The sequence below is a fragment of the Phalacrocorax carbo genome, chromosome 15 (assembly GCF_963921805.1).
Source record: "Phalacrocorax carbo chromosome 15, bPhaCar2.1, whole genome shotgun sequence".
NCBI classification, from domain to species: domain Eukaryota; kingdom Metazoa; phylum Chordata; class Aves; order Suliformes; family Phalacrocoracidae; genus Phalacrocorax; species Phalacrocorax carbo.
The window spans coordinates 5,242,376-5,386,075 of NC_087527.1; the positions used below are offsets into that span (position 1 = coordinate 5,242,376).

Here is a 143,700-nt window from a genome sequence, read left to right on the forward strand (position 1 = left end):
TGAAGGCAGAGGTGTGGGGTCCAAGCGCAGGGGAATGAACTGGTACCCCAGAACCAGGGAGTCAAGTGTGAGATGTGGCACCGCTGTGGGATACGGGCACAAGACCCATGTTTGCACCTAGTGGGAAAGCCACAGCCGCTTGGTTCTGTATAAAAGCAAGGTTAGGACAAGGTGCTGCAGCACTACCCAAGTACAGGTGGGCTTGTTCAGTCATGACTTACAAAGATCTCCCTCTGCAGCAAAGCATACCAGCATTTTCCACTGGGGAAAAACCCTGTATGATGCTGCAGCCTAGGGACAATGAACCCTGTCTAGGAAGGATTTCAGGGGTTTCACAACAAGCCCAACATGCAGCGTGCGAAGGAGCAAGGGGGATGCCCAGGGATCTTTCTTCACCTCTAGCATCCCTCTCCCCTGGCTGGCCACTGGTGAGATTGCTCTCCTGAGGGACAGAAGCAGGGGAGGGACGAGACCTGCATTCCTTGTCCTCAGCGGAGCTCCCAGGGCTGGGCTGGGGGGCAAGGAGATGGCCTCTGCCTGACTGTCTTGGGGACCAGTGCCTAAACTAGCAGGTTGCTATTTCCAAGCTTTTGCTTCCACCGGAGAAACCTGAAATAGAATCAGTTTAAGAGATTTTTTTTGTGGAACACACAGTTTTCCTCTTTTCAACCCTCCTGAGGGGAAAAATAAAAAAAAAAAAGTGGAAAACCACTGACATTTCTGTTGTGTCCAAATTCTTTTGGCCACTTAATGCCTCAAAGCTTATTTGCATCCTGGTATCATTTAGACCACTCTCGTTAGAGATGGCTGGGAAATGCTGCCTCCTAGCTAGATGTTTGGGAAGGAAAAGAATAGAAATATCACGGTTTGGGGGGTGTGGGGGGTTGGTTTGTTTTTTGTTGTTAGTTTGGGGGTTTTTCTGTTTGTTTTAACCTGTGTGGCACCATATCATAGCAATTTTGTTGGCTATGAGGGAGGGCTTTCTGGCAATTTGCTGGTCTGACAAGCCAAATCCCATATGTGTTTTGAGTGGATTAGAGGGCAGCAGCACCAAATTCTGCTGCCCAGATGCCCTGCTCTCCAAGCACCTGGAAAGCACTGCCTACAACGGTGTTACAATAATCTCCCTATGTTACAATGGTCTTGAAAGCATCCAGGACCAGCTGGGAAGCATTCAGGTACCATAGCAATAAGCACCAGGCTGTCTATAGTGCTATATTCAGAGCAGGGCTGGGTGACACAGGCCACACATTAAGCAGTGCCTGTGGAAAGAAGAACAGAGCTGTTGTTCCACCCCTAGTGCTCTCCAGGTTGAGTGAAGTGAGGCCACGCAGGAAGACTATGAAATCATTTAGTATCATCTAAAGGCATGCTTACAAGGAGCCTTCAGCAAGACTTCATGGAAAGGTAGCCCTTGTCTTCCTACTTCTATAGCATTTGATTGAGCATCACCCTACTGCAAGGTTGCTCTTTAAGCCAAGCTTTCCAGCTACAGCTGTCCATCTTGTGTGGGGGAAATGACTGTCTCCAAAATTTACTGCTAAATTCCACTGAAACATGGGACTAAATGCAAAGAAGAAACCCTATATACGTGCGTATAATCTTTCAGCCTTCTTTGGGAAAGATGCCAGTTGTTGATCAGTTAAGGATTTAAATTCTCTGCATATTATTTGATGAGCCCTAGATGAAAATGCAGCAATTTGTGTCCAGATCCCACTTACGCTATCACCCTTTAAGGTCACCTGGAGCATTTTACCCACTCAGAGCCTCTATTTCTCCCATGAGTAATGACAATATAGGGCTAAACCCTTCCTAGAGAGACTGAGGCCTGGAAGAGAAGTACTGCACAGGAGCCCTGCCTCTCTTCATAACTCTTGTGACACAAGGGGCTAATGACGCTGTTAACCTCTCTGCTTTGGCTGGGTTTTGCTGTTGCAGGTTATGGCAAAAGATGGGAAAGGTGCCAGGAGTCCTAACGTAACCGCCTGCCAGCCCAGCAGCATGGTCCTGGGTCTCAGAGTACAAACACCCTTCCAGGACTGGTCCCAATTCCCCGGTGAACATCCTATGGCCACCGTAGTACCTGGACCTTGTCCACCCAGGTAGCCTGCAGCCCCCCCAAAACAGGAGACAGCACCTCTAGTGCTGGTGCCCAGATCTCAAGTGGGATAACATAAGGCAAAACAGACCTGGAGGAGGGAAGAGGGGGAGGAAAGACTTAAAATAAGATTGTTGGGGAAAGCAAAAAAAGGAAAAAAACCCACCACACACCTTCTCAAACTCGCATGCTTTGAAAATGTGTGAGTTGCTCTGAGGCTTCAGAGATGACAAAGAAGGAGCTCCAGGGAATGGGTCCAGGGAGGGGGCCTCCATGGAACTAAGAAAGCCCCATATAACAGCACCACTTTGCACAGGCCCTGCAGGGGTGGAGAGGGATGCCAGTTATCCCATCACAGCATATTAGTGCACTTTGTTTCTGTGTTATGATCCTCCTGTTGCTAGAGCCATTAAAAACTGTCTCTAAATAGCTCTGCATGGTGATTTACTAATTGAGTTAACTTGGCTGCAGTGGCTCTGGTGCTAGAAGGACGTGGTTTGTGATTAGATAAGACCATTGCCCCTTTCAGAATGAACAACACATTAAGAGGTTTTTCTAGGTCACGCTAGACTGCTCAGCACAGCACTCCGCCAAGCACTGTACAGCCCAGGGCCTGTGGCCCCAGCCCAAGACAGTCATTACAGGTAATGAACGTCTGTCTTTTCTTTCCCCTGGAGGAGGCACAGAGCCTGAGAAAAATCCAGGAGCATCTTCAAGCTCGAATCAGCCTCTTCTGCCTCAAAGTCCAGGCAAGGCCAGGTCAGGCTGCTCGGACTTTCCAGGTGCTGCTGCCCAGGTAGTGAGTGAGGAGTCCCCATGCTCACAGGGGAAGCACACGCTCAGATCTCTCCACAAGACGAAACCTTGCTTGTAGCCCTCGGTTCACAGCACAACAATGCTGTGGCATGATGGTCTTTCGGGGAAAAGCTCACTTGTCTCTCCCCTGCATTTCTGATGCTGTCTCTCCCCTACATCTGCCAGCACCATGCTGACCCTGGCCAAAGCACTTTTTCTGGGAGCAGCAAATGCTGTGTCAGGCTGTTCGTCACTAGGACATGTTTCAGATGCATCTCCCAGGTTATTGAGAGCTGGAACAGACCCACACCACGGAGGACCTGGCAGCTCCAGTCTGTCTCAGTTTCGCAGCAGCTGGCACACAGAGGTCCTGGGTTGCCCACAGGAGAGTTGATAGAGTTGATGGATCTCATTGCTCTTCCATGCACATGCCTATGGTGTTAGGTGAGCTAGTTCTCGAGGTCACATGGGGGCCAGCCTCCTTGGTTGCCCAGACTAGCCAGCACTGGTGAGTATTTAGCTCAGCTTTGTTGGGTCTTCCCTTTGCAGCAGCAAGGATCACAACCTAGAAGCAAGTTGTGCGATGCTGAGGTCTCACCAAACCTCAAGAGCTGCACCACTCCATGGAAAGAGTCAGCCCAAGAGGACAATAAGATGGCAGCCTACCAATATGCTCATGTAGGCCTGTCCCAGCGTTTCTCAGCCCCTCATGTCTTTCAGCTCAGGCTGACAAAGAGTTTGAGGCAAACCCTACATTTTTAACATTGCAGAACTCAATACAAAGGGATTCGTCATCCCGCAGTAGTGGTGAGGGTTACACCTTTGCACCACATCCCAGAGGAGTGGCCAAGGAGACTGCAGGGGACAGGCACGGGGGAAAGCAAAGCTGGAAAAGGGCTGAGGACACACCATGAGGGAAGACCACTGCAGCCAGGATCCTGGAGCCACCTTTCCACTGAAGTGCTTTCAGCCATGGAGGTGCATTTGAGAAGCCCTCCCACCAGTGAGCAGTTCCTGTGCCACACCTGCCTATGCCTGCATTGCTCCGCAGCGGCAGCAGCGGCTGAACCTGTCCAGCTCAAAGCACGGAGGGGAGCTGCAGCACATCGGAGGACACAAAGCTGCTCTCTTTGCAGCTCAAGCACTGGCCAAGCGGGTGTATCAGAACATGAACTAAAACCCCATTTAACAAGAAGCCTGAAACTTTTTAAAAAGTGAAATCATGTTGGATGGAGTCTGGTTCCTCCCTGTCAGCCAAGAGCTTCAATTGGCAGCCAGACGAGCACCTGTCAGGGCTGTGCTGGAGTCATTAGCAAGATCAGAGTCCTGGCAGAACAGCGGGAGGCTGGACTAGATGACCTAATTTGCGTCCCTTCTAGCTCAAAAAAGTCTGTGATGTATTTTTAATGAAGCACACACAATAAACTGCTAACATAATATTAGAGGCTCTCTTCAAAGCTCAAATAGGCAGGGAAATCAAGGTGAAAGTTTCTGAATTCATCATTATTATGTGTCACTCATCTTCACTATGACAACCCCTGGGCACACCAGATGCTTCCTTTCCAGTCTTTGGTACATGGTTTGGAGCTTACCCTCCTCCTCATTTTTTTTCAAGAAAACCAGAAAGAACCTGGAATGTATAAAGCTTGACTAGACACCCCTTATACATATATGCATTGTTCCAGCCCCACAAAAGGTTTTGCAAGCAGCAAAATTTAGATACTCTGGAGAAGGCTGGGGTCATACCTTAGACAAGCTTCAGGCCACCTGGATTGCATTTTGTTCTCCTAACTCCTCCTCATCATATAGCCGGTGTCTGTAAGGTTTATGATTTTGTGAGATGTGCCAGGAGCTGAGCAGGATCCCATGGCTGGAAGAGCCCTCACCAGCCACAGCCTGTCTGACAGGACCTGAGTGATGAAACAAGGCTAGGTCCAACCAAGAGTCCACATCATAAGGCAATATCACAGCAAAGAGGCAGGTCCAAGGTGAGACCAGGAAGTCAATCCACAGATCAGGACCAGGTCCAGAGATCACCTAGAAGGTCCATAGTGAGGAGACAGGTCCAAGGTCAAGCCATGAAATCAGAGTTCAGAGCAGCAGGGCTCCATAGCCAGGCAGCAACAGGACTATGACAGAGCTGTAGACCAGTGCTCCTCCAGCATGGCTCCGACAGGGGCTGAAGGCACCAGACTGAACATAAATAAAGCTCCTGGGCTCACGGTTTGGGCAAAGACCACGGACAAGTCTGGTCAGGACCATTAGGACCTGTTAGTTAACTCAGGGCCCTAGCAAGAGATATGAGCCGCACCAGCGATATAGAAACACACTGTGGAAAATGGGATGTCCATGGGTCACAGTTTTCTCCTTCCCAGAGCTACTAGGCCACTCTGGCAGGAGAAAACAGATTTTTTTCCCCCACAAACACCCATTCCTTCTAGGATAGCCTCTGTTTCACCCAGTGGTTGGAAATAATCTCTTGGGTTGTTTAAAGACCACAACTCTGGTGGAAATAAGGACTATATTCCAAGAGTGGAAATAAATCAGAAGCTGAATGCTCCTCTGACAGCACCTAAATATTCCTGACCTTCCCAGGTTACAAAAGTTGGCCAAGAACAATCTGGTCAAAGACCAAAGCACCTCCCAGGTCAAGCAAGCCAACAACATTGCAAGAACTTACCCACATGGAGTCTGGAAGGCCATGGTATTGAACCCCGCTGGTGAGCTGCCATTGCTGGAAACACTCCTAAAAGTGACACACAACCTCAAAACATATGTAGTAAAGTTAAACATCCCAGTGTACTTTTCAGCCCCACTGCTAACTCATAGGTCAGGCATGCACATGAATGCATTCCCAGAGCTCCTTGTTTGGGAGGCTTCAGGTTGCTTTCCTTTCAACACCCTTTGTTCCCACCAGCCTCATTCCCACAGCCCCACCAAGGTCAATCTATTAGCAATGGAGGGGCAACGAGGAGGAAAAAAAACCCACCCCGAACAGTTAGCAAAATACAGAATTTAATATTCTTGCTTGGAAGCCTTGTTAAAATGTCAACTTTTACTGGCCGAAGTATATGGGAATATTTAGTCCTAGTGGCCTGAAATCAGCTTGAAATTTGCATGAATGTCTGACATCGCTGGGTGAGGAGCATGCCTGTTACCCAGCCTTGCTGCGTCTTATGTGAGCTCAGTCTCTAATTGTCATGCAGAAAGGAACTGAGCCTTCCAGGTAAGCCGGTGTTAATTTCACTGCGGGGCGGAGGGGAGGATTGAGACAGCTAATGAACGAGCAAAAGTGATTGATTCCTGTCTCAGTGTCAGGATACTGAGCGGCTGTTTGTCAAGAAACAAGAAAATGTCACTGGGATTTGTAAGCGCTTGTAACTATTACATAAAGCACTTTGACTAAGAATCGCGGAAGATAACTTTCCGAGACTGCTGCTCTGAGAGTGTGTTAATACAACCACTGGCTCTTCTTGACATTTCTGCAAACAACTTATAAATATTCCATGGGAGCGGCTGCTCCTGCTGCCGCTGTTGTTGCGGTTTGAATGGAAATAGTGGGGGAGAAAAGAGCAGCACTGCCCTTATTTAGCAAGCATGCAGCTCAATAAGAGTCCTCAGTCAGCCCACTCTAGGGCTTTGCTCCAGTGAAAACAAAAAGCAGTCGAGCATCCTGCCATTCTCCTGCTGAAGAGAAGCTTGGATGTGTGTGAACTCAGCACGGTGTCCTACCACTAGCCCCTCTGCACCCCGATGGATCCTGGGAAAGGGGTTAAATGACTCACCCGAGGTACCACATCATGGATGTGACACTGCTGGAAACTGCAGTTCAGCCAGAGCTGTCTCTGTTGCTTTATCCCAAGGCTCAGAGGCTAAACACAGAGTTCCTCACCCAGGGCAAGGCAGCGATGGGGAGGGTGATGTCTGAGGGTTGGGGGGGGGGGGCAGCTCCTTGTATATTTGGGGACTGTCCGTGGTTGGTGCTGTAAAAGAAAGACGCCGTGCCAATCCTCCCAGACACAGACACGCTACTGCATAACGCGCCCTTCTGCCCACGGGCAGCAGGAGGGACCCCCGGCCTGCTGGGGCGATGGGAGGGATCCCCCGGCACACACGGAGAGAGATGCTGCTGTGCTCCAGGGCCACATCAGCTGTCCATGCCGTGAAGTTCCTCGCCCTTCTCTAGAGGTTCTGGATCAAGCTGCGCTAGAGAGGCTTGTGCCGAAAGCAGAGCAGGATCTTACAGCTCAGGCAGCAGCAGACACACATGCAGTGAGTTGCTGGAGTGCCAGTTTATACCCCTCTGACCACAACCAGCCAACAGGTGCAGCTTCACTGGTTTCTGTTAGCTACCCGCTCACATGGAACAGTCCAGCACTCCCTCCTCATACCAGATTTTGCAGTTGTTCCCTTTCTGCTTTAAATCTGAGATAATACTAAAAACGAGCCACAGAACAACAAATGAAAGTAGGAGCCAATCACAACCACACCACCACAAAGGACCTGAGCCATGAGCAAACCACTGCCAATAGACCTGACCCACAAATAAACCACTGCAGATGGACCCTGACACAAGAAAACCACTGCAGATGGAGCCACCCACAACCGACATGCTGCGAAGAAGCCCAGCCCATGAGTCATCCCAGCGAGCGTGCCTGTGTCGGTGCCATGTGGAGTGCAGCAGCCTATCGAAAGCTATGATTTCATCCCAAAAGATGTTACTGTTTTTATGCTTGATGACAGCTGGGCCTTTTTGGTACCTGCTGACCTAGAACAAGTCTCTCAAACTGTACTGAAGGTGGATCATTTCAAGATTTGAAGTGCCTCATCATTTAGTGAGTGGGCAGTGTGTATCTTTATTTTCATTGTGCCTCTCTCTGCCAAGGCTCCATTACCGCTATTTATAGATGCCCTGGGAAGCAATCCCATTAAAATCTCACCTGCCTCAGCATTTCCCCATGTGCTGTCCTAGTTATGGCACAAATCAAGGGGTCTCTAATTAGTGCTTCTGTCCCAAGCCAGATTCAAATGTTTGGGCTTGGCTTTATAGGGAAGGTCTCTGCATAATTTCACAGATTCCTCACCCTCATGATGGTTGTACCCAGAGTTCATGCTATATCTGGAGCTTCCCATTGGTAATCGTGACACCATGGGCCAATATCATCCCTAAGAAACCTTTGCCTGTCTTGCCTGTCCTGCCCACTCCCAACTCTGACTCTGGGGTTTTTTTATCTTTTTCTGATTTTGAGGAGGCAGAGTGGCACTAGCTTTTCTCCCTCACTGTCTAATGACAGGGAACTAATCCAGAAACACAGCTTCAAATTAGAAAACCTTCCAGCCTTTATTATTTCTATGCATCATGCTTGTTTGTAGCAAAACTCAGCAGCTCAGATAATCTTCTCCATGTCAGAGCAGAGAGATGTGGGAACACCATTTGCTCACAAGGTTTAGGAAATCCTGCTTAGGAGCAGAGATCTCATCCCTGTGGAGTCACAGGCAGCTGGGCATTTGCCCCGTGATCTTCTACGAGCTATTGGGGAAGGAAGGGGCAGGGATGCCATCTGCCTGCAGCTCAGGGCCAGGGTTACGAGCAGGTACTTGTCCTCACGGAGAGGTGACTGCAGGCACCGCTGCCAGCAGCAGGTTCCAGCCCCTGACACAGCATTGCCAGCTCTCAGCACTGTCCTGAGTCTTGTGAGAGTCAGGTTGTGAGAGTCAGGAACTCTGATGGTTCCCCAGCTCAGAGGTGTGGGGAGACTTCAGCCTCAGATGAGAAAAGCTTGGAAACATGGTCTCCAAAACCAGTATGCAGCTAAGCAGAACTCAGATGAGCTTCATTAAGCCCCACATATTTAAGCTGATTTGAATTCGAGGCCTGAGTAATGTTTTTCAGCAGTTGGAACGTTACAGTACTGCTGTCTGGAGGACCAGCTTGGAAATGGGAGTCCCCTGCCTCAGGGGAAAGGCAGGAGAAGCAAGGGCAACGCGCATGTCCTCTCACATCCAGCGAGAGAGGGGCAAGACGGGAGGAAAGCAGCTACCACAAACACATTTGAGGCAACTGCAGACTCCTCAAGTCTGGAGCCAAGAGAGACCACTAGCTCTGCCTGAGTCTGTCTCCCTCAGGGCACTGCACTTCTAGATGCCCTGCATGCAGCAAAAGGACTGTTCTGTAACACTGTTCGGAAGGCGATATGCTGTGTGCGGTGGGCAGAGCACAAAGCTACCAGGGTCAAGTGCCTGGCCACCGTCACCGCTGGCTGGTCTTGTCCTGCTCCCACCCACTCCTGGTCATCTGATGACGTGTTTCCAGCAACGCTGAGCCAGCAGCTATGGCAACGAGGGTTAGACCCAGCCCTGTGACGGCCTTTCAATGCACAGACCCAGACTGTTCATGTTTCGAAGGCTTGGAGTGACTACGGACAAGGAAAGTGAGGAATCCTTAGGAGACCACAGCTCACACTAGAACTGCTTGAGCTACATGTGTCAGAGCATCTAAGTCCTTTCCAATCAACATCTAGGATTTCTTATGAACCAGGCCATTAGCGGGGTTTCTTTCACACTGCATTTTGTCTCTCTTCCTCCCTGGCTTTGATCAAAAAGGTCTTGCTAATGGAAATGGTGTCAAAGCCACAGCATCCTTGTATAAAGTTTTGATCTCAGTGAATCACAGTTATCCATTAAAAAAAAAAACTTTCAAAACCAGTTTGATGAAATTACTTTTACATAAAATGTGTCCATGTCAGATGTTGCAGCATGGTAGAGAGAGATGGGGACCTCTGGAGTAAGATTCACTATATCTGTGTCTGGCCCCCATTTAGGATGGGACAAATCACCACCTGGGGACACATGCTTTTGGATGCCACTCCCCAATCCATAGGCAGTGGTAGAGTCCCATCTCCCTGCCCTCTGCAGGAGGATGGGGAGATGGAGGGGGCAGGCAGAGGATAAATACGCTTCACATGCTACCATGACAAGGAGGGGCATAATTGTCTCCTTGGCTAGCTTGGAGCCTGGCAGTGCTTAGAGGCGGACCTGGTAACCTGGAAAAAGCATTTCTATTTTCGTACTGTTCCTATTTGTTGCAAGGACGAGTGTGGAGCTGTCAGCAAAGGATAAGTGTGGCTCTGCAGAGGCAAATGCTGTCAGAGAAGCAAGCATGAACATAATGTCTTTCCACCACTGCTTGAAGGCCTGTATTTTTACTGCATCTTCAATAGTGGGCACTGCATTATTCAGGGTCTGCATGGTGACAATGTATAGGGGACACTATGCGCTGAGTTGTGCAGCTCTGTGCTCTGTGATGGGGAGTCTGTTCTTTCCAACCCTCATCTATCCAGAGCTGTTCTGGGTCCTCACTGTTGACTTTGTTATTTGATTTCACTCCTGGCATCAAGGATGTGAGTAGAAAATTGACTGTAGCTTGCACAGTGGGAAAGGAAGAGACAAAAAATATCATGAGATGGGGAACAGTCAACAAGGTCCTGAGCCCTGCTGGGCAAGTCCCATTTAACTCAGTGACGTCTGAGTGTAAAATAGGTCCAGAAATATCTGAAGACTTGTGCCAACCCCGGCAAAGCACAAAGCAAAAGCGAAACTGCCTTCCTTTGAAGTCCTCAAACCCTCCCCACCCTCACCAATATCAGCACTCACACTTTGCCTCTTCCAACCTCCTACAGGTGTTCCTGCTGTCCACTGCATCCCCTTCTTCAATAATTTGTCATTCAAATGGCCTTCTAATGCCTGTAAACACAGAAATTGGCATCTGGACAGCAGGAAATCTAGGAAATTAGCACAAGGGATTCTTCTGGGCTTGTGGCCAATATATAGTCCTAGGAGCCACCGAAAGCACAGCAGAGTCAAGCTCTAGAAAGCAGGAAGAGTGTCACTGGATTGGCATAAAGCAACTTCTAGTCCATTCAGAATTGTGCTAGCCTGCTTTGTGTTAACCACAAGGAGCATCAAAGCCAAACTCTGTGATTCTGCACTGGGCATGGACAAGCCCAGATCTCAGCTCTGTTTGGGGCCCATTTAGCTGCTGTGGGGAAATGCCACAATGCACAGCTGCTCTTTTTTTTCTTTTTTTTTTTTTTTCAGTTTCATCCTGGTTTTTTGCCAGCTTGTCTAGTTTCCTCATTCCCACAGAGCTGTGGGTGCTGGTCCAAGCATTTTGACCACAAGACTCACTAACTACTGTACAAGTGGGACACATGGTGTGCCCTGAGACTATAACCAAAATGAGAGTTTCCACAGTAGCCCATCACTGCATCCAGCAATTCTCCTTCTGGCTTTTCTATGGGCTTTGGAGTTGTGCTGACCCCATGGTCAAGCCAGCCTGGCTGCTCTCTGCTACCATATTTCAGCTTCAGGTGTAGGTCTGAATCCCTCAGGAGTTTGAAAGATGCTTTTGGATGAGTAGGAGAGGACAGGGTCTGCTTGGGCATGCAGGACCTCGGAAAATCCTTCAGCACTGGCATGAAGGGGACAAACCCTAGCAAGTATGGCAGAAAGCAGTTGGTAATGTGCTGATTGCTCACCTGTGCGTGTGGATAAGTATGCACACAAACTGGACATGCATGCAGGCATCAGGATTGTCAAGGCTGTCCAGCATACCAAGGCACTTAGGAATCCCAGCACAGGGCACTGACTTCTTGCTTCATCCTTTGGGCAGGACAATGTATTTGCACCAAAACATGCCTGGCTCCTCCGCAGAGGCTGATGCTGATCATGAAGCTAGGATGGCAGCAGGCCGATCTGCTGGGATCCCAGGACCATGTTGAACAGCAAGCATCTCCTGCCCAGCAATATAGCTGGTGGACAGATCAGTCACCATCTCAGTGCCAAGAAAGAGCTCTTCACTACTACAGACCTATGACACATCTTTTTGGAAGCCCCAGTGATGGGTTTGGAGGACAGATCAAAAATGCAACAGTTTGGACATTGACCTCCCTGTCATTCACTCAGGTGGAAACTTGCTGTGGCAGAGGTAGAAAGTACCCAGCAACACCCCATGAAGGTGTTGAAGGTGGTCTTGCCCACCTGGCTGCCCAACTTGCAGCATCACAGTCTCTCTGGGATGTGAGCCATCTAAGCATCCTCCCCTCTTTCTTCCCATGGTCACTGCTCCCTCCTCATGACCCATCAAGCCTAGACCAAGGCTGGCACTACGTCATGGCCTTGCTGATATCCTTCACTCCTGGCTTGCAATAGTCCCGCCGTCCTCCACGTGTGGTTGTGCTGCGAATCACAACAGTGCTCAGTGCAGCCTGGAGACCCTCAGCCTCATTTGCACACATAGTCCTCTAGTGCATGTTCCCAGGACCTTGGTACACGCCTGGCACAGCTCTTGCTCTTCTCTGACCCACACTACATTGCCACCTGCAAGTGACAGGCTGGTCTTGCACGCAGATCTCAATACCTCAACAGTCTTCCTGAAGAGAGGGGCACGGAAGAAAAGTCTCTAGTTTGATTAGGAGAAGCAACCTCCTGACAACCTCTCTGCACAACCCTGCTGTAACCTGGAGTACGTGCAGAGTGCATGGGGGGGGCTGTCCGCAGTACACGGAGTACACGGCTATATCTAGGCAGGTGCTTTACGGCCCACTGTGTGGTACAGGGGCACCCCGACATCAGTGGTTTTATTTTCATAGCATCCCGAGGTCAAAGATGGGGTCACACAGAAGGTAAAGTCACTAGCACAGTGTGTCCATGAAGCACTGGTAGCACAGCCAGGAATGGACACCAGCTCTTCAGCAAAGACAGCCTGAGCTGCAAAGATGAGCTGCATGTTTGGGAAGATACACTCTATTTCATAAACCCAAGCCTGAGTGCTGCTTCACTATGGAACTACCCTTTGATTCACTAATCATAGAGCTGAGCCTAGTTGCCTGTGCATATCAGAAGAAAAACGGCCCTGCCCGACTTCTTGGGATTGCTTACTACCATTCCCCTACCTGCAACCTGGAGTCCTCAGCTCCAAGAGGCAAGGCTAATATTTCCTGCTCTTCTGAGCATCCTGAGATATGAATGATGTCGGGCAAATGCGTGGGACAGTTCGAAGGGAACAGGAGCATTAGCAGAGCCTGTTTCGTGCAAGGAAACCCTTTGCTGCCACCAGTTAAAGACTGCATAACCGCGCTGAGTGTGTCTTATTTATTACTGTCGTGTTAAATACTCAACCTGCCTTCAGATCATGGATCACTCAACATCCTTTTAATTTTTCACCTTTTTAGCTGGTCAGCGTACTTCACCCCTTGCAGATGACAACCACTTAGGAAAAAGAAATCTTTATTTTATATTTTTTTTGTATACTTGTACACAAGTAAAATAAAATGCATATCTATATATACTGCAATCTCGTGAAGGAAAAGGTAGCATTCTTTAACAAATGCTGCCCGTAAACATGGTGTGACGGAATGAATACGGAAAAACTGCAATATTCATAAACATAGGATTAAAACAGCATCAAATTCATTACCTCTGCAAATGGGAACCTGCAATACTGGTCAGTGTGATGTCAAGTTACAAACAGATTTTAGACATTCTTTTCAGAGCATTTCTTACACTTTTTTTTTTCCTGTAAATAAACAATATTTCTTTACCATCTGATGTAGCAAAAGCTGCTTTGTGGGCAAGTGCAGTTCCGAAGACCAAAGGTATAATTCACAGGATTCAGGACAAATAAATTATATACATCTTGGTGTTTGTCTTTTTTGTTGGGTTTTTTTTTTTTTGTTTGTTTGTCACTTTTTTTTAATAAAGGCATCCAGTTAACTTTTGTGTAACAAAGCTTTCTCAGGGTGGATGGTAGTTTTGCTTTTGTTTGCAACATTTATGGAGGTCAGCAAAAGTCTAGTATTAAAGTGTCATCAACCCAGGAAAAGAGTTAATTTTAGCAGAATAACAGTAAGCTCCACACCAAGGAGGGGATCAAAAGGCTTAGGCTGAGCTGTAACGTAGAGCTCTTTCCTTGCTGGGTGAGGCGGCACTGGGCCTTTGATTTGTTCTTTTTAGAGCAGCCCTGCCTCTTTTTGGTTGGGATTGTGGAAGGTTCAATAGGCTCTAGAAACTCTGGTTTCAACTTGGTCAATGGAGGGTCTACAATGCTGGGAAAGGTCCCAAAGGGGGAATCATTTATCTGCTTGTTGCTGCCATTTTTGGAAGGGTCTGTCTCAACGTACTTGGTTTTGGACATGTTCTCCTTATCCTTGAGAGGGTTGTTGGAGGATGGCCGGCTGCTGTGGGAAGAAGGACCTGACTTGCCTTTAGCTTCATAAATAAACGATTTATCCATTTCTGGCTGGCAGCACTTTGGGGAGCCATCACGGGAACCAAGAGGGGGGACCCCGGTTGGCAGTTTACCAGATCTGGTCTTAGTGCTAAAAACGCTTGTTCGTATCTGGTTGAAGGAGTCGACGCATCCTTCCAAGTCGGCGCTCTGCAGCCTTTTGAGGTCTCTCCCTGCCAAGCGGGGGGGAAGATGGCACTCTAGCTCTGAAGACGATCCTTTAAACTGCTTAAACCAATTCCAGAGAGACCGAGCCTGGCAGTCACAGATCCACTGGTTGCCATTCAAGCGCAGGTACTGGAGGGACACCAGGGGAGCCATGGTTTCCCCCGTGAGCACAGTCAGGTTGTTGTTAAACAGATACAAGGTCATCACCTTCCCAAGGTCATGAAAAGACCGTCGATGGACCAGGCTGACCCTGTTCTGGTGCAGAAGCAGCCGGTCAAGGTTGATTAGTCCGCGAAAGACGTTCTCTGACAAGCTCTTGATTTTGTTACCATGCAAAAACAGGTAGGTGAGGTTTGCGAGATCTATGAAGGTGTCATCCAGCAGGTTCTGAAGGTTATTATCCTGAAGGTAGAGATATTGCAAGGAGAATAACCCTCGAAAAAGCCCTGTGGAGAGCTCCAGGAGCCCACAGCGATCCAGGTGTAAGGTGTGGAGGTGAACAAGACCCCGGAAAGTGACAGGGTTGATAGATTTCAGGTTCGTGTTGTCGCTGAGATCTAACTCCTCCAGTTTGTTGAGCCCATAGAAGGCCCCAGGCTCAATGAGGCTGATGTTGTTGGAGTGAATCCAAAGAATCGTCATGTTGCGGCAGGAGGTGAAGCTGGTGGACCTCACAAGGGTTATCCTGTTGTTGTGCAAGAAGATGCGCTGGCTCTGGATGGGTATCTCTGTGGGGATTGCTGTCAGTCCTTGCTGCTGACAACTTATTGTAATCTTCGGTTCACTGTAGCATACACACGCCCCGGGGCAAGACTCTACTTCTGACTGGATGTTCAAGCAAAGCACCAAAATCAGCAGTTTGCTTCCTAAAGGATAACAAAAATAGTATGCAAATTAGCCAGGGCCATGGGAGAGCACTTTCCTTTGCAACTAATAGATGAGCCTGCAAATCACCCTTCTAAGTGTGTTGCCACTAACCACAAACAACATATGCCAGGGGAGCCAAACAATTAAAATGCAGAATTAAAAATGCTCTACCACTCAACACAATAGCTAAAATCAATATACATTTGTAGCGACAATGTCTGAGCACCTCCTCAGCCTTTCACACTTTGGTGGCGAAAGAGACTGATCTTTATGTATTTGTGTCATGGGTCCTGAACGCACATCTAACATAAACGCTATTCTGAAGAGCTTACCTCTGAGCAAAGGGGCTGTCTTCTGGGGGGCCACTTGTCTCTGCCAGAGGCGCATTTAGCACAATTCAGCCTATGGGAAAGCACCTGCCCAGCTATGGCTGATGCCTGCAGCCACAGGGCTGTACCGGCAACTCTGCGCCCCATTCCAGCAGTGCCCGCAGCTCCTTGCTTTTCAGCATCATTGAACAACTCTCCAAAACAAGCAGGTGTCCCCAGATTGCACTCAAAATGAAAAATGGAGATGTGGCTTTTGTGACTTTCCATGGATAATTTCTGACTGATCTGATCTTCCTGGAAGAAATAACTGTGAGGGATTCCCAGCATAACTTATAGGTCAGACCTGCCTATCGAGGTCTCGGGGCCAAGAGCATCCTTTCCTTCTCTTGGTCAAACCTTTATGCCACGTATTCTTGCTTCCCTCCCTCTCTTCCCTTTTTCCCTTTTAATCTGTGCAGCCACCGAGGAACAGAAGAAAACAGCATGTTTTTCCACAGAGGGCGGTACTGTTGTGGAGGAATTCATGTGCAATGCTTGATTCAGGGATTCCTCAAAGTTTGCAGGGCCGAAGTAGGTTTTGTGTGTCCCAAGCATGCACGCAGCCCACCAGGGTTGAAGAGGCCCTGTGAGGAATATTTTTTCATGGCAATGACCACCCGCTTCCTCAGGAGCTGCACAGGAATCACAAGAAAACGTTTTGATTCACCAAATTCACCAGCCCCAGCTGCGCTGCTGGGAAAAGGCCTGGAGGATGCACAGGGATAGGCAGAGGCTGTGCAGCCAACGTCATCTTCTGAAAGGGTACCTGGGAGTGAGGGTCAGCGTGAACCTCCAGCTGAGAGACCTGCTGTTTCCTACCTATGTCGGGGAACGCGGGGGGAGAGACAGTTTTAGCAGCGCTTTACCAGCAATTAGCAGCAAGTAATTAGACTGCTTCCTCTAAACCACATACGGGAGCTAAAATGAATGGGCAGGATCTGTAGCAGCAGGAGGCTCCCTTTGTGAAATACCATGTCCGAGCAGAGACATGTGTGTCTCCTTCCCAGCTCATCACAGCACCTCTGGCAAAAAGACACGTTCCTCCCCATCACTGGGGATCCCCAGCCCCGGGACAACAGCAGCTTTCCCTCTTCGCTGTTGTGGGAGGTTTTTTTCTTCCTTGAAAGATGGACAATGTTTTTCAGGCATATTGATGCCTCATTACACCTTAAGGTAAAACAGCAGAGTTCAAAAAGTCAGGCAGAAAGAGGCAATGAGGCAGACTGGGGCAAACTGGGGAGACTGGAGAGAGCCCACTTACTTTCAGCCATGCATGCATGGTGCGGCGTGCTGGCTCCCATGGAGCCAAATCCTGGAGGCAGAAGAAAAGCCTCTCACAGAAAAGCCTGAACGGCAGTCATGGGGCTAATGAAATCACATCATCTCTGTGACGAAGTAGCAACTTCAAACCCCAACAATAAAGGAGTAAATCATATGGAAATCTCACCAAACTGTTTACCGAAGCAATAAAAATGGTATTGTAGAAGCCAAGGCGGGAAAGTCACTTTTCTGCAATAACAGGCTGGGATCCCAGGCCTGAGTTTCACTGTAGTCAAATAATCACTGTGTGCAGCTAATAAATCTCTGGTGATCCAACAGTCCAATATGGGCAGAAGACTCCTATATATCATAGTCCGCATGGGAGTAAAAATAGCAGCTCAGCATGCAGAGATAATTTGAGCCTGATATTATTAGCTGCTGAGCATCCCTGGAAGGCAGTGTGTTGAGTGCAGTATTATGACACATTCTGGCTGGCTTGACATGTTTTGACATATCACGTCCCATTGTATGGAGCAAAGTAACACGAGAGAACTGAAATCCCCTGCTGAAGACATGTCACACCAAGAGGAGACTCTTGGGAAATTAAAACAATGCTGGCAACTCTCTGACCAGCACGATTCCTCTCCAGCTGATAATGAAAACCGGTAGCCAGAGAAATACAACTTTCTGGAGCCTCTTTGTTCAGTTTCGCGATTCAGATGATGGGGGCTGTGGTGGCAGTGGAGCAATGGGATTCACCCAGCTACGCAACATCACCCACCCCAGCAAAACAGCGCTTGCACTACACACACTGCTGCAGGCTCCATGGCTCTTCCCAGCTGCTCCTCCCTGCCTTGGCAACACTGCAGGGGCTACAGCCTACTTGGGGAAAATCCAACCACAAGCCAGATGCATCCCACAGGCCTTATGACTATGTGACACGCTCACAGCAGAGTGAATGCAAAGAACCATTCCTATGGGAGAGGAATCACAATGACAACACTCCTGTTCCAGCTCCTAACGAGGGGAGGCAAGTGCATAATAAATACACGTCTACACGGGGAGCGACAGAGAGAACACGAAGCAGCTGGCAGAACAAGCAATGCGTATGAATACCGCCCTGCCCCGTGCCGCTCCTCCCAACAGCCATGCTCCTGCACCCTCTGGATCACTTGATCGCGTGTGCCCTGAGCGTGCACCATCGGCCCTTTCCTATAGACAGAGCTGCCATGGGGCTGGGGAGCAAGATCCTGTCCCAGCCTCTGGGTGTGTGCACAGCTGGAGGAACACTACAGCTTCCCCCCAGCAAGGGAAGGGGCAAATCCTGCACTGAACCAGTGGAGCAGCGTAGGGAAATTAATTACAGCCTGTGTGCTCTAATTAGTGACCTGGTGTTCTTGTGCTGCTTGGATTAACAACTTCTACCAGAGACAGTTACTGTCAATCATCTCCCAAAGCTTTTTTCCAGTTAGTTTCCTGCCATGCAGCTCAGCCATGTCCTAGCCGATCCATGACAAAGCTCAGCACCCAGCAGTCATCGTAGTTCCCCAGCCAGCGCAGGGCCTGAAGCAAGTGCAGGAGTGGGCACAGTCCACAGGCAGCCTTGGGAAGTCAGGGTGGTGCTGCAGGCCCGGACCATGCCTTGGCCTCCTCCTGCTTCTCCAAGGAGCTTCTCCATCACTGCTGGTCAACCAGTAGCTGTGCCTTGTGCTCAGTGTGTCCCAGGCCACCGTGGCCACCAAGTGCCATGAGCCATCCAGACCTTGCACCAGGGTAGATTCATCCGTACAATTCCAGGCAAATAATCACCTTGCTTTTTCCGACCAGGTGCCAGGTGACTACTTTAGGACAGGGATGAGTACAAGGCAGGGATCTGGGACAGGAAGGCTGCTAAAACCAAACCTCCTCCCCTGCTTCACAACCACCATGTCCAAGGGCTTGTCTAGCTGAGGTGAAGGCAGCACCCAGGGAAACCAGTCCATCCCCAGAGAGGCTGGGACACATCCTGGCAGTGCTCAGACCCTGTACACTGTCCTGAACACCATGCTGCAACTTATTTCCCTTGGCACAAAGCAGAGGTGAAGGATGAGGACAGTCAGAGAGCGGCCAGGCAAAGATCACACAGACACAGCTTAAAACTTGCCAGGAACAGTGTGAGTGTCACAGGCTTCTGCTCCTCTTGGGAGGCAGCCAGTGTCCATGATGCTGAGGGGTCCCTGTGGGTGCTGCCCTGAGCAGAAAGGTCAAAGCCCTGATTGAGGGCAGATGACAACAAGAATCTAGAGCAGGTGGGCAGAAAGACTCCAGCTACTCCGCAGCCTGGCTGGCATGTGCAAAAGCTATCGTTTGTTTTCCTGGAGTGCTGGCTTCAGCTCTGGCTGTGGGCTCCTTCCTTTTCCATTAAAAATACACCCTGCCCTTAGGCCAGAAGTACGGGACATATTCACTGGTGTCACAAGGAGGAGGGAGGTCAGAAGGTCCACTGTGTGTCCGTTCCCAGAAGTATGTGCCAAGCCCAGCTCCCAGTGGGGAACTACAGCGTCCTTCCCTCAAGCTGTCAGATAAATCCATCCAGAGTTTTGCATATGCAGTGTGCTCCCACCACTTGATTGACACCGGACCCTCCACCACCTGCTGGACTCTTCCACCTGCAGGATTCAACCTTAGTGGCCACCCCTGAGTAAAAGGGTCTTGACATGACATCCATTCCCCCATCTCTTAGACAAGAAGCCATTCCTACCCCTTCCAGAATATTATTAAAACCTAACTGGATAGTTCCAATCAAAAGCAAAAGATGAAAGAAAATCCAGTACTTGGAACCTTCAGTCCCTCCAAGACTTTGGCTTTGAGTTTAGTATTTGTTCCTCCAGAGCTTTCTTAAAAGCCAGAAACCTCCTTCAGTCAAACTGCCGCACTTCCCCTTTGCCATCTCAGAAGTGTTATGACTCATGGAACTGGGAAGCAATTAAAGTGGGTCCATTATCTGTCTTTCCGCTAGTCCCCTGTGCGATCACATTGTCAAACATGGCAATTAGAAAGAAAAAGGCTCCGGGGGCCTCTAATAGATGCTTTGCAAACTTTTTAAGAGGCCAAAGCAAAATGCAATTTTCTGCAGTTTGCAGAGCCATGGCCTTTCTCTGCGGCTCTGCACTTGTCTCTATTGATTTGGAGATATTATAATGTGGCTTTCCTACAGTGGGGGGTCAATAATCATTTGAATTCTCTCCTGGTTGGGCATAAAGGGAGTACTTCACAATACAAAGCCCTTTGCTGATGCATACAGCATTTTGCCTTTGTTTATAGTACGGAGACACTATAGCTGCTTAATTCTCTGTTCTGAACTGATATTGTTTGAAATTCAGCACATGGCTTTGAAAGACACTCTACAAAGCAGCTTCAGTGGCTCCCGCTTTGTCCTGTGGCCAAAGGTGTGTCTGTGTGTGTGAGTGTGTGCGTGCCAAAAGGAAGAGGGCAGCACTTTTATGCATTTCAAGTTAAAGGCGAACTGAGAGATGAATGAGGAAGGAGAATTGGTTTGGATGAGTCTCACCCCAGGCTGGAGTTTCTCTCCCTTCTGCTGCCTCCTCCCTCTGCTGCAGAGAGGAAGGCTGGTTCATGATGCGCAGCTGGAGTGGCTTTAGGGTGAGAAGGAGGGGAGAGGAGTGATGTTCTGCCACTACACAAGCACCTGGGAGAAGCAGTGTTGCAACTCTGGGGCACTGAGGACCCAGAGCAGGTACGAACCGAGCAGGTCTCAGCACACAAGTGCCCACTGCCACGCAAGCATCCTCAGCCAGCTGCAGCATAATGTTTTTGGGCTGCTGCAGGGCCTGTGGCATATCTGCAGCTCCATGGGGGTGTCACGGTGTCAGGCACCCCTGTCAAGGCGAATAGTCAGTGTTGTCACTGGAGCGAGCGAGCTGACCACAGCTCTGTGCCTGCTCTGGGCTGCTGAATTGCTCTCCAGGCTCAGCTGACTGGGTCAGCTCTACCTCCTCAGGCTGTTGCTGTAGCTCGGAGTCCCACTTCACAGCCAAACACCTATGTCTTGTTCCTGTGCCGAATCCCATCTGCCTAAAAGTAGGCAGCTAATTCTCTTTCAGACACCCATGAGGGTCTGAGGCACCAATACAAGTGCTGGCAGATTTGAGACAGTTCCTGTAGACCTCTGCTCTTCCAGCAGCTGGAGCTGGGTGTGATATAAATGGCAGCAGGCAGCAATGTTTAGGTACCTGAATTCCACCCCTAACCCCTATAGGTACAGACTCTGATCCCACATGCTCTGGGACTGCATCCAGATCCATTAACCTTTGGGACCGTCGTGCTCTTCATTCCCTTCGGCAGTACAGCCTCAGTCCTGCTCTTTGGTATATCCAGACTCTACCCTGAACAAGGCAGGATTTCAGCAGAAAAAATACCATACGTGGTTAGAAATGAAAGGTCATTTCCGTAATGCATCGAGGCAAGGGATGGAGGCAATAGATGTGCCATTTCCTAACTTGTAGGTGTTCATCTTTTCCCCCTAAATCATACTCCCTTAATGTGATTTTTTGACTTAATATTGTAGGGATATTTTTAAGGGAAGAAGGTAAAAGCAAGTTATATCATGTGCAATTCTTAGAATCCATCCTCACAAATCTCCAGAGGGGTTTAATGCTGATTCTTCAGCATTGCTTAGGGCTGCACTACATGACTCATTACGTGAGCTGAGTGCAGCACAAACCTTAACCAGGGCAGCTCCATCCGTTCACGGGCATGTGCCGAAGCAGCTCCCAGCTGGAGGTGCTCCCCATCCCTGCCAGGGGCTCTCCAGCGCTCCCAGCATTTTGGCAGCAGCATCAGTTTAGCCTAACAACATTTGGGCAGGGTTATACTTCTGGTGGTTTGCCAGCACTTTCCTCAGCACCATCAGTGAGAGAAAGGAAAAGGTGATAGTTAACAGTTTCTATTTCAGCCAATTTGAATATAAATTTGATAAGGAGCAAAAAAAAACAAAAAGGAAAAAAAAAAAAAAAAAAAACACCTCTTTTCTAGCCAGAGGGTTTTCCTCCTGCTGAATTTCAAAGTCTTGCTGCAAGCCATGGAGGTGTGAAAGAACCTCAAAGAAAAGGTCACATGACATCTACACAGGGGAAAATATCAAGGGATTTAAATATAGGAGTCATTAGGTCCCTGTATAACAATAACACTAATATAAATTATTATAGTCTAGTAATGCCCTGTGAGGCCAGGAAACGAGAAAGAGAAAAGCCCTCGTCATAAGAATGTGAGAAGAGCTGCACTGGAGCCACCTAAGGGCCCATTTGGGCTGGTCCGCCACAGTGTTCAGGAGCAGATGCATATGGAAAGGCAGTACTAAGTGGTATGAGCATTGCCTTGGCATCTTCCCCAAGCTCCAGGCAAACAGTGGCCCAGGGCCTGCCCGAGGCAGAATTTCCCTGTCTCCTTAACAGACTATGAAACCTTCTTTCCACTCTCAGGTTTTCTCCAAGCCCTAGGTCATTGTAGGAATGCTACTCCAGCTATTTCTGTTGTACTTCTCTGCATCTTTTTCAGGTCCTCTTCACTGTTGGGATGGGAGAACAGTACCCGGGATTCAACTGCAGCATGGACTTATGCAGAGGTTTAAATGTCCTGCTCTGTCCCTTAGAGCTCCTGCACTCTGCCTGCCATCGTTCAGCATCAAGCTGAGCTTTTCAGAGAGCCCTCCACAGTCCCCAAGATCACTTTGCTGAGTGTCAATAGCTCATTTAGAGCCCATCATTGTCTTTGTTTAGGTAAGGGTCTGGGCTGTTTGCCAGTGTACATTACTTGGTATTTATAAATGCTGAATTGCATCTGCCATCTAGTCTGTGGTTATGAATTTTACTGTGAAACCCCTTGCTGCAACAAATCATGTGCCCAAATATCCACTATCCTTCAAGCAGAAATATTATCATAGTTCACTGTTGTGCCCAAATCTTAAAATGTAAGCTGGTTGTAGCAGCGACATCTTCCTGACCCAGCAGCCAAGCTGCAGCAGTAGTTCACAAAAATAAGGATACTCGGTAATCCCTACCGACCAACACAAGTTAAAGAGGCTTCTTAAAATGGTTTACATAAAAAGAGGAGTAAACTTTGCTTATGTCTTCGATATGAGGTTATTCTCTTAGGCATTAAAAAGCTGACCTAGTTATCAGTGCTTCCTATGGACAGGCATAGGAAAACCCTATGGATATCCTAGGCCATGCTTCAGTCAGCACTCTTGCCAGCTCTGTGGTCTGCCACCTCACCTGGTGGGACTAAATCTCTGCCAATTCTATCAGCAGAGGCAGAATTTTCAGCTGTTCTCATGTAAGATGTAATAAATCTGCATGTTTTCCATCTGTCTTATTGCCAACTATCTATCCCATATCTGGAAGGGAAAAGTTTATGACCTTTTAAAGGGAAAAGCTTATGACCTCAAAGTAAAAACATGGAGAACTGTAGAAAAGGCCTCTTATGTGGGTTTATAGCATTTAGTCTCGGACCTGAAACGGTTCAACCCTGGTCCTTTCCATGCAGATAGTGTAGGTCCCAGATGCTGCTGGCCCATCCAAGCTCTCCCAGTATTCCCTTTTTCTTCCTCAGAAACAAGCTGGTTTCCCCACTATATGCAGAAGTCTGTCCCCTTTCAGGATGTGATCATGTTGCTTAACACTGGAATACCATGCCCATGTTCAGCTCTCTTGAAGACATAACACAAAGTCTTGGTTTTGCCTTGCACCTGGCCCAATCTAGTGTGCCCCCCACCAGCGGGACGCCGCAAAGTTCCCTGTACCATGGCTTCCCCCAGGGTAACCCCAGCACCAGCCTCTATACCCACTAGAGCACATGGTATTTGTAGGGATCTGGCTCCGAGCAGCGAGTCTGACATGATACCGTGCCATTTACCAAATACTACGGCAATAGCTGGAGGAGAGGCAAAAATGCCACGCAGATATCCAATGCAGGGGACTGTCTGTGACAAAGGCAGAAGTCCAGGGCAAACATCTGATGTGGATGTCAGATGAGAGGCAAGAGGTCTGGGCAGAAAATGCCTAGTGCCCGAAGGGAAGGTGAAAGCACATGGCCTGGAAGGAGCGTTTGGAGCACCTATGGCACCCCTGGGAGAAATTAGCACGGAGAAGGGAAAAGGAAGGGGATTGGGAAGGCTGCAGGCTTGCTGCAGGGCAGCCAGCAGAACAAGGGTAGACAGACACCTGCAGAAGCCTTTCCTCCAAGTCACGGCCACCAATGGCATGTATCATGATAGCTGTCCCTGCCACACTGCCTTCTGCAAAGTGTCATATGACTAAAATCCATACCCAGCCCAGTAAATCCCAGCAGATCCCAGGCTGCCTAAGAAAGCAGACCAAAACAAGCTGTGGCCAGTCCCCAGCACAGTGGGTGAGGGCATCATACGCGGTCATGACCCTCATTTCTACCTTATCTGGATAGGACACATCCAGCATATTGCATGAACAGGGTCATATATGATATTGTCACCATTCAACCCTCACACTGTGAAGAATGAAGTGAGAAAATACGTATTGTGAATCACATCTAGCTCCTACACAGTTTAGTATTATCTGTGCCGTATTTTTAAAAAATCAGGGATAAACAGGTGTCCAAAGGAAGTAAACTCTGGTTCCTGAGATGACTTAGATCTCCCGTGGAGCCCAGAGTATCTCAGGAATGCTTCAAAACATTATTACTAAGAAGCAGAGTTTCCTGCGTATCCAAACCTGGCACTGGTGAAAGCACTGTGTGCGAGTGACTCACAGAAAGGAGAGGTAAAGCTCCAGATGGCATTTACACCTGCTCTCCCCCAGCCATCTGGGACTGCACCCCACCCGGCAGCTGCAAATCCCACCCCCACATCTTCAGCACTGGAAGTGCCCCATTGCACCAGGCAGCATTTTTCTCGGTTTTCCTCTAAAATGACACTTATCTCAGCTTTTGCTTACAGACCCAGCATCTGCAGATAATGTGGAGTGGAGAAATGAATTCTAGGAAAGAGCCTGGAAGGAAAAGCTGCTCCCAAAATTTCCCATGACCTCAGTTTGGTTGTCTGCATGGACACAGACAACACTTGCAGCTGCAGAAATAGCTTGGGAGCTAATGTGCCAGGCAACACAAGTAAGGTGGGGAGAGGGAAAGCATTTTAACTTCAATTTTAGACGCAACCACTTTTTCAAAGACCAGCTAGAAATGAAAAGATGAGATCAGACATGGTTGACTGAGGGTCATATTTCTCTACCCTGCTCACAACTTGATGCTCTCCTTTATGAGCCTGGACGACCGACCCAAGCCCTCCACAGCACCCCGTGAGCTGTCACCTTGGGCGGTGGAGTAGCAGAGCCACGCAACAAAATGTAAGGTCTCTACCATGCGGCTGCCTTACAACAAGCTCTGTGGTGCAGACACAGGGCATTTCTCAGCGCTCCCCTGGACACCTGGCCGCTCCATCCACATGGTGGGACAGAAGCCCAGCCTAGCCGTACACCCTCCTCTGCCTCCTTTCCTCTGTCTCTCTTGGCATCCCTCCCAGCTCCCTGGCACACATCCCTGACACGTTCACACGGCTCGTTCTTTCATTCCCAGATAAAAGCTGGGACTGATTTTTAATAAGTGTGCAGATTCAACCGCTACTGTTGAATGGGTGTCAGCTTTGTCTCCTTTGCCGTTTCAGCATTAGACGTGCTTGCCCGCCCTTCTGCAGCTCTCTCATCCACTCTCACCAGATAAGGAACACGACGCCCATAACTCCATCAACGTGTTTCTCTGAGATGTGCAGACTCTGTGAAGCCGAGCTAAACAAGAACACAATAGGATGCTAATGATACACCTTTCTGTTTGCGTGGAAACTGGGAAGGCAGCAATGGGGAAAGGATCTCAGCCTGCACTGAGGCAAGGCTTGACCCTCACTGAAGGCAGCGGCCCCCGGTGCCTGGCTGAGCTGCCCAAATCTCTTACAGCAGAGTTCAGAGTTCAGAGACCCCACAGTATGCCACCAGGAATTTGCACCAGATTTCCATGCCGAAAGCCCTCGGTTCAACTTCCAGCCTTTGGGTCTCATTACAGCTACCGTAGATTACAGCACCTTCCTGCTTTTTAAACAAGGTGGATAAAAACTCCCTATGCAGACTTCGCCTTCCCCTCTTTATCCAGATATCATGTTCATCCGTTTCACCACTACAGGGCATTAAATGTTCATAAGCACCTGTTATCCAATATGGCCCTTAAATCAATTTTAGAGTCGCTGCCCTCGAGCAGGCAGTCTCCCAGCCTGACAAAGTGGCCTACATTCTGCGCTCAGAGATGGATGACCGAGCATTTAGCTGTATTAAAATTCATGTTGTTTCGCTGTTGCCAGTCTACCAAGCAATTGCAATTGCTCTGCATTAGAGACTTGCCTTCATCATTATTTATCATGGCAAAATTTGAGTCAGCTGCAAACTTTACAGGCAACTAATTTATATATATTTCCTGGATCATTCATGAAAATAGTGAAATACACCAGGGTGAAAGCCGAATCCTGCAAAGCTACCATGCAAGCAGCTTGTTCGGCAATGATCCTCCAACAACAATCACATTTTGAGAGCTTTTAGCTGCCTGTTTCTTAATCCATTTAATAACTGTCCATTGATTCAATAGAGACTATATTTTCGACCAAGTAAATCAAGTGCCTGACATAAGTCTAAATATATTATGAAAATCCAGATAAATGATCAGAGACTGGGGTTTTTTTGTCCACATCTAATATACCAGGACATTAGTCCATGCCTGGGGCTTCCTGGCACTGTGGCAATATTATTAATAAATAATAGCGACAGCAATATATTTAAAAACAATATCAGAAAAAATTGAGGACTTGACTAGGTTTAGGAATACTTTCTGGGAAATCTACCAGTTGAAATTAATGATATTTCTATGCCTTTGATCTTTAGCTATGTTAACATTTCCTCCTTATTCCACAGCAATGAGATCGAACCGACCAGCCTCTCCTTGCCTCCTGGGCTTTCCCACTCACTGCTTTAAACCAGCGGTGGGCACTGGCCTTCCCTGCCTCTAGGATTCCCCTGGTTTTCGGATATTTATGAGAAATTAGAACTGGGAAGTTGTCAGCTAATTTTGACAGCACTCCCATACCCACTCCTTAGGAACAGGCTCGCGCATCCCTCCATGGCCGGATTACTGCCACTCTCCGTAAACCACTCCTGATGGATGGCATCTCACCTCAGCTGGGCACCCCGCTCTGGAGATGCTACTTCACAGCCCCCATGGGCAAGCTCCTTAAGCACTCAGGACCATTCTAGAGAAAATAAAACATTTTCTTAGCACTGACTCCATGAGACTTGTTTTTCTCTAGGACTGGGGCGTTCGTGTCACTCCACCACACCCCTGTCAAACCAATACCCTTTCCTTACTCTTCCACAGTGGGCAAGGCACACGTTGCTCTCCCACTGTGGCCCTGTCTGAGAAAGGGATGCTGTAGCAATACATTTTGCTTCATCCCCTGAAGCACATCACTTAATTAAAAGAACCAAACCATGAAGCTTATTGAAGGCAATCCTCATCCTATAGCCAGGACCTGCAAATCTCCATGGGGACACAGACTTCACACCCTGCAATTCAGTCACGCCATGCAGAGCAGTTTTAGTGCAGCAGGACTAATTTCCACTAATACTAAGTGACTATTAATATTTCACGATACAAAGCGAACTTTTTTTCCACTTCATTTGCCATCTTTATTTGTTTAATTCACCTCCTTCAGCACTGGGAGGGAGACCAAGGACCAACTGCTGGTTTGGGGGAAATATGAATCATGTCATCAAAGGAATTAACTGAAGTGAAAAACAGAAGAAATTGGTCAAATTATGAGTAGAAATTACTTCAGAATCACAACAATGCACCTGTGAAGCTCAAGCCTGCAGGATACCCCTGAGGTTAAGAGCAATGACATCAGACACCAAAATGGCACCTGATAGGAATTATATACATTTACAACTAGAATATCCCATTTCTTACAGCCTGGAGAAAGCTCATCCCAGCATATTCACTAGTACTTTCTTTGGGATTTCTCACACTTGATGCAAGGCAAGGAAAAAGAAGAGTAAATCTTGTGGATTTGAAGACAAAAAAATAAGTCCTCATTTTCTCCTGCTCTTTTTTCCCTGCCAAAGTGGAAGCAAACTCTCCTTTCTCTGGGGAAATAGCTTGTGCAACGTCTGACAGGAGCGAGGACACGGAAAGCAAACCCTGCCGGTTCTAGCAGGCACCATCCAGACAATACATTTCAAAAAAGTGTGCTTTGTGCCAGCCTTGGCATACAAACCTCTTCAGTACTCTCACCTCCCAAAACCAGAACTCCACAAAAACTGCCCAGCAAACCATCTCACCCCACCCTAGCAAACCCCCTTCAGCGGGGACCTCGCACAGGGAAACCACAAATACTTCAGAGTAAAGCTGGGAATTTTGGATTGTCCTCTTCTTCTGGTGCCTCTGTTCCTGCCTTCCCTCCCCTAGGGTTTTTTTTCAGCGACGTAGCATTAAGCAAACTCAGACAATCTCACCCTGATTACAGAGAGCCAAAAGCTCCTGCGTTACTACTTTCGTCCTCAGGAAAACCTGCTTCCACCCAGGATTTAGATGCTGCCGTTTCTGCTTTGCCACCCTTGGTCTCTGCCTTGCGATTTTGCTTCTAAGATGTTATTTGGGGTGACAGCCCCTTCACCCCCACCTTTTGCTGAGGAAAAAGTCCAAAACAGCTTCCCTTGTTGGATAACTTGGTCAGCACCATACAGTAGCACTGCGTAACGAGTAGTAGCAGCCCGACACACCGAACAACTGGGGAAAGCAGACGGAGCAAATCGGGCTGACAACAAAGGAAATTGTAGACAAATCCTGCACCGACTGATAAAATGTCACCTCAAGGAAGGGTGTCTTCCCCGTACTTCAAGGACCAAGCTTGTGCTGTTTCCAAAGGAGGGCAATCGCTTCTTGACCTTGCACCACTTTTATCCTGGTCTCTGCTGATGTGTATATGCAGTGTCTCCTGCCTGCACTCCTCTCCTAGTCATCACCACAGAGTAGCCTTCCTTCTTCACACTGCCACAAACCTAAGCCTTCCTCTGCTCTGAGCAAAGCCTTGCGCTTCCCTCACCTCTGTACTTCTGCAGGGTCTGGCTGCCGGGGAGGTCCGTGTCCTGCCCCAGCGCCATCCACACTCTGTGTGTCTCCAGCTGCGTGCGCTGCTGGGTTCAGCTGGTGGCTTCACATAGGTCTCGCATTGATAAAACACCTTCTGGATCTTTATTCTTCCCAGGTGATAGCATCCTTTGCTGAAGCCACCATGTGTCCCTCATCCTTAAAATAATGCTTTCTGAATCTCTAAATCCCCTTCACTATAAAGATAGTCCAGCTCTTTTCCCAGCAGTCTAGAGGTCACCTTAAGTTTTTTCCATTCCCAAATGTATGGTTTGACATTTTTTTAATGTTAAAATCCAGCAGCTATTTCTTTCTCTTTTCCTCTTACATGTTTAAAGCCTGCTGAAGGTGACACATGCCTCTCAGCCCTCATGTTAGCTGCTGGTGCCCAGAGGCTATTATCGGACCCGGCTAATCCTAGATTTGGAAGGTCTGTCTGGGGTTTCCTATGACGTGGTAGGGGGTGGGGGAGCACGATGCCTGGGTTTATTCCAAATCGTTGCCTGAACTGAAATCAAACAAGTTCAATGCCCTCCTGTTCATCTTCCCCAGGTCTCTGGCCGGTTCCCACAGCGCAGCATCCCCTAGTCTCCAGCTGGCTGGAGAGCAGCAAGGTGAGTGAAACAGCAACAGTGGCCGGCTGCTGGGACAAGGGTAGCTCTCGCAGTGGCAAACCTCCCCAGGAGCTCTCAGCACCTAAAATGCAACCGCCACAGAAGTTCTCAAACTCATCTCAGCTGCCTGTGAAGGCAATGGCACATAAATTTTCCTGCCACCTACAAGCGTGAGGGTGCACACTTCCATCTCCCGGCGTTGATGGGCCTCAGCATCCAGGGGTTTGCTTAGCCAGCTGAGTATGGAGAGGCTTGCAGGGGTGCCCTTTGGTGTATGGGTTTCACCCATAAGCCCGATGTGGTGAGTCCTGGTTGTTGTATGCCCCAACGCCTGACCTGAGGCACAGACCTGTACCTTCATCTCCAGCTGGCTGTGCAAGACAGGCAGATGGACAACACACACTATAGCATCAACCACTCCTGACACATTACATGAGACACCAATTCATGCTGGATTGGAGGAATGACTACTACTGGCTGAAAGATGCCAGTTGAAGCTTAATGTTAACTGGCTGATATATCAAGAGGAGGATGTGTGCTGTGATAGGCCATTGGGACCACTATTAGACCGAGACTCATTAGGCACTCACATTAATGACCTAGATGAGAATGGGAGAAAATAGCAGGCTAACTAAATTTGCCCCTACTGAGCTACTGAGCTGGAGAAGCTTTCAGCATTAGTGGGGATAGATAAATGACAGGGAGGGTTGTGGAAAAAAATGGCAGATTGATACAGGCTAGAAAAATGCAGCTACTTCTGGGGAAAATGATCAGCCTTCCAGCTAATCAGTGTGAAGGGGAAAGACCATAGATAAAAAGAGCTGCATCTGAGGAGCTGCCAGAGAGCTGCAAGATGATGGCTGATAATGAGTGAAGGGAAGGTGGTTTACTTGGGAGTGAATTTTTGCTCTGTGCTTATATTGCCAAATGTTAGTTCTTGCCTGGGGCTCCTGGCGACTATCAGAAAGAACACAATTGTTATTATTGATCGCTGTTACAACAGCTCTTAGGTTCTGATGTTCTTGCTTAACCAAAACACCAAGAAACTTATGGAAGTGGCGAGAGAAGGGCGTTATCCACAGGTGAACTTGGAGGACCAGCTCTGTGCACGGGTTGGAATGTCTTAACTGTGTGTCCTAAAGGCTGCCAAATCCTGGAAAAATACAGGAGGAAGCAGTGTAGCACAGTAAATTAACTAAAATGAAGGAGGAGCAACTGCCCTACCAGGCACTACAGCAAGGCTCACCAACTAGGAGATATGGAAAGACCGCGAAGGAAAGCATGTTGCCCATCCTCTCTATTTCAAATGTGAACCTCAGAAATGAGCTGTATGATGACAGGCTACCCCATGTAGTCAGGCTGGTACCCACATGAAGACAGAGCTGCAGCGAGTCAGTGAATCAAGCACACACCAGGCCAACCCTAGGCAGGTTGTTTGCAAAGAGCTGGAAAAAAATAAAACCAGAAAGTTTTGGACAAAGAAGCCCCAGCTCAGTTTCTGCATTAGATTGGAACAGAGCATCTGGATGTAAAACCATCACTCAGACTAGCAGAGCACCACAGGTCAATGTTATGGGGCCTCCTTTTTGTCATCCTTATGCAAGGGAAGGGAAGGACATTTGATGCCCCACAAAAATAAATTTTTCAGTGGAAAATGTTTGGAGAAATTGGGACATCTATCACCTTTTAGAGGTATAAATACTCCCAGGCCATGACAGATGGTAATAAATGTCCCCCGTCCCCCCTCAGCTCTGCTCCACACGAGGCAGAACATCACCGAAATCTGCCAACTAAGGCCAGCTGCAGTCCGAGCGGCCAGTGAAATAACAGCAACGAAAGTCAGGTCCTGTGACACACCAGAAATTTCTCTCCAGAGGGAAAGCAAATGTGAGACACAACTCTCTGAGAAAGAGGCAGACAAAGTGTACTTAAAACAATTTCTGAAGGGAGTAACTTCAAAAACCAGGGAGAAGATATTCAAGGCAAATGACTGACTACTTAAAACAGATACCGGAGAACAGAGACAAGGCAACATGGCAATCTCTGAAAAAGATGTTAAGACTTGATAGCAGCATTAATGAACAAAGCCAAAGCAATTTCTCTAATGCTGGCAAAATAATTTCTGTATGTCGGCAGGAGCAGACCCACAGCTTCCAGAGCCACGGGAGCCCTCATGCCTGAAGGGGAGTTCAGCCATTCCTGATAATCACAACAATACCAGGGAAGCCCGTGGCTGAAAGACATTTACGAGAGACTGGGAAGAAAAACTAAATGAGAAAGAGAAAGAGAGAATTGAAAAGCACTTGCAACAAGGGACACAAGGTCTCTGCTAAGATGCTTGTAAGCTTTGCTGCAACTGAGACTTGCACGGCCTTACAGGAAATAATAAATGGGTGATGTAAGGTACTGGTTTTTAAAAATAAACATATGTATAAATAAACGGTTGTCACTGATCAGATCACATCCAGGCGCAAGCAATTCAGCAGAGGAGACAAATGAAATCAGCATTTTTAACTTATGAGCTAGTTATAAACAACCTAATCCGAGAGAAGAAACCCTCACGATAGTAGAGGAGGACCAAAAGGCTTCAATTTAGTTCTGTGTTGGTGGATATGGAAGATACTGAGAATGTGGTACTTTGAAGAAAATAGTGAATTGGCTTTGATGGAGCGGAAGATCCCACCCAGCCTTCCACACCAGTGACATATCCTCTAAAGGGGAACACCGTCACCTCTGGCTCTTCTGCATTTTCTTGACCCACCCTTCTTGTAACAGGTCAGCTGGACCTCAGCGTACATTTACCATCAATCACCCTGTCTCTGTGGACTACCTGAAATAACAGCAAAGTTGAGGAAAGGTATCATAGCTTTGTCTAAGATCATCAAGAACATTTCAAATCATATTTGCATGAAATGTAAACTAAGGAATGCACTGACGTGACATCGAGAAGGACCAACATTTAAGAGCAATGGTCTGAGCTGAACTTCAGATGAAGTCACTGACCCGTTATCCCCAAAAGAAAGTACAAATAATCTGACATTTTAGAGCATGGTCTCTCCAGTGACTCTGACATTAGAAAGAGAAAACAACTTTAGACTACCAGAAGCATTTACATCAGCTCCAGAAATCCAGGTGACTGGAAACAACCAGGTCCAGTGCCATCCCAGTCACATTCACAGCCCTGGTATGCCAGTCTGGTCTCTGGAAGAACTGAGTTAGAGGGGGTGGCCAAACACAACACTTCCCAAGCAAAACCAGATGTTGACAGACTGCCTACCTAAGCAAAAATGAATAAGTAAATTGAGATATTCTTGCATATAAAGAGTACTATATGTTTTTAGACACCTTTTACATCAGTGAGTTAGTGGACAGACCATGAGAGAGATCCTAGGAGAACAGAAAGACTATTTAAAAGGGTGGAAAGCAAAGCTCCTGAGTATAAATTGTCATCTGTTAACAACCAAGAACATCCTTCTTAAGATGATCAGCTGAAGTTCTCATTACAGTGGTGCAAGACGATGCTCTTCACACAGACTGGCTAGACTGGCCAGGCTCTGAAAACTGGTGAGCTCCCACAGCAAAGCGGTGGCCCCGCACATCTGCCCAGAGAGAAGAGCCATTCCTCAGCAACTACTCAGGGCTGGTCCAAGGCACATATATCCTGGGAGCAGAGCTGTCAGATCCCACGTGCAGGTTAAAAATAATCAGTTTCTAGCAAAAGACACCAGTGGCATCAATTCATAATGATGACGTAGGAGCATCACAGCACAAGGAGAGGCTCCTTCACAGACCTGGTGCTCTATGTAACTTGAACCTGCGCCTACCTGCGCCTCCCTGGCAAATTCACAAGCTTAAAGCTATACTTGTGTCTCACTAAGCAGCATCTCAATGGTTGGTGGGAGACTCCAGAGAAAGGGGAGCAACTTCAGGCGTCTGACCTCTCCAGAGCAGAGCCACATCCAAGTGGATTCAGGAGGAACCAATAAGCATGCTGAAGGGCTGGATCAGTAACCACAGCAGGAAGGACTGAAATGTGAAGGAAGGACTGAAAAATGAAATGTGCTGAGCATGGGTCTGCCAAGACAAATAAAACAAAAGCTTGCAAAGAATGAGGCAGGAGATGAACCTGAGACCGGGACAGAGAGCAGAAGGGAGAAGGTCTGTTTCAGTCCCTGCTCAGAGGACTGCTTTTGTATTTGACATGGCACATCTGAGAATTAAAAGTCAGAAATTCTCCACTGAGGAGGGATGAGGAAAAAGGGCTCCCTCCCCTCCTGTGTGCTCAGTCAATAAGCTCATGCTGTCCTCTGCTTGCTCCCTCAGCATCCTTGCACTGCTGGCTGCAGCTGGGCTCAGAAGAGGAAACTGCAGAGCACCACTCCCCCATCCTCCCCCAACAACAGTACATCGCTTGGGGGGGCTGTTGAAAGCCAGGAAGCCAGGCAGCATGGACCACAGGGCTTTCTGACTCAGTCTTGCCTCCTAAATCTCTCACCCCTGATGGCAGAAGCATAGGCAGGCTTCACCCTCAAGCTAGCATGAATTATTTGGAGTTCATTCCTTGCTGGCCTGATTTTCAGAGGTGTCCCAACCCCACAGCTGCAGGTGGGTGCCAGTGGGACTGACAGAGGCGATGAAGCCTATGTCTGCACTTGTAGCCAGAGCTTTATGGGAGAGAAGTATCCTGCACAAGAACACCCCGAATACCCGCAGCAGCCTGGAGCTGCTGCCCTGCATGTCACTGTGCCGTGGGAACACACCCTCCCTTACCCAAGACTGAAGAAAGTTATAAGATTCACGAACTTCACGTCTGAAGTTAGTGTTCACTGAGTACCTAAGAAGCTCTAAGACTTCAGCACGTGGATGCCACGTGCCCTGAAGAGCAGGAGTAGCTGCTCTGCCCTGTTATACAGCGGGGTCACACAGCTCAGCACACCGCGGGCAGGGGAGCTGGTGTTGCTAGAGTGGTCAGGGCCAGAGAAGTATCATCGTTAGGCACCAAATATGGCAGGCTTCGTGTTGAGAAATAATTAATAAATGCTTGAGCGAAATGATGTTTGGCCTTGGACGGCGGGGTTATCAAGGGTTTGCCATCCTTTTCTTTTATGACATTGTTTTCCGAACAGCTGCCACACAACTGTGCGCTACAGCTGCTCCTGCAATCTCTCCCCTGCTGAACTCCCGTTCTTGCCCCACTTTCTGCACCCACTCAGAAACCAAAACAGCTCTCATCTGCAGGTAAAATATTTTTGGGGAGGGATGACATTTTATTGCAACTCCCTTGACCGTAACATTACAGACGAAACAAGAGGGAATTCTGAAACGCTTTTAAACTAGGATAATTCAAAGGATGTCAAAACATTACCTGTGGTTTCCTAGACAGAATATGACCCACATGATGACTTCCGTGAGTGAGATTATAGAGCTGTCACTCACTGCCACCACACAACATGGAAATTAGCGGATCAGGCTATTGATGAATGTCTTGTATTCGCGTTAAACATAGGCTGCTCTGATCCTGTTGGATCCCCCGCACTTGTACAGCTTAGGAAAGGCAAGGGGAGGTGGGGCAAGGGGTAGGAGTCCCACCTGAGCCTCAGCCCAGCCGTCAAAGGCAGGGAGATGTGTGGCCATGCATGTGCTACAGGTCTTGCTAACTTGCAGGATTTTATCACGGATGTTAAGATATTTAGCAGATTTTTGAAGTTCCAGCTTCTAGATTCAGGAGTCACCCATAGCTTTCTTTCTAATGCTAATATTATTTTTTTTTTCTGGCAAAGAAGAAGAAAACGCTAACTCACCTATCTCCCCAAACCTCAGAAAGAAGGACGTGAATGTAATGTCCCAAACTGTTCTCTGTGAATTTCTTTCCCTACTCAAAGCTGAGGCTTGTAGCTGCTGTTTGCAAACACGGTGAACCAGGAAAGGCTCAACGACAGGCTCACAAATCACGACACCGCCCTCTAAGAGAGTGACACCCCTTTCCTGAGCAACAGGGTACCATTTTCTATGATCTTCCAATTTTAGCCAGCCTCCCTGTGGCTCCAAGCAGGGTAGGGCGGAAAGAGCTCGAGAAGGTCTCAAAACCAGCCAAAGCCCAAGTACACACTGTCCTCAGGCTGAAAAACAGTTAGCAAAAGTGAGTTTGAAAAGGGAGAGCAGAATGCACAGGGATCATATTGAAGAGGATGTTTTGAAAGGACAGCAGGGAGGGAAGAAGATGCTGACAACCTGCCAGTGCAGGCTCTGCTCAAGGAAGCGCAGCAGAGGCATTGCTTAGTCTGACCCGTGGGTTTTTATGTAAAGGGCTGTGCCTTCTGGAGTCCAGATGACCAGTAAGTGCCTGTCGCTTTTAAGAAAGCCCTTGTGTCTTGTGATAATTCACCGCTGATTGCCTACATTTCCTTAGAAGAGTTCATTTAGAGTTGATTTAAGTACTCCTGGGGAGGGCAGGGAGGCAGGAGGGGGTACAGTGATTTATGGACCTGGTGTCAGCTGCAGAAGCAGCAGAGGCTCTCCTGCCTGCAGCAGCATGCTGGGTACTGGCTGGAGGGACGGGCTGTGATGCCCAGGGACCCTCCAAAAAGGGTCCTGGAGATGATCCATGGCAGCCATAAATCTCACAAAATACTGTTTCCCCCTCTTTAACGGCCAGCTCTGATGCAAGCACGGATTTGCTGTGTACCACAGGTCCTAGAGATTAGATGATGTATGCAGTTGCATTTCCCTATTCTAATTTAAGGGAGGGGATCCAATCAGTCTGGGCTACAGACTCTGGGACACAATTCAGCTGGGAAAGTGCAGGTGTTGTTTAGAAAGAGAAACATCATGCTCTGGACTCCATTGACTGCAAAGGGTGCAGAGATGACTTGCTCAGATGTAGACATTCAGGTTTGGTCAAACAAATGTCACTGGACAACCAGATCAGAAGATCAGATGTACATCTCCATATTGGGCTGATCCCTCTTTTTTGAAGTGACACCTCCTGCAAGGGCCTTCAGTGAGAGCTTGGTGGACCCTGAGTGTAGTAGGTTTTGCCCTGCTAGATGCCTTGCTGCTTTACAGACCCTCCTCTCTGATGTCTCCTGGCACTGCAGATAGCTTGGCTATGGATAACCTCGGAAGCAGAGGCAGGGGCTCAGTAATGAGTATAGGCAAACCTCTGATGGCTTCCTCCATTCCTGATCATTGCACCGCATCTCTGCTGAGCATCACGCCTGTGACAGAGACGTTTGAGACTGAGAAGCACGTGCCCTCCAGGACTGTCCTGCTCGTCATTCTCACTCACAGCCCACTGCAGGGCACAGTCATCCCCAGGAGCCAGCTGGCAGGTCCCTGCAAAGCTCTGTTTCCTGACAAGAGGTAGAAAAGCAATAAGCAATAAGCCAAAATCCAACAGAGTGAAAACTTTTAACTACATATATCCTTGTTTTGTAAGTGTGCTGCCTCTTTAAAACGCTGTGGCTTATATTTCTATATGTTCCTATCTGGAAGGACTGAAAAAGAAGAGGAATAGAGAACAGGAATAGCAAGGAAGAAAAGGATCAGTTTAGAAATGAGCAGAATGGGGAGCTTTCTGCTGCGCTTCCCTCCCTGTATCAAGCCCCCATCTCCATTACTGCCCTTTCAAATTGAGAGCAAGGCCAGCCAAGCAGGCAGTTAGTCCGTGCTTGCCCCAGCAAGGTGCAGAAGACGAGTGGTGCCTCTCTTGTGTTCACTGTTTCCAAGCCAGAAGCCTTGTCTCTGATTCCTCCCTGGATGAGGACTGGAGAGCTGTCATAACAGGGACTGGTTTCCATAGCAAACCCAGCATTTTCAGATGGAAAGGCTCAGCCCTGCATTCAGTAGAGCTGAAAAGAAAAGCATTTATTCCCCCGTAAGCATGAAGGACAGGGAGAAGTCTAATGCCACGTGTGGTTTATATTTCATGAGCTTCTTCAAAGCAGAAATAGCCTGCTAGCGAGTGCCTGCTGTCAGCTTTTCTCTCTAACTCAATACATGAGTTGAAGCCGTTGCGATTCAGAGCTGCCTTGCTCCCTATTTATTGGTTTGTTGGTTTCACGCAGTATCTGAGGGTCGGTGGTGGGCCACGCTCTTACAGAGAGAGGATATGCTGCTCTTGGCCCACGTGCATTGCTGAGAAGCAGAGATGATAGAAACCAGCAGAAGGGCAAACTGAATTGAAGGCACCATGGTCTCAACAGCAGGCAAGGGAGGATGAGATAATGGGGAAGCCAGTGGATATGAGATGGAGACGACCAAGAGTGCTGCATCCAACGGCAGGCAGGACAAGAGAAAGCAAGGTCCAGGGACCCATGGGATTAAGAGTCAGATTCTGGAAAGCACCTGGGGAGGGGTTGGGCATTGCCAAGGCCAAAAAAGATGAGACCCCATGGATTAAGAAGAGCGGGGCACCCTCATCATCAGAGCTATTCTCAGCTCTGCTCTGCACCAGCCTGCCTAAAGACAGTAATGCTCCATGCCTCCAGGGAAGCTGAGACTGGACCATCAATGTTCTACCATCCTACAGCAACCACGAAAGTAGCACAGGGGCCACACTCACCCTCCCGCATCTCTGCTTCTCAGACGAAGCTGCTTGCACAGGGACATGCCCACGTTTTGGGCTCTGGCTGCACAGCTGCATGGAGAACAGTGGAAAAGCCACTTTCCACATCCAGCTCCCCATTCACAAGTCCATGTGACTCACAAGCACTAAAACAGCACACAGCATTTCTTACAGCTAATCAACCAGTGCTGTGTATCCATTGATTTGTGGTTCAGCTGCGTGAATCCAAATGGCTGAGTTATTTCATATTTTTCCACAGCCACCATGACTATAAACCACTTTAAAATTAAACCAATTCTCCCAGAAGCTAGGGTTTTCAACAAAGGGGTTGCTACAGAAGTCTGGGAGGGAAAACTTGTTTAGCTGACAAAGACGAGGGAGAGATACATTGCCAAGGCCATAAAGGGTTATAGAAAGCAGGAGAAATTATTTCTCTCCTCCTCTGTGACTAGGGATCCACAGCTCACTTCACACAGGCCTCGCACAAGTCAGTCACTGCGGTGTCATGCGCAAGGCTTTGGGGACTGGGAAGTTCTGGAGGGTACAGGGGGCATCTTTGCCAGCACAGGAGCCAGACCCGTGTTCCCAGGGGCACACAGGAATCAACCCTTTTCTGGACTGGTCCTTGGCATGCAGTATTGAAGAGCACCCCAGGAGAAGAGGGATCGGCCGTCCAGCCCTGACCCAGAGCAGTGAGGGCGTTCGCCCGCAGTGGCAGACCTGTCCCCAGAGCCCTTTGGCAGGACTTGTGCAAGTGCTGCACAGAGTGATGTGTCCCTGTCCCCCAGAATGAATTATCCCATCTGTGCAGAGCAGACAGTGCAGGCATTTATTCCTCCTCCAGACAGAGAGATCTGCATTTGCAGTGGACATTAAATTCGCAGCAAAGAAAAACAGAAAAAACTGCGCTGCAGCCATAAACCTCCTTCCCTCAGCCAGAGAGCACGGAGTGCTTGTGGGTCAGTGGAAGGGACGTCGTCCAGCCCATAAGAGACAGGAGGGGACAAAGGGGTTTCTCTCTTCTGAGAGATCTCACCTTTCTCATAGCAACACTAAGGGGAGGACAAGCATTTAGCTCTTCCTGCACCTCACATCCTTGGGCAGAAAATGCACCAAAGCATTTGTAAATGTGCTGGCAAGCATCGCCCCAACCCCCCGCCATTGCTTTTTCCTGGCTATGAAGTGAAGATCTTCAGCCACAGGTCGGGGCTGAGCATTTTGCAGGTAGAAGGGAACACTCTGTTTCCCAGCTTGGTGCCGGCAGCTTGTGGTGCAGCCCTGTGCCCAGCTGCATTTCGGGGACAGTCTGCTTTCTCGTTTCCTCTGCCCCATGACATTCCCTTTCCTGTGGGAGGCAAGAACAGCCTGTCCTGCCCTGTGCCCAAGCTCTCTTCCATGGCTGGGAACAGATCCCCATGCCCTGGTGCAGGAGGAGACTTCCAAACCCATTTACAAATGCCCGTTGGTTAAGGAAAGGCAGTAAAAGAGGGAAGATGCTCTTTTATGTATTAATTGACATGTCAACTAATTTGCTCTAGAACTACACTGGGAGCACATGAAGTATTACTGCATTAATTAGAGAGTAAACGACCCCTAACTCATAACAGTGGTCTCCCAGCTTTGGCAGCCATTTGTTAATAGCAATGAAAAGCACCAGATTTCATTACAGAACATAACAAGAGACCACATGTTCAGGGCTTAAGTATTCCCCCATCAGAGCACAGGGAAGTTATTTGTCCCATGGAAATCAGCAAGAGCTGCCATATATAATGCTCCTAGCATCTCACACATTTGATTTTGGGACCAAGATCTTTCTCCTCCAGCTGAAATGTGTGTAGCGTGCCGTCAATGCAGCACATCAGAGCAATGACCAGGGGCAGCTTTCACTCCTCTGTGGCTCTTCCCAAGCCAGAGACCCAGCAGCCTGTGCATTCTTAATTGACAGAATTAGGAAGCTTATTTGAAGACTACTTGAGTCCTCAGAGTCTAATTTCCTGCTGTATAAATAATACATCAGCAACAGCAGTCTCCAGGAAAAAAAAAAAAAAACCAACCCAAAAAACAAAACACAAACCACCAACCCAAAAAACCCCTAAGAAGCCCAGATGAATATTCTAGCTTCCATCACACTGTCAAAATCCTTTGCAGAGGTTTTTCACAATAGCCCCCAACTGCATTGTACCATTTCTCGCCTCATCTGATTTAACAAAGGGGATAGGAGCTGAAAATTACACACACAAGGCCTCGCCTCCGCAGGCGTGATCACACCTTTTGATGAGCACAGCAAGAGCCAGGGCTCTCCTGAAGAAACGCTCCAGCCTCCCAGTATGAAGCCTTCAGCTGTATATCCAGTGAAGCCCACACCAGCATCGCCAGGAGTCCCCCCAGACCCACTCGACGGGAGGCAAAAGGGCCCACGATAGCAAAGCACCGTGAATCTCCCACGAGGCGCCAACCCCGGAGCTCCTGGTTCAGCCCCCACTGCTGCCTTTCCCTCCCGTGGCAGCCTCGGGGCTGGCACAGCTCCAGGAGATCGAATAGCAAGTGCTTATGTTATTAAAAGCCACGTTGCTGTACATACATATTCATGGGTGGGGAGAGGACGAGAACTGCACAGGCATCTGTAATTTTGGCAGATCACAGATTTTTAGGGCTGAATTTGCAACCGCAAACTCCCTCACCAGGTCCAGGTCCGGGTCGAAACATCAGTCTGATGTATCAGACCGGCGAGCACCGCTCTGGCCTTGGTGGACCTCTCCTTGCCCCAGCATCATCCCAAGCTCGCGTGTTCCATCCTCAGATCATTTTGCACCACTGTTTAGCAAAGCTGTGCGCAGCAGCTGACACCTGGACTTACTCCGATTTACTCAGCACTGGGACCTCTACGTTTTGATTTCATCCTTGCTTCGGTCCCACACTGCTGCACAGACTGCTGAGAGATGCAGGGAAAGCAGCTGCGTCTTTGCCCGTCTTTGCTGGGCAGCGCTGAGCTCCTGGTGCTGTGGATGCTGCCAGCAGGGAGCCATTGCAGCCGTGGTGTGAGGAAGGAGCTCTAGCGTTTGGGTGTTGAGGGGTTTGCCTGCCAGAGTCATGCTCTCTGCAGGGCTCCCACAGACTGAGAAGCAAACAGGCCTCTGAAAGGCTAAAAGGAATTGAGAAGGGGAGCTCCAGGACTTCATCAGAAGTGTTTCCGCAGTACAAATATTTGTATTCCTCTGATGTGGGATTTACAAGCACACACTCGACTCCGGCAGGGAGAGCCTGCAAATATGAGCGAGGTCTCTATGTACTTACCACTTGCTCCTGCCTTCCTCTGTCTCTCTGGCTTTCTCTCTTGTGTTATCTGTTATTTTTTGTGTGCCTGAACCAGGGTAACGTGGTTGCTGGCAAGTGGCCAGTTAATGGGTGCTCTCATTAGAGGCAAAGCAGTCCGGGAGAAGGGGAGCACACAGGAGAGTGTGGGGTGCCCGGCTGCAGTGCAGCTGCTCACAGACGGCCCCTTTGCTTCCCCACAGCACAAACGGCTGGCGAGGTATTGCAGCCTGTCCCACGCAAAGCCCTAACATCCCACGCAGGGATACGTGGGCAAGCATGCAGGGGCAGAAGTGCCAGGCGCCCCAAGCCCCTGCTGACAATGCACCCAGAGGCACAAAGCCGTGCAGAGACCACAGCCCTGGTGTCGGCTGCAGCTGCCCTGCTAAAGGCAGCTCCACAGGAATCTCTGCTGCTTGCACAGTCATTTCCTTCAGCTTGCCCTCGACAGGTAGCCCCATAGTTTCAAGGGAGTTCCCTTGTTCTCACCTGATGGGCAGAGTAAAAGGAAGGGCTGTGGCAAATGGAGTTGTTCTTCTCCCCACGCTCTGCCTCAGAGGACCACAGCATCGTCTCTGCCTTGGAGATATGAAATCTGGAGCAAATGCAGCAGACAAAGGGGCCCGTTTGAAATAGTGCTGCCAATAAATAATTCATGGGAGAGAAGTGGTGAGTCTCAGGGGAGCCAGCGCAGGGATCTGTGAATCTGGATGAGTTTGCAGCGCTTTAATTATGCAAATTGACAAATGTCTCTACACTGAGAAATTCTGCTAGTCCTGCAAAAGAGCAAGAGCTGGAAAATGGCATGAATTTCCCAAGGCCGTGTGCCTAGGCAGCTGCCAGCCACAGCTGGCAGGGTGAACCGTGCCGAGGCCTCTCCAGAGCTAGTGCTGCTCCTCTAAAGGGCAGCCAGCAGGAGCCCCCATGCAGCAGACAGAGTACAGTGCCTTGACAGGTTCAGCTGCTCTATGTAGCCATGGCCTTGGCCCCAGCTCCTCTCTAGCACCAGCACCCTTTGCTCCCAGGATCAGCCAGCTCAGGGAGTGGCAGTGAACAGCCAGCTCAGGGCTGTTGTGGGGTCATAGATTACGAGTTAACATCAGATAACTTCATCAGAACAGCCGGGGATCCCCCGAGACCTTTCCCACTGATTAGCTCAGCTGTGATAAACACAAAGGGCTGTGTGGGGGGATTTGGCCTCTGCCCCCCCAAAACACACGGGTGGGGTTATAGAACACTTTCACCTGCGTGCCTCAGAAATTGCTGCTTGGTTCTGTTGCTGCCTCGTGGCTGCGGCCGAGGCACTGGGCTCCCCTGTGCTGGCCCCAAGCCCTGCATCAGGGGAGCCAAACACCCAAAGGATGGATGGAGGACCCGCAGTCGCCTGCTGAGGGATGCTCCTGTGCCCTGGCAGATGCAGGGGCTGTCCATCACAGCTTGATGAAGCAAAGCCTTTGCCTTTTTAAAAGACTTTTGTCACATGGAGCTTTTGGAAAGCCGGCTTCCTCGGCCTGTCAACGGGCCAGGCAGAAGGAAGCCAAACCTAGGGCACCAGGGGCTGGCAAGCTCGCCAGCAGCAGCTAGCCCACATAGGGTGTGTGGAAATCAGCTCTATTACAGAGCGGGCATGTCCCGGGACCCCAGACACTGCCTCCTCACTCCTGCGCACAACAGGCTCCTTGTCACCAGAGTAGATTAATTTGGTGCCTGACCCAGCCTCATTAGGACCGAAAGCGGGACTGGCTGAAAGCAGGAGGATGGCTGCTGCGAATCCCATCGTGGAGAAGGTCATCTTGGGCTTTCGGCTGTCAGCAAGAGGAGAGACCTGAGGCCACGGATGCTGTTGTCCCCACCCCCCGCCATGGGTCCGCACGGTCCCCCCCCCATGGGTCCGCACGGTCGGGGCTGTAGAGGCAAGAGGCTGGGTGGGACACAGCACCCTCCCTCCCCCAGTGCTGCAGGCTGGCCAGTTACAGACTCCAATTTCTCTCTGCAAACTAGTCACCAGATAGTTATAATTTCCCCACTACATTAACAGCTGTTGGTTTGATTTCTGAAAACTGCCTTTTCTTCTGTTTTGATGAAAAATATTTGATTTTCTCTAAAAATATGCAGTCCTCTGTTACCCAAACCCAGACACTTTCACTGAAAAATTAACACTGCTTCTGAATTATTTTTGTGCTTGTCTCTTTGGAAGAGGGTGGCAGAAGAAAGGAAGGGAACTCTATCATTGAAAAAAATGGGAAAATGTCAACACAAACAATATTTTATGCAGAAATGCCTGGTTTGAGTGAAAATACATTTCTCATAAAATAAATTTTTCACGAAAACTGTGTCAGAGCCAAATCCAAACAGGGACAACCTGGAGCGGAGACAAGACACCTCATTCCACTGATGCTGATTTATGCCAGGCCGCCTGGAAGCAGGGGCTGGTGGCAGCTGACTTGACCTGTTAGGTGCAGAAAAAAGTGGTTGAGCCTCCCAAATCCAACGCAAAGCAGGGAACCACATGGCTCTGGTTTTTGCTCAGGTTCTTCCCAGCACCTTGGCAGCCAGAGCATCCCGTTGCTGGCTGCCTAAGCAAACCATCCCCTCCCCTCGCATTTTTGGCAGCCTGATGGCAGGACAGAACAAGGACAGTGGTTGAGGTGAAATGCAAGGTCTATTCAAGGGTAACCTACTCTGCTATAACCCAAGCTGCCACAGCTCAAAGCAGGCGTAGTGGGGCACAGCCCAGCACCACATGGTCCCTAGGAGCCTGCTGCTTCTCAGGTTCTCCATCTCCAGAACAGACGGGAATGGTGCCACCCCAGAAATATTGTATTCCACTCTACAGCTGCAGAGCAACTCGTAGGAGGTTTGTCCCTTTCCCAACACACCCATCACTCTGTGGGTGGAAAGAGCTGCTCATGGCTGCCAGCCCTCAGGGCTGCATCAGCAGCATGTGACACATCCCAGTCTGCAAATGCCTGCAGAGCTGCTCAGTCCAAGCAGGATGAGCAACTGGCCCACCAGGGGACTTGGGATATTGTGGCACCAGCTCTGTGCTGGAGGCAGGATGCTGGCAGCTGGATGGGATACCCAGATCCCCTCTTTTTCTTAGACAGTCTCCCTCAGGGGTTTGCTAAGTGAGCTGCTGGTGTGTTAAGGACTCATCACTCACTGCAAGCTTGGTGCTCACATCAGTCACCAGGTCAGAAGCCGGTGTCTTGGAGGCACGGGGTCTGATGGCTGCCTGCCCTGCACATGGCGTGGGTGGCTCCATGCCAAGAACAGAGCTGGGCAAGAGCACACACCTCCCAGCACCGCAGGCACAGTCACTGGAGCTGCTGCTCACATGGAGAGCAAGGAATGAAGACCAACAACTACATACGAGGAATATGTTCTGGCCACAGTCCCCGTCCTGGTGAACAGCTCCCATATACTCCCATATAGTGGGTTATCCCCTGCACCTCCAAGCAAAGGTTTGGATGCCACGCTGCACCACCAGTCCCAGGATAGCTTGCAGCATGCAGGAGCCTTGGCTTGGGTAACTGGGTAGATTCTTGGGTATGTCTTCAGGTGCCTGTGCTCCCATTCATCTGCCACAGTCATCAGCTCTGGGAACATGTCAACACCAGCGACCCTTCCAGCTGCCCTTGCCATTGCAGTTGTGCTCCAAGATCAGAGCTCAGACCTCCCCTGTGCCAGCAGGACACACGTCCCTGTGTGCGGAGAGCACAAAGGGGACAAGAGCTTCTCACCATGGCTTGCCCAGCCCTACGCCTGCCATAAGAGCAGAGGAGCATGGTATAGTCCTACTGCAGAGCCAGCCTTTGTCAGACACATCTGCTCCTTTGCCCTGAAACCAGGTAGAAATGCACAGCTCCTGGCTGTCTTGAGCCATGATTTTCATGCATAGCAGGAGCGGGTCCATGCCAGTAGCCACGTTTCTTTGGGACCACCGAACCCTTTGCAGGGCTGCACTTCAAGCTCTGGTTCTTCTGCCGCACGGCTGGTGAGTCTGTTCCCCTCCTCCTTCCTGGGAGAGAGACCGTAACAATCTCCGCCAGGTCCTTGGGTGAGCACAGCCGTATTTTGCAGTTCTCTTTTTGGGCAGCTTGGCCAGGTGGAGAGAGAAAGCTGCATCTGACCTTGAGTGGGGATCAGAGGTCAGTGCAAACTCGCTTCATTCAGCACGGCCCAAAGAGGTGAAGGCCCCATTATTTTCTGCCTCAGCACTAGAGACAGACAGCAGCTTCTTAAAACAGGATCCTCTCATCAATCATTTATTGGATTTATGCAGCTACACTTAGGAACCTGATTTATATTTCCTCTCAATTTACTGCATTTGAATTGTTTGCAAATAGGCACGTGAATCATTGGTTGGAGCAGAAAAAAAAAGCTATTTTCAAGCTTCATTTAGGCTGTTTGAAGCATTAATTTTTAGTTGCAAAGGCTATTTTTTGCTAAATTGGTTTTTAGATTTTGTCTTCCTTGTGCTGGGTTATAAATTTAGTGCTGCTGGAGCAAAAATGATCAGAATTGGATTTTTCAGCCTTCTGAGGCAGGTGCAAGGGCCCCATTCTGTGCTGGGTTGCACTGCGGCACCAGAGAAGATAATTTGGCTCATGCTGTTGAGACAGAAATACCCATCCTTCCCCCCCCCCAGGCCAGCACAATCTAGCACAAGCTCTTGAGGACAAACTGAAGCCCTGTGCACATCTCCCGTCTTTCTTTGGCATCAGGATTGGATTTTTCCTTCAAGCATATTCTGAATCCTTAACTACCCTCCAAGGCCATCTTTGGTCTTGGAAAATCACCTTTGAATCTAGCATGGGAAAGCCTCCAACTCAGCTGTTTTAAAGGTGAACTTGTTTCAGGGCCACAGCATCTCAGCAGTATGTGTGGGTGGTTGGTGGATGATGTTTTATTTAAACACAAAGGCATGAGATTCCAGCTCATTTCAAACAAATCCTTTGGTGGGAAAATATGCACATATTTTTGACACAAATCTGTCTGTGGCTCCATTAATTCTCTGCCAAAGTGCTTTACCTGCTGGAGCAGATGATAATTCAGCAATGTAAACAGAGCCTTTTAATTTCATTTTGGGATCACGAATGGAAACAAACTGATTAACAAAAGCAGGGTAAACAGTGGTTCTGTCTCCTCCTGTTAGTATTAATATTCACCTAGTATTGATGCTGTTCTCCCAGGAGCCTGTGTCAACACAGCAAGCTGGGTGCTGCGACGCCTGCACATTGTGTTGAGCCATTCACACCCAAGGACAAGATTCAGTTCATGGCTTTTGCAGCAGGTACCCAGGGAGAGCGCCTTCTCCACAGTGAGGTACACCAGCAGAGAGGGGAATGCATCCCCTTGGCTTCTGCTGCTTCCCAGGTTGCTCCATCTCCCTGTGGCCAGGGGCTGCCCCACCATCCTTGTGTGCCCAGTGAGATGGGGCGTGAAGCTGCCTGGCAGGGGAGCCTTCAGGCATCCCAAGGGTTTTGCTCAAGGGCAAGGGGAAGGGATAAGCCTGTGCGACACCACAGAGTCCCTGACAGCAGCCCAGGGTGGCAACCCCAGCCTACACGCTGACATGCATGCTTTGTAATGCTCCTGCAAGGCAGAAAGCAAGCAGTGCTTGGGAGGTGACATAGCACGTATAAATGTGTCGGTAATCTGCTGTAAATTATTTAAGCACAAGCATGGGGGAGTGCAAAAATGTTATCCCAGCTCGAGCAAGGGCAGAGGAAGGTGTTCAGAGCTCTTGGTCAGAACACCTCCGCCCACAGACTGTGCACCCATCATCCACGGAAGCATGGGGAAGAGCTGGCTCTCTCCCAGGGTCGGCAGGACACACAGTGGGACTGGGGACAGGGGTACATTACAGCTGCTCCTCCTCCATACCACCTGATGCAACAAATGCGTGTTCAAGCAATAAAAAATAGCCAAGATGTGGTTCCTGCCTGGACAACAACTCCACCGCAGACAGCTAGTGGGAATTTGGCCCATGCTGAGATCACATAGGGGTGGCAGATAGCTTGTGGTGTGTGCCACTGGCTCCTGGGGAAGGGCTGCAGGACTAGCTACAGAGATCATGCCCAAGCCACGGGCTGAATTAAATCTTGCTAAGGTTTGTGTGCCATTCCAGCTGCCAGAGAAGAGAAACCTAGAAGGCGGCAGCAAAGTTTTGGTGCTACAAACACAGCTTTTACTTGTTCTACTTTTGTGCTAAACACAACGGCAACTCTTTTGCTCTTTGCTTTGGAGACTGATAGGCTGGACCTCTGCAAGGGACTGGCACGTGTAGGTCACTGCAGGGACAGAGTAGGTGAGTATCTCTCAATGCAATCTGAGTTATGAGCATCACAATGCGAGAGCTGGTTTGGGGAATGCAAACACTGGCACCAGAGGATGCCATCTCCATTGCTAAGTGACACCTTAGGAAGCCCTGAAGGAAGTGCTCATGCCCAACCTGGTGTCTTTGGGGACAAGAAGAATGGAAAGAGAACCCTGCAGGTCTCGTAGCGAGGTGATAGATGCTTACAAGAGATCAGGGAGGTGAAAGGAAGGCCCAACACCCATATCAGCATGGGCCTGGGAGTTAAGAAGGTGATGTCTAGACCAAGAACTCATTGAAATTACTTATACAGGTATCTGTACACATAGCCTAAAGCCCATGACACTTTGGATCCAAAAAAACCCCAGATTTCACTGGCCACTTAATCCTGGGGTACTCCAAGATGTTGGAGATGTCAAGCTATTAGCTGACCTGGCTCAGAGACCTGGGAGACATCAGCATGCCACCTTCCTGCTCAGGCTGTGGCAAGTCAAGGTGATGTCTGTGATGTGGATGGAAATGACTGGAGTCCCCAGGACATCTTTGGATCCTGCATTTGAGCTCTGTGGTTCCCCCTGCCAAGGGCACATCCCAGCACTCAGCCAGCCCAGACACGCACCTGGTACCTGCACTCTCATTTTATCCAAGTCGACATGCCAGGAGGGGAGGTTGTGGCAAAGCAGAGGCCAGCAGGATTATCCAGATTGAGAGCTGGGAGTGGGGTTTCCTGGTTGGCTTTACCTACACGTTACATTCTGCTAACTGTTGTAATGGGTTTATGAAGGCTGTCATCAGGAGGATCCCTCTGACTTTGGTGAAATCAGCCAAACTTACTTTTATTCTTTTAATCCCATCCAGAGCTAGGTGCGATGTCCAGGCCAAGCTGGCTCGTGCAGAACAGCGGTCCCGTGGTGACAGCATCTTGCTAAAGGCACCTGGTGGTCCAGCCAGAGCGACTCCTGACCCGGCACACACAATGAGAATCTGAAAAGCTGGAGCAGACACTTGTCACCATCCCGCAAGGGGCATTTGTGAACTGGTGACATCGGATGTCCTGACTACAAAGAGAAACATCCTTGGGAGGAGATAGCCAGGTCCCTCCAGCTTGGAGACAGCCTGAGGAGGGCGAGTTACCATTCCTATCACACTCACAGCAAAGCTTCTGTCTGATAGATCAGAGCACAACAAACTAGGAAAGCAACAGCTATTATCTGGGAGCTGCTTTAAAGAAATAATTCATACTGTTTCAGAACGCCTGCAATGTTTTAAGCCACTTATGTTCACTCTGTGATTTATACACGTTTTACCAAGCAGCTGCATGGTCTGCCTGTCTTTGAAAACTAAGTAGTTAGCACCAGCGTACCGTGGATTTTCACACACGCACACATGCGTGTGCACGCACACAGAATAAACCAACAAGAAAAAATCTTCCATGGGATGCTTTACTGTAATATTAGAATACGTTAAAAAAAAAAGACAGAAAAGAGATAGAAAGAAATCTCAAGCTTGTAAAAGTTAAATCCCTGTTTCTGCAACACCGAAGCAGCTCTGAATCTGGGTCTTGGCTGCTCCTGTGAACCCTTTTATAATTCTTTTTTTATACAAGAACTGGCATATTGAACCAGAACAAAGATCATCAGAGCTTTCATCCTGTCTCTGACACCACCAGCAGCCTTCACTTAGGTAAGAGTAGGAGAAATGGGGCAGGAATATGACAGCCCTTCCCCTGACACGCTGTCAGAGGCAGTAGTCAGCTGCTTGGAGACGTCCAAAATTGGGATCGCACACAAACCATCCACTTCATGGCCACCAATGGATCCCGAAAATCCACTTTGCCTTTCCTTTCTTTAAACTCACTCTCTCTTTTGACTCCCACAACATCCTGGCACAAAGATTTCCAGAAGTGATGGATGTGCTGCGAGGCTCCATCCTCACCATTTTACTGAGTGCTACCAGTGTTAAAAATAGTGGCTAATTACATGCTCTGCCGGGGGCACAAGGAGCCGGGAGGGGAGGGGGCACAGCCAAGAGAGCGGATCCAAACTGGCCAAAGGGGTATTCCATATCATGTAACGTCATGCCCAGTGTGCTAACTGGGATTTGCTGGCCGGGGCAGGGAGGCAGCAGTCACAGCTCGGGGACCGGCAGCATCAGTCAGCGGGTGGTGAGCGGTTGTATTGCTTGTGGTTTTTTCCCTTTTCATTATATTATCATTACTGTTATTATTATTATAATAATTATTATCATTATTATTTTATTTTAATTATTAAACTGTTCTTATCTCAACCCACAAGTTTTCTTTTTTTTTTATGGCTTTTGCTCTCCTGATTCTCTCCCCGTCCCGCAGGGGTGGGGGCAGCGAGCGAGCGGCTGCGGGGTGCTTAGTTGCCAACTGGGGCTGAACCACAACACAGACCTTTGTGTAAAAGGTCTCCACAAGTGTAAAAACCTCTACATGGGTCCTTCCCCATCCACGACCTATTTTGTACCTCCGATCATCCTGGCAAGCTTTTCCTTTACTACAGCATCTTTTCTGAGGCAGGGCAACAAGAAAGATATGGATTATTCAAAACACGGGCAACACCACGGCCTTATTATAGATATTAAAAAATCTTCTCTCTTAGTGGCATAAAATCTTTGCACATTCAAAACAAATTGATTCCTTGTTAACATTAAAAAGTGATCTCAGTTTTCAATGGACAAACAAAGTTGCTGTAAAATTCTTGTACAGACAAGTTGACATTTCCAAATGAAGCAGTATAAAATTAGCCTCATAGTCCCAGATGCAGGGAATTAGGAATGCTTTTCTAAAGCATGTAACTGCTTGAGGAGACGAAGTCCCAATAAACTCAACCTGCAAACTCTGATGATGGGATACGGTCAAATCAAAGCCCCTTGGCTGTCTCGCTGGGAGACTCCTCAGCGCATCAGAAAGCGGAGTTTGTTGCTCAGCAAATGTGTCTGTATCATTCCTACGGCACAGTTTTTTCCTTGGGCTTTGGCACTGCTTTTCAGTATGGATGAGCATTTTAAGGACTAAACTTAAGAAAGAAACTTCAGAAGAAAAAGTCTCTGTGGAAAAGCTGGGAAACTGCTAAGAAACTAATTAAAGAAACAAGCACAAACCAACCACTTTAGCAGCACAAGCCTGTAAGACGAAAAGAAAATGCGGACCCGCAACATGAAAAGAAATAAAACTAATTTAAATTTTAAAAACATTTCTCTTTTTCCCCAATTGCTTTGTGCTTACCCTGATTTCTCTGCACATAATAGCCCCACGGCCACAGCTCAGCCATTGCCATTTCACACACACATCAGCAGTCCTCTGCCAAGCTGGGTTTGAAGCAGATCTCTGCTCATTCAGACCACCAGATCCTCCGGCAGGGTCAGAAACAGCGTCCGGGGCAATGTATGCGCCTTCACCGAGGATCTTCCGCCTCTTACCATGCAGTCCACTGCAATCCTCTGCAGGGCACGGGATGGAGCCCACAAGCCTGGTCGCTGATCTCCAGCAGCCGTGCATGCCATGGGGCGAGCAGAGGGGTCTGGCCGCACAGGAGGCAGGGAGAATTCACCTGACCCTATGGCAGCATCCCTTCTTGGTCCACCATCACTGGCTGAAAACCCCTAGGTGACAGCCGTGTTCTCTGACCTCCTGAACTGCAGAGACAATAACACTACCTCAATTTATTTCTGCTTCAAACTTGGAGCTCACCAAGAGAGAAGTGCAAAGTCTGTCCACTGAACCTGCTGAAGACACCAGACCCGCCACTCCCCGTGGCACAGCAGCTACCTCCTGCTCCTGCTAAACAAGATGTGCTTCAGTCCAGCTCCTGACACCAACCCTTATCTGACCTTTGCCCACCAGTCTGAAGAGCCCTTTCACTCAGGTGCCATGTCCTGCATGGGCCTCAGCGGCTGTGAGCCACTCCAACAGGCAGCCGACTCAAAGACAGGTGTCTGAGCTGGGGCTGGTGTAGCCACAGTGGGCATGGGACCCCCAGCCCTGTGCAAGGCCCTCTGCAGGCAGACGACCCTGCTGGCAGCCCCTCTCGCCTCCTGGGAAGCAAGCCTGCCCCACGCAGGTCCGGCCTCCCGCATGGTGCTGGTGTGACCTTCTCCTCCAGTACGGGCTCCCTCAGATCCGCTCCTGTGCAGGCCTAGAGTGCCTTCTGCCTCCTCTGGGCCGCACTGGCTGCGTTTCTGCTGCCGCTTGGCTCATCTGACTTCAGCCAAACTTACAAACCCGACACTTTAAAACAGCAGCGCGCCCCAGCTAGCACCATCACACGGTGTCTTCCCAGAGCAGGAGCAGCACAAGCATGGCACACGCAGTAGGAACCATGTGTCACGGCTGTGGTCTGACTCATGGCTGCTCAGGAGGCGCAGCACTTTTCACAGAATCACAGAATCACAGGATGGTGGGGGCTGGAAGGGCCCTCTGGAGATCACCCCGTCCCACCCCCTGCTGGAGCAGGCACCCCCAGAGCAGGGGCACAGGGCTGCGTCCAGGCGGGGTGTGAATGTCTCCAGGGAAGGGACCCCACAGCCTCCCTGGGCAGCCTGTGCCCCTGCTCTGGCACCCGCACAGGGAAGGGGTTTGGCCTCATGTTCAGGGGGAACTTCCCGTGTCCCAGCTTGTGCCCGGTGCCCCTTGGCCTGGCGTTGGGCACCACTGAACAGAGTCCGGCCCCATCATCCTGACACCCGCCCTTCAGATATTTACTTCACAAACACCATCCATGCAAAGGCTGGCCCAGGTCTCCGGGAGCCCCATGACAAGCACCAGTGGTGCACGGCAGGGCAGGCCCCTCGGGAGGCAGCTGCAGCTCTAGTCCCTGCCGAGGAGAACAGGCTGTGTGGGGTCAGTGGCATTTCCAGCCACTTCACATCCTCAGCCTCACATTCAGGAATTGCAGCAAGGTGGGAAAGGTCGAGCACTAAGAGTCCTTGATGCAATTCTTTGTAAAACCACTCTGCAACCTAAAAACACTCAGCCTGCTATTTAAAGAGGGGACTTTCCCAAGAGACAAGCTTGGCACAGAGCATAGGAGAGGAAGGAGTTATTAGCCTTCTTATACATTGTCTAGGAGAGCTTTGCTGCTAGCATAGCTCTGGCTTGGCTTCACCCAAAACCCATGGAAGTGCCTGAAGTGGGTGCTGCAGACTCTGTGGAGGGGGGAACTCCTGCAGAAAGCGTGGCCAAGCATGGAAAAGGAGAGCAAGTAGTGCCTGCTTGGAGGTGTTGTGTAGACCCAAGTGCTGGAGTAGGACCGAACTCCTGGCTAAGGCAGATATGGACCTGAGCTCCCTCCAGCTGAGCTCAGAATCATTCCTGCTTTCTGCACCAGCCATGACACTGTTGGTGCCTCTACCCACTGCTGCCCTCCTTGCTGATGGGGACAACAGGGAGAGCTCGGCATGAGGCCATCCATGTAGGGACATGGGCAACAGGGCAAGTGAAGCTCAGAGTCACCCTATGCCTTGGGAAGGAGACAGGCACCACACCAAGAAGCTCAGCATAGGGCGACAGCAGGACCAGACTCCTGTGGGTGGACCACGAGCGTACCGGTGTTGTCCCTCCTGGGATGGAGTTTTTATAGGACCTGAGCCAATTCCATCTAAACTCAAACACTGTTGCCCAACTGCCTGAGTTTTGTCTCCATTCAGACACCTGCAAAGCCATCACCTCTGCACCTTTGTGCCTCTGCTCACCCTCTGCAGACAGGGAACCTCAGCCCAGCCTGTCTGCTGGGGGCCAGCTAGGACAACGGCAGCAGAGGAAGGGTCAGGTCACAGGCAGGGGTCCCGCCTGTCCTGGGAGCCCAAGGGAAAGCCATCTATGCACTGATGTTTGCCATGGGCAGCATCTGCAATCTCAGGAGAGGGTCCTGAGCCAAAGAAGAGGTGCTGACCCCTATTAGCAAGGCTCCTGGTCCAACCCCAGCCCTGCTCATATGCTCTCCCCTGCCACCCTCAGTGCTATGGAAATCCTGATTTTTCACTTTGCTTGTGTTTTTGCAGCAAAAGGGAATATTTCTGCAAAACTCACGGAGCTCAGTGTGAACAAAGGAAGAGTCAGCAGAACCAGAGGGCTTTTCCACTAGGCAGATTTGCAGGGCAGGGAAAGAAAAGGGAGAAACTTCTGTGCACATGTACCTCTGCCTTTGCTATGTGCCACGTGTGCCTGTTGTGCACACAATCCTGCAGTTCCTTCTACATCCCTGCCATTTAGGCACCTTCTACTTAACACTGGCAATTAAAGCTGTCGCTGCCCTGAAGGCAGGCCCACTGAAGGACTCTGACGATTCTAGCTCAACAGCCCAGGATAACCATGTCCAGCAGGCTACTGGGAATTTCTCCTGAACCTACGACACCTCCCAGTGGTGATACAAAACAGGGGGGCCTGCTAACCCACCAATCTGATGCTGCAATCCACACAGCAGGGTAAAGGGCAGTCACGCTCTGAGAGAACTGGGGAGTGATGACTGGCTTGGGAGGGGGCAGCAGGGCAATCCCTGGTCCCTGCAAGTGGGAGACAGGTCCCAGGTCAGTTCTGGTCCAAGTCTTGGTGCCGTGTCCTTGGCATTGACACGTTATCCTCCATTACCCTAGCCTCAGCTGCCTTTTCTCTGCCAGCACAAGGAATGAGCTGGGCTGCTGGGCTGCTGAGAGCAGATGCAGCCCAGCAGGACTATCAGAGATGCACAGTGCCAGCGTGCAGTGTCATTGCCTTACTGGCTTGGGCTGTGCAAGTAGTTCCCTGGTTTGGCCATAGTCTCCAGCGCTCTTGGGAGGTCTAGGGCCCTGGCATGTCTTCTTTCTCCAGCTAAGCCTGGATTTCTGACCCGTCCTGGAAAAAGACATTTCCCTCCCTTTGGAGGGAAAGGATGTGTAGGAGTAAAGCCAGTTCACCTCTGTTTTGACCATTTTAACCACCTCCATTTAACACCTGGGGGTCCAGGCATTAGCTACACCTTGAAATCTCCAGTGAGAGCGCGGAGCCTGCAGGCATTGCCTCCTTCCAGGCTGGAGGAAACAAGGTCGAAAGCCCTTTGTCCTACGCACCAAGCACAGGCATTGAGCAGCAGATAAATGCAGAGGGAAGGGGCTGCTGCTGTCCAAGCAGAGGAGAGGAGAGGAGAGGATGGGAGAGCTGCTGGCACAATGCCAGCCAGCTTCACATGGAGAAGAATAAAGTAAATGAAAACTTCATTGTCCATATTCAAATGCACCAGATCCAACTCTTCCTGCTTCCCAGGTCTGCAAATCTGTCAGGGCATGTCTGAAAACAATAACTGCTCATCAAAAATGCAGCATTCAGCCAGTGTCATAGCTCCAGTCACAAGTGCTGGGAATGAACGCCAGCAATACACACGATCACTCATCGGTGGCCTTCTGCAAGTCCAGAAGGGAACTGGCCCATACTGCAACACAAGGAAAGCAGGATTACAATATTGCTTGAGTACAAAACTATCCCAAGTGAGTTCAGAGAGAGGCACAAGCCTGGTTACAGCCAGGGGGATCCACACCACACCGAATAAGGGGAGCGGTTGCAGAGAGCCTAAAATGATACCAACAGCCAGGAAAAATGATGTGAGGTTGAAGACACGTGATCTGCCTCTCCTCTAAAGAGAAGCTAAAAGAGGTGACCTGATAACAGCGCCTAAGCACTTTCAGGGAAGAAAACTACAGGGTACTCAAAGGCTCTTTAATCTAGCAGAGGATAGCAAAGCAAGATCCGGTGGCTTAAGGTTACAGCCAGAGAATTCAAATCAGAAATGAGATGAGTCACAGTGATTAACCACAACCACGAAGAGTAGAGGGAAACAGCAGCTCCTCCATCTACAGGTGCCTTCAAAGCCAGACTGTCCAAAATACAAGCTGCATTCACACACCCAATCTTGCAGGTGTAGCAGGGCCAAAGACCCGTACCAGCCTGCAGTGCATCTCTCACATCCCTGCTCCAGAGCCTTACCAGTGGGAAACATGAGATCTTGCCCTCTTAGAGAGCTCTGGCTGATGCATACAGCCTTGGCACAGAGGGAAGCAAGGCTCTGGACCTGCCTTTGCAAGTATTCCCCATTCGCCTGAGGCATGTCTGGGTCACTCCACTGCCAGCCCCATGCACCACCTCTCTTTCCACAACGCCCCATAGGAAAAAGCCTCGACTGACCGATGTGAGGGATGTGGCAGCTTGTCCCTGCAGCACGGCAGGCCCAGACTGTACTTAACACTTGCAACTCTTTAATTAGATGTCCCAGCTCTGGGTCCTCAAGATGATCCAAAGCCCTGTATGTCCTACAGCCAGTGCCTGACACCATTAAAACCAGCCCTTTCAAGACAGGACTTTGACATTCATGGTCTCTTCTCCCCCTAAAAGCAGATTATACCATGCAAACTCATGCAGGGGCACATAGGAAGCCCCAGCAATGCAAAGAGCACACAGCTACTCCTTCCCAGGGCCTGCTCACTCTTGAGATGCAGATGCACACAGCTTCCCCCCTGCTCAAGGAGGGAAGGAGGGTTTTGCAGCACATGCACCATGTGGCAAATGAAACCTGCCACCTACCCTCCTGAGCACACTCTTGCCTTGGCCTTCATTGCTGTTTCACTGCCAGCTTTGCCCTTGGCCATCTTTGTCCTGGGCCACGTGCTCGTGAGCTGAGCATCACCCTACTGTGCCTGATTCTCCAGCCTCTCCCAGGCGCTCTGCATCGCACACTGAACTGTTGTTTGCAACACCTCCCAGTTTAGCACCATCTGTGCCTTTCATTACCATGCTGCGTGTGCCTGCCTCCAGCTCACTAATGAAGCTGTTAAATAAGAAACACCAATTGCTGTGTGTGTCCCCTGCACCCCACGCACAATCTCAGCACCCCACTCTGCACTCTGCTATTACCCACCGTCACCCTCTGTTTACAACCCCCCAGGCAATCTTTGCTCTTTATGACAGCGCTTACAACCCAGGCTGTTAAAACTCAGTCTGAGACAAAGATTTCATGTGAATCTGCACCAAATGCTTTAGTAAATCTCAGCCTTGCACGGTCTCTTCATTTTGTAATTCCAGTCTAAAGGGTAGAGCCAGCTGAGATGCTTTTGACAGAGCATTTAGAAAATGCTGCACTCCTGAAAGGGACCACAATGAGGAATCACATCTATTTTGACAGAGCTCCCCAAACAAACACCTCGACACAATTTACTGTAATTTCCTTGTTTCCTGAACACTCAAACATCTATTCCAAAATGGATCCTGTAGCATCATTTTTATTGGTGAAAAGAATATATATTACTCAGCTTGGGAATTACAGAAAACAAGATGCTCCCATGTTTGCAAAGCAGCCGGGATTGTATTTGCATGGGAAAACTCAAGACTTATTTTTGTTCTTCCTTGGGAAATCTGGGGCAGAGAGAAGAGGGGGCTAACATTGAAATCTCCCACAGAATACAAACGCTGCTTTTCAGCACCTCTCCTGAATAGCAATCCAGTTTTCTTAGCAGGATTAATTCCTTATAATCCTAGGGTACTGTTTGCCCTTGTGTCAGCTCTTTCCTCAGCCCTTGTTCCTGAGCTTAGCAGTGTCAGAGTAGCGTTACCATGAGTTGCCCCTGCAGCAGAACTGGATCCCAGAGTGTCAAGAGGTCTTTTTCTCTGATTATCCCTTGTCTACCGGAGCTGGCTTTACAGGGGAAAGGCCCCATACCTGTCAGGAGGTGCACGCTCAGCACCTGCCCAGGTTTGCCAGGGTAGTTGCTGTGCGCCCAGCCCCACTAAGCTGTAGACACCATGCTTCCCCCTTGCACAGAACTGTGCAGAGAGGCTCCAGTTATGGAGCTGGACCTACCGACTGCTTCCGAAGGAGCCTGCATCCAGTGGGGTTAAGGGACTAAGCAGCCCTGCTTGTATCACCAAGCCAGGTCCCTGTTTCAAGGAGATAGGTCTCCCCTTCCACACCACGGAATCATTTAGGGAGTCTGGGTCTCAGCCTCAGCAGTGGCTTCCCCAGAGGGGGCCACAGGAGCTCAAAGCTGCATTGGAGGAAACTGTTCAGCAGCTCAGCAGCAGCCCTGCGCTCAGAACCAGCTGAGACAGAGTTGGCTTTGACCAGGACACCCGATTTCTCCCCTCGTTTCCTGCTTCAGCAGGGGTGAAAGTTGGCACCCAGGCATTCACCGCTGCCGTGGGCCATCCTGGCTGCCTGGCCAGAGCCGCACCAACTTTTTTCTGCCTCAGCCTAGGGGAGACCTCCATCAGAAGTGCATGATCTTCACCTGAAGACAGCAAAGTTAGAAGGGAAAGGGAATAAAGCACAGCTGAGGCTGAAGAAACCACGCTGGCTTCCTGCTGGGTGTAAAGGGATGGAGTGATCCTACAGTCTTCCCCATGGCCACGTGAGCACGGGCTCTGAGCTCCAAGACATGACCAAGATCCCTCGGTCTGGAGAGGGAAGGTGAATTCACAGCTCAGCAGAACACAACAGGCATCCAATTGGCTAGAGCACATCTTATGTTAGTCAAAATAAAATGTAGATGCTTAATTATTAATCAGCTCATATGCAAAATAGGCATCATAGCAGAATGGGGGAGGGGGGAACGCATTGTTCCTTAAGAATAAATATTTAACATGATACAGAACAGCATGAATTTTTAAAGAGAATTTTTTGTAACTGCTGAAGCTCTTGAACTGCTAAAGAAGCAGAACATCTTCTAGCAGCAATGCCATCTTCTACAGTGAGCAACAGCCATTTCCACACAGGAACTGCAGAGGAGGAGGAAGGACGTGAGAGCCTGGGCCCCAGGAATAGCAGCTTTGCAGCCATCATCCTCCTACACCCACAGCAAAGCAGCTTGAAAAGTGCAGCTCCAGCTGGTGGGGTCAGCTGAATTGCAAAGGGCTCAGCCTGCCCTGCTGTGTCCATGAGGAAAACCCAAGTGGTTCCTCCCGATTTCAGAAGTCTGCACAGTGAGAGCAAAGGCGGCGGGAGCTGAGATGCTCGAGACATTTATGCTTTTTGGGATGTGTGAGGAAGGCTCATACTGTCTATCCTGCAAGGTGGTGGTGGTGCTGATGGATGCAGCACCCAGTGTCTAGGACCCTGCTTACACCCACCTGCGCTCTCACCCTTCCCTTGCCCTGCTCCTGCTGGAGCCTCAGCAGCCACCAGCTGCTTCAGGCCCTGCCTGCAGCCTCAGGAATGACTCAGAGAGTTATTCTGCTGGTCCCTCTGCAGGGAATACAGCCTGCTCCAGCCCAGCTCAGGCCACACAACTCTTCCTCCCAGCACCGCCAAGCACTGCACCCGGAGGAGCCCTTCCCATCCCTGTGCTGCTCGGGCTCGTCCAGCAGCTCCTGTTGGGAGGCTGCTGCTGCGATCCCCAGCTCCCAAACAAACTTCCAGCTATGAATGCCCGGTGCATGCTAGATGGGGCTGACATCCAGGACCCTGTCTTCCCGCTCAGTAAAGCAAAAGAGCTGGAGTGATTCCATCCACCACCAGCTCAGCTCTCTCCTGCTTAGGGCACCTCCACAGCCAGGGCAGCACCCAGAGCAGCTCTGGGTGGGGGCAATGGGGCACGGCACCACGGGACAGAGAGGAAGAAAGGGCTTGTGCAGCAGAGCTCAGACCCCACAGCTCTATCGCCACCCTCCTAAGGGCTCACTGGCTGCTTAGAACAGCTATGGGGCGTGAAACGGGAGCTAATCTCCCTTTCACCTTTCTGCTTGTCAGACAAACCGAGGGACACTGAAGCCACTTTCACAGGTAGGAACACCAAGAAATGATGCTGGCTGAAGGGACACCTTGGGGCAGGTCCCCAGTGCTGGGCCAAGGGGCAGAAAGAGACCAGCTCTGGGTATGGATGCAGGAAGGCCAAACATGCCTTTGGTGGGGGGCATGAACATGAAGAAAGGGTGTGCATGGGAGAGGGCATCTACAGGCATGTTCCCCAGGCAGGGCAGGGAGTTTGGAGGGAATCAATCAGTGAGATCTCTGACCTCACATGCTTCATTGGATGAGCTTTGGGAAACCTCCACTTCTTAACTTTCCCATCCACTGCCAGAAGCCAAGGGACTCCCTTGGCCAAGCACCTCCTTTATGAGGAAAGGCTGAGAGACCTGGGTTTGTTTAGCCTGGAGAAGAGAAGACTGAAGGGGGATTTCAACTATACCTATAAATATCTGAAGGGTGGGTGTCAGGATGATGGGATTAGGCTCTTTTCAATAGTGCCCAACGACAGGCCAAGGGGCAACGGGCACAAGCTGGAACACGGGAAGTTCCACCTCAATATGAGGGAAAACCCCTTCCCTGTGCGGGTGCCAGAGCAGGGGCACAGGCTGCCCAGAGAGGCTGTGGGGTCCCTTCCCTGGAGACATTCACCCCCCGCCTGGACGCAGTCCTGTGCCCCTGCTCTGGGTGTGCCTGCTCACGCAGGGGGTGGGACGGGATGAGCTCCAGAGGTCCCTTCCAACGCCCACCACTCTGGGATTCTGTGACTTTGGATACCACCTCCAGCTTCCTCCCAGCACAGACTCAACATCTGCTTGCAGGCAGTGCACGGAGCAAGCTGCAACACAACTGTCAGGCAGTGGCAGGATTGTCTTTTCCCTGCTCCTGAAGTGAAAGAGTTAAAGCAGCTACACTGGTGAATGATCCTGCAGCTGTCCTTGCTCCCAGCAACTTCAGGATGGTCTCCCCTCTGCTGATGGGCCACATGAAAGCTATTACACTCTCCCTTGATATATACTTCCCATAAATCCAGGGACTATAAATTAGGGTAACCTTCTGCTTTAAGGGCTGTCTGAGCTCTGCAAAGACATCCCAAAGTCAGGCAGATCCTCACCAAAGACACAGGTACTTTGTCCTCGCTCCCCTGCGGAACTATGGCCCTGGGTCAAGGAGAAAATGTGTCCCAGCTCATGGGCACAGAGCAGCTGTACCAACTGCTGTATATGCTCAGGGCTTGGGAAAAACCCTGATTTCTGTCCTCAGAGGGGAAGGGAGACAAAAGTTGGTCTCTGTGCCACTCCCGCTGTCCCTAGTACCTGTCAACCCTCATTGCAATGCAGCTCCTCTCTGCTACTGTCCCCATGCCTCTGGTTTGGATGAGCAACTGTCTTGCTGGCGAACAACACACTGCTGCGGTGGTGAATGCATGGGAATGGGCACCAAGTCCTCACGATCGCCTCGCAGAGGTCAAAGAATAGGGCCATGAAAAAGATGCAGAACTTCCCTGCTCATCTTTGAAAACACGATACCCTGTAATGACTCTGCATTGTGTCTTGGCACAAGCGGAGACAGCTCTGGGCCAGCACAGAGCCTGTTCCTTCCCCCCTCCATCAGACTTAAGTGGGTCACTGTGGCCTTATGCCATGCGCCCGTGCTCCGGATCCAGCCCCAGAGCTGACCCTCACTCCACCAAGACCACCCGAGCTCACTCTGCCCTGTCTCGTCCTCCCCTCTGCCCCACATCCCAGATGGCATCCCCACCGCCTGCAGGGATGCTCCAGACTGCATTGGGAGCCGCAGGGTTGCAGGCAACAGAAATAGAAACAGAGAGGCCAAACTGGGAATTACCTTCCTGGATCCAGCTCCAGAGCTCACCTTAGCCTACATGAGCTCGAGTCCGTGGGAACACAGAAAACTGAGCCCTCCAAGCACATGGCACATAAGGTTGATTTGTCAACCCTGGAGGCTGGAATCCTCCAGGCTGGGGGGAGCAGAGGGGTGCAGACACCCCCGGGGAGCTGCGCTGTGCTGGGTCTGAAGTTGCCACCCCAGCGGAGATGCAGGTTTCAGCTGTGTGAGGGGTCCCAGGCTGTGGCAAAGCCAACTCGAGCAAGAGCAACAACCTGCACACCTGCAGACAGCTTGGCTCCCAGACCATCTGCAAACGCACAGGTGACAAACACCTGCAGGACTAGAGGGTGGCTGTGGCACACAGCTGTCCCGTGTCTGGCAGGACTGCACCACCATGCGTGGCAGCTGGACCTCCCATGGAGGATGCAGGAGTTGGAAGATGACAGCCAAGAGCATGAAGACTTTGCCGTGGGCCTATGCCACATGAGGCAACACTTGTCAGCCACGATCCAGCTTTCTGCCTTGAGAAGGTCTTGTTTTCACAGAACCAGCAACGTACGTGCGTGAGCTTAAAACACACAAGACCACACGCAGGGCACAACAGAGCAGACTCCCATCGCCACGCTGCCACGGGCTGCGACAAACTCAGAGGGTTCGAGGCAAACCTGCCCAGATCTGCATGGGATTGACACCTTTTCTTTCGCAAGGGCAGGTGTCACCAGGGGTGAAGAGGACAGGACCCAGATCTAGAACGGGAGCAGTCTGGTGTAAAGCCACTGCATGCTCCCCAGTAAGCAGCCTCACCGCTGGCTCTGGTGCTGCCACCCGCTGTGTCTCACAGCCTAAAATGGGCAGAGCATTAACACACATGAAAATTTAAAGTTGAAACTAAGTAGATCAGCTTCCCAGCAGAAAACATTCCCGAGAACCCAGCCTGCTTATCTGATTCTGGATGAGAAATCTAATAAAGTCATTGAGGTGAGTTAGGGCTGGGCACCATTATTCTCCCCCAATTTGTGCTGTCAGCCCCTTGTAAAACATGACATATGACTCCGAAAATTCATCTTGGGCACCAAACAGAATTTATTCTGCTGTAAAAAAGAAATGTGCAGAAAGAGACAGTGAACAGTGGCCCAGGGACCTCCATGCCACTGAAAACACACACGCACTGATCTCAGCAAACAATTGATTTTATTCCCCACCGCCGCCATAAGTCTCTGCTCCATCCATTGCCTGATCTGGCTGGCAGGAGAATATGAGTTTTAAAGGTCACCACTTAATGATGTTAAGGAGCCATCCTCCTTCCCAGATAAAATACTGATCAGTCTGTAATATTTCTGACTGGACGCTGCTCATGGAGAAGATAGAGGGGAATTCTGTTCCCCTTTATGTTTCAAATATACTTAAAGCCTTTTCTGAAATCAAGCTGATAACTCACGCTGGGGACGGGCACAGGCTGAACTGACACATCACGTGTCCAGTTCGCAGGCAGGCAGCCAGCAGAAGGGGTGATGAAGTGCAGTTTGCATTGCTCTACAACATAAAGTGCTATTATATCTTTACATAACTTAACGTATAAATGTTCGGCTATTGCCGAACTCTCCACAGGCCTCTCGCGTTGCCTGTGGGGAATTAGAGCAGTTAGGGGCGCTCTGGACCCACTTTCCTCCATGCATTTCACACTGCTGGGCTCCCAGAAGGCTTCCCAAGCAGCGCAGCGGTGCTGGCGCTGCAGCTCCGCCGGTGTAGGGCACCGCTGCTGTGCTCAGCAAACTCACAGAGCTGGGGCATCATCTCCCCGTACAGCCTGGGGAGGCCTGGGACCCTGAGCAGGCACAGGGACAGCATCCCACCTGTTTCTGAGTGTCGCATCCTGGGGACTTTCTGCCACTGAGATGGTGCCGGGCTGCAAAACGTCCCCCCGGTGAGGCTCCTTGCGGACCACTCTGGCAAAGCCTGCCCAATTCTTTGCTGAGCCATTTTCTCTCTAAGCACAGCAGCCAAGAGGAGCTTGTTTAACAAGCCTGGCTCCCTGCAGCAAAACCCCTGCTCTGAGGAGACCCAGCAGCACCTCTGTGCCCCATCCCTGCCTTGCAAGCGAAGCACAGGGGAGCCCTCCCACAGCCCAGGCATGGGGCCTGGGCTCTCCTTGCTTTAAAAAGCAGCATGATTTAAACATTTGCCTCTGAGTCCTCTCCGAACACCGGCAGCCTGAGGCAGGAGCGAGCGCTGCCAGCTCGGCACTCAGCGATGCAACCTGTGCAGAGCCAGAGCAGCGCGCCCAGTCTCACGCCTCCCCGCAGCCCACGCCGCAGCCAGGTCCTCCACTAGAGATAGCCCCCTCCTGAGCAGCCTGAGAAAAAGATAAATAATCTGAATACACAATCTTCAGAATGAAGCAAACGGCTCCATTTGAAATTACACCAAAGAGTATTTAATTTGCTTTTGGATGTGCAGCCTGAAACAAGCGCTCTACCAGAGGAAGCGTGTTTATAATTTATTCAGCAGCCAGCGCATTTCAGAGTCTTTCAGAAGTCCTCACAAAGAATGCCACAGATGGGGGAGCAGAGGTATTTGATTTATTTTTTATTTTTTTTAAACAAAGAGAGCAGGGTCAACTCTGAATTTCTAAAGCATCTCAGAGGTGCTCAGACTTTTAAAGCTCTCCAGAGATAGCATTCACATCTATTCTTCCATTCTTGCTCATTTTGTTCTGCAAAGTAGATCCCTCCAACTTTGTTTTGAAAACAAAACAACACAAACCTACCTGCCTTGCTCACAGAGCAACCAGTCTCCAAAACTCCTCTGTACTTTCAGCAACAACAAAGAGCAAATTAACATCCCAGACCTGTCTTTGTTCCCAAACAATTCCAAGTGAAAATAATCTCTTCTACTGATCTAGGCCAGGAGCTTAAAGCAGCCAAGGAGCCTGGATTGTGGGCACGGACAAACAAAACCAGGTCAATTTATTTTTTCCCCCCTTTTCCTTCTAGCTGGATTTCAGATGAGCTCCCAGGGGTGGATGCAGTTTCAGCCGAGGCTGAACGAAGATGCATCGCAGAGGGCTGGAAGGACCCTGAGGCCACAGAGGCCTCTGGATGCATCGTGGAGGGTGGGATGCGTGGCACTGCCTCCTGGACCTGCTGCCCCCATACGTTCTTGTTTCCCCAGAAGCACCTTGGGGACAGGGCTACAGCCAAACCTCCAGGCTGCCACCCTTCTCCTTCCCCAGTGGAGAAGCACAAAAAGAGACAACGCATTTTGAAGATCCCTTAGTTCAGAGATAACACCCAAGGCAGGGACACAGCATGGTCGTTTTAACCCGTGACCTATTTTAGATGAAGCCGAGCAGGGTTTCAACTCCCTTAGTCACTGACAGGGTTCCTTGTTTAAACACCATCAGCATTTTACAAGCAGCCAGAGCCCCAGACCAAAGTCAGGCCCCCATCATGTCTAATGCTCCTACAGACACATTCCCTATCGAAAAGAGCTGGATTAATCCAGGGAAAGGGGTACGGAGGCAGCCCCTGTGGCTGGCAGGAGCTGGACTGCACTGCTACGATGGCAAGACCTCACTGGGCAGCTGCTGTAGCCTGCTGGCAAAAGGGCGAGATTGCTAACCTGCCCAGCTATCAAAGGGACAGGAAAAATGAGGCATGTGGCTTAATAATAAATATGACCTGCAATTCAGGTTTGTTTTACCATTTTCTAGTGAACAGTCTCCAATGTTACAACCATGACTTCAGCCCTTTGATTTGCTAGAATAAAGTCTACTTCTGAACAGCCAGCCCACCGATTTCCTGCAAGCAATGCACAAAACTACACCAGCCACTGTTTCCAACAGATCTGGGCATTGCAAGGGTCCGTCTGGAGAGCTGGGGGGATACTCTTGTGATGGGTAAAGGGAAAAATCTCTCCCTTAACTCCCTGACCCAAACGGCAAGCAGTGGGGAGGAAAACCTGCAACAGCCCAATGCAAACTGTCCCAAGGGTATCGGCCTGCCAGAGCTGTCTCCTCACTAGTCATGCAGCCTGTTGAGCCTTCAGAGCAGCAGGATTCATACAGCCGGGCCATTTAAAACTGCTTGCCAGCCAGGAATTTGTAATTCAGGGCAGGAAAGGGCCCCCTGAAGGTGAGTCAGCCACACTGGGGAGAGCAGAAAGCATCCAGGTGTTCTCAGCAATTCTCCCCAGGCTCAGGGGCCAGATCCCACTGGCTGCATCTCAGGCTTTAAATAATCAACAATAACCAACAGTTCTGGCTCCCGAAGTCTGCTCACGCACACAGGCACTGAGCATCCTCCCGCTCAGGAAGAGCAAGCAGAAATATTGCTGCTCCCCACCTGACCTGGGAAAGCAGCTTAGGGGTAAGCACAGAGATGAGAGTAGCGGGGAAGGGGCCAGCACACCAGAATTAGCTGCCCAACAAGGGGATTACACGCTCCAGCGTGTCCTGGGGGCGAGCCAGCAGCCAGGGCTGGCCAGCGAGAGCTAGCTGGGGACGGGAAGAATAAATCAGGGCTGGGCTGGCCAGGCAGGACGCTGGGGATGATGGGGCTCTGCAGCATTATCCCAGCTTGGATGCTGCTGGCAGGTGGCAGCCGCTACACAGGGATCAGCGCAAAGGGGAGGAAGCATGCCATGCACGGAACACGGCCCAGCTGGGCATTTGCAGTCGCCAGCAGAAGCGACCACCATTGCCTGCAATACCCAGAGGACAGCAGGGTGTTCAGGGAGCTTGGAAGGCCACGGGAGGGTGTGCAACCTGCAGGCACTGTTGCACACACAGCGATGACATTCGGCCACTGAGCAGCAGCGCAGCAGATGGCAGGATGTGAGCAGTAGGTTTTGCCAGAGGTTGCTGTGATGCGGGTTCTTCAGTGACCTACCCACCTGCTTATCCCTCCTATTGCCCACCCAGCCCATGCCCACCCCCCCACCAGTACAACTCCATGTGTAATGGTGTCATGAGGCTGCACCCCCTCTCCCCAGGAAGGTCTGCACCGTCTCTGTGGATGGTGCTTCCATCCCCAAGCGCCTGTCCCAGCTCTGCTGCAGAACTGCTTCCTACCAAGGTAGCAGCAAAATGACGAGCTATGCTGAGAAGCTATGCTCCATGCTCCTCCAAAAAACCATGATGCTGAGCAGAGGTTCTGAAGAGGAGAAGGTGCTCATGCCCACAGCATAGCGGAGGAGCACCTAACAGAACAGGAGCTAGAGGTGAACATGGAAGAGCTGCATTTACCAGCAATATCCGAACTCTGAAGCAGTGGATAGAAAAGAAATAGAGGCAAGAAATGTGACGGATTAATGGTCTAGGGATGAAATATGAGATTAGAAATTTCAGAATATGCCTGCATATTCCAGGTGCTCTTTAAGTTTGTACAGAGTCTAGTTACTCTATTATGTAAAATTTAATTGCCTAAGAAATCCATATAGCTTCATGCTCTCAGCAGCCAGAGCAGGGGGTTTCTTATTTTTGCAATCTTTATTCAGGCCGGTTTTACAGATTGAAATATGAGCTCTCCTGGGTAAAGGGAGTTTACTAAATCGAGCGCCACTGTTGGGCTAGAGCACAGAAAGACACAGCCAAACGGGGGGTGCAGGCAGGGTCTGCATGGCCAAGCTGCCTCCCTTTGTCTCGCACGGTGCCCTGCTGCCAAAGGGTCTGTGGGAGGGCTGCGAAGGGTGCAGAGCCGGCTGCCCAGACAGCCCTTTTGGTTGGGATAATCCACCCAAAACCAGCTGCTGGGATTCAGCATGTCAAGACACACAGGTCCAAGGAATAGCCAAGCCCTTGCTCTGGCAGATATTACAAGGTTTGTCAAACTCTGGGCAGCAGAGCCGGGCTGGCACTACAGCAGGGTTCATAACGCAGCACCACGAGGGCTTTTGCTGCTCTGCTTTGCCCTGTGCTGCGCAGGTGCTGAGGGAGCACAGTCCCACAGGCCACAGGGGATGGCCAGCACCACCCCATTCCTCCTCTTATCACTCTCCCTGTGAGCAGCCTGCGTGGAGGGATGGAGCAGAGGGAAGGATCAGTGGCAGCGTGATTACAAGAGACTCACTGACACTTGCTTTAAGCTCTGGCAGCACTTTCTGAGAAAGCCCGTCTCTTCTGACCGATCTGCAAGGATGAGGGGATCAGGGCTGATCCTGCACTAGGCAAAGAGCCCATTTGGATGGGAAGCAGCTCCTCAGCAGGGGCTGAATGCGGAAGCTTGTGAGTCACGTCCATGGGCAGCACTCACCCAGGCAGCGCGGCATCTCACTTAGAGCCTCCTTCTGCCCTGGACTCACTCTGTCCTGGTGCTGGTGCCTCCAGGGCAAATTGGGAAGGCAGCCTGGGATCTGCCAGACCTGAGGGCAAGCAAGCACCTTCTGCAACATACCAGCAATGAAGGAGAGAGAAATGAGGCTAGTGGCTGTGGTTTGCGAGCCCACTCCTTGCAGGCGAACGCCGGACCCCAGCACAGCCTCTCCAGATGGAGCAGAGCTGTTCTGCCATGTTGCCCCACTCACAGTCCCTGTGAGCATCCAGTCGGCTGTGGAATAATCAGCTGCTGGAAGGCAAGCACCCACCTGTGCTGCTCAGGAAATCTCACCTGCAAAGTCATTCATGCCCCTCTTAAAGCTGTCGGGTAGAGTTGGGCATGCCGCTGAGCGATAGCAGTGAGTAATCCCCTCAGCAGACACTCAGCCTCACAGAAGCAAAGCAACTAACAAAGGAATATTTAAGATTGCTACTGAGCACTTAATACAGTTTATATTTACAGCTTAATGGCTTTTCAGCATCACTAACTTCCATTCCAACAAAAAGACTTCTACTGTATTGCCTCAGCTTAAGTGCTAACTACATCTTCACGTTAATAAATATTTTAAAACAGTGGAACTCTAAACTTCTCTGGCACAGAGCCGGCATCTGCTCAGCTGGAGTTTGCATTTGCACATGCGAGAAAACAGATGGAAAACACCTTCCAGATCCCCAGCGCAGAACCTCTCCAGACCTAAGCCAGAGCACCTCTGCCTGGGGGAGAGCTGCCTTCCCTCTCCACCTCCCAAAGCAATGGCCACAGGGGCTCCCATGGCCTCTGCAAGCCAGCTCCTCCTCTGGTGTCTGTACCTGGACATCAGGATGGCACCGGGGCCCAACCAGGCTCTGCTGGCACATCCCTTCCCAGTGATGTTTCCTGGGACTCACCCCTGGGTTGATGGGGCCAAGCCCTCAGCTCTGTCTCCCAGGTGGCCCTCAAAATTCTCCTTCCCACCCCCTTGCACCCGTACATCCCACACCCTCTCATGCCTGAGCCCTGGGTTCTAGTACCTGCAGGGGGAGGCCCTTCTGCATAGTACTCCCCAACCCCCCCATACACCCCAAAGCCTCCTTCCCCTCGCTACTGAGTCCAGCAGATTCAGGCCACAGAGCAGCTGCATGGGTACAGCAAGGAAATCACAGGCTTTGAGCAGAAGACGGGCAGAATTAACTACAGAAAAGTAGGTTTATCTCTGTCTTTGCTCAAGCCTGAGGGAGATCACAAAATGAGCAGGAGACAGAGATGCTGTGGGGTTTGGTGGAGCAGACCTTCATGGAGCTAAGGATCATCTCTGACCTTCCAGCTTCTGACCACAGCGCATAGTGCTTGCCTTAAAACCACCTTCAACAGCATGATTTTGCAGTGTGCAAGAAGCGACCCACATCACAGAGAGCCATGCCCACATGAACTGCTATCCACGCAGAGAAGAGGGAGACAAAAATCAGAAGAGCAGGCTCTAGGAAGGTCTGCACATTGTCCAGTGGAGACCTGGCTGAGCAGAGGACCTTCACCATAGTCTTCAGAGTGCCCTTCTCATGAGCCTCTGTCCAGGCCTCTCCCACAGACACTGCTCCAGAAGGTCTGGATTTTCCCGCAGGAAGGTCTCAGGGTGCAGAGTTAGCACTGGCTTAGCAGATGGGCTGCACTGGTAGCACTGGCCCAGCCTGGCCCACGACAGGCTGCACTGCAGAGCTTGGGACAGAGGAACAGGCAGGGACATGGTCCCACCTGCCAAACCACAGCCCTCAGAGATGCTCAGCATGTGCTGCCCCACCTGCAAGGCTGACAGATGGGTTATTTGAGGGTGCTGTTCCTCATAAAGCTCCTTTCTGAGAGCACTGAGGCAGTTCAGCTCAGGAAACTAGAAGAAAACACAGAGTGCATAAAGATGGACCTGCTCACAGCAGGCACAGGTCCTTTCTGCAGCTTAGTCCATGGATCACCTTATTGTAGTATGGGTCTGTGCCCATGGGCACTCTCCACTGGTGTCCCTCCAGGCCATGCTGGGGCTTGGCTTGAACCTCAGGTGAGAGTGGTTCTCCCATGCAGAAAAGTGCTGTGACTTCAAAACTCTGAGATGCAAGAAGTATGAAAAGCCAGTCAAGGTCTCATCCTAACGGCCACCCAGGCTCAGGGAATAACTCTTATCAAGTCAGAGGACCACTAGCAACGACCCACCACTGTTTAGAAAGACCAACAAGCAAGACCTGCTCAGCCATCCTACCTGCATCAACCAGAGGGCTCCAGGGCCCTGGCCTCAACACTGGAGATGTCCACCAAGCCTTCTGCTGCCACCCACAACACCCAGCTGCTGCCCTCTAGCCATGGGCTGCAGCAAAGTCTCCTAAAACTGTCTCCAAGCTAGCTACAATATTAACGGAGCCATAGAGAAAGGCGTATAAATGCCCAGCCTCGCTCAGCTGAGGCCACTGATAGGAGCTCAGCAACTTCCAGTAGATCCCACATCGGAGGGTGGTTCTCCCACAGCGACAAAGCTGCCAAGGAACAGCACCACTGGAGAGGGACTAGGAAGGGTCCTGATACAGGCTCTGCTGCTCCACAGACATCTTCCCCACCACAAGACTGAGATGCTCTGCTCCTCCAGAGACCCTGCATCACGCTAGCAAAGCAAGCTCTTGCAGACCAAGGTCCTGTGGACCACAGAGCTGGAGCACACTGAAAAGACCACCCTCTCCTTGCTATTAAACATTAATTCCTGCACAGCCTCCACAGCAAGGAATAAGGCTGCCTCATGCTAACTATGTCGGCCTTTTCAAATTTAAAGCTCTTGCCGCAAACTTGTCCTTTGGCTCGCAGTGGGGAATCCCTGCTGGCAAGGGAAGCAGCTAAGAAAGCAGGCAGAGGTGCTGCTTTCATGTACAGCAATAGGACGGGATTTTGTGTCCCCTCCGAGGGACCTAATTGCACAAGAGTCTCACACACACACACACGCACACACTCCTCTGCAAATATAGCAAGCAAAGCCATGGCTGAGAATAGCAAGCATATATCAAGCACAAGCTGGGTCATCTCTGCTTTTAATTGTCTGGATGGTTTGCTACAGGAGGGAGGGGAAAAAAAAAACCCACCACTTTGCTCTCAAGGATCCAGCTCTGTAAATGGCATTATGCCTTGGCTTGTATAGGAAATTTTACAAAGCTCAGTTGAAGGAAAAACCTTGACTTGTACAGTGAGAGATAAAAATCCTGAGCGTTCACAAATGAATGTACCCATCTGCTGTGCACTGTATTATCTCTCTCAAAAAGGAGGAAAAAAAAAGAAAGAAAGGAAAAAAAGAAAAAAGTGAATTGAACTTTGGATGCTTTTCATTTCCCTACAATGTGCAGCAAACTGTGATTCCTATTCATTAAGAGAGAAGATTGACATTCATTATAGTGTGCATTAAATTCCTCATTCTTCTTCTACCCTCAAAATTAGTCTACAGAGGGTAGTAACTAGTAATTTCTATATTGAATTTCTAGTAACTACAGTGGGTTTTTTCTTCCAAATAAGCAAGGCAATTATAATAAGACACACTTCTTCCTGAAATGGTAAAACAGGCAGTGCCATTTGAAATCTCTGTTGCTTTCCTTTACAGCTGCAGTTAGACATGTGCACAATGTGCTCACATGTTTGCTCCTGAATGAATTTTGGAAGAAATGCCTAAACCCCAGAGCACAGGCTACTCTGCTGCAGTTGCAGCACTCACCCAAAATGTCTTCCAGCTCTGGATGCATGTACCCACAATATATTGTCAGATACGGGAGACCTGTCCGTCCTGTCACACACACGTGGGCTGCAGCAGGGCAGTTACAAACGCGCCCATATTCGCACCGCAGGATGCTACGCGTGCGAGAACTTTGCGGCCCAGCTCCCTGCAAAAGTGCCTTGAACACAAAAAAGCAAGGAGCTGGCTCCCCCATTGTTTCTTCTTCCTCAGGTGAATGCCACAAGAATTAGTCCATCCATGATGCCTTTGCTGTTCCTTCACTGCTGGCCAAACACTGCCAGCTCACGAGGACAACAGCAGGCAGAGCACACCGCTCTGCTCCCAGGCACGACCCAGCCCCAGGGGCAGGGTGCTTGCAGGGACCCCACCAGACTCACGGTCCAAACCCAGCTCCAACCCCCATCTCCTCGACTGCACGTGGGTTACCCCGCTCTCCCCCAGGACTGGACTGTCTCATGTGTAGCTTAGCCACCACTGAGGTCTTTGTCTCTGGAGATGTAAAAGAGGTCTGGCAATTCAGATGAACGTGATCTCAGCAGTGCCATAAGGATAAGTAATTAGCGTTTGTGATTTTAACTAAGCAGCCCCATCTCTCCTCAGACGGCAGGGGACCTGCAGACGTTACCCACAGATCAGATATCCCACGGCAGACGTGGAGAAGCAGACTGTCTCCAGAGCCAAGCATAGCAGCATGAGGAAGATGGGATCAGGGACAGACACCCCTTCATCCCCACAGCTTCTGATGCTGGACATGTGTCTTGGCTCTACAGGCTGGTGGCAGGGCCAACCTCTGACGGTGCATTGAGGGCCACCCACCTTCTACACAGACTTTTTAGCCAGCCTGGGGAGAAAAGCACATGGGATGGAAAGCCTCTGGCCCTGAACAGGGCCTGGCTCCCCTTGCCTTCCTCTGGAGGACATCCAGCACCTCCTGCCAGGCCGAAGCACATCCAGGAGGCAAAGCTCTCCAGGCAAAGCCCCATGCTCTCTGCTCCAGCCCACGCATCCTCCTCTGTGTCAGATCTGATGGTGCAGCTCTGCTGCCCCAGCACTCCTCAAACAGCTCCTGAGCTGCAGATGTTGCAAGAGTTGTTCCCCCACGCCTGGCTGGCCATAGCCTGATGAAGAATTTCTTAGAAGGGCAGATGGCATGGGAGTATTATGCAGTGGTGGGCAGACATGCTGGAGTGCTTGAACCCGGTCAGTAACCTGTGAAAGACCCATCAGCACACGCAGCCCCTATGCAAAGCCCTCTCCTACCCCCCATCCAGCCCTTTGATGATGCTGTGGGTGCATCGAGGCCACAGGACAGCTTTCCAGCAGAATGGATGCCCCAGTCTTGGGTCACTGAAACTGGACCTGTCACCCTCCCTGGAAACGGAGTTACAATAGATGGTGGTGGCTGGAAGCCTTTAGCATAGGTATCCGAGGAGGTGGACTGGGGTGACCCCCTAGGGTCCCCTTGCTGGGATTAAGGGACATGGCCACTTAGCGTGTTGCACAGCTGCCTCCAGAACAGCTGGAGATGGCTGAGTCAGCACGGCTGGAGAGGTTTGTGTAAGTGCCATCATCACACAACCCCCCTGCTCCTTTCCAACCCGCCCCACTCTTTGTCTAGATAGCGAAGCCTGAAACCAGACAAACTCTTTTTACAGAGACACAGCAATTCTATGTATTTTGCTATTTTCAGGCCAGACTCCAAGGTCCCGACATCTGTCCGTAAGGGACAAACTCACGGCTGTTGGAGCTGCCCTGCAAGGCACCACGGGGCCAGGAGACGTGGCAGCATGACATGTGCTCACCCAGGAGAGGGCATGGTCAGGAGAGGCTGCAGGTGCCAGGAACAGACATTAAAGCACACAATGGGTTTATGAGGGGCTGAACAGTCTGCCGGCACAGCCAGCAGAAGACAGATCACTATTTCTGCCCCGGGGCAGGTGGAGAATAGAGTCTATTATAGAAATCACATGTCTGGAGCCTGTCAGGGCTTTAAGATACTATCTGAGGATTATTTAGATTTTGCATCTTTCCCTGGCAAGTTCTCCTGTAGCCCTGCTGATTTGTGAGCGCAGCACCCAGACACTTGTCACACACGTTGCCTCATCAACCCTCAGTTGACACAAATTGGGAGTACCGCAGGGAGTGAAAGGCAGTTTGGACAAGGCATGCTTCATGATGGGCTCAAATGTCACATTATCAGGATCAGCCAAGTAATAAACCTTGTCAGGGACATTCAGACCTCTGAACCCACCAAGCAAGGGACAAATGCCTTCTTGCTCCTGAAGAAACTGCACCATCAGTGCCAACACATGCTTTAGAAAAAAGCAGGCTACCTCCTTTTACTGGTTTCACTCCCACCCAGTAGTAATGCTATGTCCCTCTTAGCTGTTGCCCTTGATGTCCTAAAGGCAGTGGAGACCAGGAAAGCCCAGGCCATCTGGTAGAAGAACAACATGGAGAAGAGGGACAGAGGAGTAGGTCTGTCTTGGCCTGACACTTCGCCCCAAGGTACGGGCATAGTAATGTGCATATCACAGAAGTGGGTGACACCAGCAGAGAATCCGTACCTGGGAGAGGAGATGCTTCCTGGAATGGAAATATTCCTCAGTGAGCTACTGCAAAAAGATTTGGAGACAAAGGAGAGGAAACTGCTCCATGTCTCTCAGAAAGCCTGCGGACCCTCCTTGCCAGCTCCCAGAGGACAAGTGGGTGATGAAGCCCCAGTTCTCAGGACCTAAGTTCCCTGAAAGAACAACCCATGGGACTTCCTTGAAGCAGTCCATCTGCAGCGGGGCGATTCTCTGCATAGCTTCCCAGGTACATAAACCCTTAACTCGGTACTTGAGTTCCCCACCCAAGAACCCACCTCCTTCTTACATCTGTGTATTAAGCACACCCGCAGCTCAAACCCCAGCATACTTTCTCTTTAGGCAAGTGAGGACCTGTGTAAATAATCCAGCATCTTTCAGCCCAAAATGCCTGTGTAGCCTTGGCGCGGGCTGTCTCTTCTGGCTATATCTGGTACAGGATGTTTCTGTTGCCGCAGAGGCTTGAGCCAGCGTCCCTTGGGTAACACCCGCCATTGGCCATATGCTCTCAAGTGGCACGGGACAGGGGAACCCATCCTTCCACGGCTCTCATCTTTCCAACCACATTGCCAGGACAAAGACTGTGATGCTTTTTCAGTCTTCAAGCAGCCACAGGGAAACATCTGGCAAAACCAAGGGCTATCAGCTGTGAGACCAGCAGCTTTCCGGTGTGGAGTCTGCCATGGCTCCCTTTGCCGCACTGCCTTGCCCCTGGGGGATGGGGACTGAGTGGGCAGCACCCTCCTCACCTTGTCTCATTGCTCTGCGACTTGGTGTCCATCCCTGTCCAGTGTTCCTCTCCAGTGCTCACAGCCCTTCTCCGGGAGACTGCTGTGTTTACTGTTTATTAATTAAGGAGATTTTAATACACCTTTTGATGGATTTGTAATGGCTCTTATCTGAATTTACAGAGAGTTGCAGAATACATAGCAGAGCTTCGACACGCTCTTAATTAGCACCCAAGCAAATAAGAGCACACTAGATCTGGAAATCTTCAGGGCCTCACACTCCCCTTCTCAGAGCCACTGGAGATGTGAGTATAATTTCAAACAGTTAAAGCTGCTTGGAAGGGCACCTCCACAGTATTTGTCATCACTTTCAAAACCCGTATTTACTCTCTGCTGTTTCCAAAAACCCCTCTGGGAGCTGGGAAATGAATCTATTTTCCTGTTGAAACCCATCACATGGACATCCTGCCTTGCTATTTTTAGGGATGCTTGTGAAAGCAGGCTGCACTCTGCTCTGTTATTTCAGGGTCTTGCTAGCCTGGAGCTGCCCAGGCTGGCTGTAATCAGAGGGTCCTGGACAAGAGCCCAGCTGCACACCTTGGCTTGTTCTTTGAGAGCTCCTGCTCTGCTGACCCTGAAGCATTTGTCCTAAACAAAGACAGATCTGTACTGGCAACTGTAATAACTCTGCAAAAAGCTGCAGGGAACAATCTGCACCAGGGCCACATGATCAGAGCCATTCAGAGTGCTCTTCGTGTGTATTCTGCCTCCCCAAAGCCACACCTGAAGCTGGCACAGACCACATAGGTATGGAGGAAACGCTGCAGAGGTAGGCATATCCACACTGGTAGGAGCTCACAAAAGCAACAGAGCTGATGTGGGAAGAAAGGCTTTGGCACGGATGGACCAGCAACCAGGGCAAAGCCCAGGGATGTTAATACAGTCTTTGGTTATTCACCTGTGCTGAAATCATCATCTTTGCACAGTCGCTCCTGCCCACACTGTAATCACATGGTTTTTTTGCTCCATAGGTACCTCCCAGGGGCAGCCTGTAAACTCAACCCTTCATCTTAGTCTCTGGTCTGAGCTAGGATAGTCCTACCAGTCACTGCTAGCTTTGACAGCTGGGATTCCCCTCAGCTCGTTGTTGCACATTCAGCCAATCAGGGAGCTCCCTCCTGCCACAGCAGCATCGTCTGGATCCAGCCCTGCAAGTGCTCCCCTCCCTCGAGGCAGAGGAGCCCTCTCCGGCACTGGCTCCCACGAGCCGCTCTCGCTGCCGCGAGATGTGTCACTGCTGACAGCTCCCCCCGCCCAACACCCAGCGACGGGGACATAATCCTCCTTACGTCACTCAGGAGCCAGCTCAATTCACCGAAACATGTTCCACCCATCACATCATATCGGTTCAGGGCAGCTTCTGCTGACAGCAAGGCAGAGCATGTGAGTTCCCAGTGCTCCCAGAGCGCGGGCGCTCCTGCTCGCAGGAAGCACCTAAAGACTCCCTGGAGGACCCAGCTCCCCACGTTGCCGGCCAGCTGGATGCATCCCCGGAGACACAGCATGTGCCACAGATGCCCACTCCCCACCCAAGACCAGGCAATCCCAGCTTGATGCCCTGAGTGACATTTCCCAGGAAAAGAACAGCACGGTAAATGCAAAGGTTAAATCTGCATATTTCCCGGCGCTGCTCTGAAGAGCCAGACAGTTGTTCAGCATGAACTGCTGCCAAGCCGCCACACAGGGAGCACAAACAGCCTGCGCCCACTAGGGCCGAGGGGCCCTTTCAGGCAGCACCGTGCCACTTCACCACAGTGGCCTTTAGCTCTGAGAGGGACCAAACCAAAGGACCACAAGCAGTGCAGGGCACGAAGTTTTGGCCAGGCATCTGTAGAGCGACCTAGGGCACCGAGGAGGAAGCCAGCATTGCCTCCGTTACCCCGTCTGAGGAACGGCCAGGACTGGATGCATCCTGGAAGGAAGCAATGGAGGCACTTCTGTATTAACTAGCATGACATCTGCTTTCAATAGTGTGCCTGGGACTGTATCACTCCAATAATGTGTCCAGGGAGGCCACAAAGTCCCACAAAAAGCTCCAAAGGCTACAGGCTCAGCAAAATGCTGTACATTAAATACTCTTTACAGTGTGTGCAGAAGGACCATTACAAATTAAAATGAACAAGCTGCAAGTCAATCACCCGACAGGGAAGGGCTGGCTTCAGCTAAGCAGAAGCAAAGCAGCAGTCAGGGAGGGCTGTCAGTGGGAGAGGGCTCAGGCTCAGCCACAAGCTACTAAAACACAAGGAGAAACTCTTTGACAGCACACATGGCGACAGAAACAGAGGGCCTCCCCTGAAGTCTGGGCACAGGGCCACCCTACCGCACCCGCTTCCCAGCTCCGCAATGCCATGTAGCTCAGCGTCAGTCCTTCAGCAACACTGAGCAATACATATCCGCCATTGCTAAACGTGCATTCAGTATTCATCTTTACCTACCACCTTTTGTTTTCCAAGCCTTGTTTCTGCTCCTCCAGATGTTTGTGTTATGCTTTGAAGAACATCTCCTCAGCAAGCTCCTCTGAAGCCAGAAACCAAGGTGGCAATGCTTGAGAGGTAGCAGGTCGTGAGGATGTACCTGCACCCAGAACCACTGGGTGAGGAGAAAACAGGGTCCAAAGAGGGGCAGCGCTGAGGTTGGTGGCACCAGCTGCTGGTTTTCCAGGAGTGCCCTGGCAGGCACTGGTGATGACCCCTCTTTGCATTCCTGCAGGCAGGAGGGCTGTCTCACAGCCTCAGCTCTCCTCCATCCCTGCCAGAAGTGGAAGAGCCTGCAGGCTGGCATTGCTAGATATCTCCCTAAAAATATACATACATGGCCTTTGCTGCACCTTCTGCGGACTTTCGGCAGGACCTTGTGGGCGGCAGCTCGGGAGGACTCTCCTGCTAGTGAAACACTCTCCTCCTACGCTTTTCAGCATGTTGCCATCTGGCTGTTGTATCAGAAGCAACAGCCAAGCTATCCTCCCTGTGCCGTTTGTCACCGTGCTTTCTCCTATATACTGGCCCATCTTTTCCATCTCCCTTTGATGCCAAGTAGCTCCAGCCCCGTTGAGCTCTCTTCATGTCAAACTTACTTTGTGTGCTCAGTAATTTAAGTCTTTTTTGAGAGAAGAGGGTAGAAGGAGCCACAATTCTGCAAGACAGGAGGCACCGCTGATTTACATACAGACCTTCCCTTTTCTCTTCATCCAGTTTTTATCTCCCTTCACACAAGCTCAGATTCTGGCTGCCAGAGCCCCACACCAGGACGTGCGCCAGGCTCCCAGCTGCCCCGCAGCCCAGTGAGGACAGGGAGCACCCCTATGCTTTCCTCAGTGCTGAGCCTCCTGCTCCCGCAGCTCCAAAACCATCAGATCACACAGGGCTCAGCCCCTGCAACAGATAGCAATGCTGACCGCTGCCCAGATGCGTGGCAGAGCCTGTCATTAGCCTGCATTCAGCATAGCCATTTGTTTAATTATTTTTGTTCTGTCTCTCTGATTTTCCTGTCTCATTTGGGTGACAAGCAAGCTGCAGCCCCTTCCCCTTCATAAGCTGTGTGCTCATCCCATGATCATTTTCACCCCTGCCCCATGATAGAAACAAAGGCAGCCCCTCGTGCAGCACTCACCGTGCCCCGCTTGTTTGTCCAAACACGCGTATGGCCTCTGCTCACATAGCCCCACATGCGTGCGCGTGGTATCATGCATCCAGGCACGTCCACACCCTGTGATGGGCATTTTGGTCTTACGACCATGCATACAGCCTCATGGTCCAGAAAGGCACGGAGAGCCCCTGCAAGACTGCATGAGTGTGCGCTTGGTCTGAACGATTGATCTTGCCCATCACTTCTTCCTTCCCAAGCATGAGAGGTTTGGGGGAAGCGGGAGGGGGGAGCTGGGGATCATGCGAGCTGCTCTGGCAAGCTGACTCCAGCCTGAGCCAAAGGTGGGTCAAGGCTTTTTTACAGGAGCTGTCGGGGTACACTTGCAAACACTGCTCATCTCCCTTTCCTCTCAGTCGATTTTGACACTCACAATGAGGTGCAATTTTCCTTACTGCGTCATTTAGCTCCCATCATACTGAGAGATTCCCGTGCCATTATAGCCCTGTCTCCCATTATCACTTCCCACGTCTCCCGGTGCCAAGTGTCAGGCTCATTCCTTTAATTCACAGGATCTCTCAGTTTTAGAGAGAGCAGTAAATGCCTGCTCTGCCCCAGCCCTGCACGCAGGGAGAGTTCGCACGTCTTTTTTAGCAGTGCAGCTCTGCATTCCCCAGGTTCAGAGCAACTGGACCTGGGACCTGCAGCACTGCAGGCCATCAGTTTGCCACATCTCGTCCCCTGGGGATGTTCGGTCTGCATTTGGTCTCCTCTCAACACAGGGGTTGTGGGGACAGGCAGCGGGGAGGCAGACGTCATGACTGTCACCCTCCTCTCCGGACAGGACAACGATATGCTGATGAGGATTTATCAGGAGGGGCTGCGTGCCTTGGTCACACACAGGGGCAGCGGGAGCCACTGGCCTGTGGCCTCTCTATGTCACACGCTAAATCATCTGCCTGACAGCAGGTCGCCAGCCGAGCCAGACCTCGCGCCCCAGCCAGGCAACCCGTGCTCTACTCGCTGACCTGTACCTTGTCTGCATTGCAGCACAGCAGTAGAGGCCTAAGCTCAGCTACGCCCATCTTCCACTGGCACACAGCGAGTGGAACAAACCCCAAACTCATCACTGGGGTTTTTTTAGGAGTTTTGCCATCAGCAGTTTCCCCCCACTGAGCCTTACAGGGTGGCTTTATGAGCAGGAAACAGGGCACAAATATGCATGGCAAGGGAGTCATGCTCAGATGAGCAGCAGTGAAGCCCTCATTTTAGGAAGAGAGGAGCTAGCTGGAAAGGCCCAGAAACCCAGCCAAAACTAACACAGCTCAAACACTTCCAGAGGGTCCATCTCAGCTGCAGCAAGAGGAGGGAAGAGAGTACAGGCAGGGAAGAGTCTACAGCACACAGAGCGATGCCTTGGCTGGTACCCGCTGGATGTTTGCCAATAAAACAAGCTCAAAAGGCAGGCACTGAATACGTCAGAGGGTTGGGATCCCCCTCCAGCACCGAAGGCACAGACCTTGCAGTGCAGGGAGTCCCGGGGAGCCCAGCACAGCTCCTCTCAATGCCTGCCAGTCCTGCAGCCCATCCATCTCAGTGCAATCCCAAGACATTTCATATAATGCTACACAGGAGGCTGGAGCAGGCAAAATCTGTTCTGGGGGATCCTTTTAACAAGAAAAGCATGCCAGGTACCCCTGGGTGAGGGGCAAGTCCAGCTCTAACACCCACACAACACGCACCGTGCCACTTGCCACCAACTCACACACACACCGACACATAGCTGGTCCCTTTCCCACATGCCAGCTCCCAGCAGCAACATACTGGCTGCCACCTCTCCCAAGGGAGAGCAAATTCCCTGTCCACCTGATAGGAAAGTGCTGCGCAGGCTGCCGCCACAGATACATCTTCTCCGTCAAAAGCGTTGTGTCTGCAAGCCCCAGGTGGACCCAGGTTAAGCCCTCCCAAGCTCCTAGTAAATCCAAGGTCCTCAGGAAATAACCAAGCAAACTGCTTTGAAGATGACTTTGTCCCTGCAGCACAGCTGGCCACCCAGAAGCTTAGGATTAATTGTAAGCCTAGCAAAACACTAGGAAAGCCAAAAATAAATACAACAAAAGAAGAGCATTTCCCACTGGAAAGCCATGGCCAAGTAAAGTCAGTCTCTTCTGGGCTGGTTCCCAGGAGGCAGCTCAGATTCATTTATTGTGCCGCTCATATAAATGTCTCTCTTTGGCTGTGCTGCTCCCATAGTGCTCCCTTCCAACCTGGGAGAAAAAGGGCCCATTGTTCAGACACAACGCACTCATCGAGCAGGAAAGCAGAGCCCGGGCAGGCGCGTTGCTCGAGCACCGGCAACAACCCCAGCCCCGCACCGAGCCTCTTCCCAGGGCTTGGGACCACTCTCTCGCTGACCTGGGGACACGTTTAAATAACTGCTGCCTGATTTCCAGACACGGCTTTTCCCTCGGAGCACAGCCAGTGCCCCAGCAGCAAACAGCATGTCGTGTTAGAAGCGGCTCTTCCTAAACAGACCATGCGAGATGGCTCGAGTGTCTTGTGGGTAACATCTAACCCAAAGATGTAACCTCTTCCAGTCTCAGGTGCAAGCCACAGGCCCTCGGCCAGGCTCGGACTCCAAGCCTCAGCTGAAGTCTCACTTCACTGCTTGACTTCTGACTGCTTCAGAAATTGAGGCTTAAAGATGACACGCCAAAGCTCGCAAGACGACAACCCCATAATGCCCAGACAGGCTGGGCTGGCAGAATCCCTTTGCTGCCTCACCCAGAGGGCCTAAAATTCATTTTGTGGATTGAAATTGAACCAGCCAAGCGAGGGATTTGGCAGCTGTCGGTCTCCACAGAGGAACGCAAATGGGGGAGCAAGGGCTGGGGTGGGGCGATGCCGCCCACCAGCCCAGCCTAGGCAGCTCCCCAGGGACTTCGCAAGCTGCCCTGCACACCAGTCTGGCTGGGTGCATGGGCAGGGAGCATCCCACACCACGGGCAGGGAAAGGCAGCACCATTCTCACACCGAAATCCCGTGCTGGTCATGCACTGCTGCTGGTCTCTGGAAACAGCTGGGCTGCTCTGCAGACCTTTACATACTCCATGAACACCCCAGGGCAAGGACAGCAGAGGGGTGTTAGAGGAGCAGGGCCAGAGCCGAAAGGCAAGGCAGGCGTGTGACATGAGGAGCCAGGCAATGCCCTCCGCCCGCTTGCAGCTCCCAGCTCCTGCAGCAGGTGACCGGGTCAGGGGCAGAGACAGCAAGGCAATGCGTGCCTGCAGCAGGTGACACCTGAGCAGCAGACGGGCTCATCTCTGATTTTCAGCCCAGGGACACCCCTGCCCTGAGTTCAGGTGACAGCAGATATCAGTCTGCTCTCGCTGCTGATCCCCCTCCTGCCTCAGCAGCAGCTGCTATCCCAGCCCGTGGGTGGTGGTGGTGGACAGAAAGCAGGTCCAACAGGCCATCTTCAGGTCCAGCTTCCTCGTGGCAGAGCAGTTTCCCCACCATCCATCACTATGCATGTGGTTAATGCTACTGCCCAGGACTGAGAGCTGCTGTAATTACCATTATTAATTCCCCCCTCCCTTCAGGATATATTAACTGCAAATTGAGAAAAGAGGGAGGGAGAGAAGTCCCTGGACTTTATAAATCAGCTGCTGACAAAGAACCAACGTCTGCACTTCAGTGTGTGCAGGACGCAACCCCAGAGCGTGCCCAGCACCACTCTCCCTCCCACCGGTGCCTCCCCTCCGCTGGCTCCTGGCCACCTCACCGCAGCCCCCCCACCTCCAGCTCTGCTTGCTGAAGTAGACCCTTGTTAGCAAAGGCCGAGGGACTTGGCTGCTCTCAATTAACACCACTTCTGCCCAAACCAAGCCAAACGTTGACTGCACAGGCATCCAGGAACAGAAACAAATGCCCCAAACGCAGCTGGCACAACGCACGTGGGAGTCACTGAGGGGCTTGTGTTTGCAGTTGCATCTCTCCAGTCAGCCATACCCCTTTAAGGAAAGGTCATAATTCAAACCAAGTTTGTTAAGCGGAGGCAAACCTCAGCTACTTTCGTCTTCGCCTGAGTTAAAGCCAGTCTAGATGAAGGTGAGCGGGGACAGAATTAAACAAACCTGTGATATGAGTGCCGGCGTGGACCCGAAGCAATGGGCCTTCACAGTGGCCAAGGTCCCCACAGAGCTCCCAGCCCTGCTGTTAGCAGAAGAGCCAGAGGAAGCCATCCCACCTGAGCTTACAGAATGAAAGCTGCCAAATCTCTTTCAGCCCTAGGATGCTGAAGACCCTCCTCCTGCCCCCAGGGCAGCCATTTCCAAAGCACCACCCCCGAGCACACTCCACAGCTTGCAGAACTGCATGTGCACAGTTCAGGGCTGCGGCTCATCGCAAGCGCAGGGCAGCAGCAGAAAATGCCACGCTCCTGCAAACCCAGAGCAAGCCCCTGCGCTAACACTCAGTGCTATTACTCCTGACAGCAAAAGTGGCCTGAACAAACGGGCGGGAAGACTACCGCCAGTTTGAAGCCTGCAGGTTCTTGCAAAAAGGATGCTGACCTGCACAGGAGGACGGAGTGCACGGTGATAAAACCAGAGAGGCTTCACTGGGGACGAACAGCTTCAGAGTGCCCTCCGGACCAGGACACGGATGTTCTCGCGCAGCCCGAGGAGAGGCGGTGAGCGGTAAATACAAGCCCGCATCGCAGTACCCACCTGACAGAACAGGCCGCTGTCAAACTGTGTGGGTACTGTGAGCGACAAGAGCGTTCCCAGCGCACAGACTCATGCCTTTCCTCTGAAGGGAAAGGGACAGACAGCCCTCTAGTGTAAAGCCAAAGCCAACCATGTTCGCACGGGCATGGAAAGCACTAATCGCAGCCAGATCCAGGCTGGACGCGTGCGCTTGGGAAGGGACCTGCGCCCAGGGAAGAGGGTTTTGCTCCCCAGCTGCTCGCGCGGCAGCTTCCCACCACCCCTCAGAACATGCCGATGCCGCGGAGATGCACAAGCCCTAAAAGTCTCGGTGGCTTTCAGGTGGTCATTTTTCTCTGCAGAGACAAATACAGTGTTAACAAACTCAGTATTTGCTCTTAGGATTTCAAAAGATGCCCTTGGTCAGAGGAGGGTATGTAGCCTTCACAGCCTGACACCAGCACTCGCAAAAGGCTTCTGAAATCCCGGCTTGCCCGGCAGCCGATGGCATGTCTCTGACAAACCCCGCCATGATGCCTGGAAGCACGGAAAGCTAAATTTGGGGCCTCCAAAGATTTTTTCCTTTCCTCTCCCTCCTCCTTTCTGCTTAAGAGTCAGACTGAGTTCACATCTCTTCCCTGCACACGTTGCTGTGTTATGCACATGGGGTATTGTACATGGCGTGGACCATCACTCACAGCCTTAAGAAAGACGCACAATTAAAATCAATATTTAAAGTCATCAAACAAGCACACACCAATTTTAACAGCCACACAATTCACTCTGACATAACGACGCAGGGTGCAGAGTCGAGAGCTGTGCTGGAGCGCCAAGAGCACAGTTCTGCCCACAGTCTTCAAAATTTAATGAAAACACACCAGTTTTAAACACTTCCCCAAATCCAGCTCACAAAATCTGTCACTTTGATGTGAATGGTCGCAGTCTTAGACTAATCAGTCACTTTTACTTTCTCTTTAGTAGTTAAAGACGCAAATGAACTCCCAGCAAACTGCACAGCTTCAGGAGAAGAATTTAGCAGCCAGATGGTTCTTGCAAAAGACTTTTCTTAACAAAAAAAAAAGAAAAAAAAAGTTCACCCATTTCCCCAGTGAGCAACACACAGGAGATGATCTGACACATCAGCAAGCAATTCCAAACTGTTACCTTAGAGCATCACTTCTACCATAGAAGTGCCCCTTCTTCCTAAAACCATCATGTCGATTATAATTATCACTACTAACTGATCAATTAGTACAAGTCCATGCAAGGCACTATAATTATCCCCTGAACTCAGGGAAGAAAAGAAAGCATCAGATTTGAATGCAAACATTCCTTTGTTTCCAGCGGAAGGCGCAACACAGGGAGATAAAAGAAAGCACAACTGTTAAAAAGGCAAGAAGATTCAAAGAACCATCTGAGGGAACGTGTCAAACTCCCACAGGACGGAGCAAAGCTGTGACGGGCTGGAAACCCCCATCCAAGCAGTGAACTTCACTCCACTGGTGTATTTGCATTTGCTTTCTCTGGGCCTTTTTTTCATCTCCATGCAGAATTGCAGCTGTGGATGGGGATCAAAGCACAGCTGACAATAAAGACTCTCCAGACCTTCACGGACACCTCCTTGGATAAAGTACAGAACTGCAGGACAAGAAAGTTTTTCCGAGTCAACTCCAGAAAGTAAACAGCAAAACAGGTACCATTTGGCAAACGGACTTTGATCTACTAAGGATGCTAATGGCGGCAGGAAGCAGGCAACCCATGTCAAGGACTAGCTTCTCCTTAGCTGTCTGGACTGGAACTTGGGCAGCAGCATGGGGAACAACAATTCAGCAGGGTGATGTGAAGAAGCCAAGTTCAGGATGGGAACCCTGGATTTCCTCAAATATTTCTGACCCACTGCTAAATAACGTTTCAGTACAGTTAAGAAACAAATTCATATGCAGGTAGGCATCTGTTTACCTAAATGTCCAAACCTTTTGAATGAGTGGAAGAGGAACAGTGTTAAGCAGCACGTACTTGGTACAAGAAGTACATAAAATTCTGCACCTGCAACAGAATAACTCCATGCATCAGTTCCAGCCTGCAAACTGAGTAGCAGTCTGCTGTAAATGGCCTGGGAGCAACGCTGGACACCAAGGTGAATATGAGCAAATGGTTGCTCTCACTATGGATACAGCAACTGCAGCCTGGGCTGTGCTTGGAGGAGTGTGGCCAGCAGAGTGGGGGAAGTTACTGCCCCTCTGCGCTCAGGACTGGGGAGGCTGCGCCTCGAACACTGTGTCCAGCTGTGGTCCCCAGTCCAAAATTAATGAGGGGAAACCAAAAATGTCCAGTGGAAAGGGAGCGAGATGGTCTGAAGCCTACAGCATACGTCCTACCAGGTCAGGTGGAGTGAGTCAGGATGGTTGGGCCTGGCAAAGAGGAGGTGAAGGGGCAATCCAATTGCAGCCTACAGCCACTCAAAGGCAGTTCTAGGGATGACAGAGCCAAACACACCTTTGTGAGGCCAGACGACACAGCAAGCAGCTGTGCCGGAGAACTGCGGTTTGGGAGGTCCGGCTCAGACGTTAGGAAAAGCTTTTTGATCAGCTCCAGTGCTGGGAAAGGCCAGCAAATCTCCACCATCGGAGGTTTCCAAAGCTTGGCTAGAGAACGCCACAGTGGACCTGATCTGGCATTCGCAATAACCTGCTCAGGGTGGGGGTCTGGACCCTACAGAGGGCCCTTCCCACCAGCACCTTCAGGATGCTGGAATCTGGCCCTGCTAAACCATGGCCTCAGACAGGTCTCTGCCATTGCACCATGTCCAGGAAAGGCTTCCAGCACAGGGTGCCTTTGAGGACTAAAGAGTTTCCGGGAAATTCTGCTTTAACTAATATTGATGTGGGACACCGTGCTGACAGCTGTAACCAGTATACAGAAAATAACACCCAAGGGCTTCATCCCCAAATGCAGTCAGAAAAGCAAGCACACAGGTGCAAGACAGAAATGTCTGGAAGTGTCTGTTGCCTTACTGAGTGTCTCTGCCAGGGACCCTGACTGTGACCCCCACTCTCATGTCCTCCTTGGCATCTCCCTCAACGCCTGCTCCTGAATTCACAGAGACAACTACTTACTCCCATCAAGCATGGACCCAGGCACTATGAGCATCGCCACTCCCGCTCCGCCACTGCCATGCCCAGTGGGACAAGAGGTACCCTGACTATGCCCAAGGCACATGGGCCACTCGTGGTCCTGACGCAGGCCAGGTGACAAAGCGCTTGCGCAGCCTTGGCCAGACAGGCCAAGAAGTCCAAGCGATGGAGGAGGAGAGGAAATCTCCATGCTTGGAGATGACACTCATCCTTTACAGGACAAGCCCCTGAGAAACCTGATCTAGCTTTGAAATTAGCTTTGCTTTGAGAAGGAGGTTGGTTAGATACCTCCAGATGTCTCCCCCAAACTAATCTATGATCTTTAAGAAAGCAGAGAGGACCCTAACACTGCTGGCTGCCTGGGGGAGAAGGGCTGCAGCCTGCTACTTGCCAGTCATCAGGCTGATGCCTCAGACTACTGAGCTACCAAGAAACCATACTAAAAATCACAGCATTGGAGTACTTTCTTGCCTCCAACTTCCTCAATGTTTTGCACACACTCATGTAACGCTTCTGCTTTTGTTGACAACCAGGAAGGCTACAAAATATATCTCAAGTACTTTTCTTATCCCCTGATTCCAGGAGCAGACACTTGAGAGGGACCATAAATACTGCTATTGATCAGCTCCAAGCTACAATACAAAGGTTTTGAGGAAGGCAGGCCAGACCAGAGAGACAAACCTGCTGTTGATGCTGCAACACCCCTAAGGAGAATATCATCGGTCTTGTCACCTGGCACCGTGTCACTGGTAAAGTGATCGGCAATTGCACAGACATCCACGTTTTAGCTTTGGACTGACCGTTAAGCATATTCTGGGTCTCTCAGGAGGCAACTCAGCATCGCTCGCCCAGCGTTAGAGCTGGAAAAGCTGAAACTAAATTACAGAAAGTCTCATTGACCTGGTCAAGGATACAGAGAAGTCAGAAGCAGGGCCAAGACCAGACTCCAGAAGCCCTGACTTCCAGGGGCTCTCTAAAAGCAAAGTAAATTCAGTCTGTGCAACACCACATGCAGATGTGTTCTGCCTTACATACAAACAGGGACTTTCCATGCATGCTGCGCGCACACACCATAGGAAATACCTGCGTCACTTTGACGCCACTCTGCTCTGAGTCGAAAAAACATCACTGAACACCACCATAAAGGTTAATCAGCCACCCAAAACTCAGGCTGCTGCATGTCCCGACACCCATAATAAGACACCAGCACAGGCTGAGCTGAGTTTGCATGTTTTAGCAAAGTCTGTATGAATTGCTTCGGCATCTCTGAGCAGACATGGAAGGATCCACACTTTGCTTCTTTTAGCTGATTATGACTTTTCGGTACAATTGTCTCCTTTTCCCTCAGTGTCTGGAAACCTCCAGGAGTTGCAACCACAGGCACAAAAGGGGTGGAGAGGCTTGGCGTTCTAGATCACAAGCCTCCCTCCTCCCTCCCACACCTCTGCGTGTGTCTGTGATGGAGAAGCCCTGAAACCCTGTTACTCACAAATCCCAGGCAAATCCATCGGGCTCTGGGACACAGCACAAAGCTTTACACATGGACAGGAGGGAGAAGCCCCAGTGCAATTCCCAGCCCCTGTAGGGACCATACTGTGATGCTGCCTTTTACGACACCTCTTTGCAGTTGTACAGAGTACTCCTATTCCACCATGTGTATGCCTCCTGCATAAAAAAAAAAAACTCCAAACCCTCTTTAGGAACATCAAAAGAGGAGCTTGGCACTCAGAGATATGTCTTAATGAAGGTGACAGCAGCAGAAAGCATTTCAAATCCAAGGGGAAGAAAATGTACACCTAATTAGACTGAATCGTTTCTTCACCCTTTGGTTCCGCCTCCGGCTGGATGCGCAGGGTGAATCCTGCACTGGGACTGCAGCTTCAGCCTCTCCACCAGGACTCACCCTGCAGCACAGCGGGACTGAGCTGCGCGAGCAACTGGCACAGCAGCCATGTGCAGGCTCAGAGCAGAGATTAGAGCTCAGCTCTTTGCAATCTTCCTTGTCCTGCTTTGCGCTGAGGCTCAGGCTCAACTGATTTTCCTTCTCCCTCACGGCTCAGGAGGATGGGAAGGGAAGGAAGGCACTGTGCTTTCCAGGGTAGGCAGCAGCTCCCCACTACCACTGTGCATGCAGGGAGTGTAGCAGTGTGCCCAAGAGCTGGCCTCAGGAGCATCCTTCCCCTTCCCTGCCCCCATCTCACAGTCTCCCTTGCTGCTTCCAAGCCGAAGAAGGTGGAAAATTCACATAGATGCCGCGGGATTTTGCTTATTCCTTTGGAAGGCTTAATGGCCAAAGTCACCATCGGCGTCAGAAGAAGATTACACAGGCACAAGGCCTTCGTTACTAGCACACTGATTGTCAGAGTTACCAAGGCTCTGGGGGGATGCGAGTTGTGGAACCCCACACCCCCTGCCAGCTTCCAACTCCATGGAGAGCCACCAGGCCAAGTGTACAGATGGACAACCAGTCCCCTGTCCTGTCCGTCCAAGCCCCCTGAGCACGGCAGGTAGCAGACGAAAGCAGGGCGAGGCGTCTCAGTTGTGTAGCAAACTGCCCCCTTCCTCGCTTTGCTCCTTCCCGCCGCCCACTCCTTTGCACTTAGGAACAGCATAGGATCCCAGGAGGTTTTTACGCAAGCAAAGCCCAGAGCATCTGAACACAGGATGGAGGTAATTAATGAAGGACCTGGCTTGTTAAGACAGGACAGCCACACTGGTGGTGAGCAGCACAGGCACATGCTGCCCACAAGCCACAGCAGAAGAGAGAGCAGCGGCAGCTTTCTCGCCGTTTCTAATTAACTTATTTTCTGGACCAGCTTTCTCTAGCGCTCTTAGTGGGGAAAACATCACAGAACCAGCAGGAACACAACGACATCTGCACTGACACAACGCCCAAGCACGGAGCAGCGCAATGGCACCTCCACCTTTGTGCCCTGATATTCCTCTTTAGAAAACCTCTCCAAACGCAGCCTTTGATGGCCCCACAGAATATAGTTCTGAGGTATGCGCTGCCTGGTGGGGAAGGAGGGACGAAGCCCAGGAAATGCTGCAGCCCCTCGATACAAAATTAACATTATACAGAAAGGAAATATAAAATAAAACACTGATAAATGGCGTTTTCTCTCAGGAAAAAAAGCTGCGCTCACATCAGTGATAGGTAGTCTCTGAGCTTGGTGTAGGTTCTCATATTACAGGGTTTTGTGTTAGGTTTTTTTTAAATAAATTTCATAAAAGAATAAGTATGGAAAGACCTCTTTCAATATAAATAGTGTTAGTAAGGCAGTAAGTGCTGAGAACACCAGGTGAAAGCTCTGCCTGTCAAACTGCCCCTGGTGGCTATTTCTGTCTTACAAGGCACTTCAAGTATCCTGGCAGCCCACGGTGGGAAGTGCAGTCCAGATACAGTAGGATGGTCACTCATCTAAACATAATCTCCCAGGGTTCATAAGGACTTTACAGTCACACCTACCAGCAATCCAGGCTACCCAGCCTCTCCCAGGAACAATTCATAAACTGCAGGAAAAAAAAAAATAATTCAAACCCAAACCCCTCAAAGCCTTGTTCTATAAATAAAGCCGTTGTAACACAGTTTTTATATTTCATTATCTTCTGTGTTGTTTCACATTATGCTGGTAGCAGCCAGCAATGTCAGTGTATGGAAAGAGCTGTGCTGCAGCAGGATCGTGAGCGGCACGGGAGAGGCTACCCTGGGTGCCTGTACCACACCCATCACCTGGATACCGCTCTGCACAGCTGACAGCCGTCCTACAGCATCTCAGCAGACAAACAGCCCACACCACCAGCTCGGCTCCAGGAGTCTCTGCACAGGCACGCAAACGCTGGGTTCAAATCAGTGGGTAACCCATGCACCAGGCTACGGTGCAGCACATAGCAAATGGATGCTGACATATCCGTGTCCCCTAAGGGCCCGCAGGAGAAGATGTCACTGCAACCTGCTCCCAGGGTGGTTCCCAAACAAGAATAAATTGGCCATTTCAGATTTAAAAATGATACCAACTCTCTAAAGGAGGTGGTGTGCCATTTGGATCAGAGCTTGGAAATGTCCTTTGATCGTCACAAATAAATAAGCCGGAGTGCCCTCCAAAATAGAAAGGGAAAAAAAAAAAAAAAAAAGAAAGAAAAAGATATTTGTGTCGCTGATGGGAACAGGAAGCAATCTGGAGATGGCACACACAGAAAGAGACTCCGTGCATGCCAAACGCTCCCTTGACCAGCAGCTTGGACAGCAGTGGAGCTCCTACAATGGGTTGATCACTTGAGTTAAAAATTGCAACCCATGGGCTGGGTTTCCAGTAAACACACCTGGGTGGCACATGGTTCTCCGAGTGGTCTGAACCTGCAGCATGTGCTCCTCCAAATGTAGGTCTTTATTTCGGGTTTCACCCGGAGCAACTGCAAATGGCCAAGCCGTGAGTGTACAGCGGGGCAGCTCTAACAGCAGCCGCAGCCCCCGGCGGCTGCTGCCAACACAGCCCCAGCCCCAGCCCTCCACGCCGGGAAGCAAAGGCTATCGCCAGGGCTGCAAAAGCAGAGGAAAAAAGGACTATTTTCAGCCTGAGGATCCGGCTGCACCAGGCCGGCCTTGCCGCATGATGTGTGCCTCTGCCCGGCGGGGGCAAGCTGGCGTGGGGGTCCCCCCCTGCACCCCCAGGTCTTCCCAGCCTCTGGCTGAGGCACAGGGCTGAGGCGAAGCAGGAGGGTCCCGGAGGGAGGGGCGCTGCGGGGTGCACTCGCCGCACCCCGGTAGTCGCCGTCCCTCCGGGGCACCCGGAGCCTCCCCAAACTTCCCCGGCCGGAGGCACCCGCAGGCGGCCGGGCCCGGCGCGGCCCGCAGCTCCTCCGCCGAGCTCGGGGAGCGGAGCCCGTGCTGCCCCGCCGGCCGGGCTGGGAGCGGAGGGAAAGCCGGGCTGCCCCCATCCCCGCTCCGTGCCCCCGCGGGATGCGGGCTTGAGAGCGCGGGGTGCCGCTTCCCCCGGCGGCACTTTGCCTGCTGCAACTTCGGGGGGAGCCCGGGCACCCCAAGGCCGAGCCGAGGCAGGGGCCGGGGCCGGAGGGGGCTCAGCCCGCTGCAGCCGTGCCGTGCCGTGCCGGGTCGCAGCCCGGTGCTCGCTCCCCCTCCGGCCTCTCCTCCGCTCCTGCAGGCGGGGCGCTCCCGCTCCGCGCTCCCGCTCCCCCCGCGCCCTCCCCGCCGCCTCTCCCGGGCCGAGCGCCCGGCTCCCGCCGTGCCCCGCCGGCCGCGCTCAGCCCAGCCCAGCCCAGCCCCCGGGGTCCGGCCCCTCTCTCCCCCGCGGCAGGACCTGGCCGCTCCCTCCGACTCCGCGGGAAAAAAAAAAAAAAAAAAAAGAAAAGAAAAAAGAAAAAAGTTGCAGCGAGAGAAGTTCCCGGTGCGGTGCGAAGTTGGGGACGTGGCCGCCTCGCCCTGCCCTGCCGCCCCCCCCGGGGGAGCGGGGGAGCCCCGGCGAGGGGGGCGACGGGACGGGGACGCACCTACCTTCAGCTATCGCCCTCTTCATCTTAGGGGTAGGGGAAGGCACGTCTGGAGGCGCAAAGTCGAGCGGCAGCGGTACAATCCTTGCGAAAGCGGGGCAGATCCGCGTGCAAAACTTCAGCCCGAGCGCGGAGCGGCGGCGCACGGGGAGGGGGCTCTCCCAGTGCCGGCGCCCTCGCTCATCGGGGGAATGAGCAGCCCCCGAGCTGGAGTCAGCATCCAGGCGAGGCTCCCCCTCCCTGCCTGCCTGCCTGCCTCCTCCCTCCGTCCGTCCGTCCTTCCTTCCTTCCTTCCTCCCTCCCGCCCGCCGCACGCACGGGGCCGGGCTGCGGCGGATCCCGCGGCGGCAGAGCCGGCGGCGGCGGCGGGGAGCGCGGAGCCTGCTGCACTGTATCCCGGGAGCGAGCGAGCGGGGCGCGGGGATGGAGAGGCGATGAATGTTTTATGGGATCATGTGGTTTGACGCGAAAGGAATCAGCCTAGATCGGATTTACTGGCTGGAGGAGTGAGAGGGAGGACGGGGGAGACGGGCACGGGATGGATGGAGGGAGGGGCCGCTCCGGGGGCAGACGGAGCGCGCAGGGGCCGCTCCGACGGCGGCGGCTCCGCGGCGAAGCGCCAGCGGTGCGCGGCCGCGGCCCGGGCACGGCTGCGGGGGGCCGGCAGGCTCCGGGCGGCTCATTCCTGGAGGAGAGGTGCCACCTAAAGGAAGCCGCGGATAGGGACGCCCGGGCGGCTGCGGGCGTGGGGCCGGCCCGCTCCCCCCCGCCTCCCGCGGCCGGCGCGCCCGCACGGCCCGGCCCGGGGCCCCCCCGGGGGCTGCCGGCCCTCCGGGAGGCAGCGGAGCCCCGGGTGCCGGAGGGCTCGGCGGGCGGTTTCTCCCCCTGCCGTGGTCCCCTGGAGCCGGGCTGCTCTCCGGGGCGGCGGGAAGAGACACCTGGACCCGCAGCGCCCCGTCCGCTGCGGTGGCGAGGCCCCATCGCCAGGCTTTGCTTCTGCTGGCGCGGAGCTGCCGCGTTCCCCGCAGGAAGCCTGGTAAAGGCAGGCCCTTGGGCAGAGTCCGAAGGAGAGCGAGCTCTTCCTCCCCTCTTGCGTGCCTGAGCCCTCTCGCCACATCCCAGCCCCGCTCTTTTGGGATCTCTCTCTTGTGTGCGGGAAAGACAACAGCTTACCTCAGTTTACCCACAAAGCACAAGGTTTACACTGGTGGTGTGAGGCAGGGTGAAGCTGGCTTTCCCATCCTCCTCAGCCCTCCCGCAGGCTTCCCTTCTTCCCTGTCCTGGAGTGGACAAGTGCCTTCTGCATAGGCGGCTCCCATCCGCAGTTGTCCTGGGAAGCAGAAAGACAGATTTTTATTGAGTGAATTCATTTGCTCAGTGGGGAAAGGAGGAGGGAAGGATGGTGCCAGAGAAAGCCACACGTCTTGAACATGAAGACATGGTGGCTCTGTCCCTGCTAGTGAGAGGTTTCAAACTGCTGCCAGACACGTCTATGTATCTGTGTCTATGGACACATAGGTATATGTATGCAATTGAATATTCATTCCTCTCTTCCAGCTTGTCACCCAAATATTGACCATCTCTAGAGCAGCTTGCACTCAGGGCTTGTGTCACAACCACATCTCTTGAGGGCCTACCCAGGGTGCATCTTTCTCTGTAGGCATTTTTCCAAGATGAGCCAGGAAAACAGTTTCTCCTGTGTAAAACAACCCATCTCATCTCACCCAGAGATCTGTGGACTACTTCATGCTAACATCACAATCATCTATGGAAAAAAGAAATGCAACCAAAGGAAGTCCTAACTGGACATTTGAGCCAGATGGAGGTAGTTTACCAAGTGTGGACTTTAATTATGCAAACAGCCTCAGCTGTCCAAAGGTACCAGGGAGGTCTGGCTTCCAGATGTCTTCAAGATATCCTTTGCTGATATTTTATTACTGATTCACAACCCAAGTGTAAAAGCAGAGCCTAGGAAAGGCTGTTGTGAGGATATATGGGTAGAAAAATACAAGCAGTGTGCTGGAGGAGGGCTGAGATGCAGAGCTTCCAGGACCAGAGCAGGAGGGCTGCAGCTGGCAGAGCTCTGGAATAGGCCCCAAGTTGGGATCTGGGGGTCAGAGCAGGACCTACCTCAACTGCAGATCTTTCAGGACCTTCAGTGCCACCAGCACAATAGAGATGAATCTGACTTTTCTCAGGACAGGGCGAAGCCTGCCGAATGCAGCCACGTTTTCATGCAATAACACCCATCTTCCAAGGCCTACATTTTGGGGACTTGCTGAGAAACAGTTGGAAGCAGGATGTACTTAGAGGAATGCACAGGAAGGCACAAATGCTGGTGCCAGGACTAGGCATGTGGAGCGCCTGCGGGATGCTACCTCCAGAGCTTGGCTCAGAGCCAGGACGGTGTGGCACCAGGAGCCAGGCTGGGGAAGAAGCATAAAGGGGGAGTTATGAGGGCTGTGGGGTACTGTCTTCTACTTGGCTAAGCTCTGTGGGTTCAGATCACAAAAAGGGGTGCAGCTAAGCCTGTCCAATTATGCATCACCTTGTTACCTTGCCTTACAAACCTTGTAAACCTCTTCACCTTGGTCAGACGGTGTGCCTTCCCCTGCATCAGACTTCTTAGCCACTGACCATTCCAGTTCCCCCTTCTTCTGCTAGAGTTTTCAGCTGCAGTTGTCCACCTTTTGAAATTCCACCTAAAAATGATCCAGGAGAACTGTAACCACCCAGACACCCTCTAAAATGGTCCAAATGTAAAGGTATATCCTAACGCCTTGAGGCCCTCTCCTGCATTCCCCTGGAGACGGGAGATGACACCAGGGGAGGGCAGGGGTATATCTGGCCCTCTGAGCACTTTCTGCCCCTCCAGGGTGCAAGGGTGCCACTCTGATTCCTTAGTTCTCTTCCTTCCCATATCTCCAGCCTGCACACCTAGTTGCATCCCAGCTTAGGCATACTTTTACCTTCTCTGTTCCTTTTCCCTTACATGCCCTCTACTTGCTCTGCATAAGGGCGATCTCCAGCTGTATCCCTGCCCATCCTGTATCCATGCCTGCACCTGACCAGTGCGTGCTGCACCCCTGTCATACCCTGCACCTACTAGAACTTAGCACCATACGGCCCCTCTCTTCTCTGTGAGTCCTATTCACGCAGCCCAGGGCAGCACTTAATGAATGCGCTGCCGAGGGATCACGCTGCCCACGAGGTCAAAGGCTGGGACCCTCAGATGGGACTGTGACTTCAGGCCAGTCTGTGGCAGGCCTGCCTTGAAGGCACAGAAGGGATGTCTGGAGGTGTCAGGGATAAAGGAAGGATGAGGTCTGGGAACAGACAAGGAGCATTCCCATGCAATCTGCTGGCAGCATGCCTTGTTGATTTGTGGACATCTTCTGGGGAGGGAGGATGATCCTGTCTGCCCTGTTCTTTCTGCAGTGACAGTCTGGGTACCACAGGTTAGGAATATGCTGCTCTTCACTTTTAAACCCACCTTCAAGCACTCATATTTCACTAGTGCCCTCTGACTTTGCCTTCCCAAGTGGTACATCAGGAGAGAGGGGTCACCTATGTGCAGAGCATCAAGATTGCTGCAGATAAAAGGACCCTGGATCTGGGATTGTCTGGGAGAGGGCTGGAAAGCGAGCATGAGCAACGAAGTAGTTAACTGAAGCTATAGTCACAGGGCTGAAAATTACAGGTTCTACCAGGAAGGCAGCCGACTGCGTGTGGCTGTTTGGCTGACATTTCTGAAAGGTTAATCTTGAAATGGAGAAAGCACATCTGTAGAGGGCTGCAACTGACTTTTCTTGCAGATTCCTGCACCGCTTTGGGCTGGTTTGAGACCCAACTGTTTGTTACACGCAGGTCACCATGAAGTAACATGGTGGCTGTGACCTTGGCATGCGAAGTGGTGCTCCACAGTATGACGGGTGTCCTAGTGCCAGCTTGCTTTCCGAGCTCATGTTACAAGGTACAGGAGACTGGCTCGTCCTCTGTGCCTGCATGTTGGACTTTTGCACTTTCCATTTCCCAGCATGTGTAAGCATTGTCTAGCAAGGACTGGGTGAAGGAGAAGGGGTCTCCCAAGTAGGAGATCTCCTGGGGGAGCTGAGGTGGCTTGCAATTACAGTGTGAGTAATTCTGTGCAGCTTGTTTGCAGTTTAGAAAGGAGCCAGCATTCACTGAGATCAAGAGATACCTTGCTTTGACTGGATAATTATATGTTCATCTTTACCTAATGCTTAATCACACTTAGATAAATTCTCTTCCTTTGGATTGTGAGTCTTGTTTGCAAAGTGTCAACCATTCATTTGCTCTCTTTAACCCTTGCTTGAGAGCAGAGTGTCTCTAATGTGCTTGGGGCACGTTCCTGGGTCTAAGGGAGCTGAGGAGAAGGTGGACAAGAGACATGGATGTGGAGAAATAAAGAGGGCGCTACAAAATGGGAATATATTGCCCTTTGCCATGCTCACACCCACCTTTTTTTTTGTGGAATAGGACCTAATGGAGTTGATTCCTGAATCCCAATATTAAATAAAGTGCCCCCTTTTACCCTTGCTGACCCAGTAAAAGCTTTTTACCTTTCTTCCCCACTGCCTTGTGGCTGCACCTGTCCTGTGTCTGATGTGGATTTGAGCATCTGAAAACATCTCTTGGAGGAGGAAGAAGGCAGAAAAAGGGCACTAAAAAAAACCCAGTTTGTTTCCTGTTGTGCCTAGGCTAAGTTCTGGAACTGCCTGTGCTTGCAGGAGACAGGAGCAGCCATGAGCACATGGTGCATAATGCAGCATGGACAATCAGCAGGTCAGCAAATATTACTTTCTCGACTAGATTAGGGTCCCTCTGGACAAGTCATCCTTCTAGAGATCCAAGAAGACCTTGTATTGAAGTAGTTTTCACCTGCTCTGAGGACAGGCATAAGCAGACAATGGGTCAGACTATCGAATACAAATTTGAAAGGGCTCCCCAGACCCACCAACACTAGGACTACTGACATAGTTTACGTATTATAATGTCTACCTGTTGTCTTATATGAAAGGCACATAGGTCATGGCTCTCTCCTGGACATTTTCAGCAGCTGAAACACATACCCTGCAGATTGGCCAAACATGGAGGCACAGGGAGGCTCTCCATCAGCAAGGCTGCTTGGCCAGGTTTGCACACATGAGGATGAACTTTGCTGACGTGATTTATCCAGACACCCGGCATAGTTACTGCTCCATTTTGAGACTTGAACTGATGCACACTGGTGGGCAGATAAGTTGCACACTGACAGAGTGACTCTCCCAGTAGACCAGACTACCATGAATGCAATATTGGATCATCTTACCTGCACACCATATATATATATTAAAAAATATATATGTAATATATAACATATATATTATATATATATTATATATATACATACATACATATCTATAAACAGTCCCAGGTTACACGTCAGGTCTGATTTCTTTCCTGCAGTAGGGTACCCCACTGGGCACAGTGTCCTGGGTACCAGAATGCCTCAGAGGGCTGTATGAGCAAACAGTGCACTGCACGGGGACTCCAGTAACCAGAAGACTGAAGCATGGCTGGCCACTCCTAGGCTCCTTCAGCAGTGAGACGTGTCATGCTGGAGACATGCTAATCGAGTCCTGGGCCCTGATGTAAGCTTTGGATGGCTTGAACCATCCATCCCCCCTATGGTGGGCATGGCACTCCATCTCTGTCAACTGTCTCAGCTCATTAACGTATCACGTTAGTTCAGGAAAAGGCACTGAGAATCTGTGTTGTTCTTATGTGCTGTTTTGCTCCTATTGCCGTGAAAAAACTGCGCCTCAGCCTCGCAGAGCCTGGATGGGCAAGGCATAGCAAGAAAAACTTCCCCTCTGTCAGTGCATCCACCCCCTGCACAGCCAGCAATTCCCCATGGATGCTGCCTCTCCCAGGAAGGTGAATTATGAGCCTCATAGCTTCTGCTTCGTGATTTCTCTCAGATTTCAGGCCTCTTCTGCCTGAGCAATAGGGTCAGCTTGGACGAGTTGTTCCTGTAAATCATCTCAGCACTCGCTTCAGCCTGACACATCAATCCCCTCTCGTCACGCAGTAAAAGGTTCCCACCTGGTCCTGGCGGTGCTGCTGAGCATTGGGATGTGCCAAGAATCCTTCAGAGCATCATAGGGCCATGCAGGAAGGGCCACAGATTTATTCAGGCATCTCTTGCAGAAGACTGCTTGGTTTCAAGCCTTAGGGGGACTTAGCTGGATGAGAACTTGCACATGGCTTGGAGCTGCCCTGAGCTTGCTCTGCACTGACTGTGAAGCAACTGGGAACGGTCAAAGATGCTAAAAGGACTTTGAAGAAGGGGAAAAAAAAAAAGCCCTAAGAGCTTCAGTGACTTCCTGCCCAGATTCTTGATTCAAAGGAGGGTCCTCCATGGTGGGTCTGGGGACTTGTAGGCTCTGCTGAGAAAGGCCCCACATCCTGAGTGTCTGGCCTTATTAGCAGCTCAAGAGGTAAACTGGTGCCCTGGATTTGTGGGCAGGGTGTTTTTTTTCCTTCCAAATGATGGACAGGATAGGATTCATGACTGCATGGACCATATGAGGGTAGGAGATTCTCGTCAGCATGTGCAGAGGGAGCCAAGGGGAGTGGGGAGAAGGGCAGCAAAAGCCCGAACATGGGCCAAGGGTAAAACCCTCCCCTCTGTGGAGCTGAACCAGGGGAAGGAAGCCTGTGCACTCCATGTGTGTTGGCCGCAGAGTGAATGAGGGCTGGGCTGGCCTGGCATCTCACAGGCCCACCAGTGACCTGGTCCAGAGGAGCCCAACAGAGTCTTGGCCCCTCCACTTCTGCACTGCTGCTCTCTGGCAGCTCTCATCCACAGCTGTGTGAAAGCCAAACCTCCTGAAGAACAAATCATCCAATCCAAGCAGGTATTTGCTGTGGAAAGCCCTCCCAGGGCTCCTTCAGTAAGACCTGGTGACCAGATCCTGCACATACTCCATGGCTCTCCTGGGACCACCAGGACGTGTGTTGGACACGCTGCCCAAAGAGTATGAAGAGTCCTGAGAGCAGCAACTAAAGAGTGGCTGCTCCATCCCAGCCACACCAGTATGATTCAATTGGGGTCACCTTCCAGGTCCCGTAACTGCTCACCGTTCTGCATTCCAGGAATTGTGCTGTTCCCAGGTACACTGATGGGGTGGGCTGTAGCTCATATATTTTTTAAAGGGGACAGCTCTTTGTTTTCCTCCAAGCCAACAGTGATGGTGCCAATCTGGATGGATGTTGCTGTGTATTGTTTCTCTGCCTTGAGTTACTAACACATATTTTCTCCTACTTGGGTTTTTTTTTTGTTTGGGTTTTTTTTTTCCCCCAATTTAAGATGAGAAGGGGTTACTAATTTTTTTAAGGCCGACTCCTACTCTCTTGATGTTGATGGATGCCCTGGCAGGGGCAGTTTAGGGAAATGGAGAAGGGCTACTGGGGAGTACTGGCAGAAAATGAACATCTAATTTGTGACTAGGAGCATCTGCCCTTACAGCCTAATTCTAAACGTCACATATATTTCATGGAGGAATGAGAGCATGGCAGTACCACATGACCAATCAAAACAACTCTGATTTCAGATCTGCAGTACTCCCAACAGAGTTAGCAAATGAGTTGCAGACCAGGAACTATCTGCAAATAGTTTCCAATAATGAATTGAGGTGCGAAAGCTGCAATCTGCTCCTAGACAATCTGTAAACAGAGGGAAAGAAAATTCACCAAAATAAATTATTCATTTCAGATTACTCTCCTAGCTCATGTCTTAACTTGAAACCCTCCAGGGCCTGTAGAGATCTCCAGGGGAGCCCCTGCACCGTAAGTAGTGCTGTGCTGGGGACAGACACGATGACAGTGAGGCAGATAAGGGCATCCTGTCACCACTTGGCCAGCACTTATTCCTCCCAGCCGATGTGGATTTGCTACCAAACATGAACCAGCTCCATGGGCTGTCCAGAGATAGTGAAGGTAAGGCTATACCAGACTGAGAATCTGACGCTTCTCCTCGCCCTGCTGCCATCATCGGAGAGAGATGGAGGAAAGGGAACCTCCCTGGAACAGGAACCAAAAGAGAGCTGGGATGGGGAACTGGCGGGAAGGAGAGCACACAGCTAAGGGATAGAGGAGCAGGGCAGGCTGGAGGCAAACTATAACTGCAAGCTGGACCAAACCACGTGGGACATACAGATGTGCCCCGTCATGGCATGGCATTCCTGAATAAGGGCCTGTGTGCTGGATGCTGAAGCCCACCTGTGTGATAAACCAGGAATGGCAGCCAGCCAGCCCTTGGAAATCTTCCAGACAGCCTTAGGAGAAGAAATTGACCCTTAAGAAGAATGAGTTCCCTAAGAGTAGCTTGAGGCTTTCTGAGGGCGTGTCTGACTGGACAAACACCGCTGACCTCAGGCAGACTGTCCAGGTGATGGGGACTACGAGCAGGCTGTGTTTGAATGATGTGAGGGGTTCAGTCTCCCATGCCTATGCACTCTTTTGGATGAGTTTAGGACTTGGCATGGCTTGATGCATGAGAAACTGGCTAAAGAGCGGAAAACTGTACATGGTAAAGAAAAACATATGGAGCTGGAGGAAGGTGCAAGATAGGAAGTTGGGATATGGCAGTGATTGTTTGTTCAATCATCTGCAAAGATTGCTCCTTCTGAAGTGGCTTGAGCTGTTTATGGGTCTGTAGGGGAATAGACAGGGATCGGCGACCGGAAGATTACGGGATGTGACGGAAAGATAGACTCCTCCCCATAGGAGTGGCAGGAACAGGAAGCGCAAGAGCTATATAAGCATGTGACGCAGCTAAATAGACGGACATTTTGTATCCATCATATTGGTGTCTGTGCATCACTGTCCCCAGGATGGGTAGAGCCCTGTGTCCCGGAGGTATGCGGCCCAAGATAAGTTCTCCCGTAGAAGCGTACAGCTACATGGGTCCTCCTGTGCAGGACCATCAGCTGGGACAGAGCAGGTTTAAGTAGCTTTGACATTTTGACTGTTGGTGAGCCATGGATCTCCAGATACCACAGTCTGGCTCCCTTTTTTTTAAATAAAAACCAGAGTGCAGTCACAAGTCTTCAAAACTCAATATGTAAAACAGCAGACTGGACTGGAGTGTGTTTAAGTATTTCACAGAAATGTGTGAGGCACTATTGTCTTCTTTTATTAGAATCAAACAATTAAATGAAATTCTTGTGCATGTCTTCCTGAAAGCACAGTGGGGGGGCTGTTGAGCTAACATGTGGAAGTGTAAAGTTCAGAGCAGAATTTTCCATCCGTGATCATGCCAAACTGGGCAGAAGACTTGAGGAACAATATATTGCTCACAATGTAAGAAGGTATTAGGTGAAATGTGACCCCAGACATCACCTGGAGAAAATCTGTGGCAAGTTGGACTTTTTCATACCTTATTTTCTGTCCTAAAACTTGCTCTTTATTCAGGGGAGTACAGTAATACTTGAAGAGTGAGCTCAAATCTGGTGGATTTGTCCTTGATCCATTTTGGCAATTATTGTCCCAAATTACTGTGATTTCCCCAAATGCCAGTGTTTGGCCTTTTGGAGCTGCCTGCCTTACAGCCTAGCTAACACTAATCACCAAGCCATGGGATTACTGTTGCATTACTGCTGCTCTGGACCACAGTGATTTTTCAGGAAGATGTGTGCTGAAACTATTGAGGCTTTACAAAAACCATTTCAGCTTTAACAAATAACCCAAAGAAAATGCTGGCAACATTGTCCAACCAGCTCTTAACAAAGACTTTACAAGTATTGCTGTCAAGGCAATGGCTTTTCTTTGTTTACAAAAGGCAGGTGAACATTTAGGCTCCTATTCACAGGGTAAACTGGGAAGTGGCGAGAGGAACACACAGAAGTGAGCACTTTGGCAAAAAAATACTGCCATATACAATGAGAGGGAGGTGGTGGTCTTGGCAGTGGTCTGAGCCTAGAAGACCTCCTGTTGTTAGGCCACCTCGTGAACCCCACTGGTGTGTGGCCACTTGGTCATCCACCCCTTCATATTTCGGTTAAGAGGCTGAAGAGATGACTAAAAGCCTGTTCTTGCATAGTGTGTCCCCAGGAAAAATGAAGTGCCCACGTAGTTTCCTAAAGAAAGTGGTTTTCAGGAAAAGACAGAAGGCTGGAGGTAAACATAATGCTTCTCTGTGGGAAGACTCAACGTCCCATGGAAATCAGTTCTTTTCATTGAAAATTTGAAAACCAGCTGCTCGATTTAGAGACTTAGCAGCGGTGGTGAGGACTGTGAGCCTGATGTCTCTTGTTCCCATCTCCTATAAAACCAGGACTCCTCGAGGCTGTGCTGACCAATTCTTGACCAGTTGAAGACACACAGGGACACTCACGCCGTGCTAGCTGCTCATCAAGAGTAAATGTCACAGTGCGTTATCAGAGGTGAGGTCCAACCATTAATGCCGGAGGATGCCATGAGAATGAGACATGCAAACCTCATCTCTAGCAAAACCCTGCCACAGTGTTTCCGAACTGAAGGGTCTCCACAGCTGCCTCCATGACGTTCCTTCTTGCCCTTACTCCTAGGTGCTGATGTTTCTGCCACCACGTGGCTAAGGATCATAAAATGGGCAACTCAAGGATGCTGATTTGGGTTTCTTTTTCTTCCAGAGATCTCAAAGCACTAAAGAAGCACCTCACAATTTCCCATGCTGCAGGCAGAGGTTCAGAAGCTCTGGGGAGCTGCTACAGCTGTTACAGCTGTGCCTTCATGCGAGCTTGGGGCTTGTCGCTCCTCCTTGGATGAAAGTCACCCTGATCTGGCACTGTAGATGCTCTCCTTGGGCTGTGAATAACAGGGATCTGCTGCTGCCTTGCTGAGGAAAATGCCCCATTAGATGAACACCCCTTAAGCAAGTGGAAAAGCGCTTGCACAAGGGCTGTGTTCAGGTAGCCAGATCAGGCCGTGTTTGAGCTAGGGTGCCATATGGTGCAGAAACAGTGCTGTCCATTACTTTGCAATGAAATAATATTTTGTTTTATGATTGTATGCAATTAGCCTCCTGCAGCAGATGAATAATCTGTTCTTGTTGATTCGACAGAGACGTCGTTTGGAAAGGGGACAAATAGCATGTGCCACTTCACCCAGCAATCACAGGCATCAAAGGAGAGAAATACGGACACACCAATAATTCCCAGTGACAAGTCCAGTAAATTTAGCAATGCTGGCATAAAGCAAGCAATGAAGGCAACAAACAGTGATTGGAGGAGCCACAAAACCTATTGCTACAAGGCAGATCACTTGTCAGTTGAGAATGGCTGGAGAGAGGGGTCAGGGAGGGGAAGGGGACAGACCCCCTGCCCCAGGCTGCTCCGCTTTGAAGTGTGACAGCCAACAGCACCACAACCCCCGTGGGAGAGATGCTTTCTCACAATCAGAAAATATAAGCCATTTTCAGAAGGCGAACAGATTTTGGTTGGGAGGTGAGGGAAGCGGAGGGCCAAGAATAGAAGGGAACAGTGGGCGTAATTCTGACTCTCTGCTGCATTCAAAGTAAAGTACAGGACAAGTTTCAAGGAAACAGTGGGCCAGACCTGGGGGGAGCTGGCAGAGAAAATCGAGCCTGGCAGGGCATTGGTGATCCAACCATGATGCCCCAGAACAAACGAGATCATCAGTGCAAGCTCACTGTTTGAGTGGCACAAAGGCGAGATAAATCTCTGCATTTATCTCGGGCAGGGTGCAGCGGTACAAATCAGTCCCCTTATTAGGGACTATAAAGGAGAGATGTGAAGCAGGAGAAGATGATCCTGGGTGACAGTAGTGAAGTGAATCTTAAGCACAACAGAGCTGAGCATGAAACAGAGAGAAATCATTCAAGTCACCAGCAGTTGATCACTATCAAAACATAAGATTTTTGTATACGTACATGTGTCTGGCCTGGCAGACCCACGCACACATGGGCGTGCTGCTGAGCGTGCTGGTGCACGGCAAACCGCAGAGCAGAGCAGAGCTTCACGCCATCTGTGCGGTGAGAACGGGAATTGCACCAGGCCTTCCCAGAGCAGAAGGGACGGCGGGATGAGGGGAGGACGTTGCTTTCTCCTCCACTGTTTGCCTCTGTTCCTTCGAAGTGCAGCATTTTCGGTGGCTTGGCATGGTGCTGCGGGTGCCTGGCACAGTCCGTGTGTGTGTGCGTGATGAGCCATGCAATGATGGAAACAACAGGTAAAGCCAGGAGCTGCAGGGCACAAGGTTGTAGGACAGCTGCAGGTGCCAGGCAAGACAACCCTGAGCATTTCCATGCTGCAGGAGCTATGACTTTGGCTTCTTTTCTCCATGAGTGGTACCTACGGGGCAGGGGGCTTTGCCCACAGTCTTCTGAAAAGAACCATTTTTGCTATAGTTGCTCAGCACTGCAGCTTTGGCTTGGGCACAGGCTGGAGGCAGTGTGAAGTATGGGCTGCTCTCCTGGGCAGCTTGGGGGTGATGGGCACGGCGGCAGGGGCCCCCCCGTGAATTGGTGTGGAGCAGAGGAACCGTGGTGCTGAGGCTGTCCATGGCCAGAGCTGCATCTCTGACAGTAGCAGGAGAGATGCTCAGGGAGCAGTGCGGGAACAGGGTGGGGATGGAGACCAGCCCCTGTCAGCACCTGGCCACCTCTGCAGATGCTGGTATGCAAAGGAGAGCAGTGAGGGGCAGGAGGGCTCTGTGAAGAGCCTCAGCATTTCAGCACAGGAGGCGGCTCCTTCCCTGAGCAGTGGGGAGATGTCCTACCTGCGCTCCTGCACATCACATCTGGCGAGAGGAGCTGCCCTGGGGGTAAAAGCCCTCATACTGGATATGTGGGGGACCATGGTGGTGAAGGTCTTACCTGTGCGAGTGCCCAGTGCCCTGGGAGCAGGGCAGGACTCACTCCTCATTCCTCCTCAGGTTTTTCCAAAGCCCAGAGCCCATCTGGGCCCTTTGGCTAAAGCACCCACCCTAATGCCTTTCCCACACTTCACAGTCCTCACCCTTCCTTTTGTGGCACGTGGTTCCATTTTCACCTCTGCTGCAGTCCCACAGCTGCAAGCAGCCAGGGACAGCAATTGCATCCATGAAGGAGCCCATATGAGGATACATCCTATCCAGCTTTAGCTCCTCTTGTGCAATAAATCACATCATAGAAACTGGAAGAGGGCAGGTCCACAGGACTAAGCAGGCCCCCTGCAGCTGGTCTCTGTGTGTTGTTGGTTGTCTCACCTACACTATCCATGGCTGAGTTCCTACCAAAGCAGCAGGGGAAGGCCTCATCTAAACACTCCTCTATCTTCCACAGCTGTTTTCATGGCAAACATCTCTGATCTGGTCCAACAGATGCCTTTTGGAGAAGAGCATGTACACTGGAAAACTGCAGGCTGGGAAGTTCTTGCACCACTGGGTGTGCCTGGGTGTGAAAGGTCCTTCAATATCTGGACAGATCTGGGGGCTGCTCTTTTCCTTAGGCTCCAGAGGGTCTGTGAATCACACAGACAACTTGATGTCATACTAAAGCATCAGACAAGCCATCTCTGAAGGGTACCTTCCTGTGTATGTGTGATAATGGGCTCTGAAATATATAAAATAGTTTCAGTGTGAGGAAGATCACTGATAGCTTTACCAAAATTTACTTGAAAAACTGTTTCAAAGCATTACAAATGTAGCTTGCAAATATCTGGACATGTTTGCTGTTCTCTGAGAGGAGTGGGTGGTATGTGCCTTTCTGCAGTGCTCCCTAGGAGCTGCTGTGAATATCAGAGCTTTGCAAACCACACTTCTGAAATATCCCTGAAATGACAGCCCTGCAGCCTGCATGTCGTTGGAGAGGGAAAGTGAGTGCCAGGAGGATAGGAAAGTCTTTTTAAGTCAGACTGAATGTCATCACACCAGCCTTTCAACTCATGGTCACAAGAGCATTTTTTCCCCCTTTAAATAGCGTAGAGTATCTGATGAGGTGCTGCAGAGCTCATGGCTGGCTGGTCCCCCAGACCAGGGATGGTGATGCCTTGGGAAAATAGAAAACCTGGAGGGGGGACCTCCATCAGCATCCACTGTCAGGATCTTGTGGCAGCCTCCTGGGCCATTTCCACTTTACAGGGAGGTAAGAAGGACTGAGTGGGTTTGCCTGCTGCCTCCAGTTGGTCCCTTCTGAAACAGGACTCAGGGAGCTGAAAGCATGTGTGAAAGTGGAGCGGGGCTGCGGGAAGTTCCCGAAACCACTGACGACTCATGGTGGCTGCCACCCAGCTGTGAAGTATCACCCAGTGGGGTTTCTCAGGCAGGCCAGTCTGGGTATCCAGACTGCAGGCAGGTAATACAAGTGAGCTCTGATAACCTGGGTATTTGGAGAGTCCCGAGAGGTGTCTGCAGCCATTTCCCAGCCAGGTTTTGTCTGTTCTCTGCACCACATGGGTGATGAGCAGCCTGTCTGGCTCACAGCTTCTGGCAAACACAGCTCCCCATTCACTTTTAATAACAATGAGCAGAAAAGGACTGATGAAAATGGATTTTTTCCCTTCCTTTTTCAGGGAACCTGGCAAGATGTCAAAACGCTCCACTGCCACTCTGTGCGTGGAGCGTATTGCCCAGCTCTTCGCATGCTCCTTTGCCAGGCCTGGAGCAATTGCAGATCTTATTTTCAGCAGCTGAACTGGCAGCATAAACCGGAGGAGAAAGCTTGGCTATCAGTCATCAGGAGATACTAATCACTCCCACGGAGGTGTTTACTGGTTTACTGGAGGGGCGTGTGTGTGTGTGCATGTGTATGTGAGATGGGAGATGAACTGCCATTAGAATTGCAGATTGTGCACTTGTTAGCAAAGTGCCTAGACCCTGCTTTACAATTTGCTAATAATAAAGCATTTGTTCCCAGGAAACAAATGCCCAGATTTATGTCTTACTCACAAAGGACTCCAATAGATATATTGATACCTTGTGAATCTGCAGCAGAGAGAGATATTGAAAAGCGGCTGTTTACTTGACTCCATCAAGCTCCTCTGTTGATAACTGGGAGGCATTTATTTCACTATGGATAGACCACTTAGAATTGCTAACTCTCTGTTGCCAATATGTTCCATATTTAGGGTTATTATATCACCATAAAATAGCTTTATGGAGCTATGAATATAGGCACACATCAATATCCACAACTGCAGCCACTGCTGTTTCATTTGCCTGACAGTGCTGGGAGAGACCAGGCGGTCCTGAAGCCCAGAGGACAGGGAACAGAGATTTTAGGGGATAAATATGCAAAGGAAGAGCCCTTGGTGCCTTTCACCTTCCTGGGTGTAGAGCCCATTAATACCTCCTCTCTGGAGAGCTGGTGTGCAGGCAGCCTTGCTTTGGCACTGGTGGCTCAGTTTATCAGCACATCTAGACACTGCAGGAACACTGGTGCTTTTGGGCTGGCCAGGAATTTGCCAGGCACCACAAAAGAAATGCAGGGGCTCTAGCCTGCCTCTACAGCCACGGCCACACAGTCACAGTTGGGGTGCTAGCTGGAGAGTGTAGGGATGGAGGCTGTTTGTGATGCTTCCAGGTGAGCATGGATAGGACACGTCAGAGCACTGTTATTTGTGCTCCCGTTTGGCAGGTGATACTTTGCTCTGGGATCATTTTTTCAGAAGACCTCAGCTCCCGAGGCAGCATGAAGAGAAGGACCTCAGGCATCAGCAGGAGGAGTTTCTTCTGCAGAATGGCAGAAACTCGGGAGTTTCAGATGCAGGAGGGACAGACAGACAATGCTGCTGGATTCCACCGGGGGTTTTGTACCATCCGTAGCTAAGGCCACAACACCCGTGTAGGTCTGGGCTCTCCCTTCCCACACCATTCACCTGTTCAAAATCTCTATCCGCACGCTCAGGCATGCCCTTATTTCTTGGTGATTCATTAAATCTGGAGCAAGCTCTCCAGGTGGCAGGTCTGCATGCACAGCAGTGTAACTGCTACCAGAAAGAGCCTCTCTGAGGCTGTGGTAGGCATCACAGCTTATATCCTCTATTATGTTTTAGCTGCTAAATAATGCACTAATGGAAAAGGAAATCTTAGCCATGGCATCTAGATTAAGATGCAGAGCAACCACAGCTTTTATCTTAATTTTTGGCTCCAAGTGATATATTTCTCAGCTTTATTTCTATATGTGTATGTATCTTTTTGCCTGGGCTTTCCAAGAAGACAGGAAACAGATTTTGACTATAGCACTTGAACTTTTGCTATTAACATTCTCCCGCACGATAAATTTTTGCTTCACAAAGAAGCTGCTGGATCTAAGAAACCAAATGCAGACAGTACCCAAAGCACAGAAAGGGCTGAGAGGTGTCTCCAGCCTTTTCAGGTGGTATAGCTCTTTGATGATATATTAGCTCTAGCAATCTATTTATGTCTGCTTACTGATATATTCACCTTTGAGGGGGAGTGGCCTTTCTCTTTATGACCTGAGAGATTTTTATTCTGACTATTAAATTAATAATTAGCACTTCATTGACCTGGGATCTCTAATGCCCAGAGAGTGTTGATTTAGCAAAGATGGTACAGTGGAAAGATGGAGCCTCTTTCATTGAAGTTTTGGGCAGCGAGTCAACGGGCTTCTTAGCTATTAAAAGGTACATTTCCCATGCAGCAGTCCAGAGAACAAGCAGGCTGGGAGAGAGGAGCCAAGGAGGGTGTATTGCTGCAGGCTGCTCAGCCCTGTGCTGGCCTGCCAAAAGCCTTCCTGGTGAATTGCCTCTAGGCAGGGCACTGAATCTGGTAGCACCCCAAGGCTCCCGGTGGCATCTTGTTCCCAGCATGGCACCATCACCCATGTTCCTGCTGCGCTTCTGATTCCCATAGACAGCTGTGCTGAGAATCCCTGGGGCAGAAAACTCCTTTCCTGCAAGGCTATGCCGCCTAAGGGGGACTCCAGGCTCAGGACACTCCCCATAGCTGGGCAAGGAATAGTCAGTCACCTGTTTGTTTTAACAGGAGCTTGTGATTCCTCTGGAGAGTTCTCAGCTGCTTCAGGAAAGAGAAACAAGTATAGGAGTTTGGCTAGGGAAAGTAGTCTTCCTTACCTTTTGTATGTCATAATTACTCTTGTTTCACCTTCTTTTTAAACCAGAACATAACTCACCACCATCATCCAAAAGCTGGCTGGCCTAATCCCAAGCATTCGGCAATAATTTTATTTGAAGAAGCCATTTATGAACTAATAAAGCATCACTAAGAAATCATGGCAAACTTAACTCAAGAGACAGCCAGTCACCAAAGCAAGAGACAAGAGGTTATCCAACTCAACATGAGCATCCTCACCCCAGCACAGGATATCTCCTATCAATTCCTTTCAGGTATGTTGCAGAATATACCCAGGACCCAATGCATCCAGAGGGCACCTGGAGTTCAGGCCCATGGGAGTGTACTAAGGGCATGAAAAGAGTGCAGACTCAGTGGGAGGCTCTGCTTATTTTGGTTGGAGCCAAAATGTGGGAAGGAAGGTGCTCTAAGCATCCGTGCTCAGAGCACAAAGGCTTGACCAGAGAGAACAAACTGCCATAGATACACTGAGTGGCAGAAGCAGCACAGTGACACAAACAGCTGTGCAGAGGATAAGCAGACTTAGTGAGGCTTTTGCCCACAGCTGTTCGGCACAAGGGAAAACATATGTGAAAAAAAAGTCTTTACAAATAATCTTAATCTAATCTGTAGCTACAAACTCTGTACACTTAACCACAATCACACATCACATGCAATGACGCAAAACGCGTTATAGTGCCGTGTGCTGTTCACATGCTGGCTCGTAGGTCTTACAGTGCCACACAGCGTGTCCTCTCTGGGTCGCAGCAGCTGTGCCATTGTCACAGTGGGCATCTGCATCTCACCTGCAGCATCACCTCTGGTGCTGCCAAAGAGAAGTTCAGTGGGGATTCAATTGCACACAGTTACAACATGCCATCTTGAGATAAAGACTGGAGACATTTATATGATTAATCATCTTTCCATGGAAGAGCAGTTCCCAGTAGACCATGGTCCCTCCAGTGGAGTGGAGAGAGGTTAGAAACTGCTCTGGGCTCTGCAGGTATGTGTTTTTTAACCTTCCCCCACCAGAGGCTTGTCTCTCCCCACGGGGGCCAGCAAGAGAGCGTCTCTACGCATCCCATTGTCTAAAGGCTTCTCCTGTGCTATCATTTTCACCAGCAGTGGGTCAGATGTCTGCATTTTCCCTTCTGCATCTCAGGGATGCCTTGTGAGACTGGATTCCCAGCTGGGAAGGCATCCTCCTTTTCCCTGCTCAGCTCCCCCTCTTCACCACGCACCAGCCCTGCACTGGTGATCAGTTCTGCACCACAAGTCTGACCAGCTGTGACATCCTGAGCCGGGGAAAAGGAGGTACCAGGCTGGCTCTGAGAATAAACAATGCAGCCAAACCAGGTGAGGTCACCCAGAGCCTCCAGCAGCATCCAGAGCACGTAGCAGGAACAGCAGTGGGTTTGGGGCAGTTCCAGAGACTGGAGTCAAGGGATGCCAGCTTTATCTCACCTCTCTTCTAAAACTTCTGGGGGTTTGGTCTATAGAGCAAGGATTAAAACCCTGAAGACCTGTCCGTCACATGTCCTAACGGCAGGAGGCAAAGGCAGAGCCCCAGATGAGTGAAAGCAAGCGTTGCCTCGACCTGAGCACAGGATTTTGAAGCCCTGTGGACAGCTGTCATCTGATGGCTTGGTGCTAAGAGCAGAGAGCTGCAGGAGGAGTCAAAGCCAAGAAAAGCTGGCACTACCACTGTTGTTTTTTGTCAGACAGGGGCAGCACGTGCCCATCCAGCTCAGAAGACCACATGCCTGAGGGAGGGGAGCACCTGGCCGGGCTGAGACAGCATCTGAGAGCAGAGCAGTGAGTCTGCAGGGGACAGCACGAGGAGCCATGGAGACATGTCCTCCTTGCTGGGGTGTCCTGCTCTGCTGCGTGACCCTCAGGCTCCTCTGAAATATTCCTGCTCAGCAGCTGGCACCCTTGCTGCCAGTAGGCATCATCTGCCAGCTGCCACCTGAGCAAGTGCCCGCGCCTGGCATAGCAAGTATTGGAAGGATTTTCCTTTGCACTGGTTTGAACTGTGACTGTAATGGGCTGTTTTCTGTGCAATTCAGGAGAAAGAAGCACTGAGTACATTGCCCCAGATGCCTCCCAGTAGTTAACAGAGTTGCGAGCAAACTATGCCACTGGAAACATCATTGAAAATTCATAAAATGACAGATAAAAACCTCCCAATTCTTTATGTTTTAAGCTAATTGAACAAATATTAATTGAAATGAATTTGCAAATATATGCCCAGGCCGTAGCTCCTGTACTTAGAGGAGTTCTTAGATGTAGGAAGAAGCAACCAGTAGTCTGGCAAAAGGGGAACTGAGCAGCATCCAGGATGGTCTCCAAATAGGCAGCTTTTACGTTCTGGCCTCATCATCCCAGATGGACTCAGGACCTCCACAGGCTTACGCAGAAGCTAGTCCCCAGCTGGTGCGTGGTGCAGACACGCTGCTCGTTTTCTGCTTCAGGGGCCCTGGTTGCTGCCATCAGGAGGGTCAACACAAGTCCTACAAATAGTCCAAACAGCTTGGAGTTAAATTTACAAATGTTTGTGGCTACTGGGGAGTAGCGTTATCTTTTACCAAGGCAGCAGGGCTCAGTCACAGGAAGGGAAGGAGGAAAAGAGGACATAAGAAAAAAACTCAAGGATATTTGGAACAGTCTTTGAGAAAATATCTAATTATTTTTAAGGCAGTTTCCTCATTTTTGAGGGTTTTGGCTTTTTAATAATTTTTGAACTCTCAGGTTGCCTGGGCTTTCACATGGTAAACAGGAAAACCCCTTGGTATTCTGGGTAAATAGCAAAGAAAAGTGGGATTTACCCATTGATGCATCTTCCATCTCTGTGCAAGCACCCAAAAGTAGATTCCACAGCAAAGTGATCCTACTAATCCTACTACCCTAAATACTAATATAATATTCAGGATAATATTAAACTTGACAAAAACCAGTTCTGTAAGTACTAGAAGGCCATTTCACTTTCACAGGCACACAGTATGTTTGGAAATGCTGATGCAAACCGGAGTCCCTGCCCTCCGTCAGGGCCACGCAATTCGCCCTGCTCCTCCCTGGGAGGGCTCCTGGCTGCGTGACCAAGCCTGCCGGTGTCCGAAGTGAAACAAATGACACTGATGATTCAGGCCACTGCCTCTTTGCTGTGTTGTGGAGAAACCGCTGAACACCCGCACTTCTCGTTCCGGAGCAGCATGGACGGCCGAGCAGCCTGTTGGTTTGCTGTACCATCAGCAGCCAGGCACAGCAAAGCAGCTTGATCCACGAGACCTGGGCTGAGGAGCACCAGAGCAAGGCATCCACACCCCAGAGACATTAGAAGAAATGTCCCGGGTGGTGAGTTCTGGTTTGGGGGAACAGAGGTGTTCTTTGTCAACAGGGCACAGGATTGGGGTCAACGTGGGAGCCCTCGCCACTGGAGGAGTGACCAGCACTCTGCCAGAGCTTGAAAGGACCTGCGCATCCACTTCACCCCAGGGGTGCGCGCACATGTGCGCAGCCACCCACAGAGTACAGCGACCGCCCTGTGCTCTTTGTCTAGGGGATGAGGAGGGAAAGGGAAATCCATCATTTCTAAAACCAAATACCTGCTGCATCAGAGCATTTTCATCACTGTTGTTCCTCATCATTTGTATATTACAGAAAAAAATCTCCTAAAGCTCCATACAGTATAGGAAGGGCAGGAGGAGGAAGATGGTATCCCTTTTCTGTGATTTTACCAATGTTTGCTGTGGAAATAGAAAGTTTTGAGCACTGAAGCCACTCAAAAAGGAGGAACGAACGTGCTTGAAAAGATAAACCCTTTAGAAAAACTAGACCCTCTAGAAAACAAATTTCAGAGGAAAAAAAAGTCAAGATATCTCATGACTGTCATCTGCAGAGAATTGCTTTGTGTTTTGTTACTTTCATTTCTTTCTTTCTTCACCAACTGATCCTTTTCATGTTTCACAGATCAATTTGTTCCCCTTCCGCTTTTCTTTCCGTTTTCCCTCCTTTTAATAGGTACTCCCCTATTTCCAGTTCCTCCAGGCTGTGTTGTCCCTGATTCAGTTTCAGGCTGACAAGTCTAGAATCTTTTCTTTCTATTTCTTATCATGTTTCATTTCCTCCTCCCAGCTTTTCTGCCTTTAGGCCAGGTCTGTGCTGAGGCTGCTGTGGCAATTCTCACTCAGAGGGACTGAAATAAATTTGGTGGGGTGGGGAGGGCTGGCTGGCATGAGGACTCCAGGGCAGTTCACTAGGCTGCCGTTTAATGACAGAATTCTGCAAGGAATAGATTACGATTACCTAGCAGGTGTGTTTTGGGACATAACTGAGCGTGAGCACTCAGGGACAATGGTACAGGACATGAGTTTGAAGTTAGCAGAGGGTGGACAAGAGTAGACAGACCACAGAGGATTTGGATCTGAGCTGGCCTGTGGGAGCAGGATGGGAAAGCTTTGGGGACTGAGCCTGGGGAGCAATAAGGCTTAGGGTGAGCCATCATGGTGGATCGGAAGGTAGCGAGCGTGAAGTAGGGATGAGGGTGGCCCAGGCTTTCATAGGAATAGCTGATTATGAGTCAGCCCCATGGCTTGGGAGGAGTTCTTGGGTTGGAAGCCTTAATGCACCCACCTGGCAGACAGCCACGGCAGTCCCGCTGCTTGGAAAGCACTTTTTTTTGCACTTTTTGGGGCTTGGATGGCTCCCATGTGGGTATATTTTAGGGTAACTCCTGTGTGTATAACAGCAGTAGAGGTTCATTGACCTCAATAGGGATCTAAGCTGATTCCACCACCAGGAAAAATCTTAAAATAAATACAGCACCAGGGACCCAAGCCATTCACTCTCACTGCCTAGGAGGTAATTGTCAGTGATTTGGAGGCATGACTTGATGTGTAATCCAACAACAAAGTAGTCCAGGGCAAGTGCTTGTGGGGAGGGAGATTGGACAAAGACCTGCTGAGCAGGGCAGTAGGGTGGCTGCAGGGGACAGCCTCGGCCGAGAGCTCTCTTCAGGGTCTGTTGAACAAGCTGCGTGACATCTGACTCCACTTAAGGACAAGAGGGAGGTCCGAGGGACACTGCGGGCAAAGCAATAGCACACCTCCAGTGGTTAAGGTCTTGTGTCAATGACTGCCACAGTAGAAGAGCAGAGACGGGGCGTTTGGAGGCCACGCGGTTGCCAGGCTGTGTTGAGTGTTGGTAGCATGTGTAGAAAGAGAATGATGGAGCTGGAGGTTCTCTGGCTTGGCTATCTACAATATGATGTTCTGCAAAACCATACCCAAATGTTGCTGAAAATCCAGGCTTTATAGTACTTTTCACAATTAAATCCCTCAGACGTCTCTAGCATTAGCCTTTCCCTCCTGCTAAACTCAGTACTTTGGGTGCTCGCAGATGTTTTGTAATGCTGAGTTTGAGGAAATCCAGGCACCTCCCAGAGTCTGGGGCTGAGCTTTTCTTAGCCGAGCTCTGGCTTGGCTACATGCATTATGTACCAGTGGCTCTGCAGAGCGGCTCAGAGCCACTGCAGTTTTCCAGTGATTTACTCACAAAACAGAAATCTTTGGCCCATTCAAATTAAGTCTTGGAGGGTTTCCTTGGAATATCTGATTCTGGGAATAAAAGCTTCAGAAATACACCCAGCTGGAGCAGGTGGGTGCTACTGTCGGTACTCTGGGAAATGAGGCAGTTAAGGACATTCAGAATAAATGTCAAGAAATTGCAAGGAGAGTCACCTGCTCATTATTTTTATAAGTTCTTGCTGAAAGAATGCTTCTTTAGGTAGCAAATGATAATGCCGTGAGGAGCATAAATGTCGTGTCTTTTTTTTCTTAATTCACACTAGGCAGAGGCATCTGCCTGTTACAAGTTTCCAATAATGAAGGGCATGTAATAGTGACCCGATATAGCATAAGCGAGCCCTGTTTAACATGTTCATGCTTCCCTAGGTGTTCATTACGAAGCTGACTGTGCCAAACGCATCCATCCTATTATTGCTCTGCTTTTCATTTGGGGATCACTTGAGAAAGTTGAGAGCTTTGGTTTTTGAGGGAATACTTTACACTTGAAGCACTTGTGCATTTACTATAAGAGGTGTTTGGGGCGGGTGAATCATGGCTTCAATCAATATGATGCAGTGGAACTTACAAAACAGGAGGAAAGAGCATCACAGGTACCCAGTTCTCTCCCTCCTGAAGAGAGGGCATTTGTAAAGACATGGTACTTGTTTGCTCCAAGTATTACTGGCAGAAGAACCTCACCCGGCCATGGCTGGGGTAATGAGGGCTCTCCCAGGTTTGAGTACACAGCAGGCAGGCAGGAGGGCAGCTGGCTGTGCAGGGAAAGGCGGGTTAGGACCTGAATGTCAGCTCAGTCCAGAGCTGGCTGCGGGCCTGGAAGCTGTAATGCAAAGCTGTACCATCTCACATACCTGTTGCTCAGTGGGGGACCGTGCCAAGCTGCCATGGCCGGGCAGCTTTCCAGGGCTGGGCCAGCAATTTCTCTTCTGTCCGTCACCTTGTGCTAAGTCTTTGGTGAGCTGGTATTCTCTGCTGTTCCCCAAACTGACCTCCCCACTTCAAGTCACAATGTCTATGTTTTCCCCTGCATTGCTTATGGAGACACCAGCTCCTAGAGGATTCGGTGCAGGAAATTTCCCTTTCCACAGGGTGGGGAGCAGGACTGGCGTGGTGGTGCCTGCACAGTGCTGCTAAGTTTGCAAAGGGGCAATGGAGGAGGCAAAGCAGAGCTGGTGGGGAAGGCAGGGGGGCGGAAAAGGAGGCTGCGGTGATATTCAGGGACAGGGCTGGGGAGCTGGAAGGGCTGAGGCGAGAGAGGAGGGATATTTTCTCTGCTACATCTGTTACCACCTTGCCTAGCATTCAGGTCTGTGAATCAGGAGGCACTGGAGGAGATCACCACATGGATGTGCGCCTCAGAGGGTTGTTTCCCACCTGCTCCCAACCAAAGCTTAGAACCAAAGGCAACAGTCAAAGGAGGAAGCAGAAACGTGAGTGTGCTGTTTGCCCATCCACAGAGGAGCAAACACGTGGCCGTGAACACTGTGCAGCTGGGCCACAGGCCTGGGGATTTCATGTTGCTCTGAGCTCACAACTACCCGATGTGGCTGCGTCAACCACCTGTACCAACACCAGGGGAGGGGATGTTTGTCATTAATACTACATTTCTAGGGTGAAAGACTGGAAAGTTTGGCAGAGAAAAGACCTAGAGATAAGCCAGCTGCTTTGAGTGTGAACTGGACATGAGAGAACCAGTGATGTCTGGCAGAAGTTCAGCTAGCTCTGGAGATGACAGACAGACTCTTCACCACCTAGACCCACCACCCCGTATTTGGTCTATGCTCCAAAGGCTCTGCACGACGCTGACCTGCTAAATGTGAGACCATCAATAAAGCCTTTTGCCTAGAGCAATGGGAGTTAGGTGGGAGGAAAATGACCCCATTCCCCTCTGTACCTTTATTCTCTTTTCTGTTCTTGAATGAGCCATCTTTCTACAAAAAAAAAAATATGTTTTGAGGCACCAGCTGATCCTCGTAATGTTCTTGTACAAAACCTAGCACAGCCAGGCATTGGTATTGGTGAATACCCCTTGGCATCTTTCACATGAAGGAGCCCAAGAATTCCCTGGAGGGTGGGTAGCCTTTGCAAAGCCTAAAGTGCCCCTGCACTGCGTAGCTGCTCACTGGCTGCTGCACATCTTCCTCTTCAGTCAGGCTCCAAGATCTTCCCTGATCTCGATGAAAGGACACGGGTAGTGTTTCCCTGCAATGGGTGCTGGAACTGGTATGGTGTGGGAGCTGTGCAAGTACCTTGCTGGTTATCAATGAAAGCATGACCACAACGGAGGGATGAGGCAGTCTCCCCAGTCTAGCCCCAGGGTGCCTATTCTCCCAGCACCTCCAAAAGCAAAGCACAACCATCTGCTTTGCTGCAAGAGGCCAATTCTGCAGGCGAGAAGTGAAGGGAGCTCTGAGATGTCATTTGCGTGGGCTGCTGCTCTCCATCTCGCTGCCGCCCCTCCCCTCATCCTTCAAAGGTTTTGATTTGTTTTCTTCTCATTTTAGAGCAACTGGGATTCCCAGTCATAGATAGTGATTAAAGCGCCTGCAAAGCTGCCTGATGGGTCTTTGGGAGCGTTTGATCTCTGTGTGCATTTGTGCACGCATGTGAGAAGATGTAACTTACAGCTCTGCAAACCCCTCACCGCTGCAGGCAGGCAGCCTGGGTTTCAGACAGTGCCTGTTTGTTTTATTCCTCCCTTTGACAGTGATCTGTGAAGGCTGCCTTAGTCCTGGCCTTATGCTAACAGGCCCATGCTGAGGAAGGAGTGGAAGCACTCCCCACCTTTTCAAAACAAAACCTTGCTATTCTGTCTTTCTCCGTTCTGCTTCTGCGTCTAGAGGTGGCTGAAGCTGTGAAATGGCACTGCAGCTGCTGTGTCTGTTCTAGTTTTTGCTGGATTCTACACTGGACCCTTCCCCATGGTGGGGAAGACCAGTTATGTGTGCCTTCCAGTAGTGCACTAAGCAATGTGAAATGCATCAGGTTTGGTCTTGTCATCCTAGCCCAAAGCAGAATTGTGTGCAGCCTGGTGTTTCACGGAGAAGCTGTCTGTACTTCCAAGCTGTGCACATACTGCTCTCAGAGGGAGCAAAGCGCAGAAATGTGCCTTGTGCTTGCAGGAGAAGGCAGGACAGCCCATGCTGCTCCAGGTCGCAGCACCTTTGGTAGCTCCAAGGAAAGCCCCATCATTCATCCAGTGCTCCCACGCTAGACAGGCACAACTAAACAAGGTTTCATGAGACAAAGCATCACTGGAAAATATTTTCAGGGAAAAAAAATCAGAACAATTCTGATAAAATGAAAGATGTTTGGAAGATATTATTTTCTTTGTATTTTTCATTCAAACATTTCCCAATTTTCTTCTAATTCCACTGCATTTCTCAGTGCATTCTCCCCAGGTTTTTGACTCAGTATTGCCTCGCTCTCTGTGCTTTTCCTTTTGGCCCTGTGAGAGCCACTCCCTGCCCTTGTCCTGCAGCCGGCTGTATGGAGCCTCATGCTCTCCCTCCCAGGGAAAGGGCTCCTGGCTGCCTCCAGGCAGCATGTTGAGGCTGTGTTGGAAGGCAGCTTTCCCACGGCTAGCAGCGGACATACAGTAGGGCCACTAATACAGAAAGTGGTATTTTCAGTACACAAAACACAGCCAGCTTTTGGAAGTGACCTGCCCATCTAATGACAGGCACGTACAACCTTCTTCCTCTACCTTACATTGCACTAGCAGGTGGTTATTTAAGAAACAGAGTTCTGTTTTTTTTTTTTCTGTGCGCCTCAAAGTCTGCCCCATTCTCAGCCCATTTTGAGAGTGTTAGGACAAGCAGCAAAGTGTCTTGGCCCTGCAAAGAAAGAGGATGATTCTCCTTGCTGCTGGCATTGGACACCCAGTCCCATCAGTTTTAGTTAGCGTTCTGGTTCACAAGCAGCTCTCTGTACAGGCAGGGAGAAGAAAGCTGGCCATCTCCTCTTGGAGGCTTGTACATACAAATGGTCCAGTCATAGTTCTGGGGCACTCTGGTCCCCAGAGGATGGGGAAGTGAAAGGACAGGCAGCATTTTCCCATGGCTGACAGCTCCAGGGAAAACACCCAATGCCTCACTGCCACTTTCAGGCAGAAATTGTCTCTTTTGAGGATGACAGGAGAGTAGAAGCCAACTGGGCATTTCCTGTTAATCAAGCTGTGATTGGAGCTCCTTCTTTTGGAGCAGCAGAGGCTCAAGGGAGCATCTCTGCGATGTAGCCTGTAGGGGGGAAAACATGTTCTGTAGGTAGGAAATCTCCCACGGTGTCTTTTATTCAGCAGAAGACATCAACAACTGCAGCTCTGCTCCCTCTTGACAGTCAGGGAGGTACTTGATTGCTTTTGGGCCTCTTTCCAATTCGATAGCTGGGGAGATTCACAAGCAGTTGCCAGCTGTGTCCACAAAGATGTCTTCTAGGCTGTGACTCTGAGCAAGAGCCACCACACCTGAAAAAAATGCATGGCACACAGTCAGCATGAACATGCCCCGACGGCTCAGCTCCAGAGAAATCCAGACTTGCTTTCCAGCAACTCAGGGCTTGATGGACCAGGACACTGTGATGGCCACAGTCATTTCAGCAACAGCAATCAGCAAACATTTCTGGAGCTTGCTCACGAGAGGTGAAAATGGGCCAGCAGCTGATGTCAACTGACTGCAGGGGCATGACAGTGTGGCTCAGCAGCCAGCCCCCTCTCTGCCCCTCAGAGGATGGGGGCTTTTACATCCCTCCCTTTGCCAGGCTTGCAGAGTGTGTATAATACGGTGTGAATCAGCAATGGAGACAACCCTGCCCTGTGTGCCCCCTTATTTTACCAGTCCCCTTGCGCATCACGGTGATGCCCTGTGGAGAGATGGGAGCCCCCTCACTACGCCCACAAAGGCCCCTGCGCCGAGCAGGCAGCCAGGGGAGAGCTGGGTAGCTCACGCTGCCCATCACCACTTCAGCTCAGGCAAGGAGCCTATGCACAACCAGGCTGCCGTCGTGACTCCTCTCATCAGCACTAATTTCATTAGGGATGAAGCCCAGCTTCAGCTTTTTTCCGCTGATGAACAAAATAATCTTAAAATTCTCCCTCTGAACACACATTTTTGGAGGAGGCTGCTCCCACACTGTCCCAGTCCCAGCACTTAGTGGGACACCCCGGGACCCAGCTGACCAGGCCAGCATCATTCCCAGACTTGGTTCCTGTCCCTGCTGGTGCATCCAAGCGGGCATGGCTGAAAATTTAACCAAATTGCCGGTGCCTTGCACCAGGCCAGAGCCTTCCTGATAGCACTCAAGTAGATGGAAATGTAACATTTGAATGAATGGCCCTTTAATTACGCTTTATCTGCCCTGCTCTTTTGCTTCCCGCTGCAGAAAGCCAAGTGAATGTTAATGGGAAGTAGCTCCGCAGGGCGGCTCACAACCTCACACCTGCTTGCTTTCATGCTGCTGGATGCCTGCGCAGAGTATTAATTAAGCAATTAAGGCAAAGGTAGTGTCCGCTGGTCGGCAGCCCTAGTGAAATGCTCCCTTCAAGGACTTCGGCTCTTACAGCACCTGCATTAGTGGCAATCCAGTGTAAGCTCCTGGGACCAGTGCAAAAGGCCATCAGGAGTGGTTGTGTCTTAGTCAGGCAAATGCAGCATTTGAACTGCACAATGAAACCAGCTCTTTCAGGGATTTCATCTGCGCAGAGACTTGGCGTGACCTTTCCTTTCCTTTTTTTTTTTTTTGGGGGTGGGGGGAGCTCGCTCTGCTTGAGAAAAGCATCATTCGAGCAGAATACAAAAGCTTTAGAAAAACCCCTATGGCAAAACCTTCCTAAGAATCTTTTGTATTCTGCTGTTCAGAAATGAATGCTGCGGTACTCTGGCCCAGCTGAGCTGTCTTTGAGAGCCCTGGTGAGGGGCATGTCTCACAAGCTCTCCTTGGGCCAAGCTGGTGGTGGAGTGGTGCGGCATCTCTGCTGCTCCTGGAGAATATGGGAGATAGTCTAGGATTTATCTCACCGCTAAGTGGGGGAAGGAAATGGAAATAAGACATCACCCAGGATTTGACTTGAGACCTTGGAGAATTAATGATCTATTGTTCTTTTGGCCAAATGCAAGAGAGAAGATGAAAAAGAGCAAAGACCTTCAATAGGGATTTGTTAATTGATGGGACAGGGGGTCTTCAATGGCTAATCTGAAGCCCCATGTGCAGGATGGGAGGGAAGGAGGGACTCCTGGAGGGACCAAGGCTATTTGCCTCTTGGGAGGACATGTCAGAGCATTTGCCCCTTTGTATCAGCACTCCACATGGGGGTTCAATGAGATCACAGGCAGCCTGACTGACATCAGCTCAGTGATGTCACAGATCCCATAGACTCAGGCATTGATGTCCAATCCTGCTGCTAAGAGGTTGGATGTCCTGCAGTGCCAGGTGTCCCTGTGACTTAGGGAGCACTCTGAGAACAGACCAGGAATTTCCACTGCAAGGAGCAGATCTGGCTGCCCACCCAATCTGCCAAGTCTGATGTGCTGAGCACAAGACTCACCCACCATATCCTACCTCACCCTCCGCCCACTTACCCCATCTTCAGGTCCTCTCTCATGCTCCATGGCCCAAATCCAAGGGCAGCTGGTCAAACCTGCGTTTCTCTAAGCTACCTGCTGAGGTGACCTTACAGAGAAGCCATCTCACACAGATTCCACATCACAGGGCACTGTGTCCAAAGGGGGTGGCCAGGAAGCCTTTTCAACCCCAGCTGCAACCTGTGACCCTGCCTGTTTAGAAACCCTCTCTCCTCTTATGTTGTCCCTGTGGATAATCTTGGGCACTGCGAAAAAAAAAAGAAAATATATCTGAAAAGTATCTATCCACTACTGATAATTTCTTTACTTAATACCAGGGAGAAGCAGAACTGGGGAGAGATTTTTTGCCATCCAGCCACACACAGCCTGAGAGAAGAGGAATCTAGGGCTACAGCTGGCCATGTCAAAAAAGTAATGATTTTTGTCATGCAAAAAGGGCGAAGAGCTTAAGAGTCACCAGTGTGAAAACCAGGAACAATGGCCTAGAAAATGTCTCCTAATGGGTTAACAAATTCATTTACAGTCAGCCATTGCCTTCCAAAAGACGGGTGCTATTTAGACGTGTTGCATAAAGTCAGTTAAGGCGCAGCGACCAAGATCGCAGCCATTGGAGGGAAATGAAAATCTGTTGCCAGTCATCTTGGACTGAAGGATTGTCCCTTTTCAGGTGCACTGGTGTTTCCTCTTTCACTTCTCTGAAGTTTCTTCAGCTTTTGCACATCTCATCTTTTCCTTCTCCCCTGAGCTTCTCAGAACTTCAGTCATCGCTTTGGCTCAGAATGGCTGATATTGTCAAACAACCAGATAAACCGTTGTCATAGTCTAATAGAAAGATTTAGGTTGCAAGGGACCTCTGGAGGTCTCTACTTAACTCTTCTGCTCCAAGCAGGTCTAACTCAAAACCTGGACCAGGTTTCTCAGTGCCTCACGCAGATCTGTTTTGACAGTCTCCATGGATGGAGATCCTCCCCACCTCCCTAGTCCTGAAGGTGAAGATATTTTCCTTATGTTCAATGGGAATTTTCCCAATTGCAACTCATGCCCGTTGTATCTTAATCCTCATTATGCACCTCTGCAAAGAGTTTGTCTCCGTCCTCTCCATTTCCCCGCTTCAGGTAACTGTTTTCAGACCATTTCTGCATTTTATCACAGCCACTCTGGTTTTGATTCTGCTGTTCTTTCCAGCTGGGATGAATTCATTATTGACAGGGGTGTAGACATCCTCTCAATTCTGTCCTCTAAGTCGGGAATCAAAACTCAAAAGAGGATCAGTCTCTGGTCAGACCTATCTGAACAGCCCTCCTGGTTTGACAGAGAGCTTGTCAGGAGCTCTCTGAGAACAGCCCTTCATCTATTGCACCCCCACCCTCTTATGAAATCTATAGTATATTTCCCTAGTCCGCTCAGAGAACATCCTGTTGCACTGTGCTAAAAGCCTTAAAGTCAATATATTTCACATCTATTGCTTCTTTTTATCCAGTGGGGCAGTTATTGTCAAAAAGTTGGTCTGATTTGAAATGATTTGTTTCTGAAAAGCCCAGATGGTTCTTCTTCATCACCTAGAGATATCATATACACGTATAAACTGAAAGCTTTGTACTTTGTTCTTTCTTCTTTCTGATATCAAAGCCCGGCTGAGCCAGTGATGTCATTTACCCCCTCTTACTGCTGTCTCCACGCTGCCCTTCTTCAGTCCTTTGCTGCCTCCCTAACATGAGTTCTGGAAGGTACGGCAGCTGGTGCAAGCTTCACCAGGCCCTGCCACCTTCTACACACCCTGCTTCGCTTGTCCCAGGCACTGAAGGGAGTCTGACCAGCCTGCAGTTCCCAGGTTCTCTTTCATCCTGTCTTCTGAAACTGGCTGTGACAGTAGGCTTTTTGCAGTTGTTGGGGACCTCCTCTGATCTCTTTCATCCTTTAAAGAAGGTAGAGAGTGGTCTGATAGTGCTGTTAGCTGGCTCTGTGAGTACCCCGGATGCATTCTGTTCTGTCCCATAGATTCAGGTGGGTTGTGATTTCTCAAGAGATCCCTGACTTGATTCCCCTCTGCTACTGCCATTTGTTCTCTTCCTTGAACCCTTTCTCTAAGCACAAAGGCCTGGGAGACCTTGCCAGTGGAAACAGATACAAAGGAGGCATTGATTTCCTCAGCCTCATGTGCATCCCCTGTCACTAAATTACCCATCCCATTCAACATCGTATCCACATACCCCTTGTTTATTCTTTCCCTTTTAATGGTAATGCTTGACATCCCTTGTCGCTTTCAATTCAAGATGAGTGTTGGCTTTCCTAACACCCTGCTTGCGTGCTGGAACAATGCTTCTGCATTCCTCCCGTGTAGCCTTTCCCACCCCTTCCCATCTTTCTTATGTTGGAGCTCGATCAGGAGTTCCCTCGTTAGCCAAACTAATCTACTGACTTTCTTGAATATTGGTAAGAATTTTTCTCATGCTTGGGGGAAGTTGTGCTTAAACACCTGGCAGTTTTCCTGAGATCCTTTATTCTTTAGAGCTACCACCCATGGGATCCCATCTACCTGTACTGTGAAAAAAACAGAAGTTTTCTCTCCTCCCCAGATGTCCCTGGTCTCGTGGTCACTGCAGACAACACCGATACCATTATCACATCTCCAGTCAGCTCTTCCTTTTATGAGTAGCACATCCAGGCAGGCATTACCTCTGGTTTGTGCATCCAAGAATTTATATTAAGAAGTTATCCCAGACATCCTCCAGACACCACCTGGAGTGTTTACCTCTTGCTCTATTGCCCTTCCAGCAGATCCAGGTGGATCCCATCCTTGCCCAGCAGTCCTTGCTTACCACAGAGGGACAAGCCATATGAGCCAAAGCACTGTCTATGATACCAGCCAAGTGTTAACTCATGGAGGAAGTCCTTTCCTACCCAAGTCTTTCTGGTTTTCCTTGCAGGATTGAAGACGACAATATCTGGGCTTCAAAGTCCTTCTTTCTCACCCCTGCAGCTCAACAATCATTCTTGATTTCTTACAGGTGTCCCTTGGCAGCAGCATTTTGTCCACACTGATTTGCAGTGAGGTATAACAGTCTGAAGGCCAAAAAAGCTTCAGCAGTATCTCCAGAACATCCAAGACCCAGGTCACTGGTGACTAACAAGCCTTCTGTGTCATAGCTTAGGTCAGCAGATGCGTGCCTCCATCCTGCACGGGAGGGAACCTGTGGTGAGCAGCACCAGCTGCTGCCTTCTGCTCCTAATGCTTTGTTCAGTCTGGCTGAAACCTCCCTTCATGGGCTTGGTCCATTTCCTTGGCTATGAAGGGTCTGCACCTATTTGCTAAGACAGATCGGCAGGCAGAGAAAGGTCATTTCCCATGCTGCCTGAAGTCACAGGTGTCGTGTCTCACTGATCATGGAAGTCTCCATCCACAAGTCCTTCTAGTCCCATCCCTTGCAGCGTGTCCTCCTTTGCATCAGAGCGCTCAGGCTTTTTTGCCTGTTCAGGGTCTCTATGAAGACCCTGTCATTCTTGTGTTCATCCTCCCTGCAAGTGCAGTCTGCTCCTTGCTCCACAGCTCCTTCATCTGACAAATCAGCATCTCAAGTGGTGCTCGCCTCCCATCCAGGAGCCCACCATCATCCCCAGTGCCAGGAGAGGCACCAGCCTCTCTGTGCAGTTACAGACCACTGGTGCAAGCCCTTTTAATGAGGGACCCACCAACGGGGAAACAACCAGCAGAAGCAGTTAGCTGGAGAAACCTCTAGATGATACTGGAAGAAAGCAGAAGGAACAAACCGGATTTAAGCAAAACAAAAACCAGAACAACAGATAGAAAAATAGAGATAAAAAGAGAGGTAGATGGACAGATAGATAAATATATCAACCAACACACCCATAGAACAACTGCCTGTGAGGTGTGGGAGAAGAAACAAGAAATAGAAAAACACCAAAACCCCCTTACGTAAATGAATAAACAACAATGAAAAATACCCCACAAAAAACTGCTGGAGGGGATAAAAAAATTTAAAAAATAATAAGAAAAGCTGCTGCCCCCCCAAGCAGTCTCAAAAAAGAAGGCCTGTCTAACTAATTAAGCAATAAGTGTCTCATCTTGCCCTGTGTCAACGTGTCACTCTTACGTACCCTCAGTTTTGTCACCTAAAGAACAGCCGGCGTTGTAGGGAACACTGAATATTAAGACTGTGACTTGAGCTGTGATATAAATGACAACTTTTTCTGGGTGCAGCATTGATCTGAAAAACATATACCTGCTCTTGCTTTGCATGCTCGCAGTGTACAGCAGACCAGCTGCCTGCGTGAACCCTGCCCTGCAGCCTGCTGGTGCCCAGAGGTCCACCCGCTGAACATCCAGCTGCTTTTTAATGAGTATTTCCTATGCAAATGCATCCTTCTTCGAGGTGTCTGTCAGCTGGTGAGAGGAAGTCCTTTGCTCATCCACCACAGCTGGCCTCAGTGTAAAGGAGCAAGATTTAGGGAGTTTATAAACTCTTGGTTCTCCAGCACTGCTTGGCAGAAGACCCCAAACCGAGTGCTTCATCTCTGGAGAGGTGCCTGCCTTGCGATGGGTTGGCAGGCAATTGAAATTCAGCTGGTCTGTCTGATGTTGGGGCTTTCTTCTCCCAGAGGGACAGGCTGCCTTGTGGGAATCCACATTACCTGGGAATTATTCTGACAGCAGAGCAAACTAAAAGATGAATAAAAATGACTTTAATCCATCAAAGCACAGCTCAAACCTCGATTGTGCAGTTTGTCAGAGATACAAAACAGGAAGCAAATATGTGCACAAATGTTCACATTTACCAAAGATCCTTTTCTTTAAGGTCTCTCCTCTAGTGACTGTGGAGGGATCGTGGAGTTGGTCCAGACCAGGATGAGCCGGATCGCTTATGAACAATGTGCATGTGGTCAGTGGTCCCCTCGCTAGACAGGAGCCCTGAAGCCTTGCGGGACACCCTTATTAACACCTCAGGAAAGCAGGTCTCTCCAATGACAGTAGCAGCCTCTCTTCTTTCCCCAAGCCTGTTTTTTTCTTGAGTCCAAACAGAGAGAACTGGACACTGGGGAGTGTCATCATGCACAAATGTACCCCTGAAGAGTATCAAGCCCTTGCTCTCATTTTCCTAAACTTTCAGAGAAAAATATGAATTCTTTTGTTAAGCTTTTCACCAAATCTGTCTTAGGTGCGGCTGAAGGAGAAGCACATGACTAAATTATGTCATTTGGGATCGTGCATGCTCTGGAAGACATTGGACCTGGACACAACACATGACATAAGGGCAACCAGAAGGACAGCTATGAAGCCAGTCCTGCCCTGCTTCTTCAGAGAAATACAGAGTTTTCACAGCAGCATTACTGGCATGGAGAGAAAATGAACAGTCAGTGGAAAAAACAAAGGACAAACGACGAGTGTGAATTTTATATTATTCACTGGGCAAATGTTTGAACTGGCTGAAATTTGTCAAGCTTCAGGTATCTGACTGTTTGAACTGCTTCCAAGCACCTACCCAGCCCAAACCCTACATCACAGCAAAGAAGCCAGCACAGATTGCCATGCTTTGCCACCGCAGGCAGAGAAGCCTGTTCCCTCTCTGCAAGGACCAGCAGGTAGGTAGGGCCAGTCAGGTCCTCCTGACGTCCCAGTAAGAGCTTCAGACACTGCTCAGCAACATCTCAGAACTGTTCCCACCATGGGAAGTATGCCCTGGGATTTTGCTGAGGAGCGGGAAACGACCCCTGTGTGACAGGAGGAATTGTGAATCCCAGATTTACAGGTAAAGTAATTTAGTAGTTTCCAATGCAAAGCCAGAAGTGTTAAGAGCATCCCCATCCCTACTTTACCTACCCAAAAAGGTTGACCAGGGTTGGCAACCCTGATGATTCAGTCCTCAGAGAGCTGTTATTTTTCTTACAGCCCCAGCTGCAAGAGTCAAGGGATTACATGAGACACTCGGTCTTGAATGAAAATCATATCAGAGCCAAACTTGTGATTGCAGAGAAAAGCTGGAAACATGATTCCTAATAGCTCCAAAAAATAGAAGGCAAATAAACAGAGCTGGAGTTTATTAATTTTTAAAATCTCATTATTTTTGTACAGCATAATGTTTTCTGAGACCTGAATCAAGTGTTTTGAACGCCGGGAGTTGGTGAGGGAGCTGTGGAGTGTCTCAGTGTTCTGCTGCCCACATTCACTGCAATCAGCTAATGAGCTATAGACAGGCTTGTCTTAAAGCCACCATCCACGGTGTCTGTTCCCTGATAGTGTTTCTGGTATCTTACCGGTCCGTACTTTTTTTTTTAGTGCGATAGTGTGCTTGATATCCAAGAAGAAGTTGTAGGAGGAGATGAATCAAGCAGCGTGGCACATCCACACACTCACCTCCGCATCCCAGAAGCTGAAATTAAGTCTTGGAAAAATGAAATTATTGGCTCTTAGACTGGCTCATTTAGTGGCTCTGTCTGAGCCTCATGGGGGAGCAGGTAAGGGCAGGACATGGCAGGGCTGGGGTATAACATAAGAGATGTGAAGCACTGACAACTAAAAAAAAATGGTTTAAGTGAGCATTAAGCGTTTGAGCAGGGATCCACAACTGATTTATAGGGAATTTCTGAAAGTAAGGCGTGTAGAAGGGAAGGCAGAGAAAGGTGCACATTACACACCTGCGCCTTTGTGCTCAGCAGTCTGCCAGCGGCTGGCGCAGCAGGAGAGGGCAGATCCCTGCCCACCACTCCTGTATTGGTCAGGAAAATGGGCTCAGCAGCATCCTGTCCCGATCTGGTGCTGATCACCCTTGTCCTGCCCCCACCCTGTGCCAAGTCCTGTGCCTGTGAGGAAACACAGGGAGCCCACGGCAATGTGGGGTCTATAATGTCAGTGAAATGGGCACTCTGGATAACCCTAGGCTGAACAGCATTACTCTATTTGTGACATGAAATTTAGCAGTCAGGTCGTGGTAACATGCATGTTTGTCTATGTGTGTCTCTCTGATCATGACAGCAGTGTAGCCCAGTAAATATAAGTAAATATAAATTTTATCATTCCTAGTTGAAAGCCAAAGGCGCTTATTGACCTGACAGCGTGGAGTCCCAGGGCTGGGCTGGTCTTGCCTTGGCCTGAGCTGCTTTTAACTTTGTTTTAACAACTGCCCAGCAATTAAAGAACCATTACTGTTTTAGCTAAACTCTGTGCACATTGCATATATTAATGGCGTAACAAATCCAGGTTATTGTGCATAATGAAACAGAGCCCTTTGTGTTAAGTGGGGCTGTGGGAGGCTATTGTGCATCTTTCAAACTTGCGCTGGGAGCTGATGAGGAGAGAGCATAAAAGAATAAGTCTGGGGTCTCCCAAATCAAGGAAGAAACCTCACCATGAACATCAGACTTCTCCCAGCAAAGGGCTGAGGGTGCTGGTGGCTCTCTGTAACTCCTCCCTGCCTGAGGACACCTGGCACTTTGGGCCAGGTCGAAGTACATATAGACCCAGAGGGACATAGAAAGGCTGAGTACAGCACCAGAGAAAAGGACAGACATTGGAAAGTTTTTGGATAACAATTTTGTTTACATTACTAAATAGGGTTTTCTGTATGATTTGGCTTATTAACCTGCCAAAACATTAACCGGACTTAGCTCCATATGTATGGAGTCTTCCCATTTTCCCATCATGAGACTTTAGCTGTTAGGATAGCCTTCGGGATGCAGGCAGACCCTGAGCCCTGAAGGAATTACAGGGTTTTTCCCTTGAGGTCTGTCGTCCAGCTGCCAGGAGTCAGTCCTAACATCTCCCAAGCTGTCCCGGTGCAGGGGGGTATCTGCATGTCTTGGGCGCTGTCTCTCCAGCTACACGCTTTGAATAATTCAGCCCCGTGTTTTTTGACATACTCATTAATGTTATATTGGCATTCACGGCCTGCAGCATCCTGTCAGCTATTGACTAAGACAATATAGCAGAGCTGCCAGGAACAACCCCAACCTGACCAGCTCTCCTGCTCATGCTTATGCAGCGGCTATCATCACCGTCTACTGAATGAACCTGGGGGTTTGCAGATGGTTTCACAGTCTTCTGGATTAGTCTCAACGCATTTGGGGATTTATCTTCTCTGAGTGATTCCAGACTCCCACATCTGGAAGTGAACTGGCCCAGACTGGACAAGAGAGCCCTTTGTGGTGAGTCCACAAGCATCCAGCTGTGTGCTTGAATGCATCAGCCAGGATGGGTGTGACTGGTGGCCCAGTAAATGTACAGCCTGCACCCAGGGCTCTTATGTCTCCCAGGAACTCCCATGTCTCATCCTGGACATCGTAGCAGGCTGCAGCTTTGGGTGCAAGGACTAAGTTTCCACCACCTCTGCTTAGCACAATTTGCCAGTGTGCTTGGGAAAAGTCCTCCCTCAGCACAGCCCTTGCCCCTTCCATACTCAGCCCCCAGTATGAGCTAGGAACAGGGTCAGCTCAAGCATTTTGCAGCTCTCCATGCTCCAGCCTAACTGCTGCCGTGCCTTTCTGCCATTTCTAGACTAACTTGGCTCCGAGTGACTGATCCGGGTCCCGTGCCCAGGGCTGGCAACAAAGCCCATGCTGCAGCTGGTGGAGGGGAAAAGTTGTTCTCTCAAGCCAACAAGGTCATGAATGAAGCACTGTTTTCCTTGAAAATTCCCGAGGGTGCTGCTTTACAGAGCACGGAAACACCAGTGTTTGCATGGCAGGCCCAGAGTTGGTTGTGTGAATGAACTCCCAGGGTTTCCTGCAGCAAGTGCTTGGAAACAGTTCAGCAGGAATCATGACTCCACCTAAAAGCTGGGGCACAGCGGGTGGAATCAGAGCATCTCCTCTTCGAGTATTCCTGTCCCACCCTCCATTTCCCAGTGTGGTCCTTTGTAGAAGGATGCACACCATTGGGGTAGCTGGCCAATACCCTGAGACTGTGGCGGGACTATGATTTGGTGTACGCTGTACAAAACCAGGCTGTGAGTATTTGATTCTAGTTCCTGTCTTGCTTTCACTGGTTTATGCCTTTCTCCCTTGTGCCTTTATTTTCACCCTATACCTTCTTAATTGGACTTTCCAGAGCTTGACAGTGCCAGCAGCACAGCTTCTCCTCCCCAGCACTGGAAGGGGAAGGAGGTAGAGCATCCCTGCGGTGGGGCCAGGACTGTGGATCCTAGCAGAGGGATGCACTGAGGTGTTCAGGCCACCCAAACCCATAGGACAGTGGCAGCTGGCAGACAAGGAGACCGCTGCAGCTCCCAGAAAATTCTCCACCCCCCAGAAAAAAAAAAGAGATTGTCCCCTTTCCCTGGGGCCAAGCTGGATTTTGTGGGAAAGTGGGGCAGAGTGACAATCCCCAGACGTCATGCTGGATGTCTGACCTTCACCTCCTACCACCAGAGTGACACATAGGAATAAACACCACCAGGAAAAAGCATAATTCTTGAGCCCCACTGCAGTGAGTAATCACCTTCCTATCCCATGCCTTTCCCCAGGTACCAAACCACCTTCACCCCTGGTACCCAGGGCACCAAGCATTGGTGCCTCACACCTCTGCTTGCACATACCCCCATGTCCACAGTGTACACACACTCCCTTAACTGGAACCATGCACTTGCTGGCAGCCAGTTTGGACCTCGTCTCACCATTCTCCAACACTGCTCCTCTGCCACATGCTGTTTATCCTGCCAGCACTCTCCTGCCCTGATCCTGGTCTCTCCTCACTAGCAATGGTCCAGCAGTGAGGATTCAGACCTGGCTGTCACGGGCTCCCCACGGCTGCTGCCAGAGCTGGCAGCTATCTGACAGCCACATGGCACCAGTTCATGGGCTCTTGGAGGGAAAAACAGTGGTTGGACCTGTCAGGAATTACCTGCTCCACATGTCCCTGGCAGGAGCATGATAAACCATGTTGAGGACCCCAGGATGTAAGGGTTGGGGATTATTTATACGATACACAGAGTTCAAGAGCCAGGCTCGTGGTGGTTTGACTGTAGGAGAGAGCTGAGCCATTCCAGAAGGGCATGCAGGAAACGACATGTGGTCTCACAGGTCCTGAGTGGTTAGAAACTTGCAGATTGGCAGAATGGAAGAAGGAAAAGTTTGCCTTCAGCACAGAGGAGATATTCATAAAATGGATACGAGACTTTGTGATGGGTCAGTGGGTTGTATGGGACCATGCGCAAGGGATGAGGAGGAGGAATTGGCAGAAGTGCTGGGTGATGCTCCTTGTTTTACAGAACTGTAGCCTGAAACTACTGTGGTACACCAGCTGGAAAGCGTCCCCAGTACAAATGGTGATGACAGTCTTGCAGACATGGAAACATAGATGATGTCCAAATATGTCATTACAGCCAATCAAACACATCAAGCAGGAATGAGACGTGCTCATGAAACCATAACTCTTTGAGGGCCCAGGGCAGGTGTGTGCATCCTGCAACCCAGCAAAGCACACACTGTGTCAGAACAGGGCACCAGAAGAGGGGTATTTCAGTGCCAGTCTCCCCAGTGGAATAGGCAGAGAGGATATCTCCTCCCTCCTCCTCCTGAGCATCTGCCTTTTCTTGGCCATGAACATATGAGCTTTTCTGGCATAATGCCTTCATCATCAGCCCGCCACCACCCTTCCAAGGTGTGATGAGCTGATCTGAACTCTGGCTACTGGGAACTCGGCCGTAGTAAAATACATTTTTGCTTTTCAAGGCACAGACAGTAAGGGGTTCTCATCACTGTGTAGTGATCCAAATGTGGTCTATTGCTTGGACGGTCTTTGTCATCCACCTACCTGGAAGTCATTTTTATTTGCCCCCAGATCTTGAGGGAAAGTGTTGAATAAGCACAGATCCATATCCTGATCTGCAGAAAGCCTGATTTTCCAGGAACTCTTTTTGTGAGATCTGCTAGCCAGTTCTTAGTCCATTTATCAAGTACTTGACTGCTGCAGTTTGGTGTTACTTTCAGCCAGGTTTCCTAAGGAAGCAGGAATTATATGATATTACTGCCTGTCAATCCTGCTGTTGCCGCCTTCCATCAAGTTCAGCTGAGAGGTAGAGCTCTCAGAGACACTGTGTTCTTACAAATACCAGGAATGTATGTAACCAGGCTAGACAAAACATACCCAAATTAGTGCTCTGCTGAGAAAGGCTTCCTTCTGAGATCAAACAAATTGCTAGACACATGAGGAAGCACACAGGAGGCAGCCACAGGAAACCAAGCGTGATCATTTCGGCTGCCTGTGGAGCTATTTTTTAAACAGAATACTCCATGACAGTAAATCAAACACCCAAGAAAATGTTAAAGCCTCTCAGTTTGAGAAACAGGTAAAGCTCATGTAAGTAAGTGCTGCTCCTGGAAAATAATGATGATGATGATAATAATTTTAAAAAGTAGTTTTCTGGTCTGGGGAATTGAACTGGCTTAAAACAAACCACTCAGCTGTAGCTTTTGGGTAATCTTCATGTAGTATGAGCTCACTGGCCCAGTTTGCCTCAAATCCTGGTATTAACAGGGAAAGGATGCCACCAGACTGGAATATGGAGGCTGCCATGGGCTAGGCAAGACTGCCTCTTTTAGCAGCAATGCTGCCTTATGCCACCTCTAAGTGGAGCCCTACTTAACAAATGAGCTTCACCAAGAGCAAGTTATGGATATTGTTTCATCTCCGTTTGCTGAGCACTCAGATGCCATGTGGCCATCTCCGTTATTTCCACTGGAAGTGAAGTTTCTGGCCTGGAGTCCCCTTTGTTGCTTCGCTTTGCTCTCCTAGCTGTCCAGCATCAGCATTCACTGCATCTCCAGGATGCTCTTGTTTGCTAGAGCCGGTGAAGGGTTACCACCACTGGGCCAAGACTTCACAAGGCAGCTGCTAGTGTGGGACTCCTGGGGAGAGGCATCGTGTTGATTGAGCTCTGCTTTGCTGCATTACCCGTTACAAGTTGAAATGGCTCCTTTTGGGAAAGACTCTGCTTGTGCTTGTTGTTTCCTGTGTTCCCAACCCACTTCAGAAACTAGTTATTGTTCTCTGACCTGCCAGCCATGAATTTTTTTTTTATTGTCTTCAGTTTTCCTTATCAGTTTCCTGCCTTTCCTTGCTGCAATTCATACCAGTAACCGTGGCTTTTCTCCCTTTCTCTATTCTTTCCATGTTGCCTTTTTATTTCTAATAGCCTCCTTCATTTGCCACTAAATCAGTGTGGACTTTTAGGCAAAATTGTCTTCTTTCTTTGAGGCAAAATTATGACCTAATATTCTCTCATTAAAGAACTTACCATCTTCAGTCACTTTTTTTTTTTATTAAAATTTCCCTCCAAATTAATTCCACTCATAATTTTCCCCAGCTTTGCAAAATGAGTCGTTTTAAAGCACCATGTGAGTGTGTGGGTTTATAGATATATAGAATTGGTTGAGACTGTTCTCTCTTTACCTATATTAAATATAATCAGGTCATGATCATGGGTCCCCAGGCAACCACTAACTTTCAGCATGGTGATTAATTCATCTTTATCCATCATAACAAGATCCAGAATAAATTACCTCATGTTGGGTGCAATACCTTGTCTGCTAAAAAATTACTGTCTCTAATGTGCAATAATGCTTACAATGTTTGACTCGTGGTAGCACCAGGTCCCTGGCATACACACACACAGGGCTGTGCTTTCTCTTTCTGTGCCTCGTGGAGCGGTGAGGATGCAGCTGCTCATCCTCCTGCCTGAGCTGTCAGAAAGACCTGTAGGAAATCGCAACCACTATGGGGATGTCAAAGAGGAAGAGGGGGGCATGCCAGAGACCTTTCCCACGGCCCCTTGGGGACTTCAGAGGAGTCCCGTGTAAAGGGGACAGGCAAGGATGCAAGGTGTGTCAAGGTGGGATCCCAGACCTGCCTGCCTCTTCCAAGAGCCTTGCCTGGATATTCTAAGGCTCTAGTCTGTATTTTCCTGCCACTGATGGCCAGAATAGGAATGACATCCAGTCTGGAGAGTGCCTCATGGTAGGATTGCTGAGGACAGAGAGAGCAGAGCTGCTGGCAGAGAGGAACCAGCTGAGCAACACCAGAGACCTCCATAGCCTTGACACTCCAGGGTGTCAAGGGTCAAAAGTCCCACTGCCTTGCTTCCTCCCTAGCGTGGCTACTCATTTAATTCGAAGTGAGACCATTTCAGGGGGTAGACACAGCAACTGGAGGTGTAGTGTGGTGGGTGGATCAGCAAAGGGGAATCTGCCACTGAGAAAGTGCACATCTACCCTCTAAATACACTCATAGTCCCCACCAGACATGGAGACTGGTCCCAACATCACCAGAAAATCTGTGTCCAAGTGATTGGCAGGGAGACCTGGGTCATGGGGTGCCTGAATCAGGGAGCTGTGGCAGGACGAGGACATGCAGCAGAGGCACCATAATCTGCTCCCTGGTGCAGAGTGGCCATTTCTATCAATTTCACTCCTGCCTGTGACAGATCAATCTGAAGCCCTTATCCGCTGCTCGTTTAATAAATCCCCCTCCTCTTTTTTCATTTTCTGAGGAGATTCGCACACAAAAGACACAAGCCCTGCACTCAGCCTGTGAGATTACTAGCAGGAACACAGTGACTGATCTCTGGCAGGGCTGCTCATACATTATGATTTCCAGAGGACATGTTTGCAGGGCTGGCTAAGTACCAAGTGAGAGAGCAATCAACCAATCCTGCTAGCCCAGGCGAGGGTGAAGAAGACAGTAACAAGAAGCTGGAGGACATGGGATGAGCTTTCTAGTCTGTTCAAGGGGTGCTCTGTGAGAAAACAGCCACTGAATGCAGCTATCTCAAAGCTCAGGGGTGGGAAGTCCCAGGAATCCCCAGTCCCAGACAACTTTATCTGGTAGACATGCACTTTCCAGTATTTCCTGTGGCTACCGGTCCTTCCTCGGCCATTCTGTCCCGCCTTCTTTTTTCTGTCCTGCCTCCCTGCCACAGTCCTGCCACACTTAATTCCCTTGACTACTGAAATTTTCCCCATGCCCTCTCCAGAGTCCTTGCTTCCCACACATTTCTGATGGAGTAACTGGGATCTGAGCACCGAGTACAAAGACCATGCCACAGTCCAGAGTAGGACTTCTTGCAGGGTTCTCAGCCCCAAAAGTCTTGGCATACCTATTCTCAGGGCAATGAACACCATCAAGAGCCTGTGTAATCTTTAATGAGGAGTTTGGGGTGGGGGAAGGGTTGTTAAAGCATTTGCAATGTAAGTCTTCCCATGTAACAGCATCTTTTACTCACTTTTCTTTAGTAACAGAAAACCTTAATAGAGAAAGGTCCCTTGTCCGCGAGCCTCTTTGACGTTACTAAAGAAAGTAATAACCATGCTTTCTGGGGTGGGGGAATAAATCAATTGAATGATACTTGGCTAAGATGCCATCATTGCTGGAATTTGATTCCGCTGTCTATAAGGAAAAACAAGGCTCAAAATACATTAACATGGCCAAAAAGAACAGCAAAACAGAAAATATGTCTCTGGTGAGAGATCAAATTGCAAGTCACTGTTGGAGGAACACAGCTTCAGTACATTCAATGATCCATTCTTCTGAGACCTGGCAAACTTACATCACCCATGAAGTTGCTTAAGCCTTTCTGTGGCTTCATCAGTTGCGTGCTTCCAGCAATACCGCAAAGAATGCACTTACACCCAGGCAAGCCCAGCATCTTGCTACACACAGGAAAATATGGAAAAGATAAGAAGGAAAGGAAGGAACTAGGTCAGGGAAGAAAATTGAAAGAAGGGAGAAGAGCCATACAAGGCTGTGTTCCCAGCATTTTCAAGGCTTGCTTCAGGTGCACGGGGTGGGTATTGAACTCATCATTTCTGGCAAGGTGTCTCAAGAGCTGGGTGATAGAAGGATGGATTCCTTCATCGCAGCAGTGGGGGGCCAAAATGGCAGAGATTATGTCTTATAGTCCATCATTATCTTGATGGATCATTTCTTTACATCTCTTTTAAAAGGACCCTAAAACCAACGACCAGATGTTTGGACTTTCTCCATCAATTCAGCCCTACCCATGGCATGCCAATATCTGTCCATTCTTTTCCAGTCTGGCCCTCTTGGTTTGCCCTCTGTGATCTCAGACAAGAGGTCTGTTAGACTTTTGACAGCTCGGATCTTCAAACAGCCTCCCTCTCCCAGGAAAATCCTGGTCTTGTCCTGGGTGGTTACTCTAAGTCTGTGGAGAGGGACTGAAGTAGGCCAAACCTATATGGAGCCAAGGGATTCTCCATTCAGGATACCGTGCTAAGGCAGAGTGAAGCCCTCAGATATTAAAGAATATCATAATTCAGCATATCCTGAGCCCTTTCCTCACCTCATCCTTGCATGAGGGGTTAGCTAGCCTGGAGGTCTCTTCCACGGCAGAGGGTACAAGGTCAAGTGCACCTAAAACCAGAGGTGGCCTGGACAAAGCTGCCCCTTACCAAATCTGTCCCAGTGCTGATCATACTGTGAAGGACACTCTCTATTGTCAAATTAACGCCTGTTTGCTTGACAGAACACGTGCACAGTGGACATTTATTGTTTGCAGTGTAAGGAAACTGGCTGAGAGACCTCTGAACAGCAGAAGTATTGCTCCCACAAGACAAGCTATCGGTACATTTCTGTCTGTGTAGCAGCTTGAACGAGGTTTATTAATACAAGAAAGCACAGAGGAGGAGACCAGGTCTGCTCTGACTGGAGAGAGGGAGGGCAGAGGGGCTGAGCCACTCGGGGAAGTGCGAGCCCTGCCCTGCTGGCTCACTGTAGGTCCAGCTCTGGTTGAAGCGTGACTGTCTTGCGGGTTGCTGCCCAGCTCTCATGGCTGATACACATCCCAGGGAGCCTTGGTGAGGAATCTCAGAGGAGAGAGAGGACTTCTGCTATCAGATCTGCTCTAGGGTTTTTTTACACTCTCCTTCATTCCACACTCTGCAGTTACAACTTGACCTGATGCCCAGGGTAAACACCAGACCACCCTCTTTTCTGTCTCCTCAGAGCAACTTGTCTGTGCTATCATTGTCAGTGGGAGTGATGCTTCTGGGAGCAACTCAGCTGTATCTCTCCAGACTTCTCTCATACCAGAAGATTTCCTATGCCCTAGAAGTGCCAATTTCTCTTCATCAATGGTAAAAGCAATTGAGACGACAAGCTCTGGGGAGCAGGAGAAGATGGGATTTGCACTTTGCGCACAGCTATGTTTGGACAGATGAAACCCAACCAATTATTTCCACTTTCAAACATGCCAGGCTCTGGAGGCAAAGCCAGGTTAAATCTGAACAATGGGAGTTGTTGGATCTCCTTGAATATGATGGCTTCAAACCGAACAGTTCATGCAGGCACACAGGGTTATGTACTAAGGGTACAAGGGGCAGAAGAATAATAAGTCTTCCTCCAGAAGGAGCTGAGAGATGCTTCACTGCTCTGGCCAGCCCTGATCAGCACCAGCAGTTAGCTGGGCACTGCACACACCGTCTTTTCTTAGGTTTTGGGCTGGCAAATGCACAGGATTGCTGGATATTTGCCATTCTACCTTTAACCTTTGAAGATGGGCTTGGAAGAGGGTTCTTACTCAGGTTAATCACTGCAAAAAGAGAGACAGACTCGGTATGTGTTGCAAGCTGAGGCCAGACATCTGGGGCCAAGAGCATCTTGGTCCTAAAGCATCTCTGAATTTCAGGGCCTCCTTCAGGGAACGGATTTGCCTGCGCTGAGAGCTGCCTGCTGAAACAGGCAGGCGTGGAGAGCAATCCTTCCCGAAGGGTTAAGCTGAGCTGTTCAAAAGATGAGTTAAGTTACTTCACATCATCTAAGCCTCTCTAATGAAACCTTCTTTTCCCGTTTGGAGGTAATCTTCCTTTGATCAAACCCTCTTCTCTTCTGATGAGAACACAGTGCAGCAATCAAGAAGCTAATCTAAGCCAGAGCAGCCTCCCAGACCCCTCATAACCCAGAGCATCACGTTCCTGGTGGCTGCTTCCTCACCCTCCCTCTCCTCCTTGGTCTCTGCCAGGCAGCTACATCTGCACTCCTGCTCCAGCCTTCCAGCCCTCCGCTGGCAAGTGAGCCTTGCAGAAACCCTACAGGTGGCTGCACCAGGGCAGCTGTTATGCTCAGCTGCTTTTACAGGGCACCTGGATTCCCGAAGCAAGAGCCAGCAGGAGTGGAGACGTAAATCTGCTCACACCTTTTCCTTGCAGTGAACTCTCTCCAAAGACCAAAAGGACTTTTAAACTCCAAATTCAGGTTTTATTAGAATATAAACTTGAATAACTACATTTCTGAAAGAGGATGAACTCAGAGTGACCAGGCCAGATGGAATAGAAATAAAAAACATTATAAAAAACTCTTTTCCTTCCCACCGTGTTCCATGGCTGGGTCTTTACCTCTGGCTTGGTTTTATCTATCTCAGTGGCTTTCTGAGTTGCAACAAAATCTTGCGGAGTTCCTTCTGGTCCCCAGCATATCTTTCCCTTTCTGTCTCCTCACCAAAACTCTTCTAGCTGGGAAAAAGCTACCCCACTGCATGGAAAATCTCCCTGTGCAGGCTCAGGAAAGTGATTTGGAAAGAACAAAACCCACCACCACTTCTCTGACACTGATATAAATTACATTCTACAGCAGGTGGAAAGGGAGGTCTCCTTTGCTATTCCTTTCTACCTCAAAGGAGAGACAGAAGTTATTTTGTAGGAATACACCCAGCAACATGCCAGGAGGCCCAACCCATTACTTCCTTCTTGCATTTGCTAGGACTGCTGGATAACACAACCTCTTGTCCAGACATGAGGCATAGGTCACAGGGATTTATCCACATCCTTCCCGAGCAGTGGGTTCTGACTCTTGGCATGTCAGAAAATCTTACAAACACTAAGCAACACTTAAGATGATGAAAAAGCTACTTTCCTCCCAGTATGATACACATACACTTGTTATCCCACATGCTTTCATGCTTGGATATGCACTTACCACTTAAGAGGCAGAGGTGTGGGACGATAGGTGCTTGAAAACACAAATTCAGGTCTGAAGAGCCAAGAAGAAACAGAATCAAATACTCAAACGGTTGAGTCCCTGCAACGCTCCTTGCACCGAGGCACCTGAGCCTTTCTGAGCACCAGAACACTGCACTCTGCTCAGCAAGAAGATGCAGCTCTGCGGAGCCGAGCTGGCCTCACGCAGAGTGGCAGGTGCTGATTAGCTACAGACAGGAACATTATCACTCATTTCCAAATGTCCCCAGCCAGGTGGACCCCAGTGAGTACATCCCAGGGCTGCTTGTTGTCAGGCAGTGCAGATTAATTTTGCAGGGGCAGATTGCTGGGGGATTACCTTGGCTGATCTGCTGGTGCCAAGCACACAGGCGTTGCTCATCTCCCATGTCTAAAACTTTTGGGTGCTGCAGTATTGAACTCTCTGGGATTAGGGGGAATTCCCATCAGAGTCCCGTCCTGGTTGTCTGCATGTTGGAATTGGGAGCTAGGTGTCCCGTGAAGCCATGTGTGACTGTCCCACAGGGGGTGGGATGACATCTCCCTCTGCCACCAGCAAGCGCACTGGGGCAGCTGAGCCTGAGCCGTGCCGAGCCCCGTGCCTGGGGATCCAGGTTCTCACCACAGACAGGCCAGAGGCTGAGCGGCAGAAAGCAGAGCTGCACTGGGAACCCAGCAAACATGGCAAGTCGTTCACAACCCTGGAGCGCTGGGCTGGATGGGGGCGGGTGGCAATGCTGTTGCACACCCAGCCACCAATCCTGTAAGCAGGTTTTTTTTAAACCATGCTGGGCTCAGGAAAAGCCACCAACTCATCCAGTTCAGTGACCCACTCTGAGAGAAGGTAGGCTCATAAATAATAATAATAAATAATAATAAAAATAAACCTAATCATAGGTTTATTCCTGACAAAGAGATTTCCAAGAGCACGGTTGTTCACATTGGGAGGGAAAGTCAGAATAAGATCTGTGGCTGTAATGTGGAGCTTGTTGGAAAAAGCTGAGCATGAGGAGCAAATTTATAACAGCGCGGGGAATTGACCATTGGCACTGGTTCCCCACAGGCGCAGTAAATTTCTCATTAATTGGCATTTGTAAATCAGGCCTGCACATCTTCCAAAAGTCTGCTTTCTGTCCTCAGCCTTGGTGAGAGCAGGGTGCAGCATTGCTGGGTGGACTTCTCTGGCCTGTGTTTACTGAGCAATCAGGCTGGGCCCTTCTGAAAGGCTGAATCCTCAGTAACAAGCAGCACAGAAAGTCCTCCAGGCACGCCAGGTTTTGTCACCTCTCTTGATGCTGTGTTCTGCCCGGCTGTGCCGGAGCCTGCCCCCTCCTAAGGCTTTTCAAGCCTCAGACATTCATTATCACTTCATTAAACATAATGGCTTTGGGCCTTCCAAGGAGAAACACCATCTGATTACCCTTAAGCAGGGTCCACCACAACCATGCTGCTGCCTGGCAGTTCAGGGCTGAGCAGACCTGAGACACCTCTGCTTCCAAAGGGCAGCTGGTGCTTCCTGGGTCTGGCTCCATCTGCACTTTTAGCTGGTGTAGTTATGTACCGCTGCTAAACGTCTGCCGGCCTCCCATGCGGGGCTGACCCTACCTTCATGCTCCCTCCAGCACACATGTTCCCATGGCTGGGACAGCAACCTGAGCTGGGAATGGGTCTTGTTGAAAACTATTTCAGCCTTCCCTTCCAGTGGGAATATGGCCCTTCCCTTCTGCACAGGGGCTAACAATATTTCCAGAGAAAAAAAAACAGCGATGGCTGTAGGACTCCCCTGGGGACTGTGAATCTTCCCTCTTAAAGAAAGACAAAAAAAAGGTGCAAAAGTTTGTGTCTTTCTTTAACAACCCTCCCCAGCCCAGGCTGGTCAGACGTGGCGCTGCCGGGGTCCTGTGCTTTGCCTGCCCATCGCTTCCTCGGCATACCCTGGGGAGAACGGGGACACCTCTTTGTGGAGGCCCCATTTCCAACAAGAGAAATCAGTGGCAAAGTGAATAATGTGTGGAGCCAACACCCCGGGGAAAAACGTAGTTTGGGGAAGAAGGGAACATGGGGCCTCCATCCACCCCAGGAAACCTGAGTGCTGGGGAAGGGGATGCGGGAAAGCTGCTGAAAAATGCAGCTCTCTAAACAAATGACCAGAATTGCAGGTTATTTTTGGCTTTCTCTGCCTGGATGGAGGCAGCAGGCTAATAACTCTATGGCTTAGCACATGCTCCCACAGGACACAGCAGCTCTCCACTGTGCAGGATGACAGCATGATAGAGCATAGGTGCATCATTCAGGACCCACGCCTGCATCCTGTGATTAAAGCCAACGTGTAGCACAAAAAAAATCAAAAGTTTTCTTCCAGAGGGGAGGAGAAAGAGCTGGCCTGATATTGCAGCCACAATCCAGCTGGACATCAGCTTTCCACCGTGGGAGACTATAGCCTTATTGCTGCTCCTGTGCTTCTTACCTGGTAAGCCAGCATCGCTGCTCTGCAGGATGGAGACATAATGTGCCAAGAGTGATGCTGTGGGACAAGCTTGTTAAATCTGGCGAGTCTCATCACTTTCCACAGCCTTGAACACCTCCACGTTCTGCAGGGGCAGTTGGGAATGTTCATGCTTGGGCTACTAGGGTGCAAGTGCCCTCTGGCACCACCTGGACGTGGTAGGATTTAAGGTAGCAATCAGAGGATGTGAAAGAGCCACAGACTAAAGCTGCAGAGTCATAAAGAGGGCTGGAAAACTACCTCTTGCCAAAATGTTTGTAAGCTTGAAGAAAGGGATGATTTAAGGTGTCTCGTGTCACCTACTGGATCCCAGTTAGTCATTCTGGGATCTTATCCAGGTCTGTATTCCTGAGATACCCAGGTGAGAACCTTCTTTGCGAGGATGCCAGTTACTATGCAGGGCACAACACAGTAAGTATGATACATCCTCTCCCCTTCAGGGCTGTGAGAATAAATCCTGGGAGACCAGATCACCGGGCACAGCCACAGCATTGCAGAGAGACCGGAGCTGGAGCACCGGGGGGGGGGGTGTGTGTGCTGACAAATTGAGAAAGGCCTGGTTTTGCTGCACTTTGCATGTGGGACAAAAAGAAGCTCCAAAAAAGAAGTCTTTGTCTAGAGAGGACTGAATGCAGAAGTGCTTTTAAATGTAAATGTAACTCCTAGAGCAAAATGCTGCCAACTTCACGGAGATCAGAAAGCCTATGTGCTGTGGGGTCTAATCCAGGTGCTTCAAAAGGGATCTCACCTGCACAGACATGTCTACGTTTCTACCGTTTTTTTGTAAACTATGATGAAAAAAGGTGGAAAAACCCATCCCAAACCCATTTCCCACTTGGTCCGTTTTTCTGACAACCGCCGCAATGCCTGCACATCTGTGTTAGGTTTCTCCTGTGGCTTCTGCAAGCTGGGCTTGTGACTCAGCGGTCAGGCTCACTTTGCATTGCTGTAGTGTAAGGGCTGCTGCCTAAGCAAGCTGCATCAGCTCCTTTTGCAGGCACAGCCTCTCCAACAGATTCCAGCTGTCATTTTGGAAATGAGAGGAAGATCTCACTGCACATTAGTAGTTGCAGGGAAACTGGAGCTGCCTTGCGATGCACCGGCTCTAGACCCTCTGCTGCGAGTCCTCAGGAAGGCAAGCCTGTTGCTGATGGTAGAGTGAAATTATAACTGTGGAGCTCTGACAGCAAAGCAAATGGTGAAAATGTCCCTGACAAGGATTTGGATTAAGCTTTCGAAATAATGCTGCATGTTTGCTTTGGAGGGATGACACTAAAAATGACAGGGAAAAGAAGGACCTTAAAACAACAGGGACAAAATCCCCTGAAAAATGCTCCGAAATGAGCTCCATCTAGGCTTAGGAGGAGAATTAAAAATTGTGAAAAGAGAACATGTTTCCACTGGCATTTATTGTCCAAAGAGTATAACTTGGAGATCCTTGCTGGAATGAGAAATAAAATCTAGAGACATAACATAATGAAAAGCCAGACAATCACACAGCCTTACCCTGAGTCAGGCAGCAAAGGATCAATCAGATTTCAGCCCTTCACATAAAAGAACTGGGTTCTGCTTTTTATTAGATCAATGCAGCGAAAATAAGACCTCAGGCAAAATGCTGCTGCCCAGTGTATGAGGGAAAGTCCAGCGGGCTCCAGTGACTCAGAGAACCAGCAGCAGCTTATCACCAGGAGAGGGCTCAGTGGGATGGGACCATGTAAATGCTCTCCAAAGAGCGGGCAGTGTCCGTGCGGGCACAGTGGGCTGAAAGCACCACTCCTGTTAACAACTGGAGTACAAACACTGTGTGTAGATAGCCGGAGCTCATGATTTGGGCTGGGAAATTGGGAAAACTCCCTTATAAACAAGACAACCAAGTCCATGAGCAGGACCAGAGTGGAAGCTGAGGTGAGGGACAGCACTATGTCCCGGAGGCAAATCCCAACGCATTGTACCCCGTACAATGCCCTGTGTTTGCAGACTGGGGATACACACACATGCAGAGTTCATTCCTGACCTAAATAAGGCAAAACTGTAATGATTAAAGAGCTCTGATGCAATCTCACTGCTTAGCAGGTGCTATGGTACTATTATTCAGAGTGCACACACAGCTGGGCTGCTGCACTCAGGCTAGAATAAGGCCAGGAATGAGTTTGTTCATGCTGTCTGGGTCAGTAGCAGGCCTTTGCTTGTCCTTTACTGGGAG

The 143,700-nt window shown here is 50.2% G+C and overlaps 1 protein-coding gene across 1 annotated transcript; it reads right to left on the bottom strand.

Annotated features, from left to right (window-relative positions):
- Nucleotides 1-13,163: 13,163 nt before the first annotated feature.
- On the bottom strand, nucleotides 13,164-92,331 carry RTN4R (reticulon 4 receptor). The gene is made up of 2 exons (XM_064466377.1): nucleotides 91,802-92,331; nucleotides 13,164-15,214 (listed from the first exon to the last, which is right to left on the bottom strand). Exons 1-2 carry the CDS (start codon nucleotides 91,821-91,823, stop codon nucleotides 13,785-13,787), a joined length of 1,452 nt encoding a protein of 483 aa, XP_064322447.1. The 5' UTR covers nucleotides 91,824-92,331; the 3' UTR covers nucleotides 13,164-13,784.
- Nucleotides 92,332-143,700: the final 51,369 nt, after the last annotated feature.

What these genes read in the sequence shown, in the direction of transcription:
- RTN4R (XM_064466377.1), bottom strand. Translation starts at nt 91,823, where the DNA reads ATGAAGAGGGCGATAGCTGAAG. An exon ending in GAAGAGGGCGATAGCTGAAG is followed by an intron (nt 15,215 to 91,801) that starts GTAGGTGCGTCC and finishes GTTATCCTTTAG; the next exon opens with GAAGCAAACTGCTGATTTTG.